This window comes from Giraffa tippelskirchi, chromosome X (genome assembly GCF_054371585.1).
Source record: "Giraffa tippelskirchi isolate mGirTip1 chromosome X, T2T-mGirTip1v1.2.pri, whole genome shotgun sequence".
Classification (NCBI taxonomy): Eukaryota; Metazoa; Chordata; class Mammalia; order Artiodactyla; family Giraffidae; genus Giraffa; species Giraffa tippelskirchi.
In genome coordinates, this window is record NC_137289.1 from 41,277,339 (window position 1) to 41,421,517 (window position 144,179).

General features: G+C 42.3%; 1 protein-coding gene and 1 pseudogene across 2 annotated transcripts; both read right to left on the reverse strand.

The window, feature by feature from the left end:
• Positions 1-44,090: 44,090 nt before the first annotated feature.
• Positions 44,091-81,500, reverse strand: LOC145537087 (plastin-3-like). 2 transcript variants are annotated; one of them, XM_081567694.1, is made up of 13 exons: positions 81,249-81,500; positions 78,531-78,838; positions 65,403-65,484; positions 64,463-64,628; positions 62,413-62,555; positions 54,715-54,810; positions 50,914-51,109; positions 49,262-49,340; positions 48,420-48,534; positions 48,099-48,232; positions 47,133-47,256; positions 46,786-46,910; positions 44,091-45,322 (listed from the first exon to the last, which is right to left on the reverse strand). In XM_081567694.1, exons 2-13 carry the CDS (start codon positions 78,533-78,535, stop codon positions 45,190-45,192), a joined length of 1,398 nt encoding a protein of 465 aa, XP_081423820.1. In that variant the 5' UTR covers positions 78,536-78,838; positions 81,249-81,500; the 3' UTR covers positions 44,091-45,189. The 2 variants fall into 2 exon arrangements, with proteins under 2 accessions (XP_081423820.1, XP_081423821.1); XM_081567695.1 differs by lacking the exon at positions 78,531-78,838.
• A 44,182-nt stretch (positions 81,501-125,682) lies between these two features.
• LOC145535622 (protein FAM209 pseudogene) lies at positions 125,683-126,135 on the reverse strand (annotated as a pseudogene).
• Between the last annotated feature and the right edge of the window lie 18,044 nt (positions 126,136-144,179).

The window sequence follows — 144,179 nt, forward strand, 5'->3', positions numbered from 1 at the left end:
AAACCTTAAGCTTAGTTACTGGTCCTTCTAACAACAATGACTGATATTTAAGAAGCCTACTGTCTGTCATCCAGATATTAACCTTAGAATTTAAGATTCCACTCACATCATGAGAAGTCAGTACAGTAAGGTTTCATCCATTAATTATTTTTAAAGCTTCTGGTGCTAATAAAGCCGCTGCTCCAATTACTCTTAGGCGGTGGGGCCACCCACGTGAAATTACATCTAATTGTCGGCTTAGATAAGCAATAGGTTGCTGGTGAGGTCCTCGGGGTTGTGTTAAAACTCCCAAGGCCATACCTTTTCTTTTAGTGACAAACAAATTAAATTCTGACCCTGTGGGCAAGCTCAGAGCGGGAGCTTGCAGGAGAGCCGCCTGTAGAACCTTAAAAGCCTTTTGAGTATCTGGAGCCCAAACCAGTTTGTCGGTTTGGGCCTGCTGAGTTTCAGCGATAAGTTTATATAAAGGCCGGGCAAGTTCCCCATAACCCGGAATCCAAATGCGACAGTAGCCTGTGATTTCCAAAAATCCTCTCGGTTGTCTTAAAGTCATAGGTAGGGGATGATTTAGTATAGGTTTAATTCTCTCGGGGCCTATGGCCCTAGTCCCTTCTGATATGATTAGGCCCAGATATCTAACAGATTGTTGACAAAGCTGAGCCTTTTCTCTTGATGCCTTGTAACCGCAGCCTGCCAGAAAGTTTGAGACATCTTCTGAGGCTTGTGAACAAGCTTCCTCTGTCTCAGCACAGAGCAAAATATCATCTACATATTGTAACACCACCGCTCCAGAACTATGAAAGTGTTGTAGATCCCGGGACAAACTTTGTCCAAATAAGTGAGGACTGTCACGAAATCCCTGGGGCAAAACTGTCCAGGTTAACTGAGACGCTGGCTGCGTAGGGTCTTCAACGGCAAATAGAAATTGACTTTCCTCCGCCAAAGGCACTGAATAGAAGGCATCTTTTAAATCCATTACTGAGAAATATTTGGCTCGTTCAGGAATTTCAGACAATAGAGTATAAGGATTAGGCACCACAGGATGTAAAGGAACTACAGCCTCATTTATTATTCCTAAGTCTTGAACTAGTCTCCAGTTACCATTTGATTTCTTTATACCCAAAATAGGAGTGTTGCATGGACTGTTACAGGGAATTAATAGTCCCTGCTCCTTTAAATTTTCGATGATGGGTCTTAACCCTTCCTTAACCTCAGGTTTTAGTGGATACTGCTTCTTATGTGGGAATAAGTGCTCAATTCTTTGAGCTTATCAACTACAAGAATAGCATTTTGTGCTCGACCCACCGATTTTCCATCAGCCCATACTCTAGGGTTTACATTTGGTTCAATTAAAGGGAGAGAAAGGGAGGGCTCCATATTCATGAAAACAGAGGCATGGACATTACTCAGTATCTCTCTCCCCAAAAGGGGTGAGGGCGATTCTGGCACGATCAGAAACTCGTGTGAAAATAGCACCGAATCCCAGTCACAACTGACAGAAACACAGAAGTAATACCTTTTGGCTCGTCCAGACAGTCCCATTATGGAAGCGAATCGGGAAGAAAGTGGGCCAGGGGCTTCAGTAAGCACGGAGTAAGTTGCCCCAGTATCTAAAAGGAAATTGACGGATTGGCCTCTCACAGTTATTAATACCCGGGGTTCCTCAGGTGTAATTAGGACGGGAGCTTGTGTGGGGACCCCCGGGCACCTTCAGTCCTGATTGTCTTGAGAGTCAGACCCCTGAAACCTACGCCTCTGCGGGCAGTCTCTCCTCCAGTGTGGTCCTTTGCAGACAGGACCTGGAGCCGGGGGCGGCTTAAATGCCTGAGGGCAATCCCGCTTGAGGTGCCTCTCCTTTCCACAGTAAGAGCAAACCCATCCCTTTTCACCTGGGTCCCTCTGGGCATTTTTCTCAGGCTATTTAAGAACAGTTCTTACAGCCATTGCGAAGGCTTCCGCCTTTTTCTTTGTCTTTTTCTGCCTTTCTTTCTTTTCTTCATATTCCCTACCATAATAGACTGTCTGAGCCAGTTGTAACAGATTATCTAAAGACTGGTTAGGTCCATACGCCCGTTTTAATAGCTTACGGCGGATATCTGGAGCCGACCGAGTGAGAAATCCATCTTTTGAGATCGCTTTTCCCTCCTCACTTTCGGGATCAATCTCAGTGAATCTGCGAAGGGCTTCTCTCAGTCTATCTAGGAATTGACCAGGAGCTTCCTTTTCCTCCTGTTTTATGTTTGCCAATTTGCCATAGTTTAAAGGCTTAGCACGCGCCTGCCTGAGTCCTTCAAGAATACATCTGACAAAATGACTCTGACCCCATCTTCCTTTAGCTGTGTTGTAGTCCCAATCTGGTTCTATAGTTGGGACCGCCTGATTCTCAGTGGGGAGAGCGGCTGTTTCGTCCTCCCTCTTCCCTACTGATTCATTACCAAGCCATTTATCTCCATAAGCAACTGCTTTTTCCAAGACTCGACTCTTTGAGTCGGGAGTCAGCGTGTGTCCCAAGATATACATCACATCCTTCCAAGTAAGGTCATAAAGCAAAGTAACACCTTTAAAAGCTCTAATATATTTTTCTGGGTCCTCTAAATAGTCTCCCAGATCCTCCTTAATTCTTTGTATTTCTTCATAAGAAAAAGGCTTATTCACTCTCATAGACTGATTATTTCTCCCGGTGGGTGCTTCATGAAGAGGCAACAGCTTGTGCCGCTGTTCCTCAGTCTCTCTGGCTGCTCTGCGCAGAAGATCCCAGGGATAGATTGGAGAAACCTGATTTTCTTTCTCTCCTTGTCTCCTGTCTTCCATCCCATCTCTTACTTCGATGGTCTGAGTTTCTACTGAAACCAAAGTAGTCTGAGGTCGTACTGAGACAGGTGTTGGTTCGACCTCTATATGGGCACTTTGAATCTCAGTTTGGGTTTCCACTGAGACCAAGGCAGCCCTTCTTGCGGGGGGGGGGTGGTTCTGGTTTTCAGTTGGGAGCCCCGGGTATGGGGGCAAAGTAGGAGGACAGGAGGGAGCTGAAGGTGTCACACCCAAACCTACACCCTTAGGACACAAGTCTGGCATATTTCGCAGAGAGAAAAAGGGCAACACATATGCTACTTCTACCCATTTCTCTTGTTTTTTTTACAGAACCGGTCTAATTGTAGAACAGTATTATACTTAAGAGACCCTCCAACTGGCCACCGTTCGCCATCCTCCAGTGGGTACCGCGGCCATGCAGTATCACATAGGAAGACCAGGTGTGTCTTCTTTAAGCCCTGGGGATCAAATCTATCCTAGTTTTTCAGGATACAGTTCAAAGGAGTGAGGCTGGAATTGTTAGCTCCCATCTGTAAGAGAGAAAAAAAGCGACCAGCGCCCTCTTTCTCTCGGAGGCGTCCCTCCCTGCTCTAGATGGGGGTGTAGACAGACTTGACACCAAAGCTTTTCTTTTTCTGGTCGGACTTAGTCTGTCCCTTACCGACGCAGGCGCCGTACTCGTCCCTCCCGGTTCTACCACCGAGACGGGGTGGGGATGCACCAGGGGTAGACCTGATGGCATCCCTGACTGACGTCCAGCTCCTCGCCGTTAAAACCTTGCTTGCCTCTGATGCCACCCGGGGTGCAATCAGAGTAACCTTCCAGAATGCCTCCCAGACCAAGACCGCTGGAGGAGACATTTGTCACCTGAGTGCCTGTGCACGACCCTGAATATATTCCTGACCACAATAAGACCAATGCGCACATAAAACTGAGATGTTCCTTCCAAGCATCACCACACCAGTATAAGAGCCTCGTCTGGGCCACTAAGAGCCAGTGTTACCAAAGGAAAAAACATCCATTGCAGTTCCAATCTGAGTAACTTTTAACCTCAGAGATGTTCCCGCAGCTAGAGCTCCATCTAGCTTCCAAACTTTCGATTCCTAGCGAGGCTAGGCGCTTGCTGACTACCAACCTCAAGTTTGGGACCCAAGGAACAGTACACAGTAACAGCATAGATCACAAGTCCCTTGAAAGTCTATGACCCGACAGATAGGTTAGTACTTCTAATTCCCAAGGAGCTATGAAATGGTCAAAGAGACCGAAAAGTTTGACCGAGAAAGGAGAGTTCGGTCCACACGCTTTGCCCATTTCTGCTCGGTCCCCAAAGGAGACACTGGGTGCCTCTTGGCATTGGCAGGTCGGTATAAACCCCCGACAGGTTTCTGCCATAAGCCGTATGAGGTCACCGCGGAACCGCAGAGCAGGGCTCCTCACTTCTTTCACGCAGATTCACACAAGCACGCCGTAGAGTTAGTAAAGTACAGCAGAAAACGTGTTCGCTCGGAGAACAAAGAACTAGAGCTCTAAGCATCCTTACCTTGTGGTGAAGAATTCCGGACGAGCCCGCAAGATGAAAGGGTGTTGCTGAGCCACAGAAAAACGGCCGGGATTCTTGGCCTCTGGAGGAGAAGAATTCAATCCTGGGCCAGAGACGAGGCTGGATCGCTCAGAGCTTTGGTGTGATCAAGTTTTATTAAAGTATAAAGGAGATAGAGAAAGCTGACATAGGCATCAGAAGGGGGCAGAAAGAGTACCTCCCTGCTAGTCTTCAGCTGGATGTTATATAGTCACTAGCAGTTTGTTAATGTAAGAAAGGAATGTCTTCAACTCAGAGTGACACCACACCCCTCATCCATAAGATGTATTTTCGAATAATCTGGGCACCGGACATTCCAGGCCATAAAAGGATTGACTTGAATTTTGCAGAAAGGCAGATCATGCAAATAGTTTCATTTACATAGATTAGGGGAACAATGTCTGAGTATAACATACTGGTTTGCCAAGTAGGTTCTGAGCCTTAGGCGAAAGACAGTGTTTGGGGTAAATGCACAGTACATTAACATAGCTTAAGACAAACATTTCCATAAGAAAAATGCATTGGTTAACTCAAAGTTTGAGAGTAGTTAACTTCAGCTGAAACCAGGTGTCATGGCAACACAGTATTTTAAGAGAAACCTCTCAAATTTGTATAGAGAAGGGAAAAAATATCGCTAGTTTGTTTTTTCCTGCCGCTTAAGAGAGATAAAATGTTTGACACTTGCAGCCTATTTCCTCCATTTGGAGACCCCTGGCCTTCCTGCCTGTTGCCCTCTCTCAAAAACGTGCTCAGTGTTATACATGATTTCAAGTTATGAGTCCTTCATGAAAATATTATTAGAAGACTATTTAAGCAAAATAATCACTGATGGTATAAACAGCAGCAGAAGTTCTGCTGAGCAGTAGATCTATTTAAACCTCAGATTAAAGATAAAACTCCTGAAGAATTTATGGTAATAAAACACAATGGAAATGCTGCAATGGAAATACGGAAATAAGATAACTTTTTAGAGTAGACTGGTGAAACTAAAATAATGAGATACCACTACACACTTATTGGAATGGTCAAATACAAAAATCTGACAAACCAATTACTGGCAAAGATGAGGAACCACAGGAACTCTCATTCCTTGTTAGTGGGATTGCAAAATGGTAGAATCACTTTGGAAGCAATTTCTTACAGAGCTAAACATTGTCATACCACATGATCTATCAATTACACTCCTAGACTGCTCATCAAATGATTTGCTAGTTAATACCCACACAAAAACATGCACATGAATTTTATAACAGCTTAATTCATACTCTCTCTCTCTCACCCACAAATTGGAAGCAACCAAAGTGTCCTTTAGTAGACGACTGGGTAAACAAACTTTGGTACATCAACATAGCAGAATATTATTCAAGAATAAAAAGAAATTAGCTAGCAAATCACAAAAAGAGATGGATGAAATCTGAATGAATGTTATAAAGTAAAATAAGCTAGTCTGGAAAAGGTTATACACTGCATGCTGCCAATTATACGACACTCTGGAAAAGGTCAAACTGTAGAGCAAATAAAAAATATCAGAGGCTTTTTTCTTTTGCTTCAGAATAGTTTTATTAGTTTGGATAAGGTATGTCAACAATCAACAATTCCTCTCCTACTCTGACATACAAATCCACTCAATCGGAGTCTTCGTCGCACCAGAGTTCATACAGTGTAATGTTATTGTGTGCGTCTGCAGGAACCTCGACATTGGGAGCATTGAGGTTACTGCAGGTTGCCGTGGCAAGTTTCAGATTCCGCACCCTGGACACAAATTTCACAAGGTCCATCTCCAGCTGGGTTAAGGTGGCAAACATATAGTCTTTGTCTGGGGAAGCATTTTTCTTTTTCTGTCCCGGAGAGCCAAATGAACCGCCCTGACAGGCAGGAGGAGTCTGCACATTACTCTCACCACTCTCTCCCATCAACTTCACTGTCACATACATGAGCACAATGAAGAAAAGCCAGGGAAACATGATCTTAAGCCAGTCTCGGGCATGCTCTGGTTGATTTTGCTGAATTAGACTGTATCCTCCGCAGAGCATCTTCCCCTGGATTTCTTCGGCTCTCTCTCTCAGAGAAGTAAACATTAAGGCGCAGACACAGGTAACACCCGTGGAAAAGCACAGGAACCATTTGATGGACCACATGTGAGCCGAGAGGAAACAGCTCCTGGTGCGCTGGTTTGCCCTGGCACCTGGAGACTGAGGACCAGCCAGGGCTGGGCCCTTGGTGACGTCATAGAGGGCCCCGCCCCCACCAGAACCCATGTGGCCATTGTGATGACTTCAGGGCCGAGGGTAAGAAGGCTTGCAGGGGTCAACTGGGAGTAGGGCTTAAAGGGAAATAGCGAAATTTCCAGAGGGCAATTGAAAAAGAGGTGGGGAGTGACAGAATGCCATTTCCATGCCAATGTATTCTTTCTGAACCTGGTGCTCTACTGGGAGGGTGGGTCCGTTTTCGATTTTCATTATTCCATTTGTTGAATCCAAACACTGGGCTGAGCAGAGCAGCCCCATGGGCATGTACCCCTATGGAGCAGAGGGACAAGTGGGAAAGTAAGATATTAAACCAGAGGCCACAAACTAGGAGCCACTGATGTGTTTTGTGTGGCCAACACTGTTCTTAAAAATGACTGTACTCAGTCGCTGTCGTGTGTGACTCCTTGAGACCCCATGGACAGTAGCCCACCAGCTCCTCAATCCCTGGGATTTCCCAGGCAAGAATACCGGAGTAGGTTGCCATTTCCTTCTCCAGGCATAAAGGATGTTTTAGGGCAGTGAAACTATTCTGTATGATGTTATGGAAGATACATGACACTACATATTTGTCAAAACCAGAAGAACCTTACAGCACAAAAAGTAAAGCAATGCATGCATATTTAAAAAAAACTGACATCAAGAATAGAATGCAGAATTTGACTAAAGAATGGAATTATATTACAAATGTATGAAACCACCTCACTAAGATCCCCTGACTTAAGTAACTTCGGAAATGAATGGAGTTTGCAAGACTGAAAGTAAAATATAAAAGCAGTGTAATCTAGTTTATAGTGTTCTTTCTCGTAGGGGTACAGGTTAACAATCCTGATACTGTTACACATGCATACTTGAATTGAGCAGTGAAATAGATGGCCCATGAGTATACATACATATATTTCTTTGCCTTCTTAGCTGAAAGGGTTTAAGAGAAATGATACTCCCAAAATCTGAAAGAAACAATGATGTAGAAATAAGCACAGATCTTGGTTCCCAATCCTCTTTTCCAATAAAAGGAACCAGGCTTCTTGGAGAAATTACTGATTGTAGGGCTCAGAGAGGAAATATAGAAGAGGAGTCTGGGGGATCTTACTGTATCAAAAAGGAAGTGCTTTAAAATTTTAAAAAAATAAAAAAGCCCTGAAGTAACGGAGTTATGTCAAAGAAGACAGGAATGAGCTTCCAATGGCCAAAACTGTAACAAGACGAGCAACGTAATAAATTAAGTTAGTCATCTTTTGGGATTATATCCCAAAGTATAAAATGAATATCTATGGGTCCGTACTGATATAAATAAATGATTGAATACATGTGAGACAATAGACAAATTTCCCACGCGAAAGAATTTCAGATAACTGACATAGGTAATTGTGCTCTCAAGGAGGTGGAGCTCCCTATTCCTTAAGAGTGACTTCATTCAAAAAGTCACATAGTGACTTCATTCAAAAAAATACAGCAATATGGCGAGGGGGAAAAAGAGTAACTTGACAGTGGAATAACCTGACAAACACTACTTCAGCCCAGTGGTCAAGGTCAACATTACCAGGGATAAGACATGTAGATCGTATCACATGGTAAAAAGGACACTCAACCTCTGCGGTCTTCTTCCCCCAAAATCCATGAAGTGAAAGTGAAAATGAAAGTTACTCAGTCATGTCTGACTCTTTGCGACCCCATGGACTATACTGTCCATGAAATTCTCTAGGCCAGAATACTGGAGTGGGTAGCCTTTCCCTTCTCCGGGGGATCTTCCCAACCCAGGGATCAAACCCAGGTCTCCCGCAATGCAGTTGGATTCTTTACCAGCTGAACCACAAAGGAAGACCCCCCCCCCAAAAAAATTCATAGTTCCAGGTTAATAGGAAAAACATCAGACAAATCCAAGTTGAGGAACATTTTATAAAATACCTGACTAGTACTCCTCAAAACTATCAAGGTCATGAAAAATAAGGGAAGTCTGAGAAATTGTCACATCCAAGAAGAGCCTAAGGAGACATCTACTACATGCAATGTGGGATCCGGGATGGGTTCCTGGGTCAGAAAAAGGACATTGGGTAAAAACTAAGAAAATTTTAATAGGACAAATCTTAGAAATAAAGTAGGCATGCTAGTTTATAACAATATGTGTGATATTTTGGAACTTTCTGATATATGGCAACTATCTTCACTTTTTTTGTTAGTCTAAAATCATTCTAAGGTTTTTTAAAGTTTATTTTTAAAACATAGAGCAATGGAGGCAACATTAACATTATTTGCTGACGACAGGAGACTCCAAAGAAAAGTACTCTATATAGTCAGCCTTTCCTATCCATGGGTTTTGCATGCAGGGATTCACGAAGTGTGGATTAAAAATATTTATTTAAAAAAATCCAGAAATTTCCAAAAATCAAAATTCAAATTTACCACATGCTGGCAACTATTTACATATCATTTACATTGTATTAGGTAGTATAAGTAATCTAGAGATGATTTAAAGTATATGTGAGGATATGGGCAGTTTATATGCAAATCCTAAAATGCTATGCTTCTTATTATAAGAGACTTGAACATCTGTGGATTTGGGTATCTGATCTTTGGCAGTGGTGTCTTAGAACCAATCTCCCAGAGATATTGAGGGACAGCTGTATTTTAAAGGAATTGAGCTAGATGGCTGGATAAAAATAATAATATATAGAACAGTCTTCCTATACACTAACAACCAATTACATTTATAATGGAAGACATCATTTATAATAGCTAGAAACAGATAAATATTAAGAATACATTTAAGGACAAATAAAAAATATGCAACAGCTATTTGAAGAAAATTCTGAAATACTACTGAAAAACACAATGAAATGCATGACGAAATGGAAAGATGTATCTTTTGGGAGTATGAAAAGATTTTATACAGATATCAATTGTCCCCAAATTATTCTAAAATTATGATGAGATTTCAAAAAAATACTAATGTGATTGGTATGAGAAGTAAGCTAATTCTATAATATATGTGGAAAAACAAACATGTTATAAGAGGCAGGACATTTCTGAAAAAGAAGATGAATGAGCATGAAGGTTGTCCTTACTATATTTTAAAGCATATGGTTAGCCTACATACTTACATAGAGAAGTACTGGTATACGACTAGTACTGGTACATGGTAAGACTTACAGCTCATGAGGTAAGAAGCGAGAGCAGAAATCAACTCAACTACACACACACATACACACACATACAGCTTTTGTATGAAAGTGGCACCCCCAAAATTCATGTTGTAAACCTAATGTCTAGTGTGAGGATATTAGAAGGTGGGGCCTTTGGGAGATATTTAGGTCAGGAGGGTGGAGCCCTCAAGAATGGAGATTAATGCTCTTACAAAGAGAACTCACAGAGCTCCCTAGCTCCTTTCACCATGTGAGAATACAGTAAGTCCCTTACATAGGAATCTTCAAACTGTGAAATTTCAAAGATTCAAACTTGCATTCCCATGTCCAGTCACGTCAGTTAATTCACGTGTCTGGCAGACATTGCCTCATGCGCGCATCCTCTACAAACGGTTGTGCTTTTGTGTTTTTTTCAGCACAGTACTGTATAGAGTACACTAGAACACTACATTTATTTCTAGCCCAGGATGTCCGAAAGCACGTGTAAAAGAGCAGTATACCCTATGACCCAGCAATCCCACTCCTAGGCATATACCCCGAGGAAACAAAAATTGAAAAAGACACATGTATCCCATTGTTCATTCCAGTGCTATTTACAACAGCTAGAACATGGAAGCAACCTAGATGTCCATCAACACATGAATGGATAAAGAAGTTGTGGTGCTTATACACAATGGGATATTACTCAGCCATAAGAAGGAACACATTTGAGTCGGTTCTAGTAAGGTGGATGGGCTTCCCTTGTGACTCAGCTGGTAAAGAATCTGCCTGCAATGTGGGGGACCTGGGTTAGATTCCTGGGTTGGGAAGATCCCTTGGAGAAAGGATAGGCTACCCTCTCCAATATTCTGGCCTGGAGAATGTTCCATGGGCTGTATTGTCCATGGGGTTGCAAAGAATTGGACATGACTGAGCGACTTTCACTTCACTAATAAGGTGGATGAACCTAGAACCTATTATACAGAGTGAAGTAACTCAGAAAGAGAAAGATAAATATCATAACACATATATATGGAATCTAGAGGAATGGTACTGAAGAATTTATTTACAGGGGAGCAGTGGAGAAACAGACAGAGAATAGACTTATGGACATGGGAAGAGGGGAAGAGAGGGTGAGATATATGGAAAGAGTAACATGAAAACTTACATTACCATATGTCAAACAGAAAGGAACGGGAATTTGCTGTATGGCTCAGGAAACTCAAACAGGGTCTCTGTATCAACCTAGAAGGGTGAGATGGGGAGAGAGAGAGGAGGGAGGTTCAAAAAGGAGGGGATGTATGTATACCTATGGCTGATTCATGTTGAGATTTGACAGAAAACAACAAAATTCTGTAAAGCAATTATCCTTCAATAAAAAAATTAATTAATTTTTTAAAAAGCAGCAGAATACAGCCGATTCTGTTATTTGGGTACTAAGGCTAACTTTGCTGGGCTTACAACAAACTGGGCTTAAAAGTGCACTCTCAGAATGGAACTTATTCATACGCAGGAGACTTCCTATAGGAGAGAAGTGCGCAACTCAGAAAAGGGCCCTCATCTGGCCATACTGCTACCCTGATCTTGTACCTCTAGCCTCCAGAACTGTGAGAAATAAATTTCTGTTGTTCACAAGCACCTCTATGCCTGATATTTTGTTATAGCAGCCCAAATGGACTAAGATACATAGACACACATACACATCAAGAATATGATAAAGATAGAAGGTGTCATTTTACACTGGGAGAAGAAAGTTTCTTCAACTAATGTTGATGCATTATTTAGTAACCCTCTGGAAAAAAATATAAACTCGAAGAATTATTTTTCTATACCCCATTTTTCACATGTAAGTTCCCTACCTGAAATGTGGTTTATCTATCTTTGATAGGCAATGCTCACTTATGCTTCAAATTCAATTCAAGAACACCCCTCTCTCTTCCCCTTCTCCCTCTTGCTGAGCAACTCATCACAAAAAATTAGGTGAGATCGATCGAGACAAGTATCCGTGACAGGGGTCATGGAGCCATAGTGGGCCAGAGTGAGATGTTAGAAGTGAAATAGGGGTGATAAGGATATCCATGCAGTCAGAATAGCCTAGTATAGGGAGTCAGAACTCAAATAGGTTGAAGTGACCAGATCCACAAGAGCAGGGAAGGGAAGTGTGTAGCATGAGATGTCACAATTTGAGCAGGGAAAACAGGATATCCATGCTAGGATGTGTCATGGGCAATCAGTGCCAAAGTGGGATTAAGAGGCATTCACAGAGCAGAGCAGCTTGCTATGAGAGTCCGTTTAATCTGGAGGATATTAAATAGGAAGCTGGCCAGGCATACAGAGTAAAAGCCTCAGTCCAGAGAAGACGAAATCCACAAGGAGGAGGCAGGTTTGTGTAGAAAGTCAGAGGCCAAGCAAGGTGAGGAGGGCATTCATGGATGGAAGTGATCCAGCTCTGTGTGGGCAGTTAGAGGCTGAGTGGAACAAGGAGAGTATCTGCACATGGGGGTATGCCAGTGCAGAGTATCAAAGCGCAAGGAGGGTAAGGGGGGTATGTTTATAAAAGGGTTGCCTGGAGTGGGTGTCAGAGTCTGAATATGCTGAGAAAGGCACTCACATGAGTTGAGGACAATCCAGCATTTTGTGATATCAGAGCCTGAGCTATATCGGGAGGATACACACACACACACAGGCATGCACACACACGTGTACACTTCCCAGACTCTTGATGAAAGGAACTGGGAAATAATGAGTACACACAGATCTCATATATTGGATTCTAAATTCCATTTTCCACTAAAAATACTTGGGACTTCTTGGAGAAATTGTTAATTCCGTGGCTAGGACAGGAAAAGTACAAGATGAGCCTGGAATATCTTGTACCAAAAGCATCAAATTTTTCAAAGAATGCTGCTGCTGCTAAGTCGCTTCGGTCATGTCCGACTCTGTGCAACTCCATAGACGTCAGCCCACCAGCCTCCTCCGTCCCTGGGATTCTCCAGGCAAGAGAACTGGAGTGGGTTGCCATCGCCTTCTCCGTCAAAGAATGATGGGGAGATGGCAAAAGCACAGAGAGCCAGGCTTAAGGAGGTTCCCACTGTCCAAGGCTGGAACAATGTGAACTTCAAAATAAATAATGATAGTGACAGATCATGATTCATTTAGTAAAATAAGAGACTCTTAATAAAATAGATACAAATAAATTAATAAACCTAATTTTGGTGAGGAATAAAATATTTACGTACTTTAAAATACAAAAAAAATGTTTTAAAATACAAGATAGGGGAGAGTAACTTGACAGTGGAGAATCTTGTCAGCAACCACTTTAATCAAGTGATCCAAGTGAATATCATCAATATTGGGACACAATGAAATCATGAACCACCTGATAGAATGAGATGATATGAACACAGTATCATTTCTGTCATTTTCCTGTCAAAGATGCAAAACATGAAATTCATCATGAGCAAATACTGGATGGAGCAAAATTGAGAATTCTACAAAATAACTGACCTCTAGTTTTGTCATCCGAGTAATACTGCCTCATAGAATGAGTTGGGAAATGTTCCTTTCCACTTCTGTGGACACATTTAGAATGCATGTGTGGAGAATTAGCATGATTTTTGGTTTAAATATTTGGTAGAATTCAGCAGCGAGGCTATCGGGATCTAGGTAGTGTAAGGGGGCCTTTTGTGAGGTGGGTTGGGCAAAAGGTTTAAAAATGACTAATTCTATCTCTTGCTATTCAGATTTTCATTTTCTTCTTGAGTCAATTTCAGTCATTTATGTATCTCTAGAAATTTGTCCATTTCATCTAAATTTTCTAACTAGCATCATGGCATTTCTTTACAACTATATTTATTTCTCTAAAGTTGGTAGCAATTTTTCCTTTTTTATTCCTAATTTTAGTAATTTGAGTCTTTTTCCTCCTTTGATGAAAATCGCTAAAGTTGTGTCGATTTATTGACCTTTCTAAATAACCAAATTCTAATTTGTTGAGTATCTCTGTGGTTTTTCTATTCTCTATGTCATTAATTTTTCTCTAGAATTAATTGTTTACTATGGCTGCCTATTTGAGTTTAGTTTGCTACATCTCCTCACGTGGATGTGGTGTGTTTTTGCTTTCATTCTTCTCAAAGTAAAGTTGACCCTTGAACAACAGGCATATGAACTCTGCAGGTCCACTTATACAAAGATTTTTTTTCTTTTTTTTTTTTAATTAGTTTATTTATCTATTTTTTAAATTTACAATATTGTATTGGTTTTGCCACACATTGACATGAATCCACCATGGGTGTACATGTTTTCCCCTTCCAGAACCCCCTCCCACCTCCCTCCCCATCCCATCCTTCCGAGTCATCCTGGTGCACCAGCCCCGAGCACCCTGTATCATGCATCGAACCTGGACTGGCGATTCATTTCACATATGATAATTTACATGCTTCAGTGGCATTCTCCCATATCATCCTGCCCTCGCCCTCTCCCATAAAGTCCATAATACTGTTCTATATATCTGTGTCTCTTTTGATGTCTCACATACAGGGTTATCTTTACGATTTAGTAAACTCCATATACATGTGTTAGTATACTCCCCAGGTCGGTAGGTGCCCAAAATGCTACTGGAGATCAGTGGAGAAATAACTCAAGAAAGAATGATGGGATGGAGCCAAAGCAAAAACAATATCCAGCTGTGGATGTGACTGGTGATAATGCTGTGAAGAGCAATATTGCATAGCAACCTGGAATGTTAGTTCCATGAATCAAGGCAAATTGGAAGTGGTCAAACAGGAGATGGCAAGAGTGAATGTCGACATTCTATGAATTAGCGAACTAAAATGGACTAGAATGGGTGAATTTAACTCAGGTGACCATTATATCTACTACTGTGGGCAGGAATCCCTTAGAAGAAATAGAGTAGCCATCATGGTCAAAAAAAGAGTCCGAAATGCAGTACTTGGATGCAATCTCAAAAATGACAGAATGATCTCTGTTCGTTTCCAGGCCAAACCATTCAATATCATGGTAATTCAAGTCTATGCCCCGACCAGTAACATTGAAGAAGCTGAAGTTGAACGGTTCTATGAAGACTTACAAGACCTTTTAGAACTAACACCCAAAAAAGATGTCCTTTTCATTATAGGGGACTGGAATGCACAAGTAGGAAGTCAGGAAACACGTGGCATAACAGGCAAATTTGGCCTTGGAGTACACAATGAAGCAGGGCAAAGGCTAATAGAGTTTTGCCAAGAGAGCACACTGGTCATAGCAAACACCCTCTTCCAACAACGCAAGAGAGGACTCTACACATGGACATCACCAGATGGTCAACATCGAAATCAGATTGATTATATTCTTTGCAGCCAAAGATGGAGAAGCTCTGTACAGTCAGCAAAAACAAGACTGGGAGCTGACTGTGGCTCAGATCATGAACTCCTTATTGCCAAATTCAGACTTAAACTGAAGAAAGTAGGGAAAACCACTAGACCATTCAGGTATGACTTAGATCAAATCCCTTATGATTATGCAGTGGAAGTGAGAAATAGATGTAAGGGACTAGATCTGATAGAGAGAGTGCCTGATGAACTATGGACAGGGGTTCATGACATTGTACAGGAGACAGGGATCAAGAACATCCCCATGGAAAAGAAATGCAAAAAAGCAAAATGGCTGTCTGAGGAGGCCTTACAAATAGCTGTGAAAAGAAGAGAAGCAAAAATCAAAGGAGAAAAGGAACGATATTCCCACCTGAATGCAGAGTTCCAAAGAATAGCAAGGAGAGATAAGAAAGCCTTCCTCAGCGATCAATGCAAAGAAATAGAGGAAAACAACAGAATGGGAAAGACTAGAGATCTCTTCAAGAAAATTAGAGATACCAAGGGAACATCTCATGCAAAAATGGGCTCGATAAAGGACACAAATGGTATGGACATAACAGAAGCAGAAGATATTAAGAAGAGGTGGCAAGAATACACAGAAGAACCGTACAAAAAAGATCTTCACGACCCAGATAATCATGATGGTGTGATCATTCACCTAGAGCCAGACATCCTGGAATGTGAAGTCAAGTGGGCCTTAGAAAGCATCACTATGAACAAAGCTAGTGGAGGTGATGGAATTCCGGTTGAGCTAGTTCAAATCCTGAAAGATGATGCTGTGAAAGTGCTGCACTCAATATGCCAGCAAATCTGGAAAACGCAGCAGTGGCCACAGGACTGGAAAAGGTCAGTTTTCGTTCCAATCTCAAAGAAAGGCAATGCCAAAGAATGCTCGAACAACAGCACAATTGCACTCATTTCACACACTAGTAATGCTCAAAATTCTCAAAGCCAGGCTTCAGCAATACGTGAACCATGAACTTCCAGATGTTCAAGCTGGTTTTAGAAAAGGCAGAGAACCAGAGATCAAACTGCCAACATCCACTGGATCATCGAAAAAGCAAGAGAGTACCAGAAAAGCATCTATTTTTGCTTTATTGACTATGCCAAAACCTTTGACTGTGTGGAGCACAATAAACTATGGAAAATTCTCAAAGAGATGGGAATACCCAGACCACCTGACCTGCCTCTTGAGAAACCTGTATGCAGGTCAGGAAGCATCAGTTAGAACTGGACATGGAACAACAGACTGGTTCCAAATAGGAAAAGGAGTACGTCAAGGCTGTATATTGTCACCCTGCTTATTTAACTTATATGCAGAGTACATAATGAGAAACGCTGGGCTGGAAGAAGCACAAGCTGGAATCAAGATTGCCGGGAGAAATATCAATAACCTCAGATATGCAGATGACACCACCATTATGGCAGAAAGTGGAGAAGAACAAAAGAGCCTCTTGAGGAAAGTGAAAGAGGAGAGTGAAAAAGTTGGCTTAAAGCTCAACATCCTGAAAACTAAGATCATGGCATCTGGTCCCATCACTTCATGGGAAATAGATGAGGAAACAGTGGAAACAGTGTCAGACTTTATTTTGGGGGGCTCCAAAATCACTGCAGATGGTGACTGCAGCCATGAAATTAAAAGAAGCTTACTCCTTGGAAGGAAACTTATGATCAACCTAGAGAGCATATTTAAAAGCAGAGACATTACTTTTCCAACAAAGGTCCGTCTAGTCTAGGCTATGGTTTTTCCAGTAGTCATGTATGGATGTGAGAGTTGGCAGGTGAAGAAAGCTGAGTGCCGAAGAATTGATGCTTTTGAACTGTGGTGTTGGAGAAGACTCTTGAGAGTCCCTTGGGCTGCAAGGAGATCCAACCAGTCCATCCTAAAGGAGATCAGTCCTGGCTGTTCATTGGAAGGACTGATTTTGAAGCTGAAACTCCTATACTTTGGCCACCTGATGTGAAGAGTTGACTCATTGAAAAAGACCCTAATGCTAGGAAGGATTGGGGGCAAGAGGAGAAGGGGGTGACCGATGATGAGATGGTTGGATGGCATCACCGACTCAATGGACACGGGTTTGGGTAGACTCCGGGAGTTGGTGATGGACAGAGAGGCCTGGCGTACTGCGATTCATGGGGTCACAAAGAGTCGGACACGACTGAGCGACTGAACTGAACTGAACTGATACTGTATTTGTGTTTTTCTTTCTGGCTTACTTCACTCTGTATAATAGGCTCCAGTTTCATCCACCTCATTAGAACTGATTCGAATGTGTTCTTTTTAATGGCTGAGTAATATTCCATTGTGTATATGTACCACCACTTTCTTATCCATTCGTCTGCTGATGAGCATCTAGGCTGCTTCCATGTCCTGACTATTACAAACAGTGCTGCGATGAACATTGGGGTACACGTGTCTCTTTCAATTCTGGTTTCCTCGGTGTTTATGCCCAGCAGTGGGATCGCTGGGTCATATGGCAGTTCTATTTCCAGTTTTTTAAGGAATCTCCACACTGTTCTCCATAGTGGCTGTACTGGTTTGCATTCCCACCAACCGTGTAAGAGGGTTCCCTTTTCTCCACACCCTCTCCAGCATTTATTGTTTGTAGACTTTTGGATAGCAGCGATTCTGACTGGCGTGAGATGGTACCTCATTGTGGTTTTGATTTGCATTTCTCTGATAATGAGTGATGTTGAGCATGTTTTCATGTGTTTGTTAGCCATCTGTATGTCTTCTTTGGAGAAATGTCTGTTTAGTTCTTTGGCCCTCTTTTTGATTGGGTCGTCTATTTTTCTGGAATTGAGCTGCAGGTGTTGCTTGTATATTTTTGAGATGAATTCTTTGTCCATTGCTTCGTTTGCTACAGCACTACACCATCTGCAGCTGGTTGAATCTGCAGAGGTGAAATCACTGATTTGGAAGATCCACATAGAGGGCCAACTACAAGTTATATATGGATTTTTGATTGCAGAAAAGGTTGTTGCCCTAAACCCCGCATTGTTGAAGATCCAAATGTATTTTCTACTTTCTCTTGTGATTCTTTCTTTGACCCTTTGATTATTTAGGAGTATGCTGTTTAACTTCCACATATTTATCTGTTTCTCAAAATGTTTTGTTTTCTAATTTCATTCTATTTTGAGGATGGACTTGATATGGTTCGAACCCTGTAATATTTATTTAGGTTGGTCTTATGTCCTAGCATATAGGGTATTCTAGAGAATGTTCCCTGCACTCTTAAGAAGATTGTATATCCTGTATTGGATAAATTGCTCTACAGATATCTGTTAGGTTCATCTGGTTTATATTATCATTCAAGATCTCTATTTCATTGTTGATCTTCTGCCTAGTCTTTCTATCCGTTATTGAAAGTGGATTAGTAAAGTATAGCAATTATTGTTGAATTGTCTATTTCTTTCTTCAATTCTATCAGGTTTTTTTTTCCTCCATGCATTTTTTGGTTGTCTTGTTAGGTGCATATATAATTACTATGTCTTCCTAATAGAGTCCCCTTTTTATCATTATGAAATGTCCTTCTTTATCCCTAACATCAGTTTTTAATAAAAATCATTTTTTTCTTAGTACAGTATACCCAATTCTCTCTTTGGTTGATGTTTGCATTATATGTATTTTTCAGTCATTTCATTTAAAATCTATATCTTTGACTCTAAATTATGTCTACTGTAGAGAGCTTATAGTTTTATCATATTTATGTAGTCTCAGAATATTTGCTTTTTGATTAGATTGTTCAATTCATTCATAATTTACATCATTATTTAGTTCAGTTCAGTTGCTTAGTTGTGTCTGATCCTTTGAGACCACATAGACTGCACCACGCCAGGCTTCCCTGTCCATCACCAACTCCCAGAGCTTGCTAAAAGTCATATCCATTGAGTCGGTGATACCATCCAACCATTTCATCCTCTGTCATCCCCTTATCCTCCTGGCCTCAATCTTTCCGAGCATCTGGGTCTTTTTCAATGAGTCAGTTCCTCGCATCAGGTGGCCAAAGTATTGGAGCCTCAGTTTCAGCATCAGCCCTTCCAATGAATAGTTAGGACTGATTTCCTTTAGGAGTGACTGGTTTGATATCCTTGCAGTCCCAGGGACTCTCAAGAGTTTTCTCCAGCACCATATTTAAAATCATTAATTCTTGGGTGTTCAGCTTTCTTTATAGTCCAACTCTCACATCCATATATGACTACTGGGAAAACCATATCTTTGACTGGACATTTGTAGGCAAAGTAACGTCTCTGCTTTTTAATGTGCTGTCTAGGTTGGACACAGCTTTTCTTCCAAGCAGCAAGCGTCTTTGCATTTCATAGCTGCAGTCACCATCTGCAGTGATGCTGGAGCCAAAAATAAATAAATAAATAAAGTCTCTCACTGTTTCCATGGTTTCCCCATCTATTTGCCACAAAGTCATGGGACCGGATGCCATGATCTCAGTTTTCTGAATGTTGAGCTTTAAGCCAACTTTTTCACTCTCCTCTTTCACTTTCATCAAGAGGCTCTGTAGTTCTTCTTTACTTTCTGCCATAAGAGTGATGTTACTTGTGTGTCTGAGGTTATTGATATTTCTCCTGGTAATCTTGATTCCAGCTTGTGCTTCATCCAGCCTGGCCTTTTGCATCATTATTAATATGATCAAATTTATGACTATTTTATTTTTTTTCCCAAAATTCATGTTTTTTGTCCTTGTTTTTATCTTTATTGCCTTCATTTGTAAATGAAATTTTTCAGTGTAGCTTTTGGTTTGCATTAATGATATAGTTTAAATTTTATTTTCTTAGTGACTACACTAGGGCTTTCTATATTCATATTAACTTATTAGCTCTACTTTATATTTTTACTAACTTAATGACAGTGAGAATAATCATCAACATCCCGGGTAACAGTGAACTAAACTGGACAGGAATCGGTGAATTGAATTCAGATGACAATTATATCAATTACTGTGGGCAATAATCCTATAGAAGAAATGGAAGAGCCCTCATAATCAACAAAAGAATCCTGATATGCACTACTTGGGTTCAACCTCCAAAACGACAGAATGATCTCGGTTCTTTCCAAGGTGAACCATTCAGCATCACAGTAATTCAAGCCTATCCCCCTACCACAGATGCCAAAGAAGCTGAAGCTGATCAGTCCTATGAAAACCTAGAAGACCTCCTAGAACTAACACCAAAAATAGCTGTTCTATTCATCAGTGGGGATTGGTATACCAAAGAAGGAAGTCAAGAGATATCTGGAATAACCAGCAAGTTTGGCCTTGGAGAACAAAATGAAGCAGGGCAAAGGCTAACTGAGTTCTGCCAAGAGAATGCCCTCGTCAGAGCAAATACCCTTTCTCAGCAACACAAGAGGCGGGTTTACTCATTGACATCACCAAATGGTCAATACTGAAATTAGATTGATTACGTTTTTCGTAGTCAAAGATGGAGAAACTGTATGCAATCAGAAAAAAAACAAGACCTGGAGCTGACTGTGGCTCTGTTCATCAGCTTCTCACAGCAAAATTCATGCATAAAATAAAGAATGCAGGGAAAACCAGTAGGACAGCTCGGTAAAACTGAAATCCAATTCCCTGTGAATATGCAGTAGAAGTAACAAATAGATTCAAGAAATTCAGTTCAGTTCAGTCGCTCAGTCATGTCCGACTCTTTGTGACCCCATGAATTGCAGCACGCCAGGCCTCTCTGTCCATCACCAACTCCCAGAGTCTACCCAAACCCATGTCCATCGAGTCGGTGATGCCATTCAACCATCTCATCCTCTGTCGTCCCCTTCTCCTCCCGCCCCCAATCCTACCCAGCATTAGGGTCTTTTCCAATGAGTCAACCCTTCGCATGAGGTGGCCAAAGTATTGGAGTTTCAGCTTCAACATCAGACCTTCCAATGAACACCCAGGATTGATCTCTTTTAGGATGGATTGATTGGATCTCCTTGCAGTCCAAGGGACTCTCAAGAGTCTTCTCCAACACCACAGTTCAAAAGCATCAATTCTTCGGCGCTCAGCTTTCTTCACCGTCCAACTCTCACATCCATACATGACCACTGGAAAAACCATAGCCTTGACTAGATGGACTTTTGCTGGCAAAGTAATGTCTCTGCTTTTAAATATGCTATCTAGGTTGGCCATAACCTTCCTTCCAAGGAGTAAGCGTCTTTTAATTTTATAGCTGCAATCACCATCAGCAGTGATTTTGGAGCCCCAAAAGATAAAGTCTGACACTGTTTCCACAGTTTCGCCATCTATTTCCCATGAAGTGATGGGACCAGATGCCATGATCTTAGTTTTCTGAACGTTGAGCTTTAAGCCAACTCTTTCACTCTCCTCTTTCACCTTGATCAAGAGGCTCTTTAGTTCTTCTTCACTTTCTGCCATACGGGGGGTGTCATCTGCATATCTGAGGCTATTGATATTTCTCCCGGCAATCTTGATTCCAGCTTGTGCTTCTTCCAGCCCAGCGTTTCTCATGATGTACTCTGCATAGAAGTTAAATAAGCAGGGTGACAATATACAGCCTTGACGTACTCCTTTTCCTATTTGGAGCCAGTCTGTTGTTCCATGTCCAGTTCTAACTGTTGCTTCCTGACCTGCATACAGGTTTCTCAAGAGACAGGTCAGATGGTCTGGTATTCCCATCTCTTTCAGAATTTTCCACAGTTTATTGTGATCCACACAGTCAAAGGCTTTGGCATAGTCAATAAAGCAGAAATAGATGTTTTTCTGGAACTCTTGCTTTTTTGATGATCCAGCGGATATTGGCAATTTGATCTCTGGTTCCTCTGCCTTTTCTAAAACCGGCTTGAACATCTGGAAGTTCTCGGTTCAAGTATTGCTGAAGCCTGGATTGGAGAATTTTGAGCATTACTTTACTCGCATGTGAGATGAGTGCAATTGTGCGGTAGTTTGAGCATTCTTTGGCATTGCCTTTCTTTGAGATTGGAATGAAAACTGACCTCTTCCAGTCCTGTGGCCACTGCTGAGTTTTCCAAATTTGCTGGCATATCGAGTGCAGCACTTTCACAGCATCACCTTTGAAGATTTGAAATAGCTCAACTGGAATTCCATCACCTCCATAGCTTTGTTCGTAGTGATGCTTTCTAAGGCCCACTTGACTTCACATTCCAGGATGTCTGGCTCTAGGTGAGTGATCACACCACCGTGATTATCTGGGTCGTGAAGATCTTTTTTGTACAGTTCTTCTGTGTATTCTTGCCACCTCTTCTTAATATCTTCTGCTTCTGTTAGGTCCATACCATTTCTGCCCTTTATTGAGCCTATCTTTGCATGAAATGTTCCCTTGGTATCTCTAATTTTCTTGAGGAGAGCTCTAGTCTTTCCCATTCTGTTGTTTTCCTTTATTTCTTTGCAATGATCGCTGAGGAAAGCTTTCTTATCTCTCCTTGCTATTCTTTGGAACTCTGCATTCAGATGGGAATATCTTTCCTTTTCTCCTTTGCTTTTCACTTCTCTTCTCTTCCCAGCTATCTGTACGGCCTTCTCAGACAGCCATTTTGCTTTTTTGCATTTCTTTTCCATGGGGATGTTCTTGATCCCTGTCTCCTGTACAATGTCACGAACCTCTGTCCATAGTTCATCAGGCACTCTGTCTATCAGGTCTAGTCTCTTAAATCTATTTGTCACTTCCACTGTATACTCATAAGGGATTTGATCTAGGTCATACCTGAATAGTCTAGTGGTTTTCCCTACTTTCTTCAATTTCAGTCTGAATTTGGCAATAAGCAGTTCATGATCCGAGCCACAGTCTGCTCCTGGTCTTGTTTTTGCTGACTGTATAGTGCTTCTCCATCTTTGGCTGCAAAGAATATAATCAATCTGATTTTGATGTTGACCATCTGGTGATTTCCACGTGTAGAGTCTTCTCTTATGTTGTTGGAATAGGGTGTTTGCTATTACCAGTGCGTTCTTGTGGCAAAACTCTATTAGCCTTTGCCCTGCTTCATTCTGTACTCCAAGGCCAAACTTGCCTGTTACGCCAGGTGTTTCTTGACTTCCTACTTTTGCATTCAAGAGATTAGATCTAGTTAACAGTGTGGTTGAAGAACTATGGGCAGAGGTCAATAATATTGTACAGGAGGCAGTGAACAAAGCCATCCCAAAGAAAAAGAAAAGAAAGAAGGCAAAGAGGCTATCTCAGGAGGCTTTAAAATAGCTGAAGAAAGAAGAGAAGCAAAAACCAAGGGAGATCGGAAAAGGTACATCCAACTAAATGCAGCGTTCCACAGAAAAACACGGAGAGACAAGAAGGCCTTAATCAATGAACAGTGCATAAAACTAGAAGAAAACAAGAGAAGGAGAAAGAATAGAGATCTCTTCATGAAAATTAGAAATATCAGGGGGATATTTCGGCCAAAGATGGGCACAATAAAGGACAGCAATGGTAGAGACCTAGTAGATGCTGAAGAGATCAAGAAGAGATGGAGGGCATACACATAAGTAGTGTATGAAAAAGATCCTAATGAACCAGATTATTATGATGGTATGGTCAGTCACCCAGAGCCAGATATTCTGGAATGTGAAGTCAAGAGGGCCTTAGGAAGCAATACTGTTAATAAAGCTAGAGAATGAGACGGAATTCCAGTAGATCTGTCCAAAACACGAAAGGATGATGCCATTATGGTGTTGCATTCAATATGTCAGCAAATCTGGAAGACCCAGCAGTGGCCACAGGACTTCAAAAGGTCAAACCTCATCCCAATTCCCAAGAAGGGTAGTACTAAAGAATGTGCTAACTATCGGACAATTACACTCATCTCCCATGCTAGTAAAAGTCAGGTTTAAAAACTTGCATGCTAGGCTTCAGCATTATTTGAACCAAGAACTTGCAGATGTCCAAGCTGGGTTTAGTAAAGGAAGAGGCGCCACCAGAGATCAAATTGACAGTATTTGCCAGATCACGGAGAAAGCAAGAGCATACCCAAAATCATCTATGTCTGTTTCATCAACTACACTAAAGCCTTCGACTGTGTGGATCATAACAAATTAACAAAAGCTCTTAAAGAGATGAGAATACCAGACCATCTTACCTGTCCCCTGAAAAACCTGTACATGTGTCAAGAAGCAACAGGTAGCACCCTGTATGGACCAACTGATTGGTTCAAGATTGAGAAACCAGAGCCTCAATAAGTTGTGCTGGGGAAACAGACAGCTACATGTAGAAGAATGAAATTAGAACACTTCCTAACACCATACACAAAAATAAACTCAAAATGGATTAAAGACCTAAATGTAAGGCCAGAAACTATAAAACTCTTAGAGGAAAACATAGGCAGAATACTCAGTGACATAAATCAAAGCAAGATCCTCTATGGCCCACCTCCTAGAGTAATGGAAATAAAAACAAAAGTAATCAAGTGGGACTTGATTAAACTTAAAGCTTTTTCCAGCAAAGGAAACTATAAGCAAGGCAAAAAGACAACCCTCAGAATGGGAGAAAATAATAGCAAATGAAACAACTGACAAAGGATTAATTTCCAAAATACATAAGCAGCTTATACAACTCAATAGCAGAAAAAACAAACAATCCAATCAAAAAGTGGGAAAAAGACCTAAACAGACATTTCTCCAAAGAAGACATACAGATGGCTAACAAACACATGAAAAGATGCTCAATATTTCTCATTATTAGAGAAATGCAAATCAAAACTACAATGAGACATCACCTCACACCAGTCAGAATGGCCATCATCAAAAAGTCTACAAACAATAAATACTGGGGAGGGTGGGGAGAAAAGGGAACCCTCTTGCACTATTGATGGGAATTAAATTGATACGGCCACTATGGAAGATGGTATGGAGATTCCTTAAAAAAAAAAAAAAAAAAAACTAGGAAGAAAACCACCATTTGACCCAGCAACCCTACTCCTAGGCATATACCCTGAGGAAACCACAACTGAAAGACACATGTACCCCAATGTTCACTGCAGCACTATTTACAATAGCTAGAACATGGAAGCAACCTAGATGTGCATCAGCAGATAAATGGATAAAGAACTTGTGGTATATATACACAATGGAAAATTACTCATCCATAAAAAAGAATGCATTTGAGTCAGTTCTAATGAGGTGGATGAATCTAGAGCCTATTATATAGAGTGAAGTACATCAGAAAGAGAAAGATAAATATTGTACACTAATGCATATATATGGAATTTAGAAAGATGGTATCAAAGTATTTATTTGCAGGGCAGCAATGGAGAAACAGACATAGAGAACAGACTTATGGACAAGGGGAGAGGGGCGGAGAGAGTGAGATGTATGGAGAGAGTAACATGGAAACTTACATTGGCATATATAAAACAGATAACCAATGGGAATTTCCTCTGTCTCAGGGAACTCTAACATGGGCTCTGTATCAACCTAGAGGGGTGGCATGGGGAAGGAGATGGGAGGGAGGTGCAAGAGGGAGGGGACATAGGTATAATTATGGCTGATTCACATTTAGTTTTGACAGAAAACAACAAAATTCTGTAAAGCAATTATTCTTCAACTAAAAAATAAATAAACTTAGAAAAAAACTACACTGATTTAGGGCTTCCTTGGTGGCTCAGGAGTAAAGAATCTGTCTGCCGATGCAGGAGACATGACTTTGATCCCTGATCTGGGAAGATCCCACATGCTGTAAAGCAACTAAGCTTGTTCTCTGGAGTCCGGGAGCCACAACTACAGACCCCATGTGCCGCAACTACTGAAGCCTGCGTGCCCTAGAGCCCATGCCCCACAACAAGAAAAACTACCACAGTGAGAAGCCTGCACCACAGGTAGAGAGTAGCCCCTGCTTGCTGCAACTAGAGAAAACCCCTTGAGGGAACAAAGACTCAGTGCAGTCAAAAATAAATAAATTTAAATTTTAAAAAAATTAATTGCTTTAAACATAACAGAGAAGGGCCATTAGAAGTAATATTAAGTCTGAATAAGATGATATGGTTAGATAGCATCATTGATTCAATGGATATGAATTTGAGCAAACTCGGGGAAATAGTGAAGGACAGGGAACCCTGCGTGCTACAGGTCATGGGGTCACAAAGAGTCGGACATGACTTACCAACTGGACAACAAAAAAATCTGACTTGTAGGATACTTTTTGAATAACTATAATAAAACAAATGCAAATAGCTACTGCTATAAAAAAAAATAAGATCGAGAAAGGAGTACAATAGGGCTGTTTGCAGTCACCTTGTTTAACCTGTACACTGAACACTGCATGAGAACTGCTGGGCTGGATGAGTTACAAGCTAGAATCAAGATAGGCAGGAGAAACATCAACAACCTCAGATATGCAGATGATAGCACTCTAATTGTAGAAAGTGAAGAGGCACTAAAGAGACTCTTGATGAGGGTGAAGAAGGAGAGTGAAAGAGCTGGCTTAAAACTAAATATTAAAAAAACTAAGATCATGGCATCCAGACCCATTACTTCAGGGCAAATAGAGGGGGAAAAGGTGGAAGTAGTGACAGATTTACTCTTCTTGGGCTCTAAGATCACTGCAGATGGTGACTGCAGCTATGAAATCAGAGGGCACCTGCTTCTTGGTAGGGAAGCTATGACAAACCTAGACAGTGTTGAAAAGTAGAGACATTACTCTGCCGACAAAGGTCCATATAGTCAAGGCGATGGTCTTCCCAGTGGTCATGTATGACTGTGAGAGCTGGACTGTAGAAGGTAGAATGCCAAAGAATTGATGCTTTCAAACTGTGGTGCTGGAGAAGACTCCTGAAAGCCCCTTGGACAGCAAGGAGATCAAATCAGTCAATCGTAAGGGAAATCAACTCTGAATACTCATTGGAAGGACTGATGCAAAAGCTGAAGCTCCCGTCTTTTGGTCACCTGGTGTGAAGAACTAACTCATTGGTAAAGTCCCTGATGCTGGGAAAGATTGAGGGCAGAAGGAAAGAGGGCATCAGATGATAAGATGGCTGGATGGTATCACCAATGCAATGGACATGAACTTGGCAAACACTGGGAGATGGTGAGGGACAGGGAGTCCTGGTACGCTGCAGTCCATAGGGTTGCAAAGTGTCAGACACGACTGGGTGACTCAACAACAACAATGACAGTGAGATATAGAAATGTTACTCCTATACAGCTCCATCTCCTCTTCTGCATTTTTGTTATGTTGGCTCAGCAGCAAAACCTGCACTTCTTACAGCACTCTTAAACTTGAACATCTTCAGTCTCTATTCCAAATAATGTTAGTCTCTTCAGGAGAGCTATGCAGCTCTGTTCTTATGGCCTGACTCTCACCCTCTGCAGAATCTCTGTGCTACTGCTTCAGAGATGGAACAGGAACTTTTATTCTTGCAGTGCCACTCCCATACAAGCAAGACTCTAGGCTGGGGGGTGGGGGCAGGAGGGGATGGGTCATTGCTGGTCTTCTTGGTTGGTCCCTCCCAGTATGGAATCTCTGCCCTACAGGGAACCTGGTGTGAAGATTATTGAAGCCTAGTATTCTCAGCTTACTCTGCCTAAGACAGAGTTTCTGTGTTATGGATGTAAGCTGGGTAGAGGAAGGGAGTCTTGGATCTCTCTTGCCTGGAAAGAGCTTCTGCAATAAATCTGGGAAGGATAAAGAATGCTGGAGCCAACCCCTCATGGGGAGAAATCATTGTCTTGAACTGAAGTCTGGGAAAAGAGCAAGTCCTGTGTAATTAGCTATAACCACATGGAATAGAGTTTCTGTTGCACTGAGCTGGGCAAGGTGGGAGGTGGGGAATAGGTCATGGTTCAAGCGCCATAGACTCTAGCTCATCTTATCAAGATTTACTAGATTTTATTGAATAAATGTTTCCCCAGGGCCTTCCCTGGTGGTGCTGCAGATAGGAATCTGCCTGCCAATGCAGGGGACATGGGTTCGATCCCTGGTCCTGGTCTAAGAAGTTTCCACATGGCATAGAGCAATGAAGCCTGTGCACCACAACTATGGAGCCCCTACTCCAGAGCCCATGTACTGCAACTACTGAAGCCTGCATGCCACAACAAGATTAGCCACCGTAATGAGAAGCCCAAGCACCACAACAAAGAGTAGTCCCTGCTCGCTGTGACTAGAGAAAGCCCTGCCACACAATGAAGACACAGCCTAGCCAAAATAAATAAATAAGGTAAAAATAAATAATTTTTTAAAAAATGTTTCTTTATTTGCTGTAGGCTTTAGAGTAATGTCTAGATATATTAAATATTTTTTTTTTTACAAAAATTGCCAGTTATTGTTGTTTTGCTGATAGAGGCGATCCATGGAGCTTCTCATGCCACGATTCTAGAAGTGCTTTTTCAAATAACTTATTTTTAGAGTGAATGAACCTAGGACTGTTCTGAGCATGAAAATAACAATGAGTTCCCATTCTAGTTTTAACACTTTGAATGTATTATTTAACCTAAGTTTTTCCTCATTTATAGCATGGGCACCTTGTATACCTCTCAGATTTTGGTGAGGATTGAAAGACTATTGAAATAGTGTTATATAAACACCAAGCATAGACATTGACTCACAGTAATCACTTAAATGTCACTTCTCTCCCCTTCAAGTAAATGACTGTCTCAGGCTGGATAGCTATTTTGGGAACTATCACAGTGTCTCTGCTTAGTCACTCAGTCGAGTGCAACTCTTTGTGACCCCATGGAATGTAGCCCACCAGGCTCCTCTGTCCACGGGAATTCTCCAGGCAAGAATATTGGAGTGGACTGCTATGCCCTCCTCTAGGGGATCTTCCCAACTGAGGGATCAAACCCAGGTCTCCTGCATTGCAGGCAGATTCTTTACCATCTTAGCCACCAAGGAAGCCTTCACAGTGTCTAGAATATGGTCTCTGTGTTCATATATACTCTGCGTTCAAAGTAAGGGGCTAGGGCAGGCCTAGATGGCAGAAGACAGATGGCCAAGAGGGGGGCCACAGCTTAAGGCATTGTGTATATATCAAGAATTTTGGAAATATCCAATATCCTAAAGCTCTGTCATCATGCAAAACAAATTGAAAAGGTGATTAAAAAATTCAATTTTAGAAAATTTAGGATCACTGCAGTTGGTGACTGCCACCCTGAAATCAGAAGATGATTGCTTTTTGGTAGGAAAGCTATGACAAACCTAGACAGTGTGTTGAAAAGCAGAGACATTACTCTGCCGACAAAGGTCCATATAGTCAAGGCTATGGTCTTCCCAGTGGTCATGTACACTTATGAGAGCTGGACCGTAAAGAAGGCAGAGTGCCAAAGAGTTGATACCTTGAACTGTGGTGCTGGAAAAGACTCCTGAAAGCCCCTTGGATAGCAAGGAGATCAAACCAGTCAATCCTAAAGGAAATCAGTCCTGAGTATTCATTGGAAGGACTGATGCTGAAGCTGAAACCCCAGTATTTTGGCCATCTGATGTGAACAGCTGACTCATTGGTAAAGTCCCTGATGCTGGGAAAGACTGAGGGCAGAAGGAGAAGAGGGTGTCAGAGGATGAGATGGCTGGATGACATCACTGATGCAGTGGACATGAACTTGGGCAAACTCCGGGAGATTTTGAGGGACAGGGAGGCCTGGCATGCTGGAGTCCATGGGGTCAAAAAGAGTTGGAAATGACTGGGTGACTGAACAACAGCAACAAGTACCTCATATAAGTGGAATCATATAATATTTAACAATATTTGTAACCTTTGTATATTGTCACCCTGCTTATTTAACTTATATGCAGAGTACATCATGCAAAATGCTGGATGGATGAAGCATAAGCTGGAATCAAGATTGCCAGGAGAAATATCAATAACCTCAGATATGCAGATGACCCCACCCTTATGGCAGAAAGTGAAGAAGAACTAAAGACCCTCTTGATGAAAGTGAAAGAGGAGAGTGAAAAGATGGCTTAAAACTCAACAATCAGAAAACTAAGATCATGGCATCTGGTCCCATCAAATTAGTTCATTTCAGTTCAGTCACTCAGTCATGTCCAGCTCTTTGTGACCCCATGAATTGCAGCATGCCAGGCCTCCCTGTCCATCAGCAATTCCTGGAGTTTACCCAAACTCATGTCCATCGAGTCAGTGATGCCATCCAGCCATCTCATCCTCTGTCATCCACTTCTCCTCCTGCCCCCAATCCCTCCCAGCATCAGGGTCTTTTCCAGTGAGTCAACTCTTCACATGAGGTGGCCAAAGTATTGGAGTTTCAGCTTCAACATCAGTCCTTCCAATGAACACCCAGGGCTGATCTCTTTTAGGATGGACTGGTTGGATCTCCTTGCAGGCCAAGGGACTCTCAAGAGTCTTCTCCAACACCACAGTTCAAAAGCATCAATTCTGCAGCGCTCAGCTTTCTTCACAGTCCAACTCTCACATCCATATATGACCACTGGAAAAACCATAGCCTTGACTAGATGGACCTTTGTTGACAAAGTAATGTCTCTGCTTTTTAATACGCTATCTAGGTTGGTCATAATTTTCCTTCCAAGGAGTAAGTGTCTTTTAATTTCATGGCTGCAATCACCATCTGCAGTGATTCTGGAGCCCAAAAAATAAAGTCAGCCACTGTTTCCACTGTCTCCACTGCTTCCCTATCTATTTCCCATGAAGTGATGGGACCGGATGCCATGATCTTAGTTTTCTGAATGTTAAGCTTTAACCCGACCTTTCATTCTCCTCTTTCACTTTCATCAAGAGGCTCTTTAGTTCCTCTTCACTTTCTGCCATAAGGGTGGTGTCATCTGCATATCTGATGTTATTGATATTTCTCCCGGCAATCTTGATTCCAGCTTGTGCTTCCTCCAGTCCAGCATTTCTCATAATGTACTCTGCATATAAGTTAAATAAGCAGGGTAACAATATACAGCCTTGATTTACTCCTTTTCCTATTTGGAACCAGTCTGTTGTTCCATGTCCAGTTCTAACTGTTGCTTCCTGACCTGAATACAAGTTTCTCAAAAGGCAGGTCAGGTGGTCTGGTATTTCCATCTCTTTTAGAATTTTCCACAGTTTATTGTGATCCACACAGTCAAAGGCTTTGGCATAGTCGATAAAGCAGAGGTAGATGCTTTTCTGGAACTCTCTTGCTTTTTTGATGATCCAATGGATGTTGGCAATTTGATCTCTGAGTACACTTCTTAAATGAATGACCTTGTCTAATTGAAGTGTACCCCGCAGTGACCACTGTGATTCTAGGTGGTCTTAGTAAGATTCTGCCATTTTTGTAGGTAGTGATAGCTTCAGAAGGGAGTGCATTACTGAAACACAGTTTTAGCAGGTGTGCCAGAAGATGGTGTGCTTAATTCTTTGAAACTTGAGGATGCCATTTCTTCAGCTAAGTCTTAGGTCTCTCGGAGACAAATTAATACCTAAGAGGAATGTGCTACTGGGTTGGGGATTTTGTGGTGTTTTACAGCATACCTCTTTGTATAGACCTTCACCCGCCTGCTAATGCAGGAGACATAAGAGATGCAGGTTTGATCCCTGGGATGGGAAGATCCCCTGGAGGAGGGTATGGCAACTTACTACAGTATTCTTGCCTGGAGAATCCCATGGAGATGGGAGCCTGGCAGACTACAGTCCATGGGTCACAAAAGTTGGACACGACTGAAGCAACTGAGCATGCACACGCTTCTTGAGGTTGGCAGGTAAGGTTAGAGTTAGGTAGCAAGCACTCTTAAGGGCTTTTAAGTGCTTCACCTGTAGTCACCAATTTTGTGGCTATGGTTTCCAAGATTTGCATTAGCAATAGATCTATTATTTCTTTCACAAGATTTCTTTACAGTGGCAGACATCCTAATGTTTTTAAATAGTCCGACATGTGCCTACTTAGATTCTGATGTATCACTGGTCAAAGCAGTTAGAATTTCTTATCTTGTTTCCCCGAGTCCCCCTTTGGTTTATGCTGTGGACTTACCTTGAAGATTTGCAAAGCCCCTAACAGTGCCCATCTTGTTTTCTTAGATTGAAGGGTATCCATTATTTTCCCTTGTTGAAATAACCCTCCCTAGTTCAATGAGACTTACTGTTTCTGGCTGCCTGTGCACGGCTCATGAGACCTATCAAAACCTCCTGAAGTTGGCTTATGTGCTAGGGGAAGTTGGCAACAAACTCACATGCTGTGGCCCAGTAAGTCTCACCTAGAAAAGTCTGGAGTCTTTCACGCCCCAATCTTCCACTCAGAAGGATTAGGAGAAACAAACTCCAAAAGCTCAGAACACAAAATAAGCAGGGATAAACCTGAGAGAAGCTTACCTGAGATCCCAGAGAATGGCTGCTGCTGCTGCTGCTAAGTCGCTTCAGTCGTGCCTGACCCTGTGCAACCCCATAGACGGCAGCCCACCAGGCTCCCCTGTCCCTGGGATTCTGCAGGCAAGAGCCCTGGAGTGGGTTGCCATTTCCTTCTCCAATGCATGAAAGTGAAAAGTGAAAGTGAAGTTGCTCTGTCGTGTCTGACTCTTAGCGACCCCATGGACTGTGGCCTACCAGGCTCCTCCATCCATGGGATTTTCCAGGCAAGAGTACTGGAGTGGGGTGCCATTGCCTTCTCCGAATGGCTGAAGAAGCAGCAAACCAACAGGGTTCTGTGAGTATCTTCACCTGTGTTTTGGAGCAGTTCATGGAATCTCAGTAGCTCTCTTCAGGTCTCAACTCATTGCCAAAACTGTCAGTTGATGAAACAAAACAATTTGGTTACGAGTTTGATGTCCTTTATGTAGGGGAAAACAGTCCCTGCATGGTGAAGTGCAGTGCCTCACAAACAGTGAAGCGCTCTTCCTGAGGGATTTTGGGAAGAGCAAGTTTTATAGAGGTAAAAGAGGCAGTGCCAAAAGACGGCATGACTTGCTAGGAGGTCGGGGATTTCCTTCTAAGGCTAGTAAGCCCTGTTTTCTAAGGTAAATCTTAGTTAAAGCGGAGTTGGCGGATAGTTATCGGTGTGTAAGGATTCCTTGACAGGTGTTTCCTATAAGTGCCTGCTGATTTAGGTTTATATTTGTGATGTGGGCCTGGCCACTGGGGTCCTGATATATGACTCACCTTTATCAATAGGTACAGCAAGGAGTGTTTGCCATAGAGTAAATTCCACTTTGGCTGGTTAAGAGGTTATCAAGGCCTGAGTGATTGTCCATAGCAATCCTGACGGGTTTAGACTAGTTTGTCTTTCAAAGTTGAAATTGTATTACTTATGATTTATTAAGGTCTAAGGCAAGTTTTGGGCTGTGTTTGTCAGTGATATTACTCGTCAGAGGGAATTTCCACTTATAAAGTATGCATTTAACCAGAACTTCTGGAGGAGTTGTTTTTTAATGAGCTTGGGTGCACTGCATTTTGAAGGTTTCTGGGTACTATTTTTTTTCACATGATCCACAGGAAGGATGGTACCTTTAAATATGTAGAAGTGCCTCATAATTATCCTGAGTACACAGAATAAATCAGTGTGTGGCAGATCGGTGGAAGCCTATCCATGTAAAATGGAGTACCCTAGTTGGAAGTAGACTATGCTGGAAGTGTAAGTATCATTTATCACAAGGGAAGACCAGCTTGGTATCCTTCAAGGAAGATACTTTTTTTCTTTTCAGAGTGCATTTTTTATTTGTAGTTGTGGTAGAATATGCATAACAAAATTCACCATCTTAACAATTTTTAAGTGTATAGTGCAATTGTATTAAGTACGATAAGACATATCTTTTGAGTGGAATTAAATAGGTCAGCAAAGCAGGGTGTTTTCGAAAGAGGGTGAACTGACTGTCATGGTCAAGAGGCCTCAATATTATTGTCTACTACTGACTAGCAGGTCTTGCTGATGGTATTATAAAAACCTTAGCAGAAGTGTTCTGATACTGTAAGGTCAAGGTCCATTTTTATAAGGCTGAAGAGTGGGATTAATGATATGAGGGGAGCTTAAGTGCCAAAAGGGGCTTATCAGAGAGTCTTCCTTCCAAGATGTTTAAAGGAACTTATATTAAATTAGTGTCCCCAGGGTCTGGTGGAGGATATTAGATCTAGCAATCAGATAAATTCAGAGCAGCAGCTATGACTGGGAAAAACATATAGGAGAGTTTTGTTTTCCCTAAAGTGGCAGAAGAGGGCAATAGGGGTTTAAAACTAACTGGATGGTGATAGAGTATCTAACAGGAGATAACATATAATGGGATGAAATAAGAAAAGATTAAAAAAATTAAAAAGATGAAAATAATAGGATGAAGATAAGCTTTAAAGAAGGCTTCGTGCCGAAGAATTGATGCTTTTGAGTTGTGGTGCTGGAGAAGACTCTTGAGAGTCCCTTTGAGAGCGAGGAGATCAAACCAGTCAAACCTAAAGGAAATCAACCCTGAATACTCATTGGAAGGACTGATGCTGAAGCTGAAGCGCCAATACTCTGGCTACTTGATGTGAAGAGCTGACTCATGGGAAAAGACCCTGATGCTGGGAAAGATTGAGGGCAGGAGAAGGGAGTGACAGAGGATGAGATGGTCGGATGGCATCACCGACTCAATGGACATGAGTTTGAGCAGTTTGAGCAAACTCCAGGAGATGGTGGAGGATGGGGAAGCCTGGTGTGCTGCAGTCCATGGCATTGCAAAGAATTGGACATGACTTAGTGACTGAACAGCAATAGAAGAGAGATCACAAGAGTGTTCCGGAGGGTGTAAAAGTGTCATAATAGGTAATATCAGTAGAAGGGTAAAGGGACAGAAAGAGTGTTAAAAAAAGAGAAAATTAATCTCCATTCTGTCATCTTGGGTGGAACCTATCCAGTTCTGAAGACAGAAGCTTTTGTTGTCTCGGGCAGAAGCTGCCCACTTCCGCAGTTAGCAGCGTCTGGAGGATTCCTACGAATCCTCAGTCTAAGGTCTTCTGATGAAATGAATGTCCAGTAATGTGGGAGGAAATGATGTATATCTTTTAAGGTAAACATTTGATATACTTAAAAAAAAAAGTCTAAGTATCAGTATCTTGGAGTTTTACTGATATATCGGTTGTTAACAGTACCAACAAGATACTTTTCACTAAAACTCAATGAAGTTTTATCTCTGTTGTCTATTTCAGAAGACCAAACCTCCAGGTGGCAGATCTCACAGGGGATGTTTAGGTAAGTAGTTTGAAGATGTGCCTTATATCCATTATTCATAAAGTTGGAGATATTTCATAAGTCTCCTGGAGTACTCAGTCACATTAGCCTGTAAATAAAGTAGAATCTGGAATTGGAAGTGAAATTCCCAGATGCACGAGGCAGCTTTTTATTAACATACAAGGAAGAAAACTGTGGAACCTTGAGTGGCCTGAGTTTATCATCATAGGGCTAATGGCAGTACTTTAGGCCTGGGAAGTCCAAGGGTTTTTGAGAGCTTTAATAGCTAAAATTCTAGAATTCTCCTAACTTTCTTTATTTTTTGAGATTGAATATGGTATGTACAGAGGAATTTCTGAGTAAAATGTTAATACTTTAAAGGATTTAAAAATAACGATACCAGCAAAATGTGTGTCCCTGTTACTAGAGAGATACCTTGGGATTTCTAACATCAGGAGTTGGAAATCATTTCACTTGGCTCTCCAGCAGAGAGGCCTCAAACTACCCCAAGAATATACAATAACCAGAACCCAGTCATCGCCCACTTGGAAATGTTTAAGGGGACCTTGAAGTTTGGGTTCCTATTTCCTACATTTACAGACTTTGAGAATGTGTGAGATTGCAGGTAGGACATGCCCTGAAACCACCCTCAGCAATACTTCTTACCATTTCCCTGACTGTTAGTTCAATGTTGTGGTCAAACTAGCTCTGCTATTGAGTGTGCTACCATGAAGCAATTTTGCTAAAATCTGTTTTTATCAAGGTTATCTTCTTAGATAATGGCCAAGCATCTCAAGGTCTGTTAAATCATTGTTTATTTTATAGGGGTTCCTGGAGAAGTCAGGAAATCTTTGTTTCTATACCATGTAGACATCATGTAGTTAACCTAAAATCACCTGTTTACTATCAATATAAAATATTCTCTTAAATATTTTGTAGGTTAGTCTGAGCACAGACAATTAATTGAGCCATAAGAACTGATTTAATTTCTATGAGAAGTTTTCAATATTTCAAGGGGATATTTAAGTCTGTAATAGCATATCTTAGGTAGCAATTTTTTGGTTTTACTTTTTCTGTTGGAACCATTAACAAATACAAATGCATCACAGTTCTTTGAGTCTCTAGGAGGTCTGTCCAGGGCACATAGACAGTCTCCTAAAAGCCATAAGCAACCATAGCGGTTTTCCGTTTCAGGTGAAGGAAGGCGCGTGACTAGCTCTGAAATATTGCAATATTTCTTAGGTGACTAGCTGAAAGGTGGTGAGCGCTTTTCTTTCATGGAAGAGTGTATACAGCACTAGAGCAATTACATTTAGTGAAGACTTGAGAACCAAGTTACTGAAGTTTTCACATGTTTTGTTGTTGCTGTTACAGCTTGCAAAGAGGGTATGTCTTGGTTACTGAATCTAAAAAATAGACTTTTCACCAATCCTATGTAACTGAGTCAGTACCCCCAGTGCCTACCCACAAATATTTTGAACAAAAAAGAAAAACAATCCGTGAATCCAGAATCCTGCAAAAATACTTGGCAGAGTCAGTGCGTCAGTCTCTGTGCTTAAATGTATGTTTCTTTTAACTTGAAATGTATTCAGTCATTGAAAGACATAACTACCATGCTTTATTTATGCAAAATTAACATAGGAATAAAAACTCTTAATTTGTCAAGTTGATCATCACCATTATTTTTAGTTTGGACTTGATTAAGTGGTAGAAAAATTTATTCTTATATAGAATTGAGACTCAAATCTTCATATTCTCTAGTGGCCACTTCAGGACACCCAAAGATAGTTTAGGCATAGACGATGTCTTAGTAATTGTATGATTCTGAATTTGGAGCCTAGATTTGGGAAAGGCAAAATCAAGGCTAGTTGTCAGAGAAGACAAGGTGTAAGTCCTAAGTATCTAAAGACAAGAAATATTTATAATCAACACCATAAAACCACACTAGATTTTACCAAGGCTAAAGCTGTATTAGGGAAAAGATAGCAGCAGTACCTCCTATCAGCGAGGAGAGGATGTTTGCTCATTTCTGAGACTTAGAGGACATTCATGTTTTGTCTGTGTTCAGACAAGATTACACAGTGGCCTTGTTTTGGTCTCATTTTGTCACCACCCCAGAGGGGCCTTGTCGGATGTTGGCGCGTGAATTTCTTCATGCTCACGAGAGAACAGACTGAGCCGTGAATGCCAGGCCAGCTTCCATAGGCCAGGGGCTATTTTCCGCTTTCTCATCGGTGACAGACTCTGAGAGGACTGTCTTATCTATATTTTAAGTCTTGGCTGTCAAGCCTTACAAGGGGCCCCTTCCATGAAATTCAGCCAGTTGTAGCAGTTTTGAAATTAAGATTTTGAAACCCAGGAGTAAATATGGGTCAAATCTGTATCTCAAGAAGAAGCCTGCTGCTGCTGCTGCTAAGTCGCTTCAGTCGTGTCTGACTCTGTGTGACCCCATAGACGGCAGCCCACCAGGCTCCGCCGTCCCTGGGATTCTCCAGGCAAGAATACTGGAGTTGGTTGCCATTTCCTTCTCCAGTGCATGAAAGAGAAAAGTGAAAGTGAAGTCGCTCAGTTGTGTCCAACTCTTTGCGACCCCATGGACTGTGGCCTACCAGGCTCCTCCATCCATGGGATTTTCCAGGCAAGAGTACTGGAGTGGGGTGCCATTGCCTTCTCCGGAAGAAGCCTGCAGGATTTCGAAAAACCTTTCTGGGACCCTTTATCGCCAATCAAATTTGCAAGAAATAAATCAGCAGCTAAAGCATCACTTTGCATTGGGGATTTTGCCAAGTACCATGACCCCAAGCCACACACATTGTTTACCCCTGTCCAAATTTTCCCTTTTTGACTTTGTACTCTGGATACAAACTTCCACAGTCACACTTTAACCTAGTGGTAAGTGTTCATATCCCAGATCTGAAACTGTTGAGCTCAAGGAAAAGAATGGGTCTCATTCATTTTATTCAGGCCTTAGACAAAAGCCTGAAATTAAGCAGTTGCTCAGTATTGTTTAACTGACCATTAATGAAAAATATTTTAACATAAGACTCAAAGTAAAATGTAACTTGGAGAACTTCTCTAGGCACAGGAAGTATATTGAATAAAAGGTGACAAAGAGGAAGACTGAAGTCCTAAATTCTTCCCTGAGGGACATTTCACAAAGTGGACAAAATCTGATAAATACCTCATGAGTTGCTGCAAGTTCCTTTACCTGGGGTTTAATGGTTTTACTTAAAAACCTTTCACCAATACTATTTGCTTTCCAGTAAGTGGTCGTCATCTCCATCTTGCTGATCCTTGAAATAAACCTTCCCATGCAGTGCTTCTGGGAAAGTATATGAAGGACAGAGAACCACTTCCCATTAAATTAGCAATGATTTGTTTTTAACTTTAGGAACACTTAACATGAGATCTACCGTCTTAACAGATTTTTGCTGATGACATGATTGTCTGTGTAGAAAGTCCCAAAAAACTTACCCAAAAACTCCAAATAAAATGAAATACTTAGGCATAAACTTTAAAAAATGTACTGAATCTGTATACTAAAAAATTTTAAATGCTGATTAAATAAACAAAGAAGACCTAACTAAATGGAGAGATATGCTATACTAAATGTCCATTGACAGAGAAATGGATAAAGAAGATGCGGTATACATATATAATAGACTACTACTCAGCCATAAAAAAACAATGGATTAATGCCATTTGCAGCAACATGGATGGACCTAGAGATTATCACACAAGCCAGACAGAGAAAAACAAATATCATATGATATCACTCATATGTGGAATCTAATTTAAAAAAAAAGATACAAATGAACTTGTTTACAAAATACAAACAGACTTACAGATGTTGAGAACAAACTTATGGTTACCAAAACAGAACCCTGGCAGGGATGGATAAATCAGAATCTTGGGATGAACACATACACACTACTACACATAAGATAGATAACCAAGAAGGACATACTTGATAGCACAGGGAATACTATTCTTCAATATTCTGTGATAACCTGTGTGAGCAAAGAATATAAAAAGAAGGAATATATGTATAACTGAATCACTTTGCTGGACACCTGAAACTAATACAACATTGAAAATTAACTATCCGCCAAGAAAAATTTTTTAAAGATATTTTTGGAATCATCTGGAAATTTTGAATTTAGACTTTGTATTAGACATATCTATGTTATACTTTGGAGATATCATGACAATGTTGTTGTAGCATGTGGGTTCAGTTCAGTTCAGTCGCTCAGTCGCGCCCAACTCTTTGCGACCCCGTGAACCGCAGCACACCAGGCCTCCCTGTCCATCACCAACTCCCTGGGTACACCCAAACCCATGTCCATTGAGTCGGTGATGCCATCCAACCATCTCATCTTCTGTCGTCCCCTTCTCCTCCTGCCCTCAATCTTTCCCAGCATCAGGGTCTTCTCCAATGAGTCAGCTCTTCGCATCAGGTGGCCAAAGCACTGGAGCTTCAGCTTCAACGTCAGTCCTTTTTCAATCAACACCCAGGGCCGATTTCCCTTTGGATGGACTGGTTAGATCTCCTTGCGGTCCAAAGGACTCTCAAGAGTCTTCTCCAACACCATAAGTTCAAAAGCATCAATTCTTTGGCACTTAGCTTTCTTTATAGTCCAACTCTCACATCCATACATGACTATTGGAAAAACCATAGCCTCGACTAGATGGACCTTTGTTGACAAAGTGATGTCTCTGCTTTTTAATATGCTGTCTAGGTTGGTCATAACTTTCCTTCCAAGGAGTAAGTGTCTTTTAATTTCACGGCTGCAATCACCATCTGCAGTGATTTTGGAGCCCAGAAAAATAAAGTCAGCCAATGTTTCCCCATCTATTTGCCATGAAGTGATGGGACCAGATGCCATGATCTTAGTTTTCTGAATGTTGAGCTTTAAGCCAACTTTTTCACTCTCCTCTTTCACTTTTATTAAAAGGCTCTTTAGTTCTTAACTTTCTGCCATAAGGGTGTTGTCATCTGCATATCTGAGGTTATTGATATTTCTCCCGGCAGTCTTGATTCCAGCTTGTGGAGAATGTCCTTATTCTCAGATTTATGATGAAATATTTAAGAGTAAAATGTCACAATATCTACAATTTACTTTCAAATGGTTCAGCAGAGGAACACACAGATACAAAACAACTATGTCAAAATGCTAACAACTGAGGAATGTAGGTAAAGAATATATACATGTTCACTATAACACTCTTAACTTCATTGTAGGTTAAAAAAATTTGTGTTATTTGCCTGAGTATGGTAATAGTGTATTTTAATCTTAGCCTTCTGATATTATAGAAATATGTAATATAAAAAGTAAAAACCCCTTGTTAATCACACTCCATCCCTCCAAGTATAACTACACAAATATATTTATGGAATTTCTAACACTTTTATCTATATGAAAGTGAAGTCGCTCAGTCGTGTCCGACTCTTTGCGACCCCATGGACTGTAGCCTACCACGTTCCACTGTCCATGGGATTTTTCAGGCAAGAATACTGGAGTGGGTTGCCATTTCCTTCTCCAGGAGATCTTCCCGACCCAGGGACTGAACCCAGGTCTCCAACATTGTAGGCAGACACTTTACCGTCTGAGCCACCAGGGAAGTCCCTTTATCTATATATATACTATCATTTATTTTTCTAAAGTGGGATTAACACAGGACATCTTTCCTCGTCATTACAGAGTCACAGCCATCTTTTTTCTAAACTTTTTATTGGAGAATAGTTGACTTACAATATTGTGTTAGTTTCTGCTATGCAGCAAAGTGTATGTTATACATATATCCACTTTTTTAGATTCTTTGCCCATACAAGTCAGTGCAGAGTATTGAGTAGAGCTCCCTGTGCTATACAGTAGGTTGTCATTAGTTATCTATTTTATATATATAGCAGTGTGTAAATGTCAATTTTATATATAGTAGTGTGTATATGCCAATCCCAATCTCCCAATTTATCCCCTCCTTTCCTTGTAGTAACCAAAAATTGTTTTCTACATTCGTGACTCTACTTCTGGTTTGTAAATATTTGTACCTCGCCTTTTTTTTTAGATTCCACATAAAGAACAGACTTTTGTTCTAAGTGGGAGAAGGTGAGGGTGGGATGATTTGAGAGAATAGCATTGAAACATGTATATTACCATATGTAAAATAGATGACCAGTGCAAGTTCTATGCAGGAAGCAGGGCACTCAAAGCCGGTGCTCTGAGTCACAGCCATCTTTTTAACAACTACATAACTATTGCATTGTGTAGATGGACCATATTTATCTCACCAACCCTTTATTATATTACAAGATGTATCATGGCACACTGCTGTACTTGCTGGCTGCACAGAGTTGAAGGATATGCTAGTTTTTGGTTTCTCTGTAATTACCAACTTGCCTTCAACAAGCTATAAACTGATCACTCTTCCATCTGTGGTGTCAGAGAATGCCTGTATGCTCATACCTTCATTAGCATCAAATAATTTATCAATTACTGTTTAAAAAAATCAATGGCAGGCAGTTCATAAAAAAGGCAGTTCTATTAAATGCCTATTACTCAGTGAAAGAAAACAATCTGAAAAGGCTATACTGTATGATTCTGACATTCTGGAAAAGGCAAAACTATGGAGATCGTAAAAAGATCAGTGGTTTCCAGGGGTTAGGGAATAGGGAGGGATGGCAAGGCAGAGAACAGAAGATTCTAGGGCAGTGAAAATCCTATATATTATACTATAAAGGTAGATTCATGTCATTACACGTTTGTCAAAATCCACAGAATATCCAAGGTAAACTATGGACTTTAGGTGATTATGGATGTGTCCATGTAGGTTCATCAACTATAACAAATGTACCACTCTGGTGGGGGATGTTGTTAGTGAGGGAGGCTCATGCATGTGTGTGGGCTGGAGGTATGTGGAAAATCTTTGTACATTTTACTCAATTTTGCTGTGAACCTAAAATTGCTCTAAAAATAAAGTCTACTAAAAAAGGCAGCTCTTTGTTGGTTGAAACTACATAACCCTCGTTACTTTTTGAGAATCAGCATTCCCTTTTAATGTTCTTTGTTTAATTATAGGCTTTGAATTGGATATTGATCTCCTTTGCCCATTTTTCTAATGGAACTTTCTCTTTTACAGATTTGTTAGATTTCTTAATATATTAGTGATTTTAGCCCTTTATTTGGAGGAAAGAAGAATGGTGTGTTCAGGCCAACTGTCTCATGTGAACACTTAAGTAACCAAAGGTGCATTCCTACAGATGGTGGGCTCTGTACAGTGAACCACCCAAGAAACTAGCTCCTGTTTTGAATAAAGGGCAAGATGGAATAAGTCTTTTTTATTAATATCTTGCTTCAAAGCCACTTCAAGGCATTACTTACAGAGAACTTTTGTACCTGGAAGGAAACATATGTAGATAAGCATGGGAAATACAAAGTAGAAGACAGGTCATAAGGGATAACTGTCCTGTCTTATCAGTTACCCTGGTATATATTTGCAGAGACTGGTCTTTTATCCTTATATTAAGAAAATCCATCATACGGGTACTATAGACTAAATGTTTCAGGCTCCTCCAAAATTTGCATGTTGAAACACAATCTCCCAGTGTGACGGTATTAGGAGGTGGGACATTAAGTTATAAAGGTGAAGTCATGAGTGGGGTTAGTGCCCTTATTAAAGAGACTCCAGAGCTCCTTGTCCCTATCACAATGTGAGGTTACAGCTAAAAGACAGCCATCTGTGAACTAGGAGGTGTGCTCTCACCACACAGCAAACCTTCCAGTGCCTTGATCTGGGACTTCCAGACTGCCTAACTGTGAGAAATAAATTTGGTATTTATAAATCACGCAGTCTATGATACTTTGTTACAGCAGCCTGAATGGACTAAGACAATGGGACCAAACATTTTTTCTCAGTCATCTATATTGTGACTTTGCTTACTCATTTATTGCAAAAGTAGAATTGTCACATTTATCTTTCTTTTATAGCTCTGGGGTTTATATCATATTAAGAAAGGTCTTTCTTATTCTTAGGCTATAAATAAAAACTATTTTATAGTATCACCATGTAGTTCCTTAAAGGATTGCATTTCATATTACTGATTCACACAAAACGTTAAAACGGTACCATAAACAACATTTTGTCAACTAGAGATGATTTTGCCCCCACCTTGGAACATTTGACTGGTTCTGGAGACATATTTGGTCTACACACTGGGGGTATGCTACTGACATCTAGTGGATAGAGGCCAGGGACACAGCTAAATGCTCTGCAATAATGCACAGGACAGCTCCCTCCCACCTCCAACAAAGAATTATCCAGCCCAAAATGTCAATAGTGATGAGGCTAAGAAAACCTGTCATAAGCCACCTCTCCTCCCTGGTTGTTTGGATCCCCATTGTTTTGACCTTCTGTATACCATAGAACAGGCGTCCCTGGTGGCTCAGCAGTAAAGAATCGCCTGCAATGCAGGAGTTGCAGGAGATGCAGGTTCTAGCCCTGTGTTGGAAAGATCCCCTGGAGAAGGGAATGACAACCCACTCCAGTATTCTTGCCTGGAGAATCCCATGGACAGAGGAGCCTGGCGGGATACAGTCCATAGGGTCACAAAGAGTCCAACAAGACTGAAGTGACTTAGCACGCATGCAAACACATATCGTGTCATTACTGAACACTGAAAAGATTGAATGACATGAAAAGAAAGAAAAAGGGAGAAAATGGACTAAGAAATTTTGGTAAGTTGGAGAAAACCATCTTACCTCATTGAGGATTATAACCTTAATCTGTCCATCTGTGTAATTCAGCTCCAAAAGCATAAATTTAACAAACATCATATTATAAAGTACACCAGAAAATGAGTTAGAATATTGGAGAAAAAAAACTGGCAAACATTATAGGCATACTAAGAAGGGACAGAGGCACGAAGAGACTAATTATGTAAATGCCTTTATTTGAACTAATAATCGCTACCAGATTACATTAGAGTTAGAGTAACATTATGATCTTAAAAACTATAGCAAACAGCTTGACAAAGCAAGAGTACATTAGAGTACATTAAGTCCTACATATATGTTTATTTTTTAGTGACCACATCTCCTTATCTTAGGTGTAAAATTAGAAAATTTAATATACACTTAGCATACTTGGCCTACCATATCCTTCCTAAATTCTGAGCCCACTCTCTCCTCAAAAGTGTCATATTCAACAGCATTTTAAATCTAAAGAGAGAGTTTGATGGTACATGTTTTAAAACAAATAAGCATATATTGAACCAATGTTTCAGGACAAAATATGTCAAGTGTTTACAGCTTTAGTGTGGGAGGGAAGATGGAAATTCAAGGTACATTTCCCTCTATGTTTTTTACTTACTTGAAGACCCCTTAAAAAAGTAGCAAAATCAGCAGTCTTATTTAACGTAATCAAAATATTCTTAAATGTACAAAAAAGGATCATGTAGACAGAATACTGTAAAAAGATACTGATTTTAAGAATAAAAGAATATGAAAAGCTTCTATTACATTCTGCACAGCCAGTTACTTCTGTCAATTTTCAGTACTAGAAAGATAAGCAAAGGATACTCATATACAAATACCCTCTGACCACAGTTCTTGAATAAGAACTAGCATACTGGATGGAAAGCAAATTATTGCCTAATATCAATAATATTCATATTCAATCATCTAAGCAAGTCCCACGAGGTGGACATTCTAAGAGGAAAACAGATACATAGAAATACGTACAGCAATGGAAAATGTCAAGGGCAGCGATCTATGAGGAGCGAGTAAATGATTTGACTACGGGCACATTTCAGGTGGGCCTGACAAATCCACCTTGACTATGGGAAAGAGGAGTTGTTGCTACTAAAACTCTTTCACCTGAGGGCTCCCATGATGAGCTTAGTCTTGTGAAAACTAAAAAGTCCTTTCAATAACCAATAGTTTCTTAAGCCATGAGCACTTCGGCCAGAAATTGCTGTACTGCTAATCATGCACCTGGGAGCAAGGTTGTTTTTTATTCAAATTGGTTATTTTACACTCTCTTCATACCCCTGCCCATCAAGCATGCAAACACAGTCATGACCATCTTGGGCTTTACTTCCACAAGGTCTTCTGGGAGAGCGTACACCCTGGTTCCAAGTCTTCTAGCCATCGACACTGCGTACCTATTTTTTGGAGGAAACAAAAATTGAAGTGCAATTCTGGTCAGTCATGGGCACTGACATGAGGCATCTATTTCCTCTTATATACTCAACTGTCTAGGATGCAAAACTTCTACAGTGAGAGTTCAGATCAGAATGACTTTATTTTTCATTGTCTTCTCTTTTATTTTTTGAGGTCACTCATAAGTGATACCAGATTTTTAAGCTCTACTATTTGGGGCTGATGATATTTATTCACTCCTTTTCTACAATGTAAAATGAGAACAATTTAGGAGCACTGATATGAAAAAACACTTTTCTAGAATATGTGTGTGTGTGTGTATATACATATATGTATATATACCCAGATGTTGAAAATATGTATATATAATTACTCAGATATTGATATTCTCATTGAGCATGTAATAAGATAACAGTGGCTATCACGAGATCTTAGAGACACAGAATGGAAAACTGTGCCAGATGCAAAATACAATTTCATAGATGCAGTGAATACTTCGAAATATCCAAGGGAGGAGAGACAGTCTGTATGGTACATGCCAGTGTGGCTGAAGCAAGGAATGAAAAGGGTAGAAAAAGGAAAGGAGTTAAGAACTGACATGTCCAGCCGAGGAAATTTGCAGGAGCACCCCTCAATTAATACACAAGGCATTTCTAGGTGTTCTATAACAGGAATCTTTAAATATGATCAAGTTTCTGGAAAAAGAACTTTGAGGAGTTCTCTATAAATCTTTATCATATTATGCTGCAAATATTTTTTTCAAGGAGGGAAGAAATGATGTGATGCAGTATGTGATGCCAAAATGAAGTTTTACAGTAATGCTTCTTAGCTATCTTGTGAAGCCCTGTTGGGAGCTGATTTTCAGTGTATACTAGGAGAGCTTTCATGGGTTGCCCATGAAACCAGATCACAGTCTAGATCTTTGGAGAAGAAGGGAAGAGGCAGGTGGGAAGGACCTTCTGCATGTTGTCAAAATGCAGGGAACTTTCAAGGCACGGTTTCAGCTGAGGGTTTAGCATCCTGCCCACTTAAGGGACCAAGATAAACTCAGTGTATGTAGTAAGGTGGGCTATGCACAGTAAGTTTTAAAAACGTTTGAAAAGAGTGCAACAAAAGAAAACCCTATCAAAGGCATGGTTATCCTTAGCCCATTTTTCTTCTGTTCTAAGTTTGCAGCTAAGTTGCTTTAACACATACATTATTTCTATAACCTACAAACCAATGGCTGACTGAGCACCTACCTATTAGGTCAGGTGCAGCAATGTTAGGCTCTTAACGTATTTTACTCATTTCAAAATCTCCAAGGTAAGTATTATTGCTCCCATTTTATGGATGAGGAATCTGAGGCTAGAAGATGCTTCCCCCAGCTGACACCATTCTTGAGTGGCAGAACCTGAATGATAATGCAGATCTGCCTGCCTACAATGTCTATGCCCTTATGAGGATATTAGGCAGCATCCCTTACTTGGCATTATTGTGCTTGTCATCTTCTGTCAGAGTGCCACTCTTAACAAGGTCATAGTTTATACAGCCTGGCTGGATGGCGTCAATTAAATCCACAACTGCCAAACTAGAGCTGATCGTCTTATCCTAGAGTAAAAGGACAATACATTTGAGAATTTCCATGTGTACAAATTAATGCATGATCACTTATATAACGCTGTCAAAAACAAAGTCTAGTGAATTAGAAAAGAATCATGTCGTTAGCCCCACAATGATCTCACTCACAAAGAATCCAAAGGCTAGCTTTCCAAACTATAGATACTTTTTATAGCAAACATAACGTTTAATAGTCAAACATGGAATTCTTACCTTAAAACTCTGAATGGAGGTTGATTTTCCAGCTTCATTCAATGTTCTGTTCACCCAGCTTACAATGATGTCGTCATTAGCTTTCTGACCATCACCGAGATCTTCCAGGACATTGAGGGTATATCTAAATGAAGCAGCAGAAGAAATAGGTAACTAATGAGAAGCTACTGCATAGGATAGGGAACTCGACTCAATGCTCTGTGCTGAAAAAGACGGGATATATTTAAACATATAGCTGATTCACTTTGCTGTATAGCAGAAACTAACACAACATTGTAAAGCAACTAAACACCAATAGAAATTAATTTTAAAAAAGCAGCAGAACAGTTTCTGTCCTAGTTTATTAGAAAAAAAATACAATTATTAGAATGCTTTATCTTTCATTTCTTTTCCTTAGGTTTGAGAGATTAAAGGAAAGATTTCACGAGAAGACATTCACACTATATGAAAAAAAAAATTTCAGGCAGTAGTGGCTTGCCATTGAGCTGCCTTTTGCACTGCTGGTGGGAAGATTTTCAGCGCTCTACTGAGTAAGTCCACCAGTCTACTTACTGCAGGCTCACTGTGTACTAGGCCAACCCCTGGTAACGACTTAAAGTAAGCTGTGCTTTGGCTGGTACCCAGTTATAATGAATTGCTTTTTAGCATTACAGTTAAGAGATCTTCTTTCTCAAATGTATACATGTTCATAATTTTTGCTGTTTTTATTCACCAACTCTAAATGAGGCTCAGGTCTGTGTCAGGCAGATTATAAAAAAGGGAAATATTCACAATTCTGTTGCCTCACTATCGAGAAGGCATTTCCCATTGACCATCCAACATATACTCATTACTTAAACTCACTTCGGAGTCTAAACATAAAAATTTCAAAGGTGTAGTCATTGATACGTTTCCTTAGAAATAGTAAAGACTAGATCACAGACCTGTATGATAGTGAACTTGAGCAGTTAAAATTGTATACTATACCTTCTCATCAGCTGCCAGACCAAAGCTAAAGTCAGGGTTTGATTTCCATCATTCAGGTCTTGCCCTCCAATGCCAACCAGGGAGAATTTGGCAGGATGCTTCCCTAATTCAACAGCATAGTTGCAGTTTTCTAGCTGCAAACAAACAAAAGCAAATGATTAAAGATTTTCACTTGTTTAATCTTTATATGCAGGTGCGCACAAAGTAAGACACAGTTTCTGTCCTCAAGAAGCTCAGAGTCAAAGAGTTTCCCAAACAAAAGAAACAAATTGAGAATAAAAACAGTCCGTAACAAATATGTGCAGCAACTTAATTAGCTACCTTTTTCATGTTGGCTCCAAGTTTCGGGTATGGAGGTTTATTCACCTTACTCCAGTCAACAGGAACTTTAATTCGTTCATATAGCTGTAAGATTACCAGGGCATCTTGCAGGTCACTGATGATTTAAAAAGAGTTTGATCAGTGTTTTCAGAGAGCAGAGCCTGTTTCCTTAAAAACAAGGACACTACACTGTCAAAAGACTCATGTATTTTATTAATCTGTGCTAAAAATGGAGCTAACACCATCCAATTCACTTAAAAATAGTTATTGAGAGCTTATTGTTTGCAAAGAACTGTTCTAGAAGCTGGGCTCATAGGAGAAAAATTCCAGGCCTTTAGAGTCAGAGAAAGAAAGAGAATAAACAAGTATATGGATAAATGGGTTAGGGGAATGTATTTAATTGCTATGAAAAACAAAAAGAAAGAGGTTAGGAGTTAGGCAGTGGTAGGTGGTGGTTAGGATCTGAATCAGCGGCTTGAATATAGCAAGGGAATAAAGCATTTGATGTGGAAAAGAACATTCCAGGCTGAGAGAACAGTGAACACAAAGACCTCAAGGCATCATGGATGGTCTACTTAATGTGCTCTCTGGTCTCCGTTTCAAAATATAAAGTCTCTGTTCCCTAGGGTGTTAGAAAGATATTTATACATTTTTTCACTTAATGACCATGTAAAGAAATAATCTGGGCTTTTGTGTATTTGGGAAATGATAACGGAAGTCACCACATTTTCCAATAAAGTAATGGCTACAAACTAACATTTAGAAAAGGTTTAGAGCTATAATTATTTATGCAGCATCCATTCATGATGTTCAAAACTTTACAAGAGCATTGGAAGGCTTACGCATAGAGATGGTTTACATGGGGATTAACACCAAGAGAGTTCATCCAGTTACGAAAGGTTCTTTCTTCGCGAGTTTCTCCTATTAAAAATATTCACAGTGTTTATATAATCATTAAACACCTTGCATATGTGCATATAACATCAACCCACAATTAGATGATTATTTTTTTTTCAGATCTAAAGGTTTTCTCCAATATGAATCTCTAAGCAGTCTCTCTAAATACATACTCTCTTGTTTTTTAAATTGGATGACTTTCTTTTAAAAGTAAAAATATAACCTTATTATAACCAGCTAAGAGGTATATGAACTTTTTATACTCTCTTCCCTATCTCATCCTTCTCCAGTATCTCCCCAAATCCCCATACTTCTAAAGTAACTGATATTATTGGTTTAGTTTTTATTAGAAAAATTTACCATGGTCATACAAACCTCTATACTCACATTAATTTACATCTTCTCTCTACCCATTTAAAAATACTGATACTAAGTTACATATATGTACTTTTTTTTACGTGCCTATATTAGAGCAACAAATTATTTGAAACTTCAAAAGCATAAAATTTAAAGATTTTACAGTAATCCTAGTATATATGCAATGAGCTGCTAATTGAGAGTTTGAAGTATTAGTCGCTAAGTTGTGTCCAGCTCTTTGTGATCCCATGGACTGTAGCCTTCCAGAATCCTCTGTCCACGGATTTCTTAGGCAAGAACACTGGAGTGGGCAGCCATTCCCTTCTCCAGGGGATCTTCCCAACCCAGGGATTGATCCCAGGTCTCCTGCACTGCAGGCAGATTCTTTACCATCTGATTTCATAATAATGCTAGTGGATATGCAATGAGCTACTAATTACATTTGTTAATTTTTAAGTACTATACTTCATGCATATATAATCTGGCAAAGGTATACTCTGCCTTTCCCAAATTAAATGAATATTTACATGCATTATTATTATTTTTTGAGTAGGTTAAAGGTGAAAGGAAATGAGAGCAGTTTCAGTTAGTCTGACTATGCAAGAATGAATCAAATACTGCAGATTTACATAGGTCAAATTTTATGCACACGTGCATTTTTTTGGAGGGAGGTTTAAAAATAAGTGACCTAAATACAAAATATTAAAATAAAACATTGGTTTACTAAGTGGCCTTATACTAAGTGATCCTAGGCTAGCTTACTTTAAAAGTTCCCAGACTTCCTTGGTGGTACAGTGGATAAAAGTCCTCCTGCCAAAGCAGGGGACACAGGTTCGATCCCTGGTTCAGGAAGATCCCCTATGCCATGGGGCAACGAAGCCCAACTACTGAACCTACGCTCCTCAACAAGAGAAGCCACCCCAATGAGAAGGCTGAGCACCAAAACAAAGAGTAGCCCCCGGGTGCAGCAACTAGAGAAAGCCGACACGCAGCAACAAAGACCCAGAGCAGCCAAAAATAAGTAAATTAAAATAAAAGTTCCCTTGTATCATCCCTTTCTATCAGTTGCCACTTTTTACTCAGCCCTTGGGACTACTTATAGTAGACAGTTGCTAAAGGAAAGTAGATAAGGAAACTTATTAAATCAAGATTATGAAATCATCGTGGCCTATGTATTTCTACTGTGTAGCCCCAAATATAATTTAAGAAACCTGTATACTAAACCTGTATACTCTATTACCTTCTAATAGAGTCCAATCAATATCTTGGTTCTCTGGCTTAGTGAGTGCTGGGTATTTATTAAACAGGTTAGCCACAAAGGCTAAGTTCAGTTTGGGGTTCCCACTGACAACATCAGCTGGGGTAACAAACTTTCTGCAACCTAATTTGTCTGCTTGTTGAAGCATACTCTCAGCCCTCTTCAAATCATCTGTTTCCTGTTGAAGTAAAATAAGACTTTTTTTTAAAAAAGGCCATACTAAAAATATAGAAACTTTGCCCTACAATGATAAGCTGGGTATACAATTCTATTTTTTCTTAGCCAACACATGGTACTTATATTACTGTTTTGAATGCAAAAAAAAAAAAAAAAGTTGCCTGTGCTGGATATGCAGTACCTTGAAAATACCCTAGATGGCACCAGATCACGAATCTAAGGACAGGATACATTTCACTCAACTGAAATTACTTCTCTCATGCCAAAATTCATTAAGAAAAAAAGTGAAACTTGTTCAGATTTTAAATTTAGGCCCTAAAGAGGGTGTAAGGCTGAAAAAGATGAAGGAATTATGAAGAAATTTTTTACAATAATAATCAAGGATACCAGGCTCCAATAATTTTGAGGTTTAAATTACATATTTCAAATTATCATCTTTCTCTTAAACTATTTTTTGATTTTACTTTTCCATCCAGGAAGCAAAGTTGTCTATTTCTGTGTAAAATACTTACTTTCAGCTAATTCCTAGGACTCCTAACTTCTTCTCTGTTTTGTCCCCCCCACCCCCTCAACCCCAACTTCTTTCCTTTTGGAAAGATGCATGCTGATTTCTTGACTAACATACAGTTTGGTGAGGAGTATAAGTTACAGATCTGATAATTTCATACCAAATTAAAGATAGTTTCCCAAGTGCTCACCATCCCCACCTCCCAACAATAAAAGTAAAAAAAAACTGGAGCTGCAGGAGGAACAATTGCTTTTGGATTATTCGTTTCCAGTGATCTGCCCCCTCTAGACTTCTCTTGGCAGTTACTATAGATGTGGCCACCCCAGTATGCCCCAGGGTAAATGTATGTCTTCTGGAAAAGAGTGTCAGGTAAGAAGGGATTTTTATAATAAGGGGGAAATAAGAGATAAAGGAAATTTGAGGAATGTTACTTACAAACCAACACAGTTCAGATTCTATAATTTGAGTCTTAACTCTGTCTTTAATGGGTGATGCTATCTTTACTTTTTTCATCTCCAGTGAGGGGCCTCGATCATCTAGGTCTCCAGAAGAATGGGTATTTACTGTGTTACCCTTCACTGTTACCATTGCAGAGCAATCAGTAACCACCAGCAGATGAGCAGTTGACTGGGATTCAGCCTTTGGGATTCTCCATGAGCCTAGTGAGTTCATCTCATAGAGCCTATTCTATTTTCTGTTACTTTAATACTTCTGGTTCATGCTATTTACTATCTTTATTTTTAAATCTCATATTTTTTATCATCTCGGCATTCTTAAACAAAAAGCATTGATGATATTGGAGTAGAAGGAAACGTTGAAATAGCAACAATTTTAAAAAATTAAGATACAGAATAATGAAACAAAAGACAATCAAATAAATATATATATATATGCCAAAAAGAACTTCAGCCCATACCTCACATCATATTCAAAATTAACCTTCAATACACACACACATGTAAATGTATAAACCCAAAACTATAAATAAAAAACTAGATATAAAACCCCAACTATAAACCCTCTAAGAGGAGACATAAGAAATGTTTGTGACCTTGTGTTAGGCTAAAATTTCTTAGATACAACATCAAAAGCATGATTTGTCAAAGAAAAAAAATGACTAAATCTGACTTTGTTCAAATTAAACAATGCCTGTTCTTGGAAAACCACTGGGACTAAGTATCTGCAAATCACATATCCAATCAAGGACTTATATCCAAAATATATAAAACACTCAAAACTTGATAAGAAAACAAACAATGCAATTAAAATGGGTAAAGTGTTTAAACAAAGATGTATAGACAGCAAATAACTACATGAAAAGATGTTCAACATCATTAGCCATTAGGGAAATGCAAATTAAAATCACAATGAGACACCTCTACCACTGCCAAAATTCTTAATGTTTAAACTAACCACATTAAAGTGTCAGTGAGCATGTGGATGAACTGGAACTTTCATGTGCTACTGGTAGCAATGTGCAATGGTACAACCATTTTGGAAAACAACTTGGCGGCTGCTTAGAAAAGTTAAACGCACATATACCATTACCCAGCCATTCTACTCCTAGGTATTTACCAAAGATAAATGAATGCATAAACTCACACAAAGACTTGTATATGAATGTTCAGAGCAGCTGTATTTGTAATAGCCTCAAACTTGAAACAATCCAAATGTTCATTGGGGTGAATGGATAACAAATTATAGCATATCCATTCACTGAAATATTATTCAGCAATAAAAAGGAATGAATTTCTGATTTATGTAACAACACAGATGAATCTCAAAATAATAACGCTGAAAGAAGCTTGATTAAAAAAAGGGCACCTATTATATGATTCCATAAAATTCTCAAAAATTCAAACTACATTGAAAGAAAGCAAATCAGTGGTTGCCTGGGATGGTGGAGTATGGAGGCAGAGAGGAATCACAAAGGATCATGAGGAAACTGGATGTTATGATGGAGATACATATCCCTAAAGAAGGTATAAGACTGACAAAGATAAAGGACACTGAAAAACAAAGGAAAAGCATGATGAAAGGCTCAACAGTAAAATGAATGTGTGGACAGAGCAGTAGGAAATTGCCCTGGCTAGAAGAAATGGAGCAAGATGGTGTAGCAGGGCTTCACGTGCACAGCAGAACATTTCAGATTGAACTCTTAAGTCAACGGGGAATCCTTAAAGGATTCTGAGGAGGACAGAGACAGCGAAGGGAGTGCTTTAAGATCAACCAGGGAGAAGTGACTAGAGAAGAGCTGTATCATAATCAGAATCAGTACACTGGTGTTATCTACCCAGGCATAAGATCACCTGGCTAGCCATCCCAGATAGCTTCCTTCATGCACAGGAGGGCCCCTCATTTGTGCCAAGAGGGACCTGAACTGAAGAATTTCAGATTTAAAAACAGACAGAAATGTAAGTACTACAAGTCAGTGACAAATTCAGTTCTGATAAGGGCTGCATAAAATGTTTAGCAAGTGTAATCCACTCAATCCTGAAGTGGATATGAAATATGCTAGAAATGTGCATTTTTTAAAAATCAGTAGAATCCATTCCATATCTAATGAATACAAAGAACAACAGGATCCTAGAAAGTTGAGACTCAATAGTCTAGGCCAACTTGTTACTTCATGTATGAACAAAGGAACTCGTCCAAGGTCATTGAGCAAATAAGTGATGTAACAAGGGAACATGGTCTGTGACAGTAATTCACCAAATTGGATTTGAGAGATCAGGAGTTTGTAAACACATTCACATTACTCTCAACATAAGAATATGTTTTCATTAAATCTATCATTGTGATTATAATCCAAACACTCAGAAAAGGTTAGCCTCTAGTGCTTATTTCCCCACACTTACTCTGAATATTTTATGCCATCCATAAAAACCAACAACACCATAACTACAGAACTCACCAATAAACTATTAATATAAATCAAAGCTGGTCTTTCTGTCTATAAATTACATCTACAGTAATAAAATTTAAGATAATACTTAAAACTGCCAACATCACAACATGCAATTATAAGCATTCTTGTTATCTATAAGAAATTGACAATTTTGTAAGCTTGTAGAATTCACAAGAACATCTATACTTACATTGAAACCCGACATGTTAATATCTATCCGTGGTTCACCTTCCTTTTGTCCTTTTGGTGCGATTTGATTGAGAAGATGAAAATAGGCTTTGGAATCCTAAAAATGAATTGCAAATGTCAGTGAGATCACATTTACAAAGAATGAATGTATCCTATTGTCCCATGTGTGGAAGGATATTTGCATTGGATTTTGTAAGAATGTGACACAAATCTCTATCTTCTTATTTAACAGTTCCTTTTCCCAGAAAAGTCCACCTATCTGGCCTTATGTCTGCCTTGAATATGGATGAACTGGATTTTGTCATGACTTTACAATTTATTGAAATCATCAATATAATAATGCTAGAAAACATATAACTAGTTCTGTACCTTCACTGAGTTACTGAAGTCAATAAGCTTGACAGATAAAACAAGCACGAGAAACAAGTAGGATAGGAGAAATCCAGGAAGCATAGGGAAAGAGAAAATAAACAGGTTATATCATTACAAAGCATAATATGTATATACCATAACCTATGGAGAAGAGATTAGTTGTGTTAACAATGCATTAAATTATAAATTGAAATGACAAAAATTTTTAAATGATTTCTACTTGAGGTGGTGAAATAACAGTAAACCCTTAATCATCTGAATATATTTAACCAAATGAGCTTCTCTTTGTTTTAAGCCCTTGACCTCTTTCAACACTGGAACACTTTTACTTGGAATACCAATACCTAAAACAAAATGGTATTGCTCATATGGGATGTGGGCTGGGTGAATTCAGGCTGTGTGGATGCTACACAGAACAAAACCTGAAAACCACTATATTAGTGTAAACATTTAATGAGGGTCTCCAACACACATGTCAAGTACAATTCTGCCTCTCTGGAATACCAGAGGACAGGAACTGGAGTGAAGTTTCTTTATCATGTTGAGGCAGGACATACATGGGCCCCAGGCTGAAGTTTCTCCCTGTGGACAGAAACTCCATAATAGTAATAGCAGAAACTCCATAAAAGCTGGATGATGGAGCAGGCTGGGCCCTGTCCAGATAAGAGATAGAAGAGGTAGCATCACGGTGATTTTGGGTAGCCTCAGTCCACAGTGCCTTGAAGCAGGGCTTTGGTTCCCAGCCAGAAATTGAGGTGTTGCCCCCTTCCTTTTGACCTCCATTGAGCCTTCCTGTGCCTGTGTAGTCAGAAAGGTATCCTTGACTTCAAGAATGAGGAATATATGGTCTTTTATTTCTTATCTGGGCAAGGCCCAGCCTCCTCCATCATCCAGTTTTTATGGAGTTTCTTCTATTATAGAATTTCTGTCCACAGGGGAGAAACTCTTCAGTCTGGACCCATGTATCTCCTGTCTCAAGCTCATAGTAAGTGATGTCAACCTACCCATAGGCCTCTTCACTAGAATCCATCTTGGCTAAGAGATACACATGCACACATGGGAGGATCCTGAGATAAACCAAACACGGACTCAGAACCAGACAAAGCAAGATGACTGGCAAAGGGAAACCCAGAAGAAATGCTCCATGAAAGTGACTTCAACCACCACGAGGGTGCAACTGTCTCTCTGAGCCCACCCATGTGAGTCTATTCACATATACGTTTTCCTCCTAATAAACACTTGTTTTACTTGTCTCAGTCTCTATGTGGAAATTCATTTCTACACAGCTGATGGGCCAGGGCCTTGGTCCCACTGGTCCCTCGTGGTCTAGTGGCTAAGATTCAGTTCTCTCACGGCTGTAGCCTGACCTCAATCTCTGGCTGGGAACAGAATCCCTGCCTCAAGCTGCTATAGGCCGAGGCCACCTGAGATCAATGTTACATCTGAAGATCACCTTCCCAGCTTTGGTAGTTTTCTATTACTGGGCCTTGACAGTCCAAACAGATTATAAAGGAATGTTTCTCATGGTAACTCCTATGGATTGTGTACACCCTAATCCCCCAGGGAAGTTGCTGAATATGGAGATGGCCAGATGTAAGCTCTGACCTGCTAAGTACAGAGCTCTGGGAGAGGCCTAGAAAGCTGTATCTTCAATGAGCCAACTATGTACGTTTGATACACTTGTCAGAAATTATTCTAAGAATGGGGAGAATCAGGTGAGAGTGAAAGCCACTGCAGAGAAATTCATGGAACGCAAACCCAGATCTTACATTAGTGGCACAGAGGTTATCTCCTAAGGAGTAGGGCATTACAGTTGTGAAAGTGCTTTCACTTACAACTATCTACTAAGGGTGCAGAAATAATTTGTATGTGCCTTCTCCCTATGCACTTGAGAAAGACAGGTGAAGAGTAAACCCCAAAGAGTCTGTAACTTACTACCCCAAAAAGGGGCTTTAGGTGAAAATTTGAATGTGAACATAAATTGGAACTTCCTTTTCACATTACCCAGAAATCCTCTGCTTTTTAAAACTATTAAAAGCAGAATATTTTTTTAAAAAAATATCAAAGGAGAATTTTTTACAATATTCATTTAAAAATAAGATTCCCTTTCCAAAACAGCAGAATACACTTTTTTCTCAAGTGTACACGGAACACTCTCCAGGACAGATCACATCTTCAATCACAATCATCAGGAAATTTAAGAAAACTGAAATTGTATCAAGCATTTTCTCTGAACCACAATGCTATGAGACTAGATATGAATTACAGGAAAAAAAAAAAAAAACACAAACACATGGAAGCTAAACAACCTGCTTCTAAATAACCAACAGGTACTGAAGGCATCAAAAAGGAAATTAAAAATACCTAGAAATAAATGACAATGAAAACATGACAACCCAAAACCTATGGGACGCAGCAAAAGAGGGAAGTTTATAGCAATACGAGCCTACCTCAAGAAATGAGAAAAACATCATAAACAACCAGACTTTATGCCAAAGCAAATAGAAAAAGAAGAACAAAAAAAAAAAAACCCCTGAAGTTAGTAGAAGGACAGAAATCGTAAAGATATAAATGAAAAATACATGAAGGAAACAATAGCAAAGATCAATAAAACTAAAAGCTGGTTCTTTGAGAATATAAAATTGACAACCCACTAGCCAGACTCGTCAAGGAAAAAAGGGAGAAGACTCAAATCAATAAAACTAGAAACAAAAAAGAAGTTACTACAGAACGCAGAAATACAAAGGATCATAAAAGACTACTGTGAGCAACCATATGCCAATAAAATGAACAACCTGGAAATGGATAAGTTCTTAGAAAAGTACAACCTTCCAAAACTGAAACAGGAAGAATTAGAAATCACAAACGGACCAATCACAAGCACCAACATTGAAACTGTGATTTAAAAATCTTTCAGCAAACAAAGGCCCAGGGCCAGATGGCTTCACAGGTGAATTCTACCAAAAGTTTAAAGAAGAGCTAACACCTATCATGCTCAAATTCTTCCAGAAAATTGCAGAGGAAGGAGAACTCCCAAACTCATTCTATGAGGCCACCATCACCTTGAGAGCAAAACCAGACAAAGATACCACCAAAAAAGAAAATTACAGGCTAATATCATTGATGAATATAGATGCAAAAATCCTCAACAAAATTTTAGCAACCAGAATCCAACAGCACATTAATGGATCATACACCATAAGCAAGGGTGATTTATCCCAGGGATGCAAGGATTCTTCAACATATGCAAATCAATCAATGTGATTGACCATATCAATAAACTGAAAGATAAAAGTCATACGATCATATAAATAGATGCAGAGAAAGCTTTTGACAAAATATAATACCCATTCATGATAAAAACACTCCAAAAAGTAGGCACAGAAGGAACCTACCTCAACATAATAAAGGCCATATACGACAAACCCACAGCAAGCATTATTCTCAATAGCGAAAAACTGAAAGCATTTCTTCTAAGATTAGGAACAAGACAATGGTGCCCACTCTTGCCACTATTATTCAATCTAGATTTGGAAGTCCTAGCCATGGCAATCAGAGAAGAAAGAAAAAGAAACAAAAGGAATCCAGATTGGAAAACAAGAAGTAAAACTCTATTTGCAGATGACATGATAACATAGAAAACCATAAAGATTCCACCAGAAAATTACCAGAATTAATCAATGAATATGGTATAGTTGTAGGATATAAAATTAATACAGAGAAATCCCTTGCATTCCTATACACTAACAATGACAAATCAGAAAGGGATGTTAAGGAAACAATTCCATTCACCATTGCAACAAAAAGAATAAAATACCTAGGAATAAACCTACCTAAAGGGACAAAAGACCTGTATGCAGAAAACTGTGAGACACTGATGAAACAAATCAAATATGACACAAACAGATGGAGAAATATACCATGTTCTTGGATTGGGAGAAATATTGTGAAAATGACTATACTACTCAAAGCAATCTACAGATTCAATGTAATCCCTATCAAACTACCAATAATATTTTTCACAGAAATAGAACCAAAATAAGTTGCAACTTTTTTTTTTCAAAATAAGTTACAACTTTAATGGAAACACAAAAGACCCTGAAAAGCCAAAGCAATCTTGACAAAGAAAATCAGAGCTGCAGGAATCAACATTCCTGACTTCAGACTATACTACAGATCTACAGTCATCAAGACAGTATGGTACTGGCACAAAAACAGAAACATAGACCAATGGAACAAGATAGAAAGTCCAGAGATAAGCTTATACACACCTATGGGTACCTTATCTTTGACAAAAGAGGCAACAATATACAACGGAGAAAAGACAGCCTCTTCAATAGGTAGTGCTGGGGAAACAGGACAGCTACAAAAGAATGAAACTAGAACACTTCCTAACACCATACACAAAAATAAACTCAAAATGGATTAAAGACTTAAATATCAGGTCAGAAACTATAAAGCTTAGAAGAAAACATAGGCAGCATGCTCCTTGATATAAATCACAGCAAGATCCTCTGTGACCCACCTCCTAGAGTAATGAAAATAAAAACAAAAAAAAACCTAATAGACCTAATTAAACTTAAAAGCTTTTGCACAGCAAAGGAAACAATAAACACGATTAAAAGATAACCCTCAGAAAGGGAGAAAATAATTGCAAATGAAACAACTGACAAAGGATTAATCTCCAGAATATATAAGTAGCTCATATAGCTCAATATTAGGAAAACAAACAGCGCATTCAAAAAATGGGCAAAAGACCTAAACAGACATTTCTCCAAAGAAGACATACAGATGGCCAAGAAACACATGAAAAGATGCTCAACATCATTAATCCTTAGAGAAATTCAAATCAAAACTACAATGAGCTATCACCTCACACCATTCAGAATAGCCATCATCAAAAATTCTACAAACAATAAATGCTGGAAAGGATGTAAAGAAAAGCAAACCCTCCTATACTGTTGGTGGAATGTAAACTGATACAGCCATTATGGAGAACAGTATGGAGATTCCTTAAAAAACCAGGAATAAATACCATATGACCCAGCAACCTCACTACTGGGCATATACCCTGAAAAGGATCCATGTACCCCAATATTCACGTGTGCTTAGTCACTCAGTCGTGTCTGACTCTTGCGACTGCATAGACGGTATCCTGCCAGGCTCCTCTATCCATGGGATTCTCCAGACAAGAATACTGGAGTGGGTTGCCATTTCCTTCTCCAGGGGATCGTCCCAACCCAGTGACTGAACCTAGGTCTCCTGCATTGCAGTCAGACTCTACCGACTGAGCTACGAGGGAAGCCGAACATTCATAGCAGCAGTATTTACAACAGCCATGACATGGGAGCAACCTACATGTTCATCAACAGATGAATGGATAAAGAAGATGTGGTATATATACACCATGGAATATTACTCAGCCATAAAAAAGAACGAATTTGAGTCAGTTCTAGTGAGATGGATGAACCTAGAGCCTGTTAAAGAGAGTGAAGTCAGTCAGAAAGAGAGAAACAAATATAGTAGATTAATACATATATATGGAATCTAGAAAAATGACACTGATGAACCTATTTACAGGGAAGGAATGGAGACATAGATACAGAGAATGGACTTGTGGACACAGTGGGGGAGGGAAAGAGTGGGACGAATGGAGAGAGTAGCATCTATATATATATATATATACACACACACACACACACACACACACACACACACACACACACACACACTATGGAGTGTAAGATGGATAGCTGGTGAGAAGTTGCAGTGTAGCACAGGGAGCCCAGTCTGGTGCTCTGTGATGATCTGGAGGGATGAGATGGGGAGAGGGGTAGGAGGCCAGAGAGGGAGGGGAATGTATGGCTGATTTGCGTTGTGGTATGGCAGAAACAAATATAACATTGTAACATTTTAAAAAATATATTTAAATTTAAAAAATAGGGGCAGGGTTGAGGTAAGAAATACAAACATACATAAGAGTATATAACTACCCCCAAGAACTGAATGCCTGAAGGAGGGAGCACATGACAGAAGAGGAGCCAAATAAGAAAGGGAATGGGGAATCCTGAGGCCCTTTCTCTCTAGGCCTTTACTAACACAGATCCACTGAGGCCTGGGAAAGGCAGTTAGGAACAGAAGTCATGACTGCCGATCTTTTCGTACAGCATGTTGAACAGTAGGCAGAATAGAAAATGTTAGCACTGTAATATTTAAACCCCTTTCCACAAAATGAAAGCTAGACTTAGTGCTGGTGCTCTTACTTGGCTCAGTCTCTCTACTGAAATCTACCATCAGGGCCTAGAGGCAACAAGGTTGGGTGATAAACTCATAGGATTTTCCCTCCTTTAAGCTGACCTGAAGTCTCCATGTTATTATGTCCCTGTCAAGTATTTAACTAAACGGTTAAGGCTGTATATTGTCACCCTGCTTATTTAACTTATATGCAGAGGACATCATGAGAAACGATGGGCTGGAGGAAGCACAAGCTGGAATCAAGATTGCTGGGAGAAATATCAATAACTTCAGATATGCAGATGATACCACCCTTATGGCAGAAAGCGAAAAACTAAAGATCCTCTTGATGAAAGTGAAAGAGGAGAGCGAAAAAGTTGGCTTAAAGCCCAACATTCAGAAAACTAAGATCATGGCATCTGGTTCCATCACTTCATGGGAAATAGATGGGGAAACAGTGGAAACAGTGGCTGACTTTATTTTTCTGGGCTCCAAAATCATGGCAGATGGTGATTGCAGCCATGAAATTAAAAGACGCTTACTCCTTGGAAAGAAAGTTATGACCAACCTAGACAGCATATTATAAAGCAGAGACATCGCTTTGTCAACAAAGGTCCGTCTAGTCAAGGCTATGGTTTTTCCAGTGGTCATGTATGGATGTGAGAGTTGGACTATAAAGAAAGCTGAGTGCAGAAGAATTGATGCTTTTAAACTGTGGTGTTGGAGAAGACTCTTGAGAGTCCCTTGACTGCAAGGAGATCCAACCAGTCCATCCTAAAGGAGATCAGTCCTGGGTGTTCATTGGAAGGACTGATGTTGAAGCTGAAACTCCAATACTTTGGCCACCTGATGCAAGGAGTTAACTCATTGGAAAAGACCCTGATGCTGGGAAAGATTGAGGGCAGGAAGAGAAGGGGACGACAGAGGATGAGATGGTTGGATGGCTTCACCGACTGAATGGACATGGGTTTGGGTGGATTCTGGGAGTTGGTGATGGACAGGGAGGCCTGGCGTGCTGCGGCTCATGGGGTCACAAGGAGTCGGACACAACTGAGCAGCTGAACTGAACTGAAGTATTTAACTAAACAGTTACCTTGATGTCAGCACTAAAATTGTTGATTTTCTGCCAGCCTGAGTTTTCCAAATGAAAATTTGCCCATCTAAGCAGAAGCTCTTCTGGAGATAATTTCATAAGCTCCTCCAAAGTCTCACCATCTCGAAGTAAAGCAGCCAAGGCTACAAAGGAAAAAAAGAAAAACCCAACCGATACATTATATGGTAACAGTCATTACATGTTTATTGAGTCTTTTGACACTCTGTTAAGTAAGTAACAGAGGTACAAAAAGTACTGTGACCTAGTTCCTGGTTTTCAGGTACTCACAGTCTAATAATAAAGATAAATGAAAGTATATAATGAGTTATAAGATGATACAGATAGAAACACTTAATTATAAGAATACACAGCATTACATATTTTAACATCTTGATTATTCATCACATTCCAAATACCAAGTAAGTTCTAGCTTTAAGTTGAACATTGTTACATTATGTCATATATTTACATAAACTATTCTTAAATAATATTAAAATCAGAGGCTTGGGGGAGTATGTTTAAAACTTTGGAGCCTTTTGATTTAAAGAGTATTCAAACCCTATGGTATTTATATTTAAGCATAACTAACTCTTGAAATGTTACACCTGGTTTTTTAAATTAATTTAATTGGAGGCTAATTACTTTACAATATTGTAGTGGCTTTTGCCATACCTGTTTTTAAAGAAAAAGAATTCAACTTTACATTGTCTATAGCACCTAATATGTAAAGGTTCCTCAACACTTTTTTGTTATTGAATTAAATGTGCAGAAGAAGCCAAGGGTTTTTGGTTAAATATCCCCAGAGATAAGAGGTAGAAGCTTGGGCATCTGCACAGAGAATTGTCTAAATTTAGGTACTGTTTTTATGGAGAAGTTGTATAGTCCTTATGCAATAATTCCCTCCCATAGGATAAAAGGAGATTTACACTGAACAAGAAGACTAAAACTGCCTGACTTCCAAAGAGGTCTAAGTAATATCTCTAATGGGCAAACTTCATCTTTCATAGACTCCACTTCACACCATGTCACTCTGGCACTGAGGGATTTAAGTAAAGGCAGAGGCAACATTGTCACTTGTACAGAAACCTCCTCATGCTCTCCATCTCCAAGTCAAAAGGCTGGAAAGGATTAAACAGCCTGACCTCCCTGCACCTGAGACCTTGTCAGAGATAAATCATTTGACTTATTACACGAGCCAATGTAGTTTAATTTTGTTGTCTTCCTTTCCTTGTTCAATGGACTTTAACTCTAACAAGATAAACACTGCTCTGAAGAGGCTAGCAACTAGAAAAATTTTATTTGTTTAAATACAGCCCACTTTGAGTGGACTGAAAATTTTAAGTATCATAAAGTCTTGGATAAATGTGCAGAATAGGACTGTTGACAGGTATTGTGAGACCCTGAAATACTGAGAACTCCCAATATATATTCTTCCCCCAAAGTAACTGAAGATTGATATGGTGATTTCCGGAAAAAAACGTGAATATTTGGAGTGATGCTTAATATTTTAAACTTCAAAAGGAGAGGACAGTGTAGCACTTCCTAGGACCTTAGGACAATTGTATCACATATGCTTATACATTCTACAAGTCTATGATGTGATATCAAACCCTATGCTATAAAAACGGTGCTTCTGCTAATTCAGGAAATATGAGACCATCAAGGGCAGGTTAGAATATTTTTGAAGAGTCTTAAATCTATAATAGAATAGAAAAGGTATTAAAATTAATAGGAGATGGTGTGCCTGAGGGTGGTAATGGGGTGGGGACTATGTGAGTAGAGCAGAAAAGAACTTTGCACAAATTCCTTAAACTCTCTGGGTTTTCGTGTCTTTATTGTGAAATGAATTCTAAAGAGCCAGACAAATGTTAATTACTACTAAAGAAGAAAGTTATAATTAGGCTGTTTTCCTGAATAACACTATAACATTACCTTCTGTTAATTCTAATTATCATCTAATCACCTCAATTAGGTGAAAGCGTGACAGTCTGCATGACTAGAAAAAAATAACCAATAAACAATTTTCAAGATCATGACTGTGTTTCATTACCTTCATTCCTGCTTAATTCAATGTCAGCAAACAAACCGATCTTAATGATCTGCCACAGCAGTCCCAAAACCAGGTGAGGCTTCCCAGCCCTCAAATCCTCTGCACCAATGTTCACAACATGACATCCAATGGCAGAAGCTGAATTCAGTGCCAAGTTCAAGTTTTCCTGCAAGACAGCCAATTTATAACACTTGCTTCTTGACCTTTCTGTTTTTTTACAGTCTTTTTCTCCCTTCACTGAAATAACACTCAGTAATGACATTATGTATTAAGTTTACCCATACATGATCCACAGAAAGTAATATCCAAGCTTTGGTGTTAAAAGCATAGCTAAAACAAATCTATCCTCATTTTTATAGTCTTTTCCAGATTTCCAAGGCAAGTTAACAGCATTTTTAGTTAGCCTCGATTGAAAGATACCGACCCTAAAGGAAAAGGCTGAGTTACTAGAGTAAGTATATCCATGTGGGTTATGTGTTGAATTTTTTAAAATGCCTAAATGAGAGGTCTACTGAATACACATGAGAGTTCTAGAAGTTCTGAATCTCCTCATCCCAAGAGATGGCCTTGCATGAGGAAATACTGCTATATAACGCCCTAATACGAGATGGAAAATAAAAGCCTTCTATTCTTCAAGCATGCTAATTAACTAAGAGCTTAAACATGCTTGCTTATTTCTGTATGTTTGAACGCAAAATGTAATGAAAAGAATATAGGGCTTTGCAGTTACACCTGGATTTGAACTTTAGTTCCAGCACTATTAACCTTGGTACAGCTCTGAAATCTTTCTGCATCTCAGCTTCTATGAAATCTGGAAAATAATCCTCAACTCAGAGCTGTTGTAAGAATTAAATGAGACAATGCAAAATGCAGAGCCTTCAGTCTGTAAAACAGGTCCTCAAATAATAGTTTCATGGAAGGAGAGGAGAAGAGTGCATACCTGAATGATGAATGGTGTGAGTTTCTTCTTGTTGATTGCTCTCTCATCAATTGTATCAGGAACTGAAAAGTTGATCATTTTACTGAAACAGAAATTTTAAAATAAGTTGACTTATTTTTTAAATAATCCATAAATATTCACAAATATTTTAAGGCTTATTATAATATCTATCTCATGTAATCTGAAAAAAAAGCAATGTATGACTTTAGTCAGGTTGATCAAAAAACCATACATATAAAAATGCAAATAAAGGAAAGACCAAAGTGCTTATAGTAGTTGAATATTTCTGAGTTGGGGATTGGGGCATATTTTCTTATTTAATGTTTTGTACTTCTCACATTCTTTTAGAAGAATGAATTACTTGGATATTAAAAACTTTGTTGAGTAAGTGTTAAAAACAGATAATATCCCACATTGGAACTGAATCTCTCTGTTAGATCATATAATGTATAATTAAAATGATTTCATCTACAAAGACTGAAAATTAGTTGAGCATGAGATTCTTTCATTCACCAAATATTTATTGAGTACCTAGATGATGCACCTGGAGAAGGCAATGGCACCCCACTCCAGTACTCTTGCCTGGAAAATCCCATGGATGGAGGAGCCTGGCGGGCTGCAGTCCATGGGGTCACTGAGTCGGACACGACTGAGTGACTCCACTTTCACTTTTCACTTTCATGCCCTGGAGAAGGAAATGGCAACCCACTCCAGTACTCTTGCCTGGAGAATCCCAGGGACAGGGGAGCCTGGTGGGCTGCCGTCTATGAGGTCGCACAGAGTCGGACACGACTGACGCGACTTAGCAGTAGCAGTAGCAGATGATGCACCAGGTACCATATTTGGTGCTGAAAATACAGTGATAATATCGATAGAAAGAAAAGTTGTATTAATTAGGGCAGGATCTGACTTAGAACAACCTCATTTGGTAAAATTTGGAGTTAGACTCTAACATTTTAGATGTTTATACTACTGTCCTAAAACAAGTTATTTTGCATAGAGAAAACCGTGCTTATTTCCATGCAAAATTTAAATATTAAACAAATAGTATCATATGAGTCTCTCTATTAAAATATATGGGAAATTATTTCTTTACAGCCTATAAGTGGCAAGTAAAAGGGTATCTCACATTTTTAGAAATCATCTTTTTAAATAACCAAAATGACCGTATTGGAAAAAAACAAATTTTATATATTGTACACTGTCATCAGAAATATACCCACTGTACTGTTCTAAGTGTTCCAATATGTACTTACTCAATGCTCACAACAAATTTCTGAGCAAGCACAATAATATGGGGATCATAATGGATGGATCCTGAAATGCAAAGCAGTCAAGTACCTTTTTTTTTTAATACTTCTTCCCTACTATGGAAAAGGTCAGTTTTCATTTCAATCCCAAAGAAAGGCAATGCCAAAGAATGCTCCAACTACCGCACAATTGCACTCATCTCACACACCAGTAAAGTAATGCTCAAAATTCTCCAAGCCAGGCTTCAGCAATACGTGAACCGTGAACTTCCAGATATTTGAGCTGGTTTTAGAAAAGGCAGAGGAACCAGAGATCAAATTGCCAACATCTGCTGGATCATCGAAAAAGCAAGAGAGTTCCAGAAGAACATCTATTTCTGCTTTATTGACTATGCCAAAGCCTTTGTGTGGATCACAATAAACTGTGGAAAATTCTGAAAGAGAAGGGAACCCCAGCCCACCTGATCTGCCTCTTGAGAAATCGGTATGCAGATCAGGGAGCAACAGTTAGAACCGGACATGGAACAACAGACTGGTTCCAAATAGGAAAAGGAGTATATCAAGGCTGTATATTGTCACCCTGCTTATTTAACTTATATGCAGAGTACATCATGAGAAACGCTGGGCTGGATGAAGCACATGCTGGAATCAAGATTACCGGGAGAAATATCAATAACCTCAGATATAAAGATGACACCACCCTTATGGCACAAAGTGAAGAAGAACTAAAGAGCCTCTTAATGAAAGTGAAAGAGGAGAGTGAAAAAGTTTGCTTAAACATTCAGAGAACTCATGCCGTCTGGTACCATCACTTCATGGCAAATAGATGGGGAAAGAGTGGAAACAGTGGCAGACTTTATATTTTTGGGCTCCAAAATCACTGCAGATTGTGACTTCAGCCAGGAAATTAAAAGATGCTTACTCCTTGGAAGAAAAGCTATGACCAACCTAGACAGCATATTAAAAAGCAGAGACATTACTTTGCCAACAAAGGTCCATCTAGTCAAGGCTTTGGTTTCTCCAGGAGTCATGTATGGATGTGAGAGTTGGACTATAACGAAAGCTGAGCGTGGAAGAATTGATGCTTTTGAACTGTGGTGTTGGGGAAGACTCTTGAGAGACCCTTGGACAGCAAGAAGATCCAACCAGTCCATCCTAAAGGAGATCAGCCCTGGGTGTTCATTGGAAGGAGTGATGTTGAAGCTGGAACTCCAGTACTTTGGCCACCTGATGCGAAGATCTGACTCATTTGAAAAGACCCTGATGCTGGGAAAGATTGAAGGTGGGAGGAGAAGGGGACGGCAGAGGATGAGATGGTTGGATGGTATCACCAACTCAATGGACATGAGTTTGGGGAAACTCCGGGAGTTGGTGATGGACAGGGAGGCCTGGCGTGCTGCCGTCCAAGGGGTCGCAAAGAGTCGGACACGACTGACATTGACTGACTGAATAAACTGAACTGAACTGATGTACCCATGGGTTAGTTAGACAAACAACATCAGAACATTGCAGTTTAAGGAAGAGAGCATTTTCTTGCAGGGCCATGCAAGGAGATGGGTGGCTTATGCCTTTAACAATCCTGAACTTTCCAAACACTTTCAAGAATGCCCACTTATACAAAACTTGAGGGAGGAATGTGATTAGCTCTGACAACCTTCTTGCTGTCAGATATTCTATTCTTGAAGAAAAGTCATAGTGAGGTAACTGTGTTCCTGTAAACCTCTAGCAAAACAAATATTAGTCTCAATGCTGAAAGGTAAGATTCCAAGCTTGACTTTCACACTCCAAGGTCCTGTTTAGGAGGAGGGGCTTCCTGGGCAAGCTGATTATCCTGCCTGAGAGCATTCATCCAGCACCCAGTCTTGGTCCTCCCACCAGTGGCCAGTCACAGCTGAAGATGCAGCTCTCAGTCTCTGGGCCCTCCTCTTACCAAGGTCCCCATACCCTGCCCAGCCACCTTAAAGGAGGGAGCCAGGTGCCCAGCCCACAGTTGCCCTCAGTCTTCTCAGTCTACCCTAACTTTGGGGGGGAAGCTGGGTCTTGTAGACTCTGACCCAATCAGATTATTGCAAGCGTTGAGTCATGGAGGTGGGGATGGCAGAGGTAGGTTGCCTAGTGCTCTGAACCCTGGGCCAGGCCAGTGAGTGTCTCTAGCAAGGTCTCTGGACCTCTGCAAGACTCGGCCTTTGGCCTGTCCCCAGGCTCCACCCCTTGCTACCCAGACCAAGGCCAGAGGACCTGGAGGGCCATGGACGAAGGCTGAAATATACCTTTTACTACACTCTGCTGAGAGGCTGACTATTGGTGGACCTGGTCTTCTAACCTCTATGGTCTTTAGCTAAGGACGGCAGCTCCATGCCCATCTTGCCCCTATTACAGTATCTTCCTTGGTGAGATTATACAAACTTTGACTGAAAGTGGGTAACTTAGACCATCATGGTCTATTTCCACTAGCCCAAGATAATCACATTCTACTCTGTTTCTATAACTCAGGTAAATTAACTAACAATATCATGTGATGATATAGTTTTTATCTTCCTCTAACTGAAATATTATACTTAAAAAGCATAATGTCCCCTCAGACATATATATTGCAAATGGGGGAACCATTTATTCATTCACTGCTGGAGCTATAGTTGAATTGTTATATTTTGAAAACAATTTTTATTGGAATGGAGTTGCTTTACCATCTTATATTAGTTTCCGTTGTACATCTAAGTCAATCTATTATAGGCATACATAGATCCCTTCATTTTTGGATTGTCTTCCCATTTAGGTCACCACAGAGCACTGAGTAGAGTTCCTTCCACTTTTTTCGTTTTTGAATTCAAATTAAGTTATTTGTATTAACTGGAGGATAATTACTGTACAATATTGTGATGCTTTTTGCCATATATCAACATTAATGAGCCATAGGTATACATGTGTCCCACACATCCTTAAGCCCCACTCACCTCCCTCCCCACCCTATTCCTATGGGTTGTTCCAGAGCACTGGTTTTGAATGCCCTGCTTTATGCATATATAAACCTGAATGATGATTTTTCTGAATGATGAAATATGCAATTTTCTCTATATCACATATGAGTTATGGGTGTAGTTTTTTCTACATTAAATTTGATATCTGTATTTATGTTTGGAAATCTAGCTGTATATTTTTGGTCATGATAGATGGACTATTGTATGTTTCACATCTGGATATCTCTGCACTCTTTTCCCTACATAAATATGGAATGCTGTATTCTTCACATAGGAAAATTTGAGCACATGTTTTCCTGAATAAAGTATGGAATATTTTGCAGTTTTCTAATGAAAATCTCACTTAAGATTTTCGGACATGAAGTATATAATTCTCCATAGTCCAAATATGAAACACCGAGGCAAATTTTCATTACTGAACTAGGAAATTTGTACATCTCATAAATGATCATCTAGGTAAAGATTTTCCTACATGAAAGTTGGTATATTTCATATTTCACATAAAGAAATATGGACACAGATCTCCTTGTTTGGGGATACTCTGTATTTCACATATGAAAACATGGGTGCTGATGTTTCTACACTAAATATGTAACTCTCTATATTTCCCATTTGAAAATCTAGACACAGGTTTTCCTGCATGAAACATGCAATATGCTATATGAAAATCTGGAAAAAGGTTTTCCTGCTTAAATACTGAATGTTTTATTTTACACTTATTAAAATCTGTGTGCACATTCTGCACATGACATATGGAATTCTCTTGTGTTTCTCTTTGGAAAATATAGACATTCAGTAACCTACATTAAATATTAAATTCTCCTTAGAACTCATATTAAAATATTGGCACAGGTGTTGTGGGCCTAGGTTTTCAACTGTGAAATTATATAATTCTGTATGATTCACGTGTGGAAATCTGAGTGCAGATTTTCCTAAATGAAGTATGAAATCATGTATATCTTACAGATGATAAGTTAAGTGTAGATTTTCTGCTATATTGCTATATGGGATTCTGCATATTTCATATAAGAAAACCTTAATTATGATTTTTTGACATAGAATATGTAATTCTAATTTCACATATAGATATCTGGGAACAGATTTTCCTACTTGAACTATGACATCTCTATATTTCACATATAGAAATCAGTGTACAGATATTCACGCATCACATATGAAATTTTCCACGTTTCATATGTGGGACTCTCAGGCCAGATATTTTAGAAAATATATGGAACTCTCTATATTTCCCAAGTAAAAACAAGATGAGGAAGTTTTGAGATGAAATATGGACGTTTGTTCATTTCTCATATGAAAACCAGGGTACAGATTTTCTTACATGACATATGAAACGTGTATATTTTAGATACGAAAATTTGAGTTCAAATTTTTTACATGAATTATGGAATTTTCTATGTTTCAAATATGGAAAACTTACCTTAGATATGCTTCTATGAAATATAGAATCCCTATATTTCCTATATGACATGTGGACCCTGATTTTGCTCCATAATATGTGCAATTCGCTACATGTCATATATGAATATCTTGGTTTAGATTCTCCCACATGAAATATGGAATTCTCTGTATGTCCCTTGCAAAACATGAGGGCAGGTTAACTTGACGAACAATGGAATTCTTTATATTTCACATTTGAAAATCTAGGTGCAGATTTTCTACATGAAATATGAAATTCTGTACATTTCTTGTATTAAAGTATTAGTGCAGATTTTCCCACTTCAAATATGGAATTCTCTATATTTCATATAGGAAAGCCTGAAAGATGACTTTCCTACAGGAAATATGTAACTTTCTATATTTCATACACGAAAATATGGGTACAGAATTTTCTCCAGGAAGTATGAAATCTGTATTTCATGTCTGAAAATCTAGCTGTATATGTTTGGTCATGATATATGAAATATTGCTTGCTTCACATATGGATATATGTGCACGTATTTTCCTGCATGCATAGGGAATTCTGTATTATTCACATAGGAAAATTTGAGTATCCATTTTCCTGCTGAATCATGGAATTCTACTTTCATAAATGAATTTCTCAATTAAATTTTCTGACAAGAGATGTACAATTCTCTATCATTCAAATATGAAATTCCAGTAGCAAATATTCATTCCAGAAATACGAAATGTGTACATTTCACAAATGAAAATCTAGATAGAGCTTGTCTTACATGAGGTGTGGTACTCTTTACATTCCATATAAAAGATCTGAGCACAGATTTCCTTGATTGAAATATAGACTAATCTATATTTCACATATGAAAATATTGGCGTTGTGTGTTCTACAATATATGTATTTCTCTACATTTCACAAATGAAATGTTCAATTCTTCGTATCGCATTTATAAATATTGGCTGCACATTTTCCTACATGGTATATGGAATTCTCTGTGTTTAGCATTTGAAAATATAGACTTTCATTTTCCTACACTAAATATTAAATTCCCTAAACTTCACATATTAAAATATTAGCATGGGTTTTGTAGGCATAGTTTCTCAAATGTGAATGTGGAATTTTGTGTTTTGCATGTGGACATCACATTAGAAGTTTTCCTAAATGAAATATGGACTTCTGTATATTTTACAGGTGATAATTGGAGGAAGGGTTTTTCTGCTATATTGATACATGGGATTCTGTATTTTTCATATATGAAAATCTTATGATTTTATTACATAAATATGTAACTGTCTATATTTCACATTATACAACACTGGGAAAAACTTTACCTACATGAAATATGAAATCTCTACTTTTCACATATATTAATCAGTGAACAGATTTTCACACATGACATAAGAAATTTTTCATCTTTCATATAAGGAAATCCCATCCCAGACATTCATACAAAAAAACCCTGAAGTCTATATTTCATATATGAAAATACAGTTGCCAATTTTCCCACATGAAATGTGGAGTTCTCTCTATAGAATCACATGTGAAACCTGGACACCCATTTACCACAAAATATGAAATCTTCTATATATCATATAGGAAAATCTCTGCTCAAATTTTCCTCTAGGCAGTACTTAACATTATGTATGTCACACATGAAAAACTGGGTGCTAATTTACCCATGTACAATCCGGAATTGTGTATATTCTGGATATCAAAATCTGTGCACCAATATTACTACCTAAACTATGGAATTCGGTATATTTCACATATGAAAATCAGGGTGAAATTTTACTCAGTTAAAAATGGAATTCTCTATATTTTACATATGAAAATGTCAGTGCTGAATTTACATCATGAAATATTGAACTTTTTGTATTTCACTTTAGGAAAATCTGGATGCTGAGTTTCTTACATGAAATATGGTATTTTCTATACCTCATATATGACAATCTGGGTGGTGACTTCCTTACATTAAATATGGAAATCTCTATATTTCACAGACGAAAATCATGGCGTTGGTTTTCTTAAGATATGGAGAACCTATATGGTATTGGAGTTCTCTCTGTTTCACAAATGAAAATATGTGCACCACTGCTTCTTCGCAAAATATGGAATTCTTTGTATTTCTTCTATCAAAATCTAGGCTTGAACACTCTTTCATGGAAGTTGGACTTCTGTATATTTCACATTTGAAGATCAGAATGGATTTTCCTATGAGAAATATGAAATCACTGCATTTCGTGTGAACCACTGGTTCTTCAGGTACTGACACATTTGTTCCCTGTTTGTGTCCCTGTGCCTTGCACATGCGTGTGTACAGGTGTGTGCTTGTGTCACCTGTGTTTGCGTGTATGTGCATGGGCCCAGCCCCCTGCTGACATGGGAGATGAAGGCGAAAGAACATGAGATGTCTAACAACGAGAAGAGGAGGCAGGAGACGTCTACAGTCTAGGGGAGACTGGTCCACGCATCTCTGCGGTGACCCTGTTCAGGACAAGAATGAGCAAAGGATGGCCAGTGACAACTCTGGGTAGTGAGTCCACAAATCTGCAATTACCTCAGGAGACAAAGACAGGCTCACAATTTCTGCTGTGCTGTTGTGTGTGTTTGTATCCGCAAGAGGGGTTGGAGGGTTTGCAGAGTCACCCAGTGTAAATCAAGTGGTGGGGGCTCTAAAATCATGACCTGTGGACCCCTCAGTCTGTGGGGGCATTGGCTCTGATTAAAACTCTTCAAGAAATGGGCATAGAAGGAACCTACCTCAACATAGTAAAGGCCACATATGATAAGCCCACAGCAAATATTATTCTCAATGGTGAAAAACTGAAAGCATTCCCCCTAAGATCAGGAACAAGACAAGGGTGTCCACTTTCACCACTATTATTCAGCATAGTTTTGGAAGTCCTAGCTACAACAATCAGAGATGAAAAAGAAATAAAAGGAATCCAGATCGGAAGAGAAGAAAGTATAACACTCACTGTTTGCAGATGACGTGATGCTGTACATAGAATACCATGATACTATCAGAAAATTACTAGAGCTAACCAGTGAATTTAGCAAAGTCGGAGGATACAAAATCAATACACAGAAATCATTTGCATTCCTACATACTAACAATGAAAAATCAGAAAGAGAAATTAAGGAATCAATTCCATTCACCACTGCAACAAAAAGAATAAAACATCTAGGAATAAACTTACCTAAGGAGACAAAAGAACTATATACAGAAAATTATAATTTGATGAAAGAAATCAAAGATGATATAAACAGATGGAGAGATAATCCAGGTTCCTGGGTAGAAAGAATCAATATTGTGAAAATGACTATACTACCAAATGCAATCTACAGATTCAATGTGATCCCTATCAAAGTACTAATGGCATTTTTCACAGAACTAGAAAAAAAAAAGCCACAGTTCGTACGGAAACACAAAAGACCCTGAATAGCCAAAGTCATCTTGAGAAAGAAGAATGGAGCGGGAGGAATCAACTTACCTGGTTCAAATTATACTACAAAGTCACAGTCATCAAGACAGTACACAAAAACAGAAATAAAGGCCAAGGGAACAAGATAGAAAGCCCAGAGAAAAACCCACACACATGTGGGCACCTTATCTTTGACTTAGGAGGCAAGAATATACAATGGGAACAAGACAGCAGTTTCAGTAAGTGGTGCTGGAAGAACTGGACAACTCAGTGCAAAGAATGAAATTAGAACACTTCCTAACACCATCAGTTCAGTTCAGTTCAGTCGCTCAGTTGTGTGCGACTCTTTGCGACCCCATGAACCGCAGCACGCCAGGCCTCCCTGTCCATCACTAACTCCCGGAGTCCACCCAAACCCACGTCCATTGAGTCGGTGATGCCATCCAACCATCTCATCCTCTGTCATCCCCTTCTCCTGACCTCAAACTTTCCCAGCATCAGGGTCTTTTCCAATGAGTCAGCTCTTCCCATCAGGTGGCCGAAGTATTGGAGTTTCAGCTTCAACATCAGTCCTTCTAATGAAAACCCCGGACTGATCTCCTTTAGGATGGACTGGTTGGATCTCCTTGCAAACCGAGGGACTCTCAAGAGTCTTCTCCAACACCACAGTTCAAAAGCATCAATTCTTCTGCGCTCAGCTTTCTTTATAGTCCAATTCTCACATCCATACATGACCACTGGAAAAACCATAGCCTTGACGAGACGGCCCTTTGTTGGCAAAGTAATGTCTCTGCTTTTTAACATGCTGTCTAGGTTGGTCATAACTTTCCTAACACCGCACACAAAGATAAACTGAAAATGGACTAAAGACCTAAATGTAAGACCAGAACCTATATAACTCTAGGAAGAAAACATAGGCAGAATACTGTATGACACAAATCATAGTAAAATCCTCTATGACAAACCTCCTAGAATAAAGGAAATAAAAACAAAAATAAATAACTAGGTGCTAATTTAATTTAAAAGTTTTTGCATAGCAAAGGAAACTATACACACAGTGAAAAGACCACCCTCAGAATGGGAGAAAATAATAGCAACTGAAACAACTGACAAACTATTAATTTCCAAAACATACACACAGCTCATACAAGTCAATACCAGAGAAACAAACAACCCAGTCAAAAAGTGGGCAAAAGTCCTAAACAGATATTTCTCCAAAGAAGACATAGAGATGGCTAAGAAACACATGAAGAGATGCTCTCCATCACTCATGATTAGAGTGTTAGTCGCTCAGTCGTGTCCAACTCTTTGCAAGCTCACGGACTGTAGCCCACCAGGCTCCTCTGTCCATGGAATTTTCCAGGCAAGCATACTGGAGTGGGTTGCCATTTCTTCCTCCAGGGGATCTTCCTGACCCAGGGATTGAACCTGGGGCTCCTGCACTGCAGGAAGACTCTCTACCATCTGAGGCACCAGAGAAGCTCATTATTAGAGAAATGCAAATCAAAACTACAACGTGATATCACCTCACACCAGACAGAATGGGCATCATCAAAAAGTCCACAAGCAACAAGTGCTAGAGATGGTGGGAATGTAAATTGATACAGTCACTATGGAAGACAGTGTGGAAATGCCTTAAAAAACTAGGAATAAAACCACCATGTGACCCAGCAATCCCACTATTAGGCATATGACCTTCCAAAAACCAAAGCTGAAAAAGACACACGTACCCCAGTGTTCACTCCAGCACTATTTACGGTAGCCAAGACATGGAAGCAAGCTAGATGTCCATCGACAGAGCAATGGATAAAGAAGCTGAGGTGCGTATATACAATGGAATGCTACTCAGCCATAGAAAAAAAGGAATGCATCTGGGTCAGTTCTAAGGAGGTGGATGAACCCAGAGCCTATTATACAGAGGGAAGTAAGTTAGAACGAGAAAAACAAATACCGTATATTAACGCATACATGTGGAATCTAGAAGGATGGTACTGATAAACCTGATCCCAGAGCAGCAATAGAGACGCAGACATAGAGAACAGACTTGTGCACAAGGGTAGGGGAGGAGAGGGAGTGGGTGAGATAAATGGAGAGAGTAGCATGGATGAATATACATTAACATATGTAAATAGATAGCCAATGGGAATTTGCTGTATGACTCAGGGAACACAAACGGGGGCTCTGTAATAACCTAGAGGGGTGGGAATGAGCGGGAAGTGGGAGGGATTCAAGAGGGAGGGGACATATGTACACCGAAAACTATGGTTAATTCAGGTTGAGGTGTGACAGAAATCAAACCAATACTGTAAATAATAATCAATCAATGAAAAATAAATATTTGTTAAAAGCTAGAAATAGGTTAATTTGGAAATTACCTAGAATGTCACAATTGAGAGGGAAAAAACCCCTTAATATGTGATCTATTGCCTTCCAGGTTCCGTTCTCTTCATTTTTAAAAAGTATGAGATAGGGGAGTTAATGTCTTCATGATACTGTATCTATTATTTGGACCAGGAACTGTTCTCTGTGATATGTGCATGCTGACCTGACATCCCATGGTCTTTCATGCACTTAGGAGACACTGTGTTCAATCCGTACACGGTAAAGTTTCCTGCGGATGGACATGTGGATCTGCCTTTTGATCCAGAGTACACTAGACACCGCAATGTGTTCCAGATTGGGGGTCAGATACAACACGTCTCTGTTCCTCTCCACCTGGCACCAATCTGACTCAGCTCTTGCCAGGGAGGTGACTTTGGGTAAATTCATTCACCCGTTAACCGCTACGTGTTTCTGCTTCCTCAGCTGCCGAAAGGGATGACAGCATTAAAAATGCTACCTCATAGTGTTGTGATGAGTACTCAAAGACTTCATTATACGTGCACACATGGAGAGCTAACCACGGTTCAGAAGGGTGAGCTTATCTTCCTGCCTCTCTTCACTTCCGTTTCTGCTTGTACTCACACCCCCGTCCCCGCCCCCACCCTTTTCCCCTCCCACCCCAACTCCGCTCTCTAGCACCCGTGTTCCATCCTCAGACTCTCCATCCAAAATCATGGCTGACGATCTCCTCATGATTTACCTCAGAAAATATCCATACCATTACCCTTGGATTAAAAATCATGAATATTAGCAGAAGAAATAAGAAACACACTAAAACTGGCAATGTGAAAACTAAACAAGAAATAAAGCATTAATGATGAAAGTTTGACTATTAACATTTTCATATCTTCATTAGATTGAGATTTTCAGAATTTGATACAGGGGAATTACACTTGATAAAAAGAAAGCCAAAATAAAAAAAAACCTATGTGAAGAAGTTTCTTGGCCTTTAAATGACCCTCTGTAAGGTTTTTAAAACTTTATATACTCTAGTTCTATAACTGGCCAGTGACCACTTACTTCCTGTCATTATACATATCATAGGAAGGGGTCATTAGACTTGTAACTGCATAGAGAATATGCACTAAATTTTTCCATACGAGCACATGATGAAGCCTCAGTGTTGTATTTAGGCTTCACAATGTCCCCACAGGAAGAGCCGAATACTCATTATGCTAAAAAAAAAAAAAAAATCCTTCCCCCATGCCTCATACAATCCATTCTTGAGGCCCTGAAGGGCTGAAGTGATGCTGCAAGGTCCATGCGGTGAGTCAAAGGTGGTCTTGACACTGTGTCCCTGGAGCACTATCCAGGGAAATGTGGAACAGCAATAATATTAACTACAGTAATGACAACAGCTAGAATTGACCGGGAACGTACCATATGGCACATACTGTTCTGACACTTTCCCCTGTCTTAACATGGTCAGTGTTCTACACTGCCCCATGAAGTAGTTAAATTTACCCAAGCTAGTGCTTCTATGTGGCTAATGGAAGAATGAGGCACAGAGACACTATGTTACTTGCTCAGAGTCGCCCAGCAGTCAGGGAACCACCGGTCTCGAGGCATTGTGGAAACCTCAGTGTGTTCTGTATTTATTCAGTCAAGGCTAAGATCCAACGGCTATGGCAAAATATGTAGAATAACAGCTACCACATAACACAAATTGATCTTACCTCATAGAAATGCACACGAAATAGAAATCGGATTTCTTCAGAAATCTTTCAGATAGAGGCTTGGCAAGACTGCATCAGGATGTTTTGTAGAAAGGATAGTCTGAGAGCCTCCTCAGAACAGCAGACAGCAGGTCAGTGAGTCTCCTAGACTGGAGGTCTTGGGTTTGTGCATCAGAGAAGGCAGCAAACCCCTGTCACCTACACATGCTCCCAGTGGAGACAGAGCCTGGCAGGAGGCAAAATAAGACCATTCCTCTGCTCTAGTAGTGCCTAGACAAGTTGTCCATGTCAATCAGAACTGAGGAATTCTAAAAAAAGAAAAATGGAGATTTCATGATCCGCACTCGGTGCATCTCACTTAGTGCAGCTACAATAGTGCCCTAGAATCTGTCCGTTTTCACTATGCTTGGGAAACTCTCAGGGACTTTAGTAAACCTCATTAGTAGCGAGACTGTCAGCAAAATAAGGGAAATAGCGATCAGAACACATATCAGAAAAAAAAAAAGTAGAGATGATCAACAAAACCCAAAGCTGGCTCTTTCAAAAGATCAATACAAATTCATAAACGTCTACTCATGTAGACCAAAAAAAGCAAGATATCTAAAGACAACACTTACGAATATCGGAAGTAAAATAGATTTCAGATCTCACAGAAATTAAAAGGATTCTGTGAATGATTATAATAACTACATCTGGCAATTTCGGTGAAAGGAACTAACTAACAAAGTTGAGCCAAAAAGAAATAGATAATCTATTTAAAAATCGAGCTTGTAGTTGAAAAATTTACAGAAATCTCCAGGCCCAGGTGGTATCCCTGGCACAACAGACAAAGGGAGGGAAAAAATGGGTAGGGACAGAGAAAAGGTGACTATATTCTAACACAACCAGTTACTCAAGGTAAAATGGGCCAAATCCAAGCAATGTGATGAAGCCATTGGTTTTATTTTCTCATTGTCCTCCAGCTTCTCCTTCCTGCCTCCCTCCTTTGCCCCAGTTGCTTCCTCCTTCTTAAGTCCTGCCCTGCATCAAGAGTAGCAGTGTTATGAGGCGCGATTCCCATATTGTAACTGATATCCGCTGGCTGACTGACATTCAGCTGGATGCTATCATCCCTGCAGCTGGTATACTCAAGCTTTCTGTCTCATCATGGACCAGAAGGTTTCACTCCTAATTTCAGGTATAGCTAGGAGAGAAGGTGCAGGGCACACGTTGGAGCCTTGAGTCCTTCATCTGTGAAATGCGGATGACCACAAATTGTGGGAGAAACAGAGATTTCGGCACCAGACCCTTTGCAATGAGTGCTAAACCCAATGAAACATGACAAACTCAGAGCATCACGGGACTCCTTGACATTCAGAAGCACCTCAAGTAGATTTCCCTGCCAGGACTGTTGCGTTTATTGCTCCTTCAGCCTGGAATGCTCTTCCCTTAGGTAAGCCCATGGCCTGCTCCCTCACTTCCTCCACATCTCTGCTTAATTGCCATCTTTCAGGGAGATTTTCCCTCATTATCTTGAATAAAATAATAACATCATACCCCACACACCCCCTTTCCCCTGATCTAGTATTATCTTTCTTCATAGTGCCTGCCACCCACCCTTGATTTACTTACTGACTACCAGGTCTCTGAAACGAGAGACTTGGTCCATTTTGTCCTGTTACAAACTCCTCGAATAGCGCTCTGGTATATGGCAGGTGCTCAGAAAACATTTGCTGAAGGACAGTCGGGAGCCAGGCCCTTTACACACATCGCTAACATGCACAGGTACCCTCCAAGACCGACACTGGCCCCACTGAATTAATTATCATACACGCTCAATGACACACAGTCAGCATGTCAGGTTCCAGGCTTCGGAATCATATCTGCCAGCTTCCAAATCCTCAGCTCCTGGACAGAGACCTCACAGCCAAGAACTCAAGAGGTTTTATTTCTAACACAACGACTCCAAACAGCTCAGGTAGATACCCAGACACACAAAAAAAAGGTCACTGAGTATCTGCACAGAGAGCTCACAACTCGAGCCTCAGACCCTCAAATACGACAGAGACCAAACACACTGCGACAAAGAGCCTCCAAACAGACCAAGGTCGTCAAGACAGAAACAAATGAGAATCGCACAGATACTTCACATCACGGAGACTGACTTCCGAACCACTCCGGACACTTACTAAGTTAATACAGAAACCGCTAAGCAGAAAGACATAACTTTGAGTAACTCAAGAACATCATACAACCTGCAGATAAAGTTCCCAGACAAATGGAAAACCTGCACCCTGTGCGCAGACCCCAAGCAGCTGAGAGTTTCCACCTTAAGACAAACCCCTCCTCAAAGCAGCTCAGAGACAGCACAACTTGGGACCCAGAATCAAAAGCTCAGAGATCTCACATTCTGGGGCGCAGACGCCTACACAGAGATCTCACACCCAGGGACTCAAGTGCCCCAAAGCTCCAAAAATGCACATCCCGGCACACAGGCACACACATCCTAGAGGCTTTGGACTATGGCTCTCAAAATCCACTCCGATCAAATACCCCATCACCCACAATCCTGGCCAATGGCTCAGAGAGATCAAGCGTACCCAAAACAGCATCTGTGATGTCACACGTAGCCATACACAACCCCAAGCTCCCTGACCCAGGTTACTCTCCAGGGAGAGACACGAAACAAGCCCTGAGACCTCTCCCTGGTCATGAATTGCATGCATCTGTGCGACTTACCGCGCGTTGCCATCTGATCCAGACTGAGGGAGAGCTCAGTAAGACTGAAACACGGTCGCCCTGCACAGCCACTGACTGTGCCGAACCTCGCCAGTAACCAAGGCAGCCATTCAACCCCTTCGGGAAAAGCGGTAAAACTCGGAGAAAACATGGCACACTCTGAAAAGCCGGGCAAACGAACGCAGGCGCACTGGTATACACACGCCTCGCGCCCAGAGGTCCAGCTCCGCGACCTCAGTGCCTGTCTAAGACAGGCAGCCAATGGGAACTGAGCAGGAGAAAAAGGAGGGCGGGAGTAGCCGGACTTCCGCGTATACTCGCGCTCCGGAAGAACTAATTCCGGCCATCTCCCGGTCGCCTTACCCCCAAAGCGGCAGCCAATCTCTCGCTCTGGAGCCATCCCCACCTTGGATGTGACCATGTCAAAACGAAGGGGTGGAGTTGGAAAAGAGACAAAGAAAGTTGCGGCTTAATATCAGTGTCCACTCAAATTCAAATGCGGCGGGAAGGCGGAGTGGAGCGAATGCGGTTGGACCCAGTGGCGCCATGAGTGCCTCCGCTGGGAACTGTGGTCGATGCCCGACGCGGTGTCAGGGGACCCTCTGTGTTGTCACACGCACTCTCCCAATGGTACCTTCCAGAGTGGGTGGTCCTACCGCTACCCCTCAGCGGTACATCCCAGGACAAAACTGTTTCATCTCGAGCGCCTCTTGGTGGTGAGATTGGGGAACAACAGACGTAGATTCCCCAACCTTCCCAGGATGATAATGCAAAGGGTGGAAAGACAAAGTCAGGAGGAAAACCCCACAGATTGCCACACTCTTGGACTCGGAAAAAAGTCTTCATAAACTGAAGATTACTCCTCTGTGGTGGCCACTATTGTAACAGGAAGCATTCAAAGAATTTTCTCTGTGCTGAGCATTGGCATTGGTGCTTGTTTGTGCTTTCCTGCTTAACACAGAATAGGTCTCATGGGGAAAGGCGGCCACAGTCCCCCAACTGGCAGAAGAGATAAAGCTACTGAGAATGGAATCCGAAGGCCTGGCGTGGGGACGGCCTCTGTCGCTGACTGCGAGTGATATGTGAAAGGACAACAGGACTTTCCATTCTGTTAGAAAAGGGGTCATCTCCAAGGGGACCCAAGGACACCATGTAGGTGAGATAAAGACCACAGCTTTGTCATCATCTTGTCATCCCTGAATATGTTCCCTAGCAGAATCCTCAGCCTGTCTAGCTGTGCCTCTCTCAACGAGTTTAAATTTATTCATTCTGTCATTCAGTCATGTGTGAAGCACATGTATGTGTGAAGCACAACTATGAGTGTTAGGAAGGAGAAAATCAACCTTGCCCTCATGGAATGTACATTCTGTTGGGATCATACACCCCCAAACTCTAAGTAATTTTTCAGGCGTTTGTAACTGCCGTGATTAAAATTAAATCGGGATAGTGAAATAGAGAGAGGGGATCATGTCTAGAAAGAGTGGTCACGGAAGTTCTTTCTAAGATTGTGACTTTTGAGCAAAAGCCTAGAAGAGATGCCTCTCTGGGAGAAGAGTACCCCAGACAGAGATAATGGCCAGTGGAAAAAGTGGGGAGTGGAACTCAGTGTCGTGTGTGTGAAAACGTGTGTGTCGTGTGTGAGGAGGCTGATGTGACTGTCACAGCGTGATGGAGGCAGAGCCAGGAGATTGGATGAGAGAGGTAACGAGGGGCAGGTCCCATAGGGCGTACTGGCCATGGGGAGGACTTTGACTTGAGCCCCAGGAGGGTTCCTACAAGAGAAGCCCCCATGCTTCCTTCAGAGGCCCAGGTCAGACAATGATTGTTGAGGAACGCCTGGTTTACCCCCAAGAAAACCACAGGCCCTCTGAAGCTGAACGTGCCTTTCCTCGAATCCCCACTCTCAAGGGGAATGCCCCCTACTGCTCCCAGTGAACATCCATGTCAATGGATGATACCCTCAGGAGAGCCAGAACAAGGACCCTCGTGGTGTGAGTGAGGTCACATTCAGTCTTACAGAGGCAAAGAGGGACGATGTAACAGGCACGGAGTTGTCAGGGAGAAAGACAAAGCTAGAGCATTAGATAGGAGCAGAGAGACTCTTTCTGGAAGCAAAGTGTCCCCACTTAGTTAGCAGCCACCTATGGGTGCCCAGCCCTGCTACTGGATGATGTACCTGTCTCTACAGGAGAAAAGAGGCCCCTCCTCGGGGACTGCCTCTAGGGAGTGATTGAGTTACCCATGGCCAGGGCATCGGTCATGCTCCCTTGACACACATCAGGGGCCTCTGCCCATCAAGACAAGGACATGTTCCAGTCATGGGGAGGCTCATGCTGTACACAGGGTCCCTCACAACCTCTTCTGTCCAGACTACACTCCTGCTGACCTCAGTGCCAATGAATGCTTTAATGGGGGAAAGAGAGGCAGGGGTCTCTGCATTTGTGGTGGAGCCTCATGAAAATTGCTGAGTGTGAAGTTTCTCCCCACCTGCTTGGAGCCTCACCTCTGTAATTTTCAGCACCACCTCCCAGGGGATGAGAAGGTTGCATTCCATATATCCGGTAACCAGCTGAGTGTGTGATGGGGAGACACAGAGAAATATCCTGACAGTGCGTCAGTCACAGGGTCCTTGCGGCCCTGTGCAAATGCCCCCCTCCCTCACTACCTGGCCAGGGTTGTGCTGAGTCTTCCCTGCCTCCTCCAAGGAACCCAGGCTTACATCCAGTTTCTCCCCTCCTCCGGTGCTGAGACTTTCCATCTGCACTGGGCTTTGGATTGGGCTCCCATCTACAAACAGTGCCCTCCTTGTTGTGGGTTGGGCAGATTGAATGAGTGAGTGTGTGAACACAGATTTGGTCACAGGGCCCCTATCAAGGGTGGTCATCATGTCAGAAAGTTTTGTTCTTATCAGAGTTATTTCCATGGGCTCCTGTGAACTGCACATCACTTACTCTCCCTGAGGATGGGGCCCCAAGCTTTCATCTCTGTAGGCAGGCATGGTAGAAATCATAGCAAATGTGAAATCACAGGTCTACTTCTAGACCCGTGAGAGTGGGGTCTATCCAGCCTTCATCTCAAGAACACTCTCATTTGCAGATACATGAACAGCTCAGAGGCCCATCCCTCTGGACAAAGACCACCCCTCCTCCCCATAGTTCAGAGACTCCATACCTGGGACAGAGATCCACAAATAGTTCCGAGCCTGCTCATCCTGGACACCAATACCAAGCAGCTCAAATATGTCACACCTGAGGACACAGACCCTAACCAGCTCAGAAATTCCCACTGTGGCCTCAGATGAGTTAGGATCCCTAAGACAAACAGCGTTGCTCACAGCCAGTTCTATCGGGTGAGGTTGTAACCTCTGTGGTTGCTGAATGACACTGCATCCTGAAGGAATTCAGAGTGAAAAACAGGATGAGGCACACTATGCTTTGGACCAGCTGGCCTTTATTTCGTTGCACGGATACCTCAGGAAAAGGTTCAGTGACGCCAGATTCTTGCATCTTCCCAAACACAGAAAAGCATGAAAAGCGGTAACTTGTGATATCTGATCTCTGTGTTTCACAGTAATCTTTCACCAATATCCATACTTGACTGAATGTATTTCCTAGCCAAAATCATACTGACTTCTCTGCTACCTCCTCAGAGCAGGTTCCTCAGAGCTAACAGAGTAGCTGTGTCCTGGGTTCTAGTCCCCAGAAGACCCTGAATCCAACTTAGACTCCCAACACTTCCACCGTATGTTTTTCTCTAAGTAGACACTACTCAAGCTAACAGCTCCCCTTTAGCTCGGAGGCGTCACACCCCTCCGCACAGGGCCGACAGGCTGCACCCTGGGACACAGAGCCCCAATTCTTTCCCTCTGGACTTCCGTGTGGGCAGTGGCACTGAGACTCTGTTAAGTCAACACCAAGGGAGAGAGGCCGCAAGTCTTGCAACCCCTGCAGTCTGCATTCACCAGCATGTCATTCTGAGGAAGGCAGTTTCACTCCAGGGGTGTGGTGTGCCTTAGAGCTGAGGGGTTCTGAAACTGATTTCCCATGTCTGGGTCCCTGACTTAGGCCCTAACCCTCCCCCCATCACCGGTCACCTCTGGTCATGGTAACTTTGTATCCTGCCCCATGGGAGGTTCAGAGTGAATCCCAGATCCAGAGAAGAAGCCCCGGGGACTTGGTCGTCTCTCTCAGCACCCACTGTGGGCTACTGAATTCTGGAGATCGGAGAGGGTTTCCCCTCACTGTGCCTATGACAACTCCCTTACATCCCTCTAATCATCTGTCATCTTCCAGAGTCCCTCTCCTGGTGACAGCTGCCACAACTCCTCTCTCTCCGCAAATTCCCACCCCTCCCCTCATCTTCCAAGAGGCCTCCCCTCCCACCTCAGGGGCCTCTTTAGCCCCTCCCCCAGCCCGACTCCCAGGGCCTCATTGACACCCTCACTCCATTTGTGGCCTCTCAGCTGGCACCCCCCTTCCTCAGAGGATCCCGTGAGGACCCTGTCTACTCCCTGCATTCTTCAGGACACCTCTCTCCTGCCCACACACAGGGGTCTGTCACAAATTCCTGCTGAGGGAGGAACGGAAAATCTCTCCAAGATCCAGCGAATATCCAGACCCAGACCAGGAGTCCAGGGCACTTCCCTCAGGGCTGCTGGGAAAGGGTGAGGGTCTGTGAGAGAAAGAGCCAGACTCAAGGTCCCACAGGTGTGACAGGGTTTTCTTCAAGGGACCTAGTGAAGAAGAAGTGAGATGGCACCTTAGAAGTGCTTAGGACACTGCAACTCAGAAGGATGATTACCTGAAACTCAGAGCCCCGCCCAAGGATGCCTGCTGACTCCTAGAGTGACCTCGCTAAAGCAGCCACTGACTGGGGAAGCCTCTCCAGCCTGTTGACTGGGCAGCAAACACTCCTGGAAACTGGGTTCCACTGGCCCTTCGGTGCTCAGGCCCCAGGCCCCCACTGCAAGCTCTTGCTCATCAGCCTCAGTGCCTGTGTGAGCCCTGGTCTGATCTGGGGTCTCTGTCGCTGTACCCCGCGAGAGCCTGAACCTGCGTTTTCCACGTGGGCTGTGCAGAGTGGTCTAGTATTCCTTGCCTTCCAAGCCCCACAACCAAAAACTGCTGCCTGTGTATGCTAATGTGCAGGGGACGGGCGTGGGCAAAATGGGGGTTGGAGTGGCCTCCTGGACATCTGAGAAAGGGGATTCCCCTCTGTCCGCCCTGAGAATGATGTGAGGAGGTAGGAAGCAAGCTTGACTTCTCCTGCACTGTAGATTGGACAGCGCTGTGGCAGCATCTATCAAAGTGAACACTCCTTTCAAAATCCTTGTCCTGTCCCTGAAGGAAGGATATTTTCTGTCCAGTTTTGTCAGTCACCCCAGTGCCCAGCACATAGTAGGTGCTCATTGGGTGATTGGTGACCGACTGAGTCTTGATCCAGCAGCTCCACTTTAAAAATGTATAATCAACACACCCACATTCGTAGACCTGTGTGTAGAAGGAAGGTGGTAGCAAATAATTGTGCAAAACCTCTTTATGTCCATTAATTGTCAATGATCTTTGGATGGTAAACTAACGGTGAGGGGTTCATGGTAGAGCGTGCAGCACGCACTGGCCGTGGAACACAATGAGGGGACCAGTGTGTACTGATCCTATGGAACTGCTTCAGGAGATGCTGTTAATAGTTGTGGGGAGGGGAAGCAAATGGGAGATGCTCATAGTGGGGCCTGCTCTGTGTGTGTATTTGTCTGTGTGTGTGCTCTGCTGTGCTTAGTCGCTCAGTCGTGTCTGCCTCTTTGCGACCCCATGGACTGTAACCCTCCAGGCTCCTCTGTCCATGGGGATTCTTCAGGCAAGAATACTGGAGTGGGTTGCCATGCCCCCCTCCAGGGGATCTTCCCAACACTGGGACCAAGCTCAGGTCTCCTGCATTGCAGGTGAATTCTTTAGCATCTGAGCCACCAGGGAAACCCAAGAATACCAGAGTCGGTAGCCTATTGCTTCTCAGGGTTCTTCCTGACCCAGGTCCGAACCGGGGTCTCCTACATTGCAGGCTGGTTCTTTACCAGCCGAGCTACCAGGGAAGCCCTGTGTGTGTGTGTGTGTGTGTGTGTGTGTGTTTGTGAAAGCCGTGTGTGTGTGTGTGGTTTAAATACAGAGAAACCTGTTTGAAAGGAACAAGGAGGCAGTGATAACTAACCCCAGTGGTAGGTCCTGGGAGCAGAGAACGTGGAGTGAGATGACCTGTGTAGTCCATGTACTGATATACTAATGGAATCTCACCAGCCCCGTACTCAGATAATATTTGAGTAACTATTAATATATAAAGCAAGGTCATATGATGAAAACAATACCTGTAGCACAGAGCATTTGTATGTGAGGGCCTCTGGAAGATGTCCAGGAACAGGGTTCTCAAACTTACATGGCCCAGGGCCAGGCAGTTAGTGTGCATAAGGGAACCCAGCTCATGTGAGGGTAGGGAAGAGCAGCACATGGCCACGGTAAATGTTCCCTGCTGATCCGCTTCTGGTGTAGGTACAATAGAGAAGATGGGGTTGGTGCAGACTCCAGACCCTCGTGACAGCCTCCGCCGCATCATAAATAGAGGTAATTTTCAGGACTGCATCAAAGTTGTTACGTCTTTGCACTCATGTCAACTCCTTGGGAGTTTCCCTCAACCATTTCATCGCAGAACACACAAACACAGACACGTCATAAGGAAAGATAACTGACCCTCTGAACCCAGAATTCAATAACTAACTAAGATGGACTTGAGGGGACTTCCCTGGTAATCCTATGGTTAAGAATTCACGTTGCAGTGCAGGGCATGCGAATTCGCTCCAACCACTGAGCCTGTGGCACAGCTAGCGAGTCCGTGCACCCCAAATTGAGTTGCGGATCTTTCCTTGCGGTGCACAGACACTCTATTTATGGTACAGGTTTACTATTGTGCTAATAAATTATGTCTTTTACAAAATAGATACAGAAATGTAAATTGTAAAGACATCAATTAAAGATAAACTTTTTAAAAAAACAATTATCCAATTAAAATAAATAAATACATTTTAGAAAACAACAAGACTGACTTAGGAATTGGTTCAGCCCATGAGGAGTTAACAGGCTTGTATTTATCCTCCCACTTTAAGTAACTGAAATTTTGTGATGGTTCTCATACATAGTAGAACCTGCAAGATGCTGATGCCTGAGAGAAGGGGGAAAACGAGGTGAGAACTACAATTTTCCCTGGCTTACTTCCTGAAGAAGTTTTCAAGCATTAGTGCAGGAAGAGGGAACCCACCCAGAGGCCAGCACTCTGCCAGATCTGACGAAACAGAGTACAGCATTCAGGGAGGCCAACACAGCTAGAAATCCTGGAACACAGGACAAGAGAAAGGGGAGCTGCACCTAGCAGGGAGGACTGCAGAGAGAGAGAGAGAACAGGAGCGAGCGCTACCGATATTTGTACAGGGTTCCCTGGGAGCCCCCTGCTCCATTCCGATCAGCTCATATGTGTGAAGAATGCACCTAAGGCCACGAAAAGAACCACCGAAAAGGAGTGGGTGGAGCGATCTCAGAGTTCACAGAGGGATGGAGATAGTTCTTCTTCTTACCTGCCAGAGGGAAGAAAACACTCATAATATGCAGGTATCTTGCACATTACTCAGCAAGATATTACCTCAGTAGCGGGGCAAATTAGCCCTAGATTAGTGACTGCTCTGGTCCAATCTAACAATGATTGAAAGCAAGCCTGAAAAGGATAAATCTCCTTCTAAGCATCTGAAATGCATCACAGGCTCGGTCTCAAAACTACTGAAAGGAATTATTATTATTGCTATTACTATTATCATAAAATCCAGAACTCAACAAGGTACAATTCTCCATGTCTAGAGTATAGTAAAAAACTGTATTGCATCGAAAATGTCTATAGACAGAAAACAACTGAAGGCCAGCTCAACTACTGAAAAGATTGACTCAAACATCAGCAGCGACTCTGATGTGACATCAGCAGTGGCAGAAAGAGAAACAAAAAGACACGTTTCATACACAGGAACAAATTTGAGAAAGCAGAATTCTCATCAGAATTTATACCACCCAGAATTGTCTAATCAGTGCAAATGCTGTTTGAAACGTGAAGATGAAGTGGAAATATTTAAACCAATGACTATCAAACTAAAAATCTAAGAATATTCATTGCTAACAGATCTGCCATACAAAGTCTTTTAATGAAGTTCTTAAGGAAGAAGGAAAAGGATAGAAAAACATGTGGGTCTGTACAAAGAATTGACTCATACTGGAAATAGTAATACTTTTTATAAATATACATTTTAAAAGTAGTTAATCTCATATGATAATCATTGAAAGCAAAAATATTAAGTGTACCGTGGTGTTTGTTACATATGCAAAAATAAAATGTAAGAAAAGAATAGCAGGAAGGAAAGGGAAACACACAGTTTTAAGGTTCTTCGATAGGAACTGGGTATAGTATTAATTGAGGGCTTATTGGAAGAAGTATAAAATGCATATTGTAAACTCTAGAGCCACCGCTAGAAAGATTATTTTGGCTGTGCACTCAGCTCGTGGGATCTTAGTTCCCTAACCAAGGACTGGACCTGGAGCCATGGCAGTGAAAGCACCAAGAGCTAATCCTTGGAGTGCCAGGGAATTCCCTAGAAAGATTTTTCATAAGATGTATAGCTAGAAAGCCAATAGAGGCAATAGAGTGGACTAATTAAAGAAAACAACCATCTAAACGAAGAGAAGAAATGGACAACTGGTCACTGAAAGAACATATGTGATATAAAGAAAAGCATATCCAGATGGGAGATTTAAAACTGAACTGTGTACACACTAATTGTAACTTGCCTACACATGTCAACTAAAAGACCTACTTTGGGGGACTCCTCTGGTGGTCCAGTGGTTAAGGATCTGCTTTCCAATGCAGGTGACACAGGTGTGATCCCTGGTCTAGGAGCAAAGATCCCACATGTCTCGAGGCAACGAAGCCCTTGTGCTGCAACAAGAGAAGCCCATACACTGCAACTAGAGAGAAGCCTGCACGCAGCAGCGAAGGCCCATGAAGCCAGATAAATACTTAAAGACCTAGTTGGTCAGATCACATTATGTATGGTCAAAAATGATCTCACCCTAAAAAAGTTAATAATTTAAAATTAAATGGGTGGAAATACTTACACCTTCAAATTCCAAATCAAATCAAAGCTGGAGAGGCTGAATTAATCCCATTAAGCTATACTTCAGAATGAGGACTTTTACTGAAGATAAAGAAGGACAGTGCATAATGATAGAGAATTCAGTTCATTGAGAAGACGTAACAATCATGAATGTGTAGGCTATTTTAAAAATATAGGAGCCAAAAGCTGATAGAATGGAAAGGAGAAACAGACAAATCCACAGTTGCAGCTGGAAACTTTAACTTTTCACTCCCAGTCGTTAATACAATAAGAGAGCAAAAAAATGAGAAAATATATAGAAGACTTGAATAATACTATGAACCAGCTTGACCTAATTGATATTTATAGAATGTGCTCAGTCACTCGTTTGTGTCCAACTCATTAAGACCCCACGGACTGTAGCCTGTTGCATGGTTAGTCGTATTGGACTCTTTGTGACCCTATGGATCGTGGCTTGTCAGGCTTCTCTGTCCGTGGAATTTTCCAGGGAAAAATACTGGCGTGGGTTGCCGTTTCTTACTCCAGGGGATCTTCCGGACCCAGAGACTGAACCTGCGTCTCTTGCCTCTCCTGCGTTGGCATGCAGATTCTTTACCACTGCACCACCTGGAAAGACCAACAGAACAACAGCAACCAAATACATATTCTTCTAAAGTGAATATGGAAGTTCATGAGATATGCGATTTTAAAAACGTCATGAGTTCAAAAGGACTGAAATCATACAAAGTATATTCCCTGACCACAGGAGAATTAAAGTAGAAATTAGCTGTGGAAAGATAGCTAGAAAATCACAAACTATTTGTAAATTAAAACCACTTCAAATTAATGCCAAGATCAAAGGAGAAATAGGAAATACAACAGATCAAAATTTATGAGGTGACACCAAATCTTCAAAGAGGGAAATTTATAGCATTAAATCGTTGTATTAGAAAAGGAAAAAGGCCAATGATCGTTCAAAGACCAATAACCTTCTTACTGAAGAAGCTAGAAAAGTACAATAAAATTTAATCCACAACCAGCAAAAAAAAAAAAAAAAAAGATTAACAAACATCTGAACAGAAATCAATTAAATAGAAACCCGAAAATCAGTAGTACCAGAAAACTCCATGAAACCAATTGTTGATACCTTGAATAGATTAACAAAATAATAAACTTTCAACCAGGTTGATTAAAAAAAGAGAGAGAAAAAGCAAGTAGTGACACTAATTACCAATTTCAGTAATGCCATAGGGGACATCAATACAGAGCTTTCAGATATTAAATGCACAATGAAGGAAGATTTTTAAAGTATTATTCAAAATCTGTTGCTTGTTTAGTCGTATTGGACTCTTTGTGACCCTATGGATTGTGGCTTGCCAGGCTCCTCTGTCCATGGGATTTTTCCAGGCAAGAATGCTAGCTGGAAAATTTCCAGGCTCTAGAGTTTACATGGGTGGCCATTTCCTCCTCCAGGAGATCTTCCTGGTGCAGGGATCAAACCCGCATATACTGCAACGGCAGGTGGATTCTTTACCACTGAGCCACCTGAGAAGCCCCGAAATTTGTTAAGAGTATATCTAATTGTGTTCTCGCTATACATACACACATTTGTGCGTACTATGTCGTTTCAGTCACAACCAGCTCTTTGAGACTCTGTGGACCATAGCCTGTCAGACTCCTTTGTCCAGGGATTCACCAGGCAGGAATACTGGAGTGGGTTGTCATGCCCTCCTCCAGGGGATCTTTGCAACCCAGGGATCGAACCCACATCTCTTGTCTCCTGCACTGGCAGGTGGGTTTTTTTTTTACCACTAGCCCCACCTGTGAAGCCCCCTACACACACACGTAAAACCTAACAAAAAAATAAAATAAAATAAAAGGAAACAAGACTGCATCCAGGAAATTAAAAGATGCTTCGTGCAGGAAGAAAAGCGCTGACCAATCTAGACAGCATATGAAAAAAGCAGAGACATTACTTTGCTGACAAACTTTCCTCTAGTCAAAGCTGTGGTTTTTCCAGTGCTCATGTATGGATGTGAGAGTTGGACAGTAAAGAGAGCTGAGCACTGAAGAAATGATGCTTTTGAACTGGAATATTGGAGAAGACTCTTGACAGTCTCTTGAGTTCAAGGAGATGAAATCAGTCCATCATAAAAGAAATCAGTCCTGAATATTCATTTGAAGGACTGATGCTGGAGCTGAAGCTCCAATACGTTGGCCACCTGATGTGAAGAACTGACTCATTGGAAAAGACGTGAATGCTGGGAACGTTTGTTTGCAGGAGGCCAAGGTGATGACAGAGGATGAGTAGGTTGATGGCACCAACGAGTCGATGTACAGGAGTTTGAGCAAGCTCCGGGAGTTGTTGATAGACAGGGAAGCCAACAGAGAGTTTAGGCAACTTCCCTAAGATCAAAGACCTCAGACGTGGAAGCCCAGAGAGGTCAGACAACTTGTTCAAGATCACACAGCTCTTAATGTTAAGACCAGAGAAGTCAGGCCGGGTGCTGAGATCACATGGGTCAGAAGTGGAAGCACAGGGAGGTCAGCCAACTTGCCTAAGATCACACAGCTCATATGAAGAAGCACAGAGAGGTCAGGCAACGTGCCTAAAATCACAGAGCTTCAATGCGGAACAACAGTGAAGTCGGGCAACTTACCTAGGGTCACATAGCTCATAAGGACATAAGCACATAAGCACAGAGAGGTCTGACAACTTGACAAAGAACACAGCTCAGAAGTGGAAACACAGAGAGATCAGACAACTTACCTAAGTTCACACAGTTCAGAAGTGGAAGGAGAGAGGTTAGCAATCTTGCCTAACATCACACAGCTCACATGCAGAAGCACAGAGAGTTTTGGCAACTTATCTAAGCTCACACGGCTGAAATATGAAAGAACAGCACATACAGGCATCTTGCCTAGGATCATAGAGCTCAGGAGTGAAAGCAGAGAACGGTCAGGCAACCTGCCTAAGATCACACGGCTGAGATACGGAAGCACGGATAGGTTAGGCTACTTGCCTCCGATGGGATGGGTGCAATCTCAAAAATGAGAAAAAGATCTCTGTTCGTTTCCAAAGGAAACCATTCAATATCACAGTACTCCAAGTCTATGCCCCAACGATAATGCCGAAGAAGCTGACGTTGAATGGTTCTTTGGTGGGCTACAAGACCTTCTAGATCTAAAACCAAAAAAGATGTCCTGTTCATCATAGGGGACTGGAATGCAAAAGCACGAAGTCAAGAGATACCTGTCATAACAGGCAAGTTTGGCCTTGGAGTAAAAAATGAAAAGCAGGGCAAAGGCTAACAGAGTTTTGCCAAGAGAACGCACTGGTCATAGCAAACAACCTCTTCCAACAACACCAGAAACAACACTACACATGGACCTCACCAGATGGCCAATACCAAAATCAGATCGATTATGTTCCTTGCAGATGAAGATGGAGAAGCTGGATACAGTCAGCAAAAAGAAGACTGAGAGCTGACTCTGGCTCAGATCATCAACTCCTGATTGCCAAATTCAGACGTAAGCTGAAGAAAGTAGGGAAAACCATGAGATGGTTCAGGTATGCCCTACATCAAATCCCTTAGGATTTTATAGTGGAAGTGACAGATAAATTCAAGGCATTAAATCTGATAGAGAGAGTGTCTGAAGGACTATGGACGGAGGTTCGTCATAGTGCACAGGAAGCCGTGATCAAAACCATCCCCAAGAGAAAGAAATGCAAAAAGGCAAAATGGTTGTCTGAGGAGGCCTTACCAATAACTGGGCAAATAATAGAAATGAAAGGCAAAGGAGAAAAGGAAAGATATAGCCATCTGAATGCAGACTTCCAAAGAAGAGCAAAGAGTTTAAGCCTCCTCAGTGATGAAGGAAAAGAAATAGAGGAAAAGAGTAGAATGGGAAAGACTAGAGATCTCTTGAAGAAAATTAGAGATACCAAGGGAATATTCCATGCAAAGATAGGCACAATAAAGTACATAAATGGAGTGGACCTAAGAGAAGCAGAAGATATTAAGAAGAGGTGGCGAGAATACACAGATCTATACAGAAAAGATCTTAATGACACAGATAAGTCCAATGGTGTGATCACATCTCATACTACACACCTCTTTTCCCTGTTCTTGTGGATCTTAGCGTTTCACCCTATTTGGGTTCTGACTCCCCATACTAGGCTACTTTGTCTTCATGGATATCCTCTTCATCCCTACCATCTCATCTGGCCCACTATAGTACCACGTCCCCTATCATGGATGCCTGTCTTGATAGACCTCACCAAATTGCTTTATGAATAGTTGCTTTATACTTTGGGGTATAATCCCAAAGGATGACTTACTTAATTTATTCCGTTGCTCATCCTGTTCTAGTTTTGGCCATTGGAAGCTCATTCCTGTCTACTTTGACATAACCCCATTACTGTGGGGCTTTTTTTTTTTTCACTTCCGTTTTGATACCATAAGATGCCCCAGACTCCTCTTCTATATTTCTTCTCTGAGCCCTATAATCAGCAATTTCTCCTAGAAGCCTGGTTCCTTTCCTTGGGGAAAGTATTGGGAACCAAAATGTGTGCTTATTTCTACATCGTTGTTTCTTTCAGGTATGGGGAGTATCATTCCTCTTAGACTCTTTCAGCTCACAGAACAAAGAAATGTATGTATGTATACTCATGTGCCATCTATTTAACAGTTTAATTCATGTACGCATGTGCAACCATATCAAGATTGTTAACCTGTATCACTACTAGAAAGAACACGATCAACTAGATTACAGTGCTTTTATCTTTTGCTTTCAGTCTTTCAAACTCTGTTCATTTCCAAAGTTACTTAAGTCAGGGAATCTGATTGAGGTTGTTTTAAATATTTGCAATATAATTGGATAGTTTAGACAGATTCTGTATTCCATTCTTGAGGTCAAAATTTGTTTAATATGCATACATTGATTCACTCTATGTGCTGTAAGATTCTGAGGGTTTTGGGAAATATGCAGTGTCATCTATTTACCATAACATCATACAGAATAGTTTCACTGCCCTAAAACATCCTCTCTGCCAGGAGAAGAAAATGGCATCCCACTCCAGTATTCTTGCCTGGGAAATCCCAGGGACAGAGGAGCCCGCTGGGCTACAGTCCATGGGGTCCCAAGGAGTCACTCACGACTTAGAACAGTGAAGGCCACACAAAACACCTCAGCGGCTCCTAGTTTGCGGTCTCTCCTTTACTATCTTTCTTTCCCACTTGGCCCTCTGTTCCACAGGGCCACGTGCCCATGGGTCTGCTCTGCTCACCCAGTGTCTGGATTTAACAAATGGAAAAATAAAAATGAAAGATAGACCCACCCTCCCAGTAGAGCACCAGGTTCAGAAAGAATACACTGGCAAGGAGATGGCATTCTGTCACCCCCCAACCCTTTTGCAACTACCCGCTGGAAATTTCACCATCTTCCTTTAAGCCCTACTACCAGTTGACCTCTGCAAGCCTCCTTATCCTCTGCCCTGAAGTCATCACAATGGCCTCATGGGTTCTGGATGGGGCAGGGCCTCTAAAACGTCACCAAGGGCCCAGCCCTGGCTGGACCTCAGTCTCCAGGTGCCAGGGCAGACCAGCGCACCAGGAGCCATTTCCTCTCGGCTCACCATGTGGTCTCTCAAATCGTTCCTGTGCTTTTCCATGGGTGTTACCTGTGTCTACGCCTTAAAGTTTACTTCTCTGAGAGAGAAAGCTGAAGAACCCCAGGGGAAGCTGCTCTGTGGAGGGCACTTTTTAATTCGGCAGAATCTACAAGAGCATGTCCGAGACTTGCTTGAGATCACGTTGCTTTGGCTTTTCTTCATTGTGCTGATGTACGTGACAGTGAAGTTGGCAGGAGAGAGTGGCGAGAGTAAAGTGCAGCCTCCTCCTGCAGCCCATTAGGACCGTTCATTTGGCTCTCTCAGAAGGAAAAAGGAAAAGTCTTCCTCTGAAGAAGACTACCTTTTCCATACCTTAACCCTGCTCGAGATGGACCTCGTGAAATTTGTGTCCAGTGTGTGGAATCTGAAATTCGCCACGTCAACTGGTGGTAACCACCGCCCCCACAATGTCGAGGTTCCTGCAGACCTATGAGCTCTGGGGCAACGAAGAATCCAACTGACTGGATTTGTGAGTCAAAGTAGGAGAGGCATTGTTAAACGTTGACATACATTATCCAAACTAATAAAACTATTCTGAAGCAAAACAAAAAAGTCTCTGATATTTTTCATTCACTCTATAGTTTTACCTTTTCCAGAATGTCATATAATAGGCAGCATGCAGTGTGTGATCTTTTCCAGGCTAGCTTATTTTACTTTATAACATTCATTCAGGTTTCATCCATTTCTTTTTGTGATTTGATAGCTCACTTTGTTTTATTCTTCAATAATATTTTCTTATGTTGATGTACTACAGTAGTTTATCAAGTCGTCTATTAAAGCACACTTTGGTTGCTTCCAATTTGTGTTTGTGTGTGTGTGTGTGAGAGAGAGAGACAGGGAGAGAGATAGCATGAATTAAGCTGTTATAAAATTCATGTGCATGTTTTTGTGTGGGCAGTGGCTATCAAATCGTTTGCTGAACTATCTAGGAGCACAATGGTTAGATCATGCGGTCTGACAATGTTTAGCTCTGTAAGAAATTGCTTCCAAATGGCATTCCCACTAACAACGAATGAGAGTTCCTGTTGTCCCTCATCTTTGCCGGCAAATGGTTTGTCAGATTTTTGTATCTGACCATTCCAATAAGTCTGTCGTTGTATCTCAGTGTTCTAGTTTCACCAGTCTACTCTAAAAAGTTATCTTATTTCCATATTTCCATTGTGTTTTATTACCATAAATTCTTCGGGTGTTTTTTCTTTAACCTGAGGTTTAATCTCACTCCTGACATCGCCTACATTTGGGGCCTCCCTGGTAGCTCAGACGGTAAAGCATCTGCCTGTAATGCGAGAGATCTGGGTTCGATCCCTGGGTTGGGAAGATCCCCTGGAGAAGGGAATGGCAGCCCACTCCAGTAGTCTTGCCTGGAAAATTCCATGGATGGAGGAGCCTGGTAGGTTACAGTCCATGGGATCACAAAGAGTCAGACACGACTGACCAACTTCACTGGTTTTCTGAGGTTTAAATAGATCTTCTGCTCAGCAAAACTTCTGCTTCTGTTTATGCCATCAGTGATTACTTTCCTTCATTAGTCCTCTAATAACTTTTTCATGAAGGACCCGTAAGTTGAAATCATGCATATTAGAAAAAAATATTTTTAATCGAACAACACTGAGCACATTTTCTTTTCCTGAGTATTGCTTTGTCCACTATTCTTCAGCGTTTCCACACAAAACTTGAAGTTCAGGATGAACTTCTCCCCTTTTTCTTTGGTTTGTTTTGATTCTCTTCTATCCTTTCGAGATGTTAACCAAATCGGTATGCGTACCAGTTGCAGTTGCAGTTTTACATTTATCATGAAGTTTCACTACAAGCATATGTGTATTTTATATGAGTCTTCACTGTATTATGTGTGTTCTTCATAGTGTTTGAAAAACTATTGCTCATTATTCCAGTTTTTAACAGTCTGTGCCTCTTCTCCATCGAGATTCAAACGAACCCATTGATATAATCTTTGAAAGAGAGAACAGCCATAAAATATGTTGGTATAGTTATTGAAGAAAATAGACTTCAAAAAGAACAGTAACTAAACTGTTTGCTATTGAATAGCCGAATTAATTTTCTCTCAGTGTATTTTGTATTTATGAAAGTCCAAATGTTCTTGCATGTAGTCTATACAGAGAAGATAAATTAGAAAGCACCTCAATAGAACATAGATTTACAGAAAATCTAATGTTCAGTTTTAACTAGCTCAACTTAGAGCTTTGTTATAGTTCAGTTATCCACAGCCTTGGTTTCGTGTCAGCAAATAGAATGTGCTAGTTCTCTTTGGGGGGGAAGATATTTTAATCAACCTTTTCATATGCTTTTGATTTTCAAGAGAAGAGAAATCTAAAGACACATGTTTTCATATGTCTGGTACTGTGCCTGATGAATATTTTTCTATTTAATATGTTATCATGAGTCAAATGTACGTTTTGCTTACTTTCAATACTGATTTAAAGTTGGATTGGCATTACTGACTCAATGGGCATATCTTTCAACAGGCTCCAGGAGATGGAGAAGGACAGGAAAGCCTGGCGTGCATGGGTCGCAAAAAATTAGACACGACTGAGTGACTGAAATGATCCTATTAAAGCACAGTCATTACAAAGGTTACAAAGTAACATGTATTCCTCAAAGAAGACCTGATGACAACATTTGTCACCGTTCTTTTGTCCTAAATTCACCTGGTAATTTGTTGTAGCCATCAGTGTTTGGAAGAATGATCAATTGCACATAATTTAATGACTGAATGTGGTTTGGGAGTGAGGTATTCTCTCAGATAGTTACCCTCTTCAGAAATAGGACTTTAGGTGCTACTGTTAATGAATACCAACGTACCCAGTATAGTTAGGCCAAGCAATATCAGAACATTGGAGCTTAAAGCAGAGAGAGTTTTATTGCAGGGCCATGAAAGGATGGCATATGGCTTTAAAAATCCTGAACTCCCCAAGGGTTTTCAGCCAAATACACTTCTGGGAGAGGTGAGGGAGGGGTGTGATTAACCGTTGCAAACGTATCCCTGTCAGATCCTCTGCTAGTGAAATAAGGTCACGGTGAGGTAACAGTGTTCATGTAAGCCTCTATCGAAACAAATATGATTCCCTATGCTGAAAGAAAAGCTTCCAAGCGTGACTTTCACACTCCAAGGTCCTGTTTAGGAGTGGGGGGGGGCCCTGGGCATGCTGGTTATCCTGACTGGGAGCATTCATCCAGCACCCAGTCTTGATCCTCCCACAGGAAGCCAGTCCCAGCTGAAGAGGCAGCTCTCAGTTCTCTGTGCCCTCCTCTTACCAAGGTCCCCATACTTTGCCCAGCCATCTTCAATGAGGGAGCCAGGTGTCCAGCATGCAGCTGACCCTCAGTCTCCTCAGCGGGCAGGGGCTGGGTTCGGTAGACTGACTCATGCAGAAGCCACAACCGTTCAGTCATGGAGGTGGGGATGGGAGCGCTTGGCTATTGCTCTGAACCTGGAGCCAGGCCAGTGAGTGGCTCTAGCAAGCGGCTCTGGGCCACTGCAAGACACAGCCTTTAGCCTGTCCCCAGGTGCCCTGGCTTGCTACCCGGCACGAGGCCAGAGGACCTGGAGGGCCCTGGGCAAAGCCTGCAATATATCTTTAACTAAACTCTTCTGAGAGGCTGACTCTGGTGGAGCTGGATTTCGAACTTCACTAATGGACATGAGCTAAGTGTGCAGCTCCATATTCCTCCTGCCCTCTTACAGCATCTTCTTTGGTGAGATTATTCAACGTATGACTAAAGTTGGTATCTTGGGCCATCATGGTCCATTTCCACTAGCCCTTGATAACCACATTCATCTCTCTGTTTCTATAACTCAGGTATTTTAACTAACAATATCATGTGATGATCAAGTTTTTGTCTTCCTCTAACTGAAATATTTTACTTAGCGGAATGCCCCTAAAGACATATACATTGCAAATGGGGGACCCATTTATTTATTCACTGCTGGAGGTCTAGTTGCATTGTAATATTTTTAAATCAATTTTTATTTGAGTATAGTTACTTTACATTGGTGTATTAGTTTCTCCTGCACATCAGTGTGAATCAATTATATGCTAACATAGATCCCTCCGTGTTGGATTGTCTTCCCATTTGTGTCTCCAGAGCACTGACTAGAGTTCCTTGTGCTTTTCTTTCTGATTTTGTTAGTAAGTTAAGTTGATTTCTTTATTTTAACTGGAGGATGATTACTATACAACATTGTGACGGTTTTTGCCATACATCAACCTTAGTGAGCCATAGGTACACATGTGTCCAACAAATCCTTAAGCCCACCCCACATCCCTCCCCACATTATTCCTCTGGGTTCTTCCAGATCACTGGCTTTGGATGCCCCGCTTCATACATATGTACACCTGAAGGATGATTTTCCTGCATGAAATATGTACTTTTCTATGTTTCACAGATGAAAATATGGGTTCAGAGTTTTCTACATGAAATATGAAATCTGCATTTCCCTTTTGAAAATCTAGTTGTATATTTTTGGTCGTGATACATGGCTTATGGAATGTTACGCATCTGGATGTCTGTGCACACTTTTTCCTACATGAATATGGAATTGTGTATATCTTACATAGGAAAATTTGAGCATACATTTTCCTGCTTGAAATACGGAATTTTATATATTTTCTATATGAAAATCTCTATTAACATCTTCTGACATGAAGTATGTTGTCCATAGCTCAAATATGAAAGCACGATGCAAATTTTCACTCATGAAATAGAAACTTTGTACATTTCAAAAATGAAAATCGAGGTACAGATTATCTTACCTGAAATTTGGTATATTTTATACTTCACGCAAAGACATTTGGATGCAGGTTTCCTTGGTCTACATATGCAATACTCTATTATTTCACATACGAATATACGAGTGCTGTTAGATTTTCAGTTCAGTTCAGTCATTCAGTCGTGTCCCACTCTTTGGACATCAGGGATCAGTGAAAGGCGGCGTCCGGTCCTAGAGAGGAAACACGCTACGGAGCCATAACAGGCGGCGTCCCGTCCTGAAGAGGAAAGACTAGAGCAGTGACAGGCGGTGTCACATCCTAGAGAGGAAAGACATCTGGGATCAGTGAGAGGTGGCGTCACGTCCTAGAGAGGAAAGATGTCACGGATATGTGAGATGCGGCGTCACGTTTTAGAGAGGAATGACATCAGGGATCAGTGAGAGGCGGCGTCACGTTCTAGAGAGGACGACCTCAGGGATCAGTGAGAGGCGGCGTCATGTCCTAGAGAGGAAAAATAGCACGGAGATGTGAGAGGCGGTGGCACGTTCTAGAGAGGAACGACGTCAGGGATGAGTGAGAGGCGGCCTCAAGTCCTAGAGAGGAAGACCTCAAGGACCAATGAGAGGCGGCGACAGGTCCTAGACAGGAGAGACGTCACGGAAAGACGTCACAGAGCCGTCAGAGGCGGTGTCCAATACTGGAGAGGAAAGACGTCAGGGATCAGTGAGAAGCGGCATGACTTCCTAGAGAGGAAAGACGTCAGGAATCAGTGAGAGGCGGTGTCCGGTCCTAGGGAGGAAAGACGCTACGGAGCCATAAGAGGCGGCGACCCGGCCTGGAGAGGAAAGACTGGAGTCGTGAGAGGTGCTGTCACATCCTAGATAGGAAAGACGTCTGGGATCAGTGAGAGGTGGCGTCACGTCCTAGAGAGGACGACGTCAGGGATCAGTGAGAGGCGGCGCCAGTCCTAGAGAGGAAAGACGTCTGGGATCAGTGAGAGGCGGCGTCCAGTCCTAAAGAGGAAAGACGTCTGGGATCAGTGAGAGGCGGCGTGCCGCCTAGAGAGGACGACCTCAGGGATCAGTGAGAGGGGGCGTCATGTCCTAGAGAGGAATACGTCAGGGATCAGTGAGAGGCGGCGTTCGCTCCTAGAGAGGAAAGACGTCTGGGATCAGTGATAGGCGGCGTCCAGTCCTAGAGAGGACGACCTCCTGGATCAGTGAGAGGCGGCGTCATGTCCTAGAGAGGAAAGATAGCACGGAGATGTGAGAGGCGGTGTCACGTTCTAGAGAGGAACGATGTCAGGGATCAGTGAGAGGCGGCCTCAAGTCCTAGAGAGGAAGAACTCAAGGACCAGTGAGAGGCGGCGACAGGTCCTAGACAGGAGAGACGTCACGGAAAGACGTCACAGAGCCGTCAGCGGCGGTGTCCAATACTGGAGAGGAAAGACGTCAGGGATCAGTGAGAAGCGGCATGACTTCCTAGAGAGGAAAGACGTCAGGAATCAGTGAGAGGCGGTGTCCGGTCCTAGGGAGGAAATACGCTACGGAGCCATAAGAGGCGGCGTCCCGTCCTGGAGAGGAAAAACTAGAGCAGTGACAGGTGGTGTCCAGTCCTAGAGAGGAAAGACGTCTGGGATCAGTGAGAGGCAGCGTCCCTTCCTAGAGAGGGCGACCTCAGGGATTAGTGAGAAGCGGCGTCATGTCCTAGAGAGGAATACGTCAGGGATGAGTAAGAGGCGGCCTCAGGTCCTAGAGAGCAATACGACAGCGATCAGTGAGAGGCGGCCCCACGTCCTAGAGAGGAAGACGTCAGAGACGAGTGAGAGGCGGCTTCAGGTCCTAGAGAGGAAAGATATCACGGAGCTGTGAGAGGCGGCGTCCGGTCCTAGAGAGGAAAGATATCACGGATATGTGAGAGGCGGTGTCACGTTTTAGAGAGGATCGACGTCAGGGATCATTGAAAGGTGGGCACGGGTACTAGAGAGGAAAAGCATCACGGAGCCGTGAGAGGCGGTGTCACATCCTAGAAAGGACGACGTCAGGGATCAGTGAGAGGAGGCGTCCGTTCCTAGAGAGGATGACCTCAGGGATCAGTGAGAGGCGGCGTCCAGTCCTAGAGAGGAAAGACGTCTGTGATCAGTTAGAGGCGGCGTCCTGTCCTAGAGAGGACAACGTCAGGGATCAGTGAGAGGCGGCGTCCGGTCCTAGAGAGGAAAGACGTCTGGGATCGGTGAGAGGCAGTGTCGGCTCCTAGAGAGGAAAGACGTCTGGGATCAGTGAGAGGCGGCGTCCGGTCCTAGAGGGGATGACGTCACGGATCAGTGAGAGGCGGCGTCCAGTCCTAGAGAGGAAGACGTCACGGATCAGTGAGAGGTGGCGTCCAGTCCTAGAGAGGAAAGACGTCTGGGATCAGTGAGAGGGGGCGTCCATTCCTAGAGAGGAAAGACGTCTGGGATCAGTGAGAGGGGGCGTCCAGTCCTAGAGAGGAAAGACGTCTGGGATCAGTGAGAGGCGGCGTCCAGTCCTAGAGAGGAAAGACGTCTGGGATCAGTGAGAGGCGGCGTCCAGTCCTAGAGAGGACGACGTCAGGGATCAGTGAGAGGCAACGTCACTTCCTAGAGAGGAAGACCGGAGGGATAAGTGAGAGGCAGCGTCACCGCCTAGAGAGGAAGACGTTAGGGATGACTGACAGGCTGCAACAGATCCTAGAGAAAAAAGATATCACGGAAAGTCGTCAAGGAGCCATGAGAGGCAGTGTCCGGTCCTAGAGAGGACGACCTCAGATCAGTAAGAGGCAGCGACAGGTCCTAGAGAGGAAAGACGTCTGGGATCAGTGAGAGGCGGCGTCCGCTCCTAGAGAGGATGACGTCACGGAACAGTGAGAGGCGGCGTCCAGTCCTAGAGAGGAAAGACGTCTGGGATCAGTGAGAGGCGGCGTCCGCTCCTAGAGAGGATGACGTCACGGATCAGTGAGAGGCAGCGTCCCGTCCTAGAGAGGACGACCTCAGGGATCAGTGAGAAGCGGCGTCATGTCCTAGAGAGGAAAGATATCACGGAGCTGTGAGAGGCGGTGTCCGGTCCTAGAGAGGAAAGATATCACGGATATGTGAGAGGCGGTGTCACGTTTTAGAGAGGATCGAGGTCAGGGATCACTGAAAGGTGGGCACGGGTACTAGAGAGGAAAAGCACCACGGAGCCGTGAGAGGACGTTTCACATCCTAGAGAGGACGACGTCAGGGATCAGTGAGAGGAGGCGTCCGTTCCTAGAGAGGACGACGTCAGGGATCAGTGAGAGGCGGCGTCCAGTCCCAGAGAGGAAAGACGTCTGGGATCAGTGAGAGGCGGCGTCCAGTCCTAGAGAGGAAAGACGTCTGGGATCAGTGAGAGGCGGCGTCGGCCCCTAGAGAGGAAAGACGTGTGGGATCAGTGAGAGGCAGCGTCCGGTCCTAGAGAGGATGACGTCACGGATCAGTGAGAGGCGGCGTCCAGTCCTAGAGAGGAAAGACGTCTGGGATCAGTGAGAGGCGGTGTCCAGTCCTAGAGAGGACGACGTCAGGGATAAGTGAGAGGCAACGTCACTTCCTAGAGAGGAAGACCGGAGGGATAAGTGAGATTCAGCGTCACCGCCTAGAGCGGAAGACGTTAGGTATGACTGACAGGCTGCAACAGGTCCTAGAGACAAAAGATATCACGGAAAGTCGTCAAGGAGCCATGAGAGGCAGTGTCCGGTCCTAGAGAGGACGACCTCAGATCAGTAAGAGGCAGCGACAGGTCCTAGAGAGGAAAGACGTCAGGGATCATTGAAAGGTGGGCACGGGTACTAGAGAGGAAAAGCATCACGGAGCCGTGAGAGGCAGTGTCACATCCTAGAGAGGACGACGTCAGGGATCAGTGAGAGGAGGCGTCCGTTCCTAGAGAGGACGACCTCAGGGATCAGTGAGAGGCGGCGTCCAGTCCTAGAGAGGAAAGACGTCTGTGATCAGTTAGAGGCGGCGTCCTGTCCTAGAGAGGACAACGTCAGGGATCAGTGAGAGGCGGCGTCCAGTCCTAGAGAGGAGAGACGTCTGGGATCAGTGAGATGCGGCGTCCGGTGCTAGAGAGGATGACGTCACGGATCAGTGAGAAGTGGCGTCCAGTCCTAGAGAGGAAAGACGTCTGGGATCAGTGAGAGGGGGCGTCCAGTCCTAGAGAGGAAAGACGTCTGGGATCAGTGAGAGGGGGCGTCCAGTCCTAGAGAGGAAAGACGTCTCGGATCAGTGAGAGGCGGCGTCCAGTCCTAGAGAGGAAAGACGTCTGGGATCAGTGAGAGGCGGCGTCCAGTCCTAGAGAGGACGACGTCAGGGATCAGTGAGAGGCAACGTCACTTCCTAGAGAGGAAGACCGGAGGGATAAGTGAGAGGCAGCGTCACCGCCTAGAGAGGAAGACGTTAGGGATGACTAACAGGCTGCAACAGATCCTAGAGACAAAAGATATCACGGAAAGTCGTCAAGGAGCCATGAGAGGCAGTGTCCGGTCCTAGAGAGGACGACCTCAGATCAGTAAGAGGCAGCGACAGGTCCTAGAGAGGAAAGACGTCACGGATCAGTGAGAGGCGGCGACAGGTCCTAGAGAGGAAAGACGTCTGGGATCAGTGAGAAGCGGCATCATGTCCTAGAGAGGAATACGTCAGGGATGAGTAAGAGGCGGCGTCTGGTCCTAGAGAGGAAGACGTGAGGGACCAGTGAGAGGCGGCATCATGTCCTAGAGAGGAAAGATATCATGGAGCTCTGAGAGGCGGAGTCCGGTCCTAGAGAGGACGACCTCTGGGATCAGTGAGAGGCGGCGTCAGGTCCTAGAGAGGACAACGTCAGGGATCAGTGAGAGGCGGCGTCCATTCCTAGAGAGGAAAGACGTCTGGGATCAGTGAGAGGCGGCGTCCAGTCCTAGAGAGGAATGACGTCTGTGATCAGTGAGAGGCGGTGTCCTGTCCTAGAGAGGACAACGTCTGGGATCAGTGAGAGGCGGCGTCCAGTCCTAGAGAGGAAAGACGTCTGGGATCAGTGAGAGGCGGCGTCCAGTCCTAGAGAGGAAAGACGTCTGGGATCAGTGAGAGGTGGCGTCACGTCCTAGAGAGGAAAGATGTCACGGATATGTGAGATGCGGCGTCACGTTTTAGAGAGGAATGACATCAGGGATCAGTGAGAGGCGGCGTCACGTTCTAGAGAGGACGACCTCAGGGATCAGTGAGAGGCGGCGTCATGTCCTAGAGAGGAAAAATAGCACGGAGATGTGAGAGGTGGTGGCACGTTCTAGAGAGGAACGACGTCAGGGATGAGTGAGAGGCGGCCTCAAGTCCTAGAGAGGAAGACCTCAAGGACCAATGAGAGGCGGCGATAGGTCCTAGACAGGAGAGACGTCACGGAAAGACGTCACAGAGCCGTCAGAGGTGGTGTCCAATACTGGAGAGGAAAGACGTCAGGGATCAGTGACAAGCGGTGTCCAGTCCTAGGGTGGAAATACGCTACGGAGCCATAAGAGGCGGCGACCTGGCCTGGAGAGGAAAGACTGGAGTCGTGAGAGGTGCTGTCACATCCTAGATAGGAAAGACGTCTGGGATCAGTGAGAGGTGGCGTCACGTCCTAGAGAGGACGACGTCCAGTCCTAGAGAGGACAGACGTGTGGGATCAGTGAGAAGTGGCGTCCGGTCCTAGAGAGGACGACCTCAGGGATCAGTGAGAGGCGGCGTCAGGGCCTAGAAAGGAAAGATATCACGGAGCTGTGAGATGCGGCGTCACGTTTTAGAGAGGACCGACCTCAAGGATCATTGAGAGGCGGCGCCCGGTCCTAGAAAGAAAAGATATCACAGATATGTGAGAAGCGGCGTCACGTTTTAGAGAGGAACGACGTCAGGGATCACTGAGAGGCGGCATCACTTCCTAGAGAGGAAAGACGTCAGGAATCAGTGAGAGGCGGCATCCGGTCCTAGGGAGGAAACACGCTACGGAGCCATAAGAGGCGGCGTCCCGTCCTGGAGAGGAAAGACTGGAGCAGTGAGAGGCGGTGTCACATCCTAGAGAGGACGACGTCAGGGATCAGTGAGAGGCGGCGTCCCCTCCTAGAGAGGACGACCTCAGGGATCAGTGAGAGGGGGCGTCATGTCCTAGAGAGGAATACGTCAGGGATCAGTGAGAGGCGGCGTCCCGTCCTAGAGAGGACGACCTCAGGGATCAGTGAGAGGGGGCGTCATGTCCTAGAGAGGAATACGTCAGGGATCAGTGAGATGCGGCGTTCGGTCCTAGAGAGGAATACGTCAGGGATCAGTGAGATGCGGCGTTCGGTCCTAGAGAGGAAAGACGTCTGGGATCAGTGATAGGCGGCGTCTGGTCCTAGAGAGGACGACCTCCTGGATCAGTGAGAGGCGGCGTCATGTTCTAGAGAGGAAAGATAGCACGGAGATGTGAGAGGCGGTGTCACGTTCTAGAGAGGAACGATGTCAGGGATCAGTGAGAGGTGGCCTCAGGTCCTAGAGAGGAATACCTCAGGGATCAGTGAGAGGCGGCCTCAGGTCCTAGAAAGGAAGACGTCAGGTCCTAGAGTGGAAAGATATCACGGAGCTGTGAGAGGCGGAGTCCGGTCCTAGAGAGGACGACCTCTGGGATCAGTGAGAGGCGGCGTCAGGTCCTACAGAGGACAACGTCTGGGATCAGTGAGAGGCGGCGTCCAGTCCTAGAGAGGAAAGACGTCTGGGATCAGTGAGAGGTGGCGTCCAGTCCTAGAGAGGAATGAGGTCTGTGATCAGTTAGAGGCGGCGTCCTGTCCTAGAGAGGACAACGTCAGGGATCAGTGAGAGGCGGCGTCCAGTCCTAGAGAGGAAAGACGTCTGGGATCAGTGAGAGGTGGCGTCCGTTCCTAGAGAGGAAAGACGCCACGAAGCCGTCAGAGGTGGTGTCAAGGTCCTAGAAAGGGTTAGGGTTAGGGGTTAGGGGTTGGGTTAGGGTTTGCGGTTAGGGTTAGGGTTCAGTACCCACCTTGAGGCCAGGGTGCAGGCTCACGGCGTCCTCTCCCCTCAGCGGGGCAAGAGGCTAGTGTGCCAGTCTCAGCCACCTGCCCTGAAGACCGAGGAGCAGTCCAAGCACGAGCTGATGGACAAGGACAAGGAGGAGCAGCTGTTTCTCTTCACATAGCTCGCGGGGCTCCTTCTGGCTGAACAGAATCATAGACGGAGGCATGGGGAGCAGAGGCGGAGCCTGCACGCCAGCACTGGACCCCCGCCCTCGCCCCTCGTCCCCCATGCTTTGCCTTCAGACTCACCTTAAATAAAAGCTGTGTTGCTCAGGTACCTCCAGGCCTGTCTCGGGAGGCAGGCACGGTAACAAAATGTCAGTCTCCCCTCATTTGTCACTTAAACCAGCAAATGATAAGGGGTAGAGGAAGAGATGGTTGGATGGCCTCACCGACTGAATGGACGTGAGTTTTTAGCAAACTCCGAGAGATAGTGAAGGGACAGGGAAGGCTGGTGTGCTGCAGTCCATGGGGTCGCAGAGAGTCAGACATGACTCAGTGACTGAACAACAATGATAAGGGATGAGCCCATTTGGATGTCCTGTCAGTCAGCTGCTGAGACAGACGTCCTGCGGTGACTGGGGTGGGATCAATTGCAGTTCTGCACAAGGTGAGGTGGGAGATCAACTGCATGTTAACCTGAGGTGACAGGTAAAAACTCCAGTGTAAACCGAAGTGATGTGTGTGATCCACCCTGGGATCTTCTTCAGCTCCACCCAACACTGATGCGTTGTAGGATGACTCCTAGCTGCCAAGGAGCTCAAGTGTGGGAACAAGCACTGTTACACTTGAGGTGAGATGTAGGCTCAGACTCAGGCTCTCTGAGACGTAATTGTGAAGTTCATCCATTTTTCTACCTGAGGGATGTAGAGGATCATCTCTAGGTGGAACTGAGTGGAGGTGTGGGGTCAGCTCAACACAGAGGGTGAGGTGTGGCCTCAGCCCCGAAATCCAGGGAGGTGAGGTGTGGGTCACTGCCAGCTCCACCAAGGGTTTAGGTGTGGGTCAGCCCCCAACTCCTCCATGGGGTGAGGTGAGGGGTCAGCCCCCAACTACACATGGGGTGTTGTTTGAGGTCAGCCCCAGCTGCACCATGGGGTTTGGAGTGGCTTCACCCCCAGCTCCACTTGGGGTGAGAAGTGGGTTCAGCCCCAGCTCCACAGTGGGGCGAGATGTGGGATCAGCCCCAGGTCCACCTTGAGGTGAGATGTGGGGTCAGATCCAACTCCACCTGGGGTGAGTTGTGGGTCAGTGCTTGCTCCACAGTAGGGTGAGGTATGTCGTCAGCCCTAACACGTGTGGGATGAGGGGTGGGGTCAGGCCCATTTCCATTGTGGTGTGAGCTGTGGGATCAGCCCCAACTCCACGTGGGGTGAGGTATGGGTTCAGCCCCAGCTCCACCATGGGGTGAGGTGTGGCGTCAGCCCAACTGTTCTGTGGGGTGAAGTCTGGGGTCAGCCCCTAACTCCACCATGGGGTGAGATTGAGGTCAGCTCCAGCTCCACGTGGGGTGAGGTGTCGGTTCACACAACCCCACGAGGGGTGAGGTGTGGGGTCAGCACCAACTGTATGTGTGGTGAGGTGTGGGGTCAGTCTCAACTCCACATGGGGTGAGTTGTGTGGTGAGCACCAGCTCCACCATGGGGTGAGCTGTGCCGTCAGCCCCTGCTCCACCATCTGGTGAGATGTGTGGTCAGCCAAAACGCCACCGTAGGGTGTGGTATGGAGTAAGATCCATCTCCACTGTGGGGTGAGGTGTGTGGTCAGCCCCAGGTCCACAGAGGGGTGAGGTCTGGGGTCTACCCCAAACTCCTCCATTGTGTGAGTTGTGGGGTGTGCCCCCAACTCCTCCGAGTGGTGAGGTGTGGTGTCAGCCCTAATTCCACCGTGGGATGAGGTGTTGGGTCAGCCCCAGGTCCACCATGGGGTGAGGTGTGTGGTCATCCACGACTCCACTGTAGGGTGTGGTGTGGGGTAAGGCCCATCTCTACTGTGGGGTGAGGTGTGGGGTCAGCCCTATCTCCACTGTGGAGTGAGTTGTGTGGTCAGCCCCAGCTCCACCGTGGGCTGAGGTCTGGGGTCTACTCACAAGTCCTCCGTGGGTTGAGGTGTGGGGTCAGTCCCCAACTCTTCCATGGGATGAGGTGTGTTGTCAGCCCCAAATCCACCGTGGGGTGATGTTTGGGTCAGCCCCACTGGGGGTGAGGTGTGGGGTCAGCACCAGCTCCACCATTGGGTGAGGTGTGGGGTCAGCTCCCAACCCCGCCACGTGGTGAGGTGTGGGGTCAGACCAACTCCTCTGTGGGGTGGGGTGTGTGCTCAGCCCCCAGCTCCACGTGGGGAGAGGAGTGGGATTAGCCAAAACTCCATGTGGGTTGAGCTGCGGAGTCAGCCCCATCTCCACCTGGGTTGAAATGTGGTATCAGACCCAGGTCCACCGTGGGCTGAGGTGTGGGATCAACCGCCAACTCCACGTGGGTTGTTGTGTGGGGTTAGTGCAACTCTACATGGGATGAGGTGTGGGATCACCGCAAGGTCCACCTTGAGGTGAGGTGTGGGGTCAGATCCAACTCCACTTGGGGTGAGTTGTGGGTTCAGCCAAAGCTCCACAGTTGGTTGAGGTATGTCGTCAGCCCTAACACACGTGGGATAAAGTGTGGGGTCAGGCCCATTTCCACCGTGGTGTGAGCTATGGGATCAGCCCCAACCCACAGCCAGCAATTCCATTTGGGGTGAGGTGTGGGGTCAGCCCCCAACCCAAAGTGGGGTGAGGTGTAAATCAGGCGGAAATCCACTTGGGGTCAGGTGAGGGGTCCACCCAACTCCACGTGCAGTGAGGTGTGGTGTCAGCCCCGAATGCACCATGGGATGAGATGTTGGGTCAGCCCCACTGGGGGTGAGGTGTGAGGTCAGCACCAGCTCCACCATGGGGTGAGGTGTGGGTTCAGTCCCCAACTCCTCCGTGGGGTGAGGTTTTGGATCAGTCCCAACTTCATCATGGGGTGAGGTGTGGGGACAGCCCCCAACTGCTCCATGGGGTGAGATGTGGGGTCATTTCCCAACCCCTCCATTGGTGAGGTGTGTATTCAGCTCCAACTCCATCATTGGGTGAGGTGTGGGTTCCTGCCTCATCTCCTCCGTGGGGTGAGGTATGGGATCAGCCCCAGGTCCACCATGGTGTGAGGTGTGGGGTAAGCCCTACTGTGGGCTAAGGTTGTGGGTAAGCCCCCACCGTGCGGTTAGGTGTGGTGTCAGCCACAATTCCACAATGGGGTGAGGTGTGGGGTCAGCCCATGCTCCACCATGGGGTGAGGTGTGGGGTCAGTCTGCAACTCTTCCGTGGGATGAGGTGTGGTGTCAGCCCCAAATCCACCGTGGGGTGAGGTGTTGGGTCAGCCCCACCAGGGGTGAGGTGTGGGGTCAGCCCCAGCTGCACCATGATATGAGGTGTTGGGTCAGCCCCAGGTCCACCGTCGGATGGTGTGTTGAATCAGCCCCAGATCCACTTGGCTTGAGGTGTGGGGTTGGGCCCAGCTCCACCGACAGGTGAGGTGTGAGGTGAGCCTCAGCTCATCCGTGGCGAGACGTGTGGTGTCAGCCCCAGCTCCTCCGTGTGGTGAGGTGTGGGGTTAGAACCAGCCGGCCCATGGGGTCAGGTGTCGGATCAGTACCAGCTCAACCGTTGGGTGAGGTGTGGTGTCAGCCCGAGCTCTACCGTGGGGTCAGGTGTGGGGTCAGCTCAAGCTCCACTGTGGGGTTAGTAGTGGGGTCAGCCCCAGCTCCACCACTGGGTGATGTGGGGTCAGCCCCAGCTCCCCCATGGGGTGAGGTGCGAGGTCAGCCCCAAATCCACCATGGGGTGAGGGGTCGTAAAGGGAAGAGGAGAAGGGAGCGACAGAGGATGAGATTGTGTGGATGGCACCACCGACTCAATGGACGTGAGTTTGAGCAAACTCCGGGAGATCATGAGGGACAGGGAGGCCTGGCGTGCTGCAGTCCATGGGGTCACAGAGTGTGGGTCACGACTTGGGGACTGAACAACAAAGAGGTACTCATAAGCAAAACTCTTAAGGTTGCTATTTCAGGGAATGGCCACAAGGCGGCAGGATTCTTGCATGCCCAGTTGTGATAACCTTGGCAATGAAAACTTTCGAGTTTTAACTCAGGACTGTAATTTAATATGGAATGTACCTGAAGAAACACCCCAAAGCTTGTGTGTTCTTCCTGAACATTCTTATGTATTTATTTTAATAATTTTATGTATTTATTGGCCATGCCACGCGGCTCGTGGGATCTTTATTTCCCTGCCCAAGGATCGAACCTTCGCCCTCTGCATTGGCAGCATAGAATCTTAACCACTGAACTGCAGGGAAGTCCCCCTGAGCATTCTTTTTTTAAACGAACCTTTATTTTATACTGTGGTGGCACTGACATACTATGTGTTGTTGGTGGCAGGTGAACGGAATGTATTTTCTATTTTGTTGTTGTTGTTCAGTCGCCAAGTCATGTCTGACTCTTTTTGTAGGAGCGTTCCCTTTTTATCAGGCCCTGTTACACTGGTAAAACATCTATTTGTGTATACATAAGTGTACTTAATTATAAATGTCTAGGTACATAGATACATAAACGTCCAGATTGATAGTGATATAAATGTCTAGGTACATAGATATATAAATGTCTATATGCATAGATATATAGATACATAAATACCTAGATACATAGAAACATAAATATCTATATACATAGACATATCAATATCTGTATACATGGAAGATGGTTACACAGTGGAAAATGCAAGAGACAACCTTATCGACAAAATAAGTGATAAAGATCGTGGCCTTTATAAGAGTATACTAGGAGAGAGAAACATAAACAATTTCAAACAAAGAGAACAAAGCTAACCACGATTCATGTAACTAGTTTTAATCTGGTGGCAATAAACCAAGTCCCCAGGGGAGTCAGTAGATGATGGCAAATTCTGGAAGGGTCAGATAGTGAAAACAAATTCAATGTTTCATCTTTGTTTACAAAGTATACCTTATCAATTTATGGATTCATACTTGTTGATACCTCCTTAAGTATGTATCATCCTATATATATCCTCACATGGCCACATCCAAACTGTTTCAACTCAAATCATTCCAAGCATAACTCCAACTTGTTGCAACTCTAGTTAGTCAGTTGTTGCAATTTCATGAAACAGGCACATTGTGATTCTTTCGTATAGACCAGTAAAGGCTAGGGTTTCTGTCTAATGTTTTTTTTAGAGGCCTTAGAAATCATTGAAAATTTCAACTCTTCTCCCTGCTTCACCTTGTTCTGATTCAATCGACATGGGAAGAGCTGTGGAAAGAGTGTTTAATATAATCTGAACTCACCAGGTATCTATTATTTGGTGTACATGAAGATCTGAGAAGTAGACTTTGATGGGTATAACAAGAAATATTGTGGATGTAGAACATAATTAGAAATTGCGAGAGTCATTTGACCAGAGAACAATCACAATGGGTCAACTTTATCTCCCACACCCATGAGGACAAGTTTATCTTGGTAATAACATCAGCAACTGAGGAGTGAAAGTGTTATATCACTGTGAAAAATGATTATGAAAAGAAATCTATGAAATGTTTTCATAGATAGAACACAACTTTCCAAGAGGCTTTAAATTTCAGGTAAATGTTTTATTCTTTGAAATCTTGAGTGGATTACAGACTCGGTGTACGTTTTACAGACTGTTCCAAGTAACATTCTATTCCATCCTGGAACGAATACATCACTTTGATTCATGCCCTTGTGACACACTTAATCAGACTTGGAGACAATCTATGTTGGAGAGTGCTGTCAACCAATTTGTGCATACCAGCTGCAGATCTGACAAGAAACATTTACTCTCCCGTGGTTGTTGCTGTTCAGTTGCTGAGTTGTGTCTGACTCTTTGTGACCCCATGGACTGCAGCACGCCAGGAATCCCTGTCCTTCACCATCTCCTGGAGATTGCTCAAACTGCTGTCCACTGAATTGGTGATGCCATCCAACCATCTCTCCCTCTGTCGTCCCCTTCTCCATTTGCCTTCAATCTTTCCCAGTATCAGTCTTTTCCAGTGGGTCGGCTCTTCACATCAGGTGGCCGAAGGATTGGAGCTTTGGTTTCAGCATCAGTCCTTCCTATGAATATTCAGGACTGATTTCCTTTAGGATTGACTGGTTTGATCTCCTTGCAGTCCAAGGGACTCTCAAGAGTCTTCTCTAGCACCACAGTTTGAAAGCATCAGTTCTTCGGTGCTCTGCCTTCTTTGTGGTCCTACTCTCACATCCGTATATGACTACTGCAAAAACCGGTAGCTTTTACTCCCACATACGGGATGTCAAATTTGCTTTTACATACTGCCTGCTGTATTTAGACTCTCGGTTCAGACTTCATGTAACCATGTAGTGTTGTATTTAAATCCAATTTGAAACAAAGCTTTAAGAATGTTTTGCCTACCAGTAGCGTTCTATTTTCACCAGCACCTCTTACCTTGGTGTGACATCTCAAAACTCAGAAATCCTTACATGTTGATATGAATATCAATTTCATTGTAGCAGAGTTTGAACAGAGAAGTGAAAAAATCAGGATGCCTATTTTATCCGATTTCTCCAGGCAGAAAATTGAAGCTGCTTGTTGCTGTTCAGTCACTCAGTCGTGTCCAACTCTTTGCGACCCCATAGATTTCAGCACGCTGGGCTTCCCTGTCCTTCACCATCTCCCCGAGTTGGCTCAAACTCATGTCCGTTGGGTCGGTGATGCCATCCAACCATCTCGCCCCCCGTCGTCCCCTTCTTCTTCTGCCGTCAGTCTTTGAAATTGAAACTGTTAGAAGGCAGAGTTCATGCAGCTTATGGGCTCCTTGACTCAATCTTTTTGCAGGAATTTTCTTATGTATTTTTTCAAGTGTGACCTTTCCTTCATATAATAGCCAATAACAGAATTAGAAGAAACTAATTTGAAATGACGGAATGTTTCCACCCTGACAATCTGAACACAAAGAAACCAGTGGGAACTGCAAAGATCTGGGGTCAGGCTTTTAAGAATATTTTAGGTTGGCAAATAATAACCAATATGCTTTCAATTTGAACAATGTTTATTCTGATAAAGAAGATCCTTTTCTAGAAGGCTTCCAGTGTGGCTGCCTCCTGCTGGAAGCCTTGGATGATGGAATCAGGGCACTTTCTGTCTGTCTGTACAGGACCCTGGGCTCATCTCTAAGAAATCCCTGGATCTCCCCTGCATCCTGACCACCATGTGCCCAAAGATATTGGTAACGGTTTGGTTTTGCCTGTTGAAGTGTTTAATGACAAAGATTCTTTCAGTTTCCTGGTGTGGGTGACATGTGGAGCCCAGTGATGATTTTTTCTTTAAGAACCTTACTTGCTAGTGAAAGGTTGTTGCTGAGCCACAGAAAAACGGCCGGGATTCTTGGCCTCTGGAGGAGAAGAATTCAATCCTGGGCCAGAGACGAGGCTGGATCGCTCAGAGCTTTGGTGTGATCAAGTTTTATTAAAGTATAAAGGAGATAGAGAAAGCTTCTGACATAGGCATCAGAAGGGGGCAGGAAGAGCACCCCCCTGCTAGCCTTCAGCTGGATGTTATATAGTCACTAGCAGTTTGTTAATGTAAGGAAGAAATGTCTTATACTCAGACATTGTTCCCCTAATCTATGTAAATGAAACTATTTGCATGATCTGCCTTTCTGCAAAATTCAAGTCAATCGTTTTATGACTCGGCATGTCCAGTGACCAGATTATTCGAAAATACATCCTATGGATGAGGGGTCTGGTGCCATTCTGAGTTTAACATGCTGGTTTGCCAGGTAGGTTCTGAGCCATTAGGCGGAAGACAGCATTTGGGGTAAATGCAGAGTACATTAACATAGCTTAAGACAAACATTTCCTTAAGAAAAATGCATTGGTTAACTCAAAGTTTGAGAATAGTTAACTTCAGGTGAAACCAGGTGTCATGGCAACACAGTATTTTTTTTAATACATTTATTTATTTTAGTTGGGGTCTAATTACTTGACAATATTGTAGCAGTTTTTGCCATCCATTGACATGAATCAGCCATGAGTTTACATGTGTTCCCCTTCCTGGACCCCCCTCCCACCTCCCTCCCCATCCCATCCCTCTGGGTCATCCCATTGCCCCAGCCCTGAGGGTGGGACATTCTGGGAGAATAGCATTGAAACATGTATATTATCATATGTGAAACAGAACACCATTCCATGTTCGATGCATGAGACAACACAGTATTTTAAGAGAAACCTCTTTTAAATTTGTATAGAGAAGGGGAAAAATATCGCTAGTTTGTTTTTTCCTGCCGCTTAAGAGAGATAAAATGCCTGACACTTGCAGCCTATTTCCTCCGTTTGGAGACCCCTGGCCTTCCTGCCTGTTGCCCTCTCTCATTCCCCCCTTTTCTTTTAGGAGAATTATGTTGCCTAGGGAAAAGGGATGTCGTTTTTGTTCCATAACTGCTTCCAAGCTGACAAGGGGCGTTGTTCCTAAATTATTGAGGCAACATATTCTCCTAACTCTCATATTGAGAGTGTCTGATCCAGGGGCCCCGAATAGTAGTTGGAGGAAGCTGCAGCAGTAGCAGGCATTTAAGCCACCATCACCATCTGTAACTTAAAAGCTCTCATGCACCTAGAAACAAATCCAGTTACACAGTTACGGATGCAGGGAGTAAACAGCAAAAACAAAATCACCAGAATTATTGTAATTAAACTAGTTTTCCCCCATGGGGAACTAGTTAACGTCTCCCAAAGTGAGGCAATCGAGGCTCCAGGAGTATCCATAGCCCCAATCATCTTGTTCATGTGTTTAGCAAAATGAGTAACGTTGGTGCTCGTATCAGGTATATATGTACAGCACTGGGTATGAATAATGGCACAAGTTCTTCGTTGCGCAGCTCTCCGAATATCTAAAGCCAATCTGTTTTGTAAAACCACCTTTCTAATTTGTGCTTGTTCAGCATTAAGAGCTGAAATAGCTTTTTGAGAATCTTGCAATGCCTGTTGAGTAAAATTAGTCAAAGCACCTACTCGTAGCATAACGTCTGTAGTTCCCAAAGAGGGAACAAACATTGCAGCCAAATAATCATACCAGTGAAATATAGACCTTGCCCACCGAGTTTTAAGGTGGGGTAAATTAGCAGGTTTTTTTGGAAGCTCTGAAAAGATAGAGCCGTGAGTAAAGGCGAGACCTAGGGTGCATCTCCCTGTCCAACCAGGGGGAAGCCATGCCCATAGGTAAGAGCCACATATCCAATAAGTCCCGTTTGGAGCAAGCCAGCGTGACTGAGATATCCAGTCCCAATCAGTGCCTGGCCAGACAAAGGGAGGACCTGAATTGGGGTTGGAAAACACGGGAATGATTACATTGCATATTTCCCGAGGCAAAAGTCCCAAGTGTTTCCAATCATTATAATTAAGTTGTTGACTAACTTCCGGGGATGGCTGTATTTGTTCCCAGCATATAGGGGCAGTAGATATTAGACGTCCTTTTTCAGGAGTTAGCCATATAACCTCATCCCATATTTGATAAACATCAGGTAAAAAGCCATTAGATCTAGACCTATTTGCCTTATGTGTGGCAAAAGAGTCATTAAACCGAGACAATGTATAATCAAAATTAAAAGTCACGTTATGTCCATAGTTAAGGTACAAAGTGTTGCACCAGTCCATTTTAGGGTTGTTAGATGTCATTAGTTTAAGAAGAGGCGTCACATAGGATTGTTGTCGAAGGTATTCGCAGACTTGGAGAAAGTCTTTTCCTTGAAGTGGAGATGTCCACCACGGGAAGCCTTCCACTGATGAAGAGGGGAGTGCTCCGCAGACCCAGCAGTTAGACCGATTATGAAAGGCAGCGTAGGAGTGAGCCCAGGACAGGAAGGCATTATCTTGAGGATCAAACGGCAGACTCAGGACCTTTGGAGTCAGCAGAAGTAGGCTCACATAGATGATCAGGCCCATCTGAAAGGTACAAAGTCAGAGCATAGAAAGTCAAGACATAAAATGAAGCCACTTAGTTCTGGTCAGGGTGCCACCTCTTAACTCGAGTGTGATGTACCCACGAATCAATTCCTGGCACTTTGACAGCTGTGGGAGAAGAAAGAATAACTTGGCAAGGACCTTCCCAGAGGGGCTCAAGGGATTGGCCACCAGACCCAAAGTTTGTATGAGGACCTCAGTTCCTGGCTCAAATAGAGGCTTGCTTGACTCAGAGGCTGGGTCAGGAGTCCTCTCCCGGAGTTCTGTTAATGCCTGTTGAAAAGCTGAGAGCCGAGTTACATAATTAGTTAATTCCAAGGCTTCAGGGTCTATAACAATGTCTGTGCGTAAGAAACGCCTTCTATAAATACATTTAAAGGGGGACAGTCCCTCCTTTTTGGGGGCAGTTCGAGCCCTCATTAAAGCTATGGGTAGGACTTCAATTGTCCTGAGTCTCTTGAGTTAATTGACGCAGGTGTCTTTTGATAATGTCATTAGCTTTTTCAACCTTTCTTGAGGATTGGGGTCTCCAGGAACAGTGTAAGTGATATTCTATTCCTAGAGCTTTAGACACCCCCTGAGTTACGGCAGCTTTAAAGGCGGAGCCGTTGTCACTCTGAAGGCTCCGTGGCAGCCCAAACCTTGGGATAATTCTATGGATTAAAATCTTTATAACCTCCTTAGCCTGTTCACTATGACAGGGAAAAGCCTCAATCCATTCAGCAAAAGTATCCACCCAAACTTGTATGCAAGAATATCCATTAGCAAAAAAAAAAAAAAAGAATATCCATTAGCTTTTGGCATATGAGTAAAATCAATTTCCCACCCAGTCCTCTCCAGGATCCTTTCCACTTCGTTGTAATCCAGATTTTGCCAGCTTTTTAGTCTTTGGGTTATTTTTTTGACAAACCTCACACCTTTTGATAATGTTCTTTCAAGTTTTTATTACATTTTTACCTTCAAACAAATGAGAAGCCATCTGGTAAGTACTCTCTGCACCCAAATGAAAACTCTGGTGTAAACCCTTAAGGATTTTCCATTGAGCATTTTCAGGAATTATTAATCATCCATCTTCGGACTGTAACCATCCTTTATCAGTAATCTTTGCTCCTCTTTTCTCATCTTTCTAATTCTTCCTCAGTATATTGTGGTTTTTCCCGCTCCACAGGACCTGTCCAGATCAAAGGCGTCTGTAGTGAAGGGGATTGGGTAAAGTGCTGCTTTTCTGGCGTCAGCCAGCTGATTACCTTCGGGCTATTTTACTCCCATCCCTGTTGTGTCTTTTGCAATGCATAACAGCTACTTCCTCAGGACAATATATAGCAGTTAAAAGTCTCCCGATCTCTCTGAAATGTTTAATAGGTTCTCCTGTTGCTGTGTTAACCTGCCTTTCTTTCTATATGGCAGCACAAGCATGTAAAGTCAAATAAGCAGACTTAGAATCAGTGTAGATATTTACTCGCTGCCCTTTGTTTAACTCTAGAGCTCGGGTCAGAGCCACAAGCTCCGCTAACTGAGCACTAGTTCCCTGGGGGAGAGATTTTGTTTTAAAAACCTGTTCAGCCATCACCACTGCATAACCTGCTTTATGCTTTCCATCTCGAACAAGAGAACTGCCATCTGTAAATATTTCCATGTCAGGATTGTCTAATGGGGTATCCATTAGATCTTCCCGAGCTGCATAGTTTAAAGTTAGAAATTGGGAACAATCACGATCTGGTGTTTCATTTTCCTTCTCAGGAAGGAAAGTGGCAGGATTTAAATTCCCACAAACTTTAAGCTTAGTTACTGGTCCTTCTAACAACAATGACTGATATTTAAGAAGCCTACTGTCTGTCATCCAGATATTAACCTTAGAATTTAAGATTCCACTCACATCATGAGAAGTCAGTACAGTAAGGTTTCATCCATTAATTATTTTTAAAGCTTCTGGTGCTAATAAAGCCGCTGCTCCAATTACTCTTAGGCGGTGGGGCCACCCACGTGAAATTACATCTAATTGTCGGCTTAGATAAGCAATAGGTTGCTGGTGAGGTCCTCGGGGTTGTGTTAAAACTCCCAAGGCCATACCTTTTCTTTTAGTGACAAACAAATTAAATTCTGACCCTGTGGGCAAGCTCAGAGCGGGAGCTTGCAGGAGAGCCGCCTGTAGAACCTTAAAAGCCTTTTGAGTATCTGGAGCCCAAACCAGTTTGTCGGTTTGGGCCTGCTCAGTTTCAGCGATACGTTTATATAAAGGCCGGGCAAGTTCCCCATAACCCGGAATCCAAATGCGACAGTAGCCTGTGATTTCCAAAAATCCTCTCGGTTGTCTTAAAGTCATAGGTAGGGGATGATTTAGTATAGGTTTAATTCTCTCGGGGCCTATGGCCCTAGTCCCTTCTGATATGATTAGGCCCAGATATCTAACAGATTGTTGACAAAGCTGAGCCTTTTCTCTTGATGCCTTGTAACCGCAGCCTGCCAGAAAGTTTGAGACATCTTCTGAGGCTTGTGAACAAGCTTCCTCTGTCTCAGCACAGAGCAAAATATCATCTACATATTGTAACACCACCGCTCCAGAACTATTAAAGTGTTGTAGATCCCGGGACAAACTTTGTCCAAATAAGTGAGGACTGTCACGAAATCCCTGGGGCAAAACTGTCCAGGTTAACTGAGACGCTGGCTGCGTAGGGTCTTCAACGGCAAATAGAAATTGACTTTCCTCCGCCAAAGGCACTGAATAGAAGGCATCTTTTACATCCATTACTGAGAAATATTTGGCTCGTTCAGGAATTTCAGACAATAGAGTATAAGGATTAGGCACCACAGGATGTAAAGGAACTACAGCCTCATTTATTATTCCTAAGTCTTGAACTAGTCTCCAGTTACCATTTGATTTCTTTATACCCAAAATAGGAGTGTTGCATGGACTGTTACAGGGAATTAATAGTCCCTGCTCCTTTAAATTTTCGATGATGGGTCTTAACCCTTCCTTAACCTCAGGTTTTAGTGGATACTGCTTCTTATGTGGGAATAAGTGCTCAATTCTTTGAGCTTATCAACTACAAGAATAGCATTTTGTGCTCGACCCACCGATTTTCCATCAGCCCATACTCTAGGGTTTACATTTGGTTCAATTAAAGGGAGAGAAAGGGAGGGCTCCATATTCATGAAAACAGAGGCATGGACATTACTCAGTATCTCTCTCCCCAAAAGGGGTGAGGGCGATTCTGGCACGATCAGAAACTCGTGTGAAAATAGCACCGAATCCCAGTCACAACTGACAGAAACACAGAAGTAATACCTTTTGGCTCGTCCAGACAGTCCCATTATGGAAGCGAATCGGGAAGAAAGTGGGCCAGGGGCTTCAGTAAGCACGGAGTAAGTTTGCCCCAGTATCTAAAAGGAAATTGACGGATTGGCCTCTCACAGTTATTAATACCCGGGGTTCCTCAGGTGTAATTAGGACGGGAGCTTGTGTGGGGACCCCCGGGCACCTTCAGTCCTGATTGTCTTGAGAGTCAGACCCCTGAAACCTACGCCTCTGCGGGCAGTCTCTCCTCCAGTGTGGTCCTTTGCAGACAGGACCTGGAGCCGGGGGCGGCTTAAATGCCTGAGAGCAATCCCGCTTGAGGTGCCTCTCCTTTCCACAGTAAGAGCAAACCCATCCCTTTTCACCTGGGTCCCTCTGGGCATTTTTCTCAGGCTATTTAAGAACAGTTCTTACAGCCATTGCGAAGGCTTCCGCCTTTTTCTTTGTCTTTTTCTGCCTTTCTTTCTTTTCTTCATATTCCCTACCATAATAGACTGTCTGAGCCAGTTGTAACAGATTATCTAAAGACTGGTTAGGTCCACACGCCCGTTTTAATAGCTTACGGCGGATATCTGGAGCCGACCGAGTGAGAAATCCATCTTTTGAGATCGCTTTTCCCTCCTCACTTTCGGGATCAATCTCAGTGAATCTGCGAAGGGCTTCTCTCAGTCTATCTAGGAATTGACCAGGAGCTTCCTTTTCCTCCTGTTTTATGTTTGCCGATTTGCCATAGTTTAAAGGCTTAGCACGCGCCTGCCTGAGTCCTTCAAGAATGCATCTGACAAAATGACTCTGACCCCATCTTCCTTTAGCTGTGTTGTAGTCCCAATCCGGTTCTATAGTTGGGACCGCCTGATTCTCAGTGGGGAGAGCGGCTGTTTCGTCCTCCCTCTTCCCTACTGATTCATTACCAAGCCATTTATCTCCATAAGCAACTGCTTTTTCCAAGACTCGACTCTTTGAGTCGGGAGTCAGCGTGTGTCCCAAGATATACATCACATCCTTCCAAGTAAGGTCATAAAGCAAAGTAACACCTTTAAAAGCTCTAATATATTTTTCTGGGTCCTCTAAATAGTCTCCCAGATCCTCCTTAATTCTTTGTATTTCTTCATAAGAAAAAGGCTTATTCACTCTCATAGACTGATTATTTCTCCCGGTGGGTGCTTCATGAAGAGGCAACAGCTTGTGCCGCTGTTCCTCAGTCTCTCTGGCTGCTCTGCGCAGAAGATCCCAGGGATAGATTGGAGAAACCTGATTTTCTTTCTCTCCTTGTCTCCTGTCTTCCATCCCATCTCTCACTTCGATGGTCTGAGTTTCTACTGAAACCAAAGTAGTCTGAGGTCGTACTGAGACAGGTGTTGGTTCGACCTCTATATGGGCAGTTTGAATCTCAGTTTGGGTTTCCACTGAGACCAAGGCAGCCCTTCTTGCGGGGGTGGGGTGGGGTTCTGGTTTTCAGTTGGGAGCCCCGGGTATGGGGGCAAAGTAGGAGGACAGGAGGGAGCTGAAGGTGTCACACCCAAACCTACACCCTTAGGACACAAGTCTGGCATATTTCGCAGAGAGAAAAAGGGCAACACATATGCTACTTCTACCCATTTCTCTTGTTTTTTTTACAGAACCGGTCTAATTGTAGAACAGTATTATACTTAAGAGACCCTCCAACTGGCCACCGTTCGCCATCCTCCAGTGGGTACCGCGGCCATGCAGTATCACATAGGAAGACCAGGTGTGTCTTCTTTAAGCCCTGGGGATCAAATCTATCCTAGTTTTTCAGGATACAGTTCAAAGGAGTGAGGCTGGAATTGTTAGCTCCCATCTGTAAGAGAGAAAAAAAGCGACCAGCGCCCTCTTTCTATCGGAGGCGTCCCTCCCTGCTCTAGATGGGGGTGTAGACAGACTTGACACCAAAGCTTTTCTTTTTCTGGTCGGACTTAGTCTGTCCCTTACCGACGCAGGCGCCGTACTCGTCCCTCCCGGTTCTACCACCGAGACGGGGTGGGGATGCACCAGGGGTAGACCTGATGGCATCCCTGACTGACGTCCAGCTCCTCGCCGTTAAAACCTTGCTTGCCTCTGATGCCACCCGGGGTGCAATCAGAGTAACCTTCCAGAATGCCTCCCAGACCAAGACCGCTGGAGGAGACATTTGTCACCTGAGTGCCTGTGCACGACCCTGAATATATTCCTGACCACAATAAGACCAATGCGCACATAAAACTGAGATGTTCCTTCCAAGCATCACCACACCAGTATAAGAGCCTCGTCTGGGCCACTAAGAGCCAGTGTTACCAAAGGAAAAAAAATCCATTGCAGTTCCAATCTGAGTAACTTTTAACCTCAGAGATGTTCCCGCAGCTAGAGCTCCATCTAGCTTCCAAACTTTCGATTCCTAGCGAGGCTAGGCGCTTGCTGACTACCAACCTCAAGTTTGGGACCCAAGGAACAGTACACAGTAACAGCATAGATCACAAGTCCCTTGAAAGTCTATGACCCGACAGATAGGTTAGTACTTCTAATTCCCAAGGAGCTATGAAATGGTCAAAGAGACCGAAAAGTTTGACCGAGAAAGGAGAGTTCGGTCCACACGCTTTGCCCATTTCTGCTCGGTCCCCAAAGGAGACACTGGGTGCCTCTTGGCATTGGCAGGTCGGTATAAACCCCCGACAGGTTTCTGCCATAAGCCGTATGAGGTCACCGCGGAACCGCAGAGCAGGGCTCCTCACTTCTTTCACGCAGATTCACACAAGCACGCCGTAGAGTTAGTAAAGTACAGCAGAAAACGTGTTCGCTCGGAGAACAAAGAACTAGAGCTCTAAGCATCCTTACCTTGTGGTGAAGAATTCCGGACGAGCCCGCAAGATGAAAGGGTGTTGCTGAGCCACAGAAAAACGGCCGGGATTCTTGGCCTCTGGAGGAGAAGAATTCAATCCTGGGCCAGAGACGAGGCTGGATCGCTCAGAGCTTTGGTGTGATCAAGTTTTATTAAAGTATAAAGGAGATAGAGAAAGCTGACATAGGCATCAGAAGGGGGCAGAAAGAGTACCTCCCTGCTAGTCTTCAGCTGGATGTTATATAGTCACTAGCAGTTTGTTAATGTAAGAAAGGAATGTCTTCAACTCAGAGTGACACCACACCCCTCATCCATAAGATGTATTTTCGAATAATCTGGGCACCGGACATTCCAGGCCATAAAAGGATTGACTTGAATTTTGCAGAAAGGCAGATCATGCAAATAGTTTCATTTACATAGATTAGGGGAACAATGTCTGAGTATAACATACTGGTTTGCCAAGTAGGTTCTGAGCCTTAGGCGAAAGACAGTGTTTGGGGTAAATGCACAGTACATTAACATAGCTTAAGACAAACATTTCCATAAGAAAAATGCATTGGTTAACTCAAAGTTTGAGAGTAGTTAACTTCAGCTGAAACCAGGTGTCATGGCAACACAGTATTTTAAGAGAAACCTCTCAAATTTGTATAGAGAAGGGAAAAAATATCGCTAGTTTGTTTTTTCCTGCCGCTTAAGAGAGATAAAATGTTTGACACTTGCAGCCTATTTCCTCCATTTGGAGACCCCTGGCCTTCCTGCCTGTTGCCCTCTCTCAAAAACGTGCTCAGTGTTATACATGATTTCAAGTTATGAGTCCTTCATGAAAATATTATTAGAAGACTATTTAAGCAAAATAATCACTGATGGTATAAACAGCAGCAGAAGTTCTGCTGAGCAGTAGATCTATTTAAACCTCAGATTAAAGATAAAACTCCTGAAGAATTTATGGTAATAAAACACAATGGAAATGCTGCAATGGAAATACGGAAATAAGATAACTTTTTAGAGTAGACTGGTGAAACTAAAATAATGAGATACCACTACACACTTATTGGAATGGTCAAATACAAAAATCTGACAAACCAATTACTGGCAAAGATGAGGAACCACAGGAACTCTCATTCCTTGTTAGTGGGATTGCAAAATGGTAGAATCACTTTGGAAGCAATTTCTTACAGAGCTAAACATTGTCATACCACATGATCTATCAATTACACTCCTAGACTGCTCATCAAATGATTTGCTAGTTAATACCCACACAAAAACATGCACATGAATTTTATAACAGCTTAATTCATACTCTCTCTCTCTCACCCACAAATTGGAAGCAACCAAAGTGTCCTTTAGTAGACGACTGGGTAAACAAACTTTGGTACATCAACATAGCAGAATATTATTCAAGAATAAAAAGAAATTAGCTAGCAAATCACAAAAAGAGATGGATGAAATCTGAATGAATGTTATAAAGTAAAATAAGCTAGTCTGGAAAAGGTTATACACTGCATGCTGCCAATTATACGACACTCTGGAAAAGGTCAAACTGTAGAGCAAATAAAAAATATCAGAGGCTTTTTTCTTTTGCTTCAGAATAGTTTTATTAGTTTGGATAAGGTATGTCAACAATCAACAATTCCTCTCCTACTCTGACATACAAATCCACTCAATCGGAGTCTTCGTCGCACCAGAGTTCATACAGTGTAATGTTATTGTGTGCGTCTGCAGGAACCTCGACATTGGGAGCATTGAGGTTACTGCAGGTTGCCGTGGCAAGTTTCAGATTCCGCACCCTGGACACAAATTTCACAAGGTCCATCTCCAGCTGGGTTAAGGTGGCAAACATATAGTCTTTGTCTGGGGAAGCATTTTTCTTTTTCTGTCCCGGAGAGCCAAATGAACCGCCCTGACAGGCAGGAGGAGTCTGCACATTACTCTCACCACTCTCTCCCATCAACTTCACTGTCACATACATGAGCACAATGAAGAAAAGCCAGGGAAACATGATCTTAAGCCAGTCTCGGGCATGCTCTGGTTGATTTTGCTGAATTAGACTGTATCCTCCGCAGAGCATCTTCCCCTGGATTTCTTCGGCTCTCTCTCTCAGAGAAGTAAACATTAAGGCGCAGACACAGGTAACACCCGTGGAAAAGCACAGGAACCATTTGATGGACCACATGTGAGCCGAGAGGAAACAGCTCCTGGTGCGCTGGTTTGCCCTGGCACCTGGAGACTGAGGACCAGCCAGGGCTGGGCCCTTGGTGACGTCATAGAGGGCCCCGCCCCCACCAGAACCCATGTGGCCATTGTGATGACTTCAGGGCCGAGGGTAAGAAGGCTTGCAGGGGTCAACTGGGAGTAGGGCTTAAAGGGAAATAGCGAAATTTCCAGAGGGCAATTGAAAAAGAGGTGGGGAGTGACAGAATGCCATTTCCATGCCAATGTATTCTTTCTGAACCTGGTGCTCTACTGGGAGGGTGGGTCCGTTTTCGATTTTCATTATTCCATTTGTTGAATCCAAACACTGGGCTGAGCAGAGCAGCCCCATGGGCATGTACCCCTATGGAGCAGAGGGACAAGTGGGAAAGTAAGATATTAAACCAGAGGCCACAAACTAGGAGCCACTGATGTGTTTTGTGTGGCCAACACTGTTCTTAAAAATGACTGTACTCAGTCGCTGTCGTGTGTGACTCCTTGAGACCCCATGGACAGTAGCCCACCAGCTCCTCAATCCCTGGGATTTCCCAGGCAAGAATACCGGAGTAGGTTGCCATTTCCTTCTCCAGGCATAAAGGATGTTTTAGGGCAGTGAAACTATTCTGTATGATGTTATGGAAGATACATGACACTACATATTTGTCAAAACCAGAAGAACCTTACAGCACAAAAAGTAAAGCAATGCATGCATATTTAAGAAAAACTGACATCAAGAATAGAATGCAGAATTTGACTAAAGAATGGAATTATATTACAAATGTATGAAACCACCTCACTAAGATCCCCTGACTTAAGTAACTTCGGAAATGAATGGAGTTTGCAAGACTGAAAGTAAAATATAAAAGCAGTGTAATCTAGTTTATAGTGTTCTTTCTCGTAGGGGTACAGGTTAACAATCCTGATACTGTTACACATGCATACTTGAATTGAGCAGTGAAATAGATGGCCCATGAGTATACATACATATATTTCTTTGCCTTCTTAGCTGAAAGGGCTTAAGAGAAATGATACTCCCAAAATCTGAAAGAAACAATGATGTAGAAATAAGCACAGATCTTGGTTCCCAATCCTCTTTTCCAATAAAAGGAACCAGGCTTCTTGGAGAAATTACTGATTGTAGGGCTCAGAGAGGAAATGTAGAAGAGGAGTCTGGGGGATCTTACTGTATCAAAAAGGAAGTGCTTTAAAATTTTAAAAAAATAAAAAAGCCCTGAAGTAACGGAGTTATGTCAAAGAAGACAGGAATGAGCTTCCAATGGCCAAAACTGTAACAAGACGAGCAACGTAATAAATTAAGTTAGTCATCTTTTGGGATTATATCCCAAAGTATAAAATGAATATCTATGGGTCCGTACTGATATAAATAAATGATTGAATACATGTGAGACAATAGACAAATTTCCCACGCGAAAGAATTTCAGATAACTGACATAGGTAATTGTGCTCTCAAGGAGGTGGAGCTCCCTATTCCTTAAGAGTGACTTCATTCAAAAAGTCACATAGTGACTTCATTCAAAAAAATACAGCAATATGGCGAGGGGGAAAAAGAGTAACTTGACAGTGGAATAACCTGACAAACACTACTTCAGCCCAGTGGTCAAGGTCAACATTACCAGGGATAAGACATGTAGATCGTATCACATGGTAAAAAGGACACTCAACCTCTGCGGTCTTCTTCCCCCAAAATCCATGAAGTGAAAGTGAAAATGAAAGTTACTCAGTCATGTCTGACTCTTTGCGACCCCATGGACTATACTGTCCATGAAATTCTCTAGGCCAGAATACTGGAGTGGGTAGCCTTTCCCTTCTCCGGGGGATCTTCCCAACCCAGGGATCAAACCCAGGTCTCCCGCAATGCAGTTGGATTCTTTACCAGCTGAACCACAAAGGAAGACACCCCCCCAAAAAAAAAAATTCATAGTTCCAGGTTAATAGGAAAAACATCAGACAAATCCAAGTTGAGGAACATTTTATAAAATACCTGACTAGTACTCCTCAAAACTATCAAGGTCATGAAAAATAAGGGAAGTCTGAGAAATTGTCACATCCAAGAAGAGCCTAAGGAGACATCTACTACATGCAATGTGGGATCCGGGATGGGTTCCTGGGTCAGAAAAAGGACATTGGGTAAAAACTAAGAAAATTTTAATAGGACAAATCTTAGAAATAAAGTAGGCATGCTAGTTTATAACAATATGTGTGATATTTTGGAACTTTCTGATATATGGCAACTATCTTCACTTTTTTTGTTAGTCTAAAATCATTCTAAGGTTTTTTAAAGTTTATTTTTAAAACATAGAGCAATGGAGGCAACATTAACATTATTTGCTGACGACAGGAGACTCCAAAGAAAAGTACTCTATACAGTCAGCCTTTCCTATCCATGGGTTTTGCATGCAGGGATTCACGAAGTGTGGATTAAAAATATTTATTTAAAAAAATCCAGAAATTTCCAAAAATCAAAATTCAAATTTACCACATGCTGGCAACTATTTACATATCATTTACATTGTATTAGGTAGTATAAGTAATCTAGAGATGATTTAAAGTATATGAGAGGATATGGGCAGTTTATATGCAAATCCTAAAATGCTATGCTTCTTATTATAAGAGACTTGAACATCTGTGGATTTGGGTATCTGATCTTTGGCAGTGGTGTCTTAGAACCAATCTCCCAGAGATATTGAGGGACAGCTGTATTTTAAAGGAATTGAGCTAGATGGCTGGATAAAAATAATAATATATAGAACAGTCTTCCTATACACTAACAACCAATTACATTTATAATGGAAGACATCATTTATAATAGCTAGAAACAGATAAATATTAAGAATACATTTAAGGACAAATAAAAAATATGCAACAGCTATTTGAAGAAAATTCTGAAATACTACTGAAAAACACAATGAAATGCATGACGAAATGGAAAGATGTATCTTTTGGGAGTATGAAAAGATTTTATACAGATATCAATTGTCCCCAAATTATTCTAAAATTATGATGAGATTTCAAAAAAATACTAATGTGATTGGTATGAGAAGTAAGCTAATTCTATAATATATGTGGAAAAACAAACATGTTATAAGAGGCAGGACATTTCTGAAAAAGAAGATGAATGAGCATGAAGGTTGTCCTTACTATATTTTAAAGCATATGGTTAGCCTACATACTTACATAGAGAAGTACTGGTATACGACTAGTACTGGTACATGGTAAGACTTACAGCTCATGAGGTAAGAAGCGAGAGCAGAAATCAACTCAACTACACACACACATACACACACATACAGCTTTTGTATGAAAGTGGCACCCCCAAAATTCATGTTGTAAACCTAATGTCTAGTGTGAGGATATTAGAAGGTGGGGCCTTTGGGAGATATTTAGGTCAGGAGGGTGGAGCCCTCAAGAATGGAGATTAATGCTCTTACAAAGAGAACTCACAGAGCTCCCTAGCTCCTTTCACCATGTGAGAATACAGTAAGTCCCTTACATAGGAATCTTCAAACTGTGAAATTTCAAAGATTCAAACTTGCATTCCCATGTCCAGTCACGTCAGTTAATTCACGTGTCTGGCAGACATTGCCTCATGCGCGCATCCTCTACAAACGGTTGTGCTTTTGTGTTTTTTTCAGCACAGTACTGTATAGAGTACACTAGAACACTACATTTATTTCTAGCCCAGGATGTCCGAAAGCACGTGTAAAAGAGCAGTATACCCTATGACCCAGCAATCCCACTCCTAGGCATATACCCCGAGGAAACAAAAATTGAAAAAGACACATGTATCCCATTGTTCATTCCAGTGCTATTTACAACAGCTAGAACATGGAAGCAACCTAGATGTCCATCAACACATGAATGGATAAAGAAGTTGTGGTGCTTATACACAATGGGATATTACTCAGCCATAAGAAGGAACACATTTGAGTCGGTTCTAGTAAGGTGGATGGGCTTCCCTTGTGGCTCAGCTGGTAAAGAATCTGCCTGCAATGTGGGGGACCTGGGTTAGATTCCTGGGTTGGGAAGATCCCTTGGAGAAAGGATAGGCTACCCTCTCCAATATTCTGGCCTGGAGAATGTTCCATGGGCTGTATTGTCCATGGGGTTGCAAAGAATTGGACATGACTGAGCGACTTTCACTTCACTAATAAGGTGGATGAACCTAGAACCTATTATACAGAGTGAAGTAACTCAGAAAGAGAAAGATAAATATCATAACACATATATATGGAATCTAGAGGAATGGTACTGAAGAATTTATTTACAGGGGAGCAGTGGAGAAACAGACAGAGAATAGACTTATGGACATGGGAAGAGGGGAAGAGAGGGTGAGATATATGGAAAGAGTAACATGAAAACTTACATTACCATATGTCAAACAGAAAGGAACGGGAATTTGCTGTATGGCTCAGGAAACTCAAACAGGGTCTCTGTATCAACCTAGAAGGGTGAGATGGGGAGAGAGAGAGGAGGGAAGTTCAAAAAGGAGGGGATGTATGTATACCTATGGCTGATTCATGTTGAGATTTGACAGAAAACAACAAAATTCTGTAAAGCAATTATCCTTCAATAAAAAAATTAATTAATTTTTTAAAAAGCAGCAGAATACAGCTGATTCTGTTATTTGGGTACTAAGGCTAACTTTGCTGGGCTTACAACAAACTGGGCTTAAAAGTGCACTCTCAGAATGGAACTTATTCATACGCAGGAGACTTCCTATAGGAGAGAAGTGTGCAACTCAGAAAAGGGCCCTCATCTGGCCATACTGCTACCCTGATCTTGTACCTCTAGCCTCCAGAACTGTGAGAAATAAATTTCTGTTGTTCACAAGCACCTCTATGCCTGATATTTTGTTATAGCAGCCCAAATGGACTAAGATACATAGACACACATACACATCAAGAATATGATAAAGATAGAAGGTGTCATTTTACACTGGGAGAAGAAAGTTTCTTCAACTAATGTTGATGCATTATTTAGTAACCCTCTGGAAAAAAATATAAACTCGAAGAATTATTTTTCTATACCCCATTTTTCACATGTAAGTTCCCTACCTGAAATGTGGTTTATCTATCTTTGATAGGCAATGCTCACTTATGCTTCAAACTCAATTCAAGAACACCCCTCTCTCTTCCCCTTCTCCCTCTTGCTGAGCAACTCATCACAAAAAATTAGGTGAGATCGATCAAGACAAGTATCCGTGACAGGGGTCATGGAGCCATAGTGGGCCAGAGTGAGATGTTAGAAGTGAAATAGGGGTGATAAGGATATCCATGCAGTCAGAATAGCCTAGTATAGGGAGTCAGAACTCAAATAGGTTGAAGTGACCAGATCCACAAGAGCAGGGAAGGAAGGTGTGTAGCATGAGATGTCACAATTTGAGCAGGGAAAACAGGATATCCATGCTAGGATGTGTCATGGGCAATCAGTGCCAAAGTGGGATTAAGAGGCATTCACAGAGCAGAGCAGCTTGCTATGAGAGTCCGTTTAATCTGGAGGATATTAAATAGGAAGCTGGCCAGGCATACAGAGTAAAAGCCTCAGTCCAGAGAAGACGAAATCCACAAGGAGGAGGCAGGTTTGTGTAGAAAGTCAGAGGCCAAGCAAGGTGAGGAGGGCATTCATGGATGGAAGTGATCCAGCTCTGTGTGGGCAGTTAGAGGCTGAGTGGAACAAGGAGAGTATCTGCACATGGGGGTATGCCAGTGCAGAGTATCAAAGCGCAAGGAGGGTAAGGGGGGTATGTTTATAAAAGGGTTGCCTGGAGTGGGTGTCAGAGTCTGAATATGCTGAGAAAGGCACTCACATGAGTTGAGGACAATCCAGCATTTTGTAATATCAGAGCCTGAGCTATATCGGGAGGATACACACACACACACACACACACAGGCATGCACACACACGTGTACACTTCCCAGACTCTCGATGAAAGGAACTGGGAAATAATGAGTACACACAGATCTCATATATTGGATTCTAAATTCCATTTTCCACTAAAAATACTTGGGACTTCTTGGAGAAATTGTTAATTCCATGGCTAGGACAGGAAAAGTACAAGATGAGCCTGGAATATCTTGTACCAAAAGCATCAAATTTTTCAAAGAATGCTGCTGCTGCTAAGTCGCTTCAGTCATGTCCGACTCTGTGCAACTCCATAGACGTCAGCCCACCAGCCTCCTCCGTCCCTGGGATTCTCCAGGCAAGAGAACTGGAGTGGGTTGCCATCGCCTTCTCCGTCAAAGAATGATGGGGAGATGGCAAAAGCACAGAGAGCCAGGCTTAAGGAGGTTCCCACTGTCCAAGGCTGGAACAATGTGAACTTCAAAATAAATAATGATAGTGACAGATCATGATTCATTTAGTAAAATAAGAGACTCTTAACAAAATAGATACAAATAAATTAATAAACCTAATTTTGGTGAGGAATAAAATATTTACGTACTTTAAAATACAAAAAAAAAAATGTTTTAAAATACAAGATAGGGGAGAGTAACTTGACAGTGGAGAATCTTGTCAGCAACCACTTTAATCAAGTGATCCAAGTGAATATCATCAATATTGGGACACAATGAAATCATGAACCACCTGATAGAATGAGATGATATGAACACAGTATCATTTCTGTCATTTTCCTGTCAAAGATGCAAAACATGAAATTCATCATGAGCAAATACTGGATGGAGCAAAATTGAGAATTCTACAAAATAACTGACCTCTAGTTTTGTCATCCGAGTAATACTGCCTCATAGAATGAGTTGGGAAATGTTCCTTTCCACTTCTGTGGACACATTTAGAATACATGTGTGGAGAATTAGCATGATTTTTGGTTTAAATACTTGGTAGAATTCAGCAGCGAGGCTATCGGGATCTAGGTAGTGTAAGGGGGCCTTTTGTGAGGTGGGTTGGGCAAAAGGTTTAAAAATGACTAATTCTATCTCTTGCTATTCAGATTTTCATTTTCTTCTTGAGTCAATTTCAGTCATTTATGTATCTCTAGAAATTTGTCCATTTCATCTAAATTTTCTAACTAGCATCATGGCATTTCTTTACAACTATATTTATTTCTCTAAAGTTGGTAGCAATTTTTCCTTTTTTATTCCTAATTTTAGTAATTTGAGTCTTTTTCCTCCTTTGATGAAAATCGCTAAAGTTGTGTCAATTTATTGACCTTTCTAAATAACCAAATTCTAATTTGTTGAGTATCTCTGTGGTTTTTCTATTCTCTATGTCATTAATTTTTCTCTAGAATTAATTGTTTACTATGGCTGCCTATTTGAGTTTAGTTTGCTACATCCCCTCACGTGGATGTGGTGTGTTTTTGCTTTCATTCTTCTCAAAGTAAAGTTGACCCTTGAACAACAGGCATATGAACTCTGCAGGTCCACTTATACAAAGATTTTTTTTTCTTTTTTTTTTTAATTAGTTTATTTATCTATTTTTTAACTTTACAATATTGTATTGGTTTTGCCACACATTGACATGAATCCACCATGGGTGTACATGTTTTCCCCTTCCAGAACCCCCTCCCACCTCCCTCCCCATCCCATCCTTCCGAGTCATCCTGGTGCACCAGCCCCGAGCACCCTGTATCATGCATCGAACCTGGACTGGCGATTCATTTCACATATGATAATTTACATGCTTCAGTGGCATTCTCCCATATCATCCTGCCCTCGCCCTCTCCCATAAAGTCCATAATACTGTTCTATATATCTGTGTCTCTTTTGATGTCTCACATACAGGGTTATCTTTACGATTTAGTAAACTCCATATACATGTGTTAGTATACTCCCCAGGTCGGTAGGTGCTCAAAATGCTACTGGAGATCAGTGGAGAAATAACTCAAGAAAGAATGACGGGATGGAGCCAAAGCAAAAACAATATCCAGCTGTGGATGTGACTGGTGATAATGCTGTAAAGAGCAATATTGCATAGCAACCTGGAATGTTAGTTCCATGAATCAAGGCAAATTGGAAGTGGTCAAACAGGAGATGGCAAGAGTGAATGTCGACATTCTATGAATTAGCGAACTAAAATGGACTAGAATGGGTGAATTTAACTCAGGTGACCATTATATCTACTACTGTGGGCAGGAATCCCTTAGAAGAAATAGAGTAGCCATCATGGTCAAAAAAAGAGTCCGAAATGCAGTACTTGGATGCAATCTCAAAAATGACAGAATGATCTCTGTTCGTTTCCAGGGCAAACCATTCAATATCATGGTAATTCAAGTCTATGCCCCGACCAGGAACATTGAAGAAGCTGAAGTTGAACGGTTCTATGAAGACTTACAAGACCTTTTAGAACTAACACCCAAAAAAGATGTCCTTTTCATTATAGGGGACTGGAATGCACAAGTAGGAAGTCAGGAAACACGTGGCATAACAGGCAAATTTGGCCTTGGAGTACAGAATGAAGCAGGGCAAAGGCTAATAGAGTTTTGCCAAGAGAGCACACTGGTCATAGCAAACACCCTCTTCCAACAACGCAAGAGAGGACTCTACACATGGACATCACCAGATGGTCAACATCGAAATCAGATTGATTATATTCTTTGCAGCCAAAGATGGAGAAGCTCTGTACAGTCAGCAAAAACAAGACTGGGAGCTGACTGTGGCTCAGATCATGAACTCCTTATTGCCAAATTCAGACTTAAACTGAAGAAAGTAGGGAAAACCACTAGACCATTCAGGTATGACTTAGATCAAATCCCTTATGATTATGCAGTGGAAGTGAGAAATAGATGTAAGGGACTAGATCTGATAGAGAGAGTGCCTGATGAACTATGGACAGGGGTTCATGACATTGTATAGGAGACAGGGATCAAGAACATCCCCATGGAAAAGATATGCAAAAAAGCAAAATGGCTGTCTGAGGAGGCCTTACAAATAGCTGTGAAAAGAAGAGAAGCAAAAATCAAAGGAGAAAAGGAAAGATATTCCCACCTGAATGCAGAGTTCCAAAGAATAGCAAGGAGAGATAAGAAAGCCTTCCTCAGTGATCAATGCAAAGAAATAGAGGAAAATAACAGAATGGGAAAGACTAGAGATCTCTTCAAGAAAATTAGAGATACCAAGGGAACATTTCATGCGAAAATGGGCTCGATAAAGGACACAAATGGTATGGACATAACAGAAGCAGAAGATATTAAGAAGAGGTGGCAAGAATACACAGAAGAACCGTACAAAAAAGATCTTCACGACCCAGATAATCATGATGGTGTGATCATTCACCTAGAGCCAGACATCCTGGAATGTGAAGTCAAGTGGGCCTTAGAAAGCATCACAATGAACAAAGCTAGTGGAGGTGATGGAATTCCGGTTGAGCTATTTCAAATCCTGAAAGATGATGCTGTGAAAGTGCTGCACTCAATATGCCAGCAAATCTGGAAAACGCAGCAGTGGCCACAGGACTGGAAAAGGTCAGTTTTCGTTCCAATCTCAAAGAAAGGCAATGCCAAAGAATGCTCGAACAACAGCACAATTGCACTCATTTCACACACTAGTAATGCTCAAAATTCTCAAAGCCAGGCTTCAGCACTATGTGAACCATGAACTTCCAGATGTTCAGCCGGTTTTAGAAAAGGCAGAGAACCAGAGATCAAACTGCCAACAAACACTGGATCATCGAAAAAGCAAGAGAGTACCAGAAAAGCATCTATTTTTGCTTTATTGACTATGCCAAAACCTTTGACTGTGTGGATCACAATAAACTATGGAAAATTCTCAAAGAGATGGGAATACCCAGACCACCTGACCTGCCTCTTGAGAAACCTGTATGCAGGTCAAGAAGCATCAGTTAGAACTGGACATGGAACAACAGACTGGTTCCAAATAGGAAAAGGAGTACGTCAAGGCTGTATATTGTCACCCTGCTTATTTAACTTATATGCAGAGTACATAATGAGAAACGCTGGGCTGGAAGAAGCACAAGCTGGAATCAAGATTGCCGGGAGAAATATCAACAACCTCAGATATGCAGATGACACCACCATTATGGCAGAAAGTGGAGAAGAACAAAAGAGCCTCTTGAAGAAAGTGAAAGAGGAGAGTGAAAAAGTTGGCTTAAAGCTCAACATTCTGAAAACTAAGATCATGGCATCTGGTCCCATCACTTCATGGGAAATAGATGAGGAAACAGTGGAAACAGTGTCAGACTTTATTTGTGGGGGCTCCAAAATCACTGCAGATGGTGACTGCAGCCATGAAATTAAAAGAAGCTTACTCCTTGGAAGGAAACTTATGATCAACCTAGAGAGCATATTTAAAAGCAGAGACATTACTTTTCCAACAAAGGTCCGTCTAGTCTAGGCTATGGTTTTTCCAGTGGTCATGTATGGATGTGAGAGTTGGCAGGTGAAGAAAGCTGAGTGCCGAAGAATTGATGCTTTTGAATTGTGGTGTTGGAGAAGACTCTTGAGAGTCCCTTGGACTGCAAGGAGATCCAACCAGTCCATCCTAAAGGAGATCAGTCCTGGCTGTTCATTGGAAGGACTGATTTTGAAGCTGAAACTCCAATACTTTGGCCAGCTCATGTGAAGAGTTGACTCATTGAAAAAGACCCTAATGCTAGGAAGGATTGGGGGCAAGAGGAGAAGGGGGTGACCGATGATGAGATGGTTGGATGGCATCACCGACTCAATGGACACGGGTTTGGGTAGACTCCGGGAGTTGGTGATGGACAGAGAGGCCTGGCGTACTGCGATTCATGGGGTCACAAAGAGTCGGACACGACTGAGCGACTGAACTGAACTGAACTGATACTGTATTTGTGTTTTTCTTTCTGGCTTACTTCACTCTGTATAATAGGCTCCAGTTTCATCCACCTCATTAGAACTGATTCGAATGTGTTCTTTTTAATGGCTGAGTATATTCCATTGTGTATATGTACCACCACTTTCTTATCCATTCGTCTGCTGATGAGCATCTAGGCTGCTTCCATGTCCTGACTATTACAAACAGTGCTGCGATGAACATTGGGGTACACGTGTCTCTTTCAATTCTGGTTTCCTCAGTGTTTATGCCCAGCAGTGGGATCGCTGGGTCATATGGCAGTTCTATTTCCAGTTTTTTAAGGAATCTCCACACTGTTCTCCATAGTGGCTGTACTGGTTTGCATTCCCACCAACCGTGTAAGAGGGTTCCCTTTTCTCCACACCCTCTCCAGCATTTATTGTTTGTAGACTTTTGGATAGCAGCGATTCTGACTGGCGTGAGATGGTACCTCATTGTGGTTTTGATTTGCATTTCTCTGATAATGAGTGATGTTGAGCATGTTTTCATGTGTTTGTTAGCCATCTGTATGTCTTCTTTGGAGAAATGTCTGTTTAGTTCTTTGGCCCTCTTTTTGATTGGGTCGTCTATTTTTCTGGAATTGAGCTGCAGGTGTTGCTTGTATATTTTTGAGATGAATTCTTTGTCCATTGCTTCGTTTGCTACAGCACTACACCATCTGCAGCTGGTTGAATCTGCAGAGGTGAAATCACTGATTTGGAAGATCCACATAGAGGACCAACTACAAGTTATATATGGATTTCTGATTGCAGAAAAGGTTGTTGCCCTAAACCCCACATTGTTGAAGATCCAAATGTATTTTCTACTTTCTCTTGTGATTCTTTCTTTGACCCTTTGATTATTTAGGAGTATGCTGTTTAACTTCCACATATTTATCTGTTTCTCAAAATGTTTTGTTTTCTAATTTCATTCTATTTTGAGGATGGACTTGATATGGTTCGAACCCTGTAATATTTATTTAGGTTGGTCTTATGTCCTAGCATATAGGGTATTCTAGAGAATGTTCCCTGCACTCTTAAGATGATTGTATATCCTGTATTGGATAAATTGCTCTATAGATATCTGTTAGGTTCATCTGGTTTATATTATCATTCAAGATCTCTATTTCATTGTTGATCTTCTGCCTAGTCTTTCTATCCGTTATTGAAAGTGGATTAGTAAAGTATAGCAATTATTGTTGAATTGTCTATTTCTTTCTTCAATTCTATCAGGTTTTTTTTTCCTCCATGCATTTTTTGGTTGTCTTGTTAGGTGCATATATAATTACTATGTCTTCCTAATAGAGTCCCCTTTTTATCATTATGAAATGTCCTTCTTTATCCCTAGCATCAGTTTTTAATAAAAATCATTTTTTTCTTAGTACAGTATACCCAATTCTCTCTTTGGTTGATGTTTGCATTATATGTATTTTTCAGTCATTTCATTTAAAATCTATATCTTTGACTCTAAATTATGTCTACTGTAGAGAGCTTATAGTTTTATCATATTTATGTAGTCTCAGAATATTTGCTTTTTGATTAGATTGTTCAATTCATTCATAATTTACATCATTATTTAGTTCAGTTCAGTTGCTTAGTTGTGTCTGATCCTTTGAGACCACATAGACTGCACCACGCCAGGCTTCCCTGTCCATCACCAACTCCCAGAGCTTGCTAAAAGTCATATCCATTGAGTCGGTGATACCATCCAACCATTTCATCCTCTGTCATCCCCTTATCCTCCTGGCCTCAATCTTTCCGAGCATCTGGGTCTTTTTCAATGAGTCAGTTCCTCGCATCAGGTGGCCAAAGTATTGGAGCCTCAGTTTCAGCATCAGCCCTTCCAATGAATAGTCAGGACTGATTTCCTTTAGGAGTGACTGGTTTGATATCCTTGCAGTCCCAGGGACTCTCAAGAGTTTTCTCCAGCACCATATTTAAAATCATTAATTCTTGGGTGTTCAGCTTTCTTTATAGTCCAACTCTCACATCCATATATGACTACTGGGAAAACCATATCTTTGACTGGACATTTGTAGGCAAAGTAACGTCTCTGCTTTTTAATGTGCTGTCTAGGTTGGACACAGCTTTTCTTCCAAGCAGCAAGCGTCTTTGCATTTCATAGCTGCAGTCACCATCTGCAGTGATGCTGGAGCCAAAAATAAATAAATAAATAAAGTCTCTCACTGTTTCCATGGTTTCCCCATCTATTTGCCACAAAGTCATGGGACCGGATGCCATGATCTCAGTTTTCTGAATGTTGAGCTTTAAGCCAACTTTTTCACTCTCCTCTTTCACTTTCATCAAGAGGCTCTGTAGTTCTTCTTTACTTTCTGCCATAAGAGTGATGTTACTTGTGTGTCTGAGGTTATTGATATTTCTCCTGGTAATCTTGATTCCAGCTTGTGCTTCATCCAGCCTGGCCTTTTGCATCATTATTAATATGATCAAATTTATGACTATTTTATTTTTTTTCCCAAAATTCATGTTTTTTGTCCTTGTTTTTATCTTTATTGCCTTCATTTGTAAATGAAATTTTTCAGTGTAGCTTTTGGTTTGCATTAATGATATAGTTTAAATTTTATTTTCTTAGTGACTACACTAGGGCTTTCTATATTCATATTAACTTATTAGCTCTACTTTATATTTTTACTAACTTAATGACAGTGAGAATAATCATCAACATCCCGGGTAACAGTGAACTAAACTGGACAGGAATCGGTGAATTGAATTCAGATGACAATTATATCAATTACTGTGGGCAATAATCCTATAGAAGAAATGGAAGAGCCCTCATAATCAACAAAAGAATCCTGATATGCACTACTTGGGTTCAACCTCCAAAACGACAGAATGATCTCGGTTCTTTCCAAGGTGAACCATTCAGCATCACAGTAATTCAAGCCTATCCCCCTACCACAGATGCCAAAGAAGCTGAAGCTGATCAGTCCTATGAAAACCTAGAAGACCTCCTAGAACTAACACCAAAAATAGCTGTTCTATTCATCAGTGGGGATTGGTATACCAAAGAAGGAAGTCAAGAGATATCTGGAATAACCAGCAAGTTTGGCCTTGGAGAACAAAATGAAGCAGGGCAAAGGCTAACTGAGTTCTGCCAAGAGAATGCCCTCGTCAGAGCAAATACCCTTTCTCAGCAACACAAGAGACGGGTTTACTCATTGACATCACCAAATGGTCAATACTGAAATTAGATTGATTACGTTTTTCGTAGTCAAAGATGGAGAAACTGTATGCAATCAGAAAAAAAACAAGACCTGGAGCTGACTGTGGCTCTGTTCATCAGCTTCTCACAGCAAAATTCATGCATAAAATAAAGAATGCAGGGAAAACCAGTAGGACAGCTCGGTAAAACTGAAATCCAATTCCCTGTGAATATGCAGTAGAAGTAACAAATAGATTCAAGAAATTCAGTTCAGTTCAGTCGCTCAGTCATGTCTGACTCTTTGTGACCCCATGAATTGCAGCACGCCAGGCCTCTCTGTCCATCACCAACTCCCAGAGTCTACCCAAACCCATGTCCATCGAGTCGGTGATGCCATTCAACCATCTCATCCCCTGTCGTCCCCTTCTCCTCCCGCCCCCAATCCTACCCAGCATTAGGGTCTTTTCCAATGAGTCAACTCTTCGCATGAGGTGGCCAAAGTATTGGAGTTTCAGCTTCAACATCAGACCTTCCAATGAACACCCAGGATTGATCTCTTTTAGGATGGATTGATTGGATCTCCTTGCAGTCCAAGGGACTCTCAAGAGTCTTCTCCAACACCACAGTTCAAAAGCATCAATTCTTCGGCGCTCAGCTTTCTTCACCGTCCAACTCTCACATCCATACATGACCACTGGAAAAACCATAGCCTTGACTAGATGGACTTTTGTTGGCAAAGTAATGTCTCTGCTTTTAAATATGCTATCTAGGTTGGCCATAACCTTCCTTCCAAGGAGTAAGCGTCTTTTAATTTTATAGCTGCAATCACCATCAGCAGTGATTTTGGAGCCCCAAAAAATAAAGCCTGACACTGTTTCCACAGTTTCGCCATCTATTTCCCATGAAGTGATGGGACCAGATGCCATGATCTTAGTTTTCTGAACGTTGAGCTTTAAGCCAACTCTTTCACTCTCCTCTTTCACCTTGATCAAGAGGCTCTTTAGTTCTTCTTCACTTTCTGCCATACGGGGGGTGTCATCTGCATATCTGAGGCTATTGATATTTCTCCCGGCAATCTTGATTCCAGCTTGTGCTTCTTCCAGCCCAGCGTTTCTCATGATGTACTCTGCATAGAAGTTAAATAAGCAGGGTGACAATATACAGCCTTGACGTACTCCTTTTCCTATTTGGAGCCAGTCTGTTGTTCCATGTCCAGTTCTAACTGTTGCTTCCTGACCTGCATACAGGTTTCTCAAGAGACAGGTCAGATGGTCTGGTATTCCCATCTCTTTCAGAATTTTCCACAGTTTATTGTGATCCACACAGTCAAAGGCTTTGGCATAGTCAATAAAGCAGAAATAGATGTTTTTCTGGAACTCTTGCTTTTTTGATGATCCAGCGGATATTGGCAATTTGATCTCTGGTTCCTCTGCCTTTTCTAAAACCGGCTTGAACATCTGGAAGTTCTCGGTTCAAGTATTGCTGAAGCCTGGATTGGAGAATTTTGAGCATTACTTTACTCGCATGTGAGATGAGTGCAATTGTGCGGTAGTTTGAGCATTCTTTGGCATTGCCTTTCTTTGAGATTGGAATGAAAACTGACCTCTTCCAGTCCTGTGGCCACTGCTGAGTTTTCCAAATTTGCTGGCATATCGAGTGCAGCACTTTCACAGCATCACCTTTGAAGATTTGAAATAGCTCAACTGGAATTCCATCACCTCCATAGCTTTGTTCGTAGTGATGCTTTCTAAGGCCCACTTGACTTCACATTCCAGGATGTCTGGCTCTAGGTGAGTGATCACACCACCGTGATTATCTGGGTCGTGAAGATCTTTTTTGTACAGTTCTTCTGTGTATTCTTGCCACCTCTTCTTAATATCTTCTGCTTCTGTTAGGTCCATACCATTTCTGCCCTTTATTGAGCCTATCTTTGCATGAAATGTTCCCTTGGTATCTCTAATTTTCTTGAGGAGAGCTCTAGTCTTTCCCATTCTGTTGTTTTCCTTTATTTCTTTGCAATGATCGCTGAGGAAAGCTTTCTTATCTCTCCTTGCTATTCTTTGGAACTCTGCATTCAGATGGGAATATCTTTCCTTTTCTCCTTTGCTTTTCACTTCTCTTCTCTTCCCAGCTATCTGTACGGCCTTCTCAGACAGCCATTTTGCTTTTTTGCATTTCTTTTCCATGGGGATGTTCTTGATCCCTGTCTCCTGTACAATGTCACGAACCTCTGTCCATAGTTCATCAGGCACTCTGTCTATCAGGTCTAGTCTCTTAAATCTATTTGTCACTTCCACTGTATACTCATAAGGGATTTGATCTAGGTCATACCTGAATAGTCTAGTGGTTTTCCCTACTTTCTTCAATTTCAGTCTGAATTTGGCAATAAGCAGTTCATGATCCGAGCCACAGTCTGCTCCTGGTCTTGTTTTTGCTGACTGTATAGTGCTTCTCCATCTTTGGCTGCAAAGAATATAATCAATCTGATTTTGATGTTGACCATCTGGTGATTTCCACGTGTAGAGTCTTCTCTTATGTTGTTGGAATAGGGTGTTTGCTATTACCAGTGCGTTCTTGTGGCAAAACTCTATTAGCCTTTGCCCTGCTTCATTCTGTACTCCAAGGCCAAACTTGCCTGTTACGCCAGGTGTTTCTTGACTTCCTACTTTTGCATTCAAGAGATTAGATCTAGTTAACAGTGTGGTTGAAGAACTATGGGCAGAGGTCAATAATATTGTACAGGAGGCAGTGAACAAAGCCATCCCAAAGAAAAAGAAAAGAAAGAAGGCAAAGAGGCTATCTCAGGAGGCTTTAAAATAGCTGAAGAAAGAAGAGAAGCAAAAACCAAGGGAGATCGGAAAAGGTACATCCAACTAAATGCAGCGTTCCACAGAAAAACACGGAGAGACAAGAAGGCCTTAATCAATGAACAGTGCATAAAACTAGAAGAAAACAAGAGAAGGAGAAAGAATAGAGATCTCTTCATGAAAATTAGAAATATCAGGGGGATATTTCGGCCAAAGATGGGCACAATAAAGGACAGCAATGGTAGAGACCTAGTAGATGCTGAAGAGATCAAGAAGAGATGGAGGGCATACACATAAGTAGTGTATGAAAAAGATCCTAATGAACCAGATTATTATGATGGTATGGTCAGTCACCCAGAGCCAGATATTCTGGAATGTGAAGTCAAGAGGGCCTTAGGAAGCAATACTGTTAATAAAGCTAGAGAATGAGACGGAATTCCAGTAGATCTGTCCAAAACACGAAAGGATGATGCCATTATGGTGTTGCATTCAATATGTCAGCAAATCTGGAAGACCCAGCAGTGGCCACAGGACTTCAAAAGGTCAAACCTCATCCCAATTCCCAAGAAGGGTAGTACTAAAGAATGTGCTAACTATCGGACAATTACACTCATCTCCCATGCTAGTAAAAGTCAGGTTTAAAAACTTGCATGCTAGGCTTCAGCATTATTTGAACCAAGAACTTGCAGATGTCCAAGCTGGGTTTAGTAAAGGAAGAGGCGCCACCAGAGATCAAATTGACAGTATTTGCCAGATCACGGAGAAAGCAAGAGCATACCCAAAATCATCTATGTCTGTTTCATCAACTACACTAAAGCCTTCGACTGTGTGGATCATAACAAATTAACAAAAGCTCTTAAAGAGATGAGAATACCAGACCATCTTACCTGTCCCCTGAAAAACCTGTACATGTGTCAAGAAGCAACAGGTAGCACCCTGTATGGACCAACTGATTGGTTCAAGATTGAGAAACCAGAGCCTCAATAAGTTGTGCTGGGGAAACAGACAGCTACATGTAGAAGAATGAAATTAGAACACTTCCTAACACCATACACAAAAATAAACTCAAAATGGATTAAAGACCTAAATGTAAGGCCAGAAACTATAAAACTCTTAGAGGAAAACATAGGCAGAATACTCAGTGACATAAATCAAAGCAAGATCCTCTATGGCCCACCTCCTAGAGTAATGGAAATAAAAACAAA

What these genes read in the sequence shown, in the direction of transcription:
- LOC145537087 (XM_081567694.1), bottom strand. An exon ending in ATTTTAGTGCTGACATCAAG is followed by an intron (nt 54,811 to 62,412) that starts GTAACTGTTTAG and finishes ATTCATTTTTAG; the next exon opens with GATTCCAAAGCCTATTTTCA. An exon ending in TTGGAGCCAACATGAAAAAG is followed by an intron (nt 48,233 to 48,419) that starts GTAGCTAATTAA and finishes GTTTGTTTGCAG; the next exon opens with CTAGAAAACTGCAACTATGC.